Here is a 114,861-nt window from a genome sequence, read left to right on the forward strand (position 1 = left end):
GGTTTTGTTTAGCTAGGACCAAGGAGTGATCCTTGCACTCAGATAGCTCCGTGAATGGAGATACAGCTAGAAGTAGAGGGAAAGAGAGGTGTTGTAACTGAGAAGTGGTCAACCCTAAACTTCAATCATGTTTGAGAAAGATATTATTGTTAAAAACAGAAAAGAGTGATAGTAACAAAACTCAGTTATAAACTTGTTTCCATTATTGACCCTCTTCCTTTTGAGAGACATTTTATATATATACATTTTAATGTCAGTTTTCCTTTGATACACACTAATGTGGTTTAACTTGTAGTTCTGAACAAACAATTTTAGTATAGCACTCCAAGACCTCTCTGACAAAAAAGAAAGGGGTGAGTACAGAAAGGAACATAACTATGCTTCATGCCAGCTGTTCAGCAAGTATACCACCTAGTTTCCTCATCTATGCAGGTGGTACCTGCAGAGATGAATAGAGATTCACTTGTATTTCAAATTCAAAATAAGCAGGGGTATAGGAAGGTTGACATAAACCAAGCAGAAGGCTGTAGAAGACTTTATAGGGGGTCATTTATTTATTTATATGCTTATTAAAACAGCATCTAGCATACCAATAATCAACCTATAATCCAATAGAGACTATGCATCTATGTTAATGCTTTCTTTTGGGCACAGAGTAGAATTAATTTTTAATCAATGCTTTAGAATGCAATTTCCAAACTAAACTACCTGGAAGGATCCTGTGACATCTCATTCATAAACTTACTAATTTTTGGAGCTTAAAAGCAAATGTTAGCATACTATTACAAGCTATTCAAGCAAAGATACAATTCCATTTTAAATACCAGTTTTATCAGACTGTATATAAATTGGTTATTAACCAAACATATATTAAGAATTACTTTACACATTCACATTTTACATTTTGTAGTTCTAAGAAAGTTAAAATTAAAATTACAAAACTGATTTGTGTAGATTATAGTACCTGCCTCCAAAGAGATTATTAGTCTTTAGAAATACAAGCTGCACTTCAAAATTGTAAATCAATACTCCCTGTGACCCTGTTAGATTTACTTAATAAACTCTGATCAACAGTAGTACAGTTATAAAAATTATATTAACATACTCACGGGGTGCAGTGGGAATACATTTGAAGGTAGTTTTCTGAAGCTTTGAGCTCTATAAAAAGGAACTTAAATGCCACCTACTGACCAAACTGACAGGAAGGTTTTGTTTGTATGACGGGCATCCTTGTTCTATTGTATCATACAGAGTATGTCAGAAGAAAATTCACAAATTCTTCAGACAATATTCCCCAAAGTGAAAAATACTAGGTACCACTTTCAACCGACATCAGCCAAACTCCGTATTTAACAAGCAGCTCAGGGGGCAGGGAGTGCGGTGTGAAAGACAGCACATAACAAACCTATTTCACAGTCATAACAACAGTTGAAGGTATCATAACTAATTGTGCTGAGCATTCATTTTTAAGTGCCATGAAACCAAACAATGATGGGAAGCCTGTAAAAGTCCACACGGTAGAGATGCACTCATAAATTTCTCCACTCAGATTACAGATGCAATTTACATAATTTCTACCGACTGGTTTTCATAAATGCCTTTTTACAGGCTCTTGTTAGCACTTTACAGATGTGAATCTTGCTGCAGTGATTTAAAACATGACCCCAAGCTGTTTACACTAGCGTTCTGCCAGACGCTACTTCTGCAAGGCAAAAAGCCCAACCGCCTGCCTGCGCTTCCAGCGCCGATTCAGCCCAGACAGGCCACCAGACCCCGTCAATGCTGCCCCCCAGTGGATACGGACGGACATGCCGGGGAACACCAGCTACACAGCCCGGAGCAGCTGGTTGCAGCCTGTGGACAGAATTTTGTGTTCATGACAAGTTGCACCCAGAATTGTAAAGGACCACAAAGAGCTCAGTGAACCGTTCCCACCGAGTTTTAACATGCTTCGCCATCTAGCTCCCTTTAAATTCTCAGCCTTAAGCTAGTAATGAAACTTTAGCCTCCTGGAAAACAGAACAAAGTAAAGCAAAACAAAACAATACAAAACAAACCCCACACATACTAAAAGTAATTTTTCTCACAGCCTAGGTAAGGGTGAAGGATCAAATTTACTATTCAGGGAAAGAAAATTACTTTCATTAATTATACATGAAGAAAAAGCCTTACTCTTCCTACTTGTTGAAAGATTTAGGTTATGTAAAATGTGATTAATTAACACACTTTACCCTGGTAAAAAAGATTTTTAAAGTTTAGCAGTTCTGAAGAAGTCCATGACATTACTGTTTGGGGTCCAGGAGTCTAGAAGAAGAGTGCTGCCCAGTCTCTGAGGAGTGACGTGTCACAGATGAGTGGTTTAGATCATTTAAAGAATCACTATCAAAGGTATTAGTGAATATAGTTTTAATATAAATTCGTGGGAGTACAACTTCACAAAGGTTGATGGCAAGGTTCACTATTATTACATGGATGAAACATACAAAAGCAAATCAAGTTAGAATTGAGCTAGAATGATTTACAGAGACTGAAGATGCAAAAGGCTAATGGAGACCCTCCTGCTGAGTCACAAGGTTCAGAGTAGACCCCCTTGCTTTCTGAACTCCTGGTAAAGCTTAGGCGCAGCTAGGTCCAGTCTTAGTCTCAGACTTGGACAACAGTTTATATCTAAAGGATGACTAAGGTTTAGTCACAGTTTTAAGATAGATCACAAGATTTTAGCAGCACTTAATCATGAACTTATTTAACATTTACAAAGTGAGGTTAACAAGATTTAGTACAATCATAATAGTGATTGAATTACAGGTCCAAGATGGTAACATTTATACTGTTCTTGCTGTGAGGTACATCAACGCACACACGTACACACACACACACAGATAGGCATACCTGTTAAAATTTCCCCTTGAGTTCAGCGAAACACTCACTTCAAATGCCTTGGCATTTCTCAACGGGCAAGAGTTGACCCTCAAGGAGTAGGCGGTTTCAGCCCAGGCCTCATCATCAGCTTTCGGCAATGGTCCCCTGAACTTTGTAAACTTGAGGGTTTGCAAGTTCTGAGAGACATCTCACTGAAAGAGAGATGCTGGTCACAGCCTGCTGTGGTCCAGGAAAGCTCAAAGTGTCTCACTTAACATTGCTGCTTATAGGGTCGCAAGATGATTGGCTTTAGACAATTAGTCAATTAAGTTTCCATTCTGGCCACAAACTGGGTCAGTAATTTTTCAAAATTCCAGTAACTATGGTACCATTCCACTTGGGCTACAGTTCAGGTCGGGAATGTCCTAGGGCTGTCAGGGGATGACTGATTATGGCTGCTCTCGTTCATGTATTTTTATATGATATATAATTTATATTATAGCCTTGGTAAGGCAACAGGAGTTCCTGATACAGTCAGTGCCATTCCTCACCCTAGCAATGCAAGAGTTGCTGGTAAGGTTAAGGGATGCTTAACCTCCCAAGTCATTACACAAAGGCCAAGATCTAATGGGAATTCCTGAGATCACAGAGAAGCCCAGAGAAGGGGGGGCAGGGCAGCAGGAAATGCGTCACCACAGTTAGAAATAGGCTTGAAGGGGCCTGTACTGGTACTTGAGGTGCATTTCTGACTTTACTTGCTGCTGATGTTCGTTTCAGCTACAAAGACCTGACTGATTTAAACAGGAGTGAGCAGGACATGGTTTATGTAGACTTACAAGTAACAAGGAGGTATGTTAGTAAACAGGTAACATCCATGAAACTGCCATCTCAAAACTGTCTCTGTTTTGCTTTTAATAGACTGTCATTAGGTGCATGCAGAAATCAATCGTAGAATCATAGAATGGTTTGGGTTGGAAGGGATCTTACAGATCACCTACTACCAACCCCCTGCCACAGGCAGGGACACCTTTCACCAGACCAGGTTGCTCAATCCAAACTGACCCTGAACATCTGAAATGTTCCCAGTGCCTCAGTTGTATCATCTGCACCAAGGATCTCCTCTGCTGTACTCTGGATTATGGTCAAGCCATGGTCAAGCACTTGCTTGAAGGCTGTCCGATATGAGGAAGTGATTATGGAGACTGTTATGGGCATGCTATTTTGAAAGTTTTAATTTGGGTTTAACACATCCTTGCAGCTTTCTTTTAGTGAAATCATGTCTCAAAGTTTCAGTAGTTTCAATACAGTTCATTTCATTCAGGAATAGACATTCAAAGCTCAGACTGGACAATTCACAGCTGGCTTGAAACTGTGCGAAGTCTCGCCTGTTTTAGCCAGCCATACATCCTAATAAAATTGAAAAAGAAAAATGTAATTTTGTCTTAAGTCTAATCGTCTTTCCAAACCTAGCATCCTTTGGAGACAAAAGATTTTTGTTAGGTGGGATATCAGTGTTTTCAAAGTTTTTTTGCCTTCCTGTCAGAATAATACAGAAGAATTATGAAGTTTTTTGGCCATAAGTGAGAAAAGCAGTAAAAGTAGCCTAAAATGAAACACAACACATCACATACGACTCTGCCCTGTTTGTGAGGTGCAACTGAAAAAAAGCAAGATTTGGACTTCTCAGCCTTCTTTCAGGATCTCCTGAGTATTTTTTGGTTTTGTCTACTATCCACATTATTGCTGAGCCTTACTTCACATCACAAAACTCAACGTCTTTTCACTAGAGGGGTAGGTATAGGCTGGGGCAGGGAGGGGGGAAAGAAAAAATTCCCACAAACTTGTAAAGACTGTTTTGCTGAGTAAAACCAGATATTGCCTTTTGAAGATGTCACAGAAGATGACAATGTTCTGACATACTCTCCAGAACAAAGATTACAGAGATAGGTGGAATCTAGACTAAAAGGTGAAGCAATTAGCAATTAGCATTCTGAGGGGCTTGGCAATTTTCACACTATTATGTTAAATACTCTGGATTTGCAACATTACACTTTGAAATTTGGATTCTGTCTCTGTTCACTTTAATGAGAATTTTGGAGCATTTTCTAACTGCCATGACGAACTATCCATTTATGCAAGTCAGTTTTTAACTTGATCTGAAAATTCCATTCTCGTTCATACTATCTCCTGAATACATTCTTTAGCAAGTCAAGATCTACCTCTTCCTAAGAAGTAAAAATTTTGATCCCTAGCACTATTGATGTTTTTACGTCTTAAAGCACCTAAGCAAGAAAAAGCAGGATGAAGATGGTGTTTCTAGTGACTATGCATTGCTTACCTACAACATACCACAGTCTGGGAATGAGATGCTTGTAAATGGAGGTAGTGGCATATATGCCATGTTAGTTTCCCTTTTTCATGTTTTTGTGATCAGGAATTCACATTTTAGATTCTCCTATACTATTACTCGGGATTCAGAATTTACTTGTAAACTAACTGTGGTATTCCTTTACTGCAGTTAGCTGCTCAGTTGGTGTTAGCTGCTCAGTTGGTGTTATGGACATGGTTTTTTAGTTTTTCCTCACAACTGATTCATGGAATAATGATATTCTGGTAGCACTCAGAGAATCACAAAGTCATAGAACACCCTGGGTTGGAAGGTATCCATAAGTCCATTGAGTCCAACTCTCTGCTCCTTGTAGGACTACCTAAAACTAAATCATATATATATATATATATATATATATATATATATATATATATAATCGTATGTGACGTGTGAGGAGAAAACAGCAGCTCATTTCCACAATGGCAAGGAGCCCTAGAAGCCTACTTAACTCCATAGAATCAAAGATTGATGTTACTGCTGGGTAACAAACCCAGTGACTCCTCCTTTACCTTTGAAGAAGTTACTTTGTAGCCTGGGGTTTAGTTGCTCTACCTAAACATCTAAGGTAACAGTTCTCTTTCCAAGTTGTTTTAAGTATGCAATATGAAAACTGGCATTGAACAAATAAAAAAAGAAGACAAAACCTTGCCACACTTGGGATACTAAGCATTATTAATGTGCCATGCCGAAATCAATTCAATAGAACCATGGGTAGCATAATACCAACATTTCCTCAGTTTTTATGTAGTGCATTGCTTCAGTATTATATTGTCAGGCTTTATTTTAAGTGTTGGTTCTTTAGATTGTGTTTGCAAAATACTGGCAACACTGTAAAATCGTATCCCTGTTTATTTACAAACTCCTGCTAATAAAACACTTAAAATTGTTCAGAAGAGTATATGTACAGTCTAATGGTTTATTTTGTTAATGCTTACCAGCTATGGGCAACTTGATAAAGAACTATCTGCAGTCTGTCAATGTGTATCTCTGAGACTTTTCATGACTACATACCATCAGAGCCCTTCACAGCTCTTTCAGATAGTTGGATTCATTTTATCCTCACATTATCACTGTAAACATAGGGAAATTACATGATTTACAACAGGAAATTGAATTACAGAAAGATTAAGGGACAGATTATTGAGGAGCCCCCACATGAAGCAGCAAGATTCTTTTCAGTTTTCACATCCATAATGAACAACCTAGACCTAATGCCTGCCCACACCTAGTCCCTGCCTATAATTATTTGAATCAGACATGTGACCCTCTCTGATTTCTAAGTCCCCAGAAGCACCTCTTCTCAAGTAGAATGTAGCAAGGCAAATATTACAAGAAACAGTGTGGAAGGCATCCCACTTCTTCCACATTTCCCTGTCTTCTGTCCTCCCAGCTTCATGGTACCACTTTAATTTGTGTTGTCTGTGAAACAGTCTAACTAACCAAAGTGTGAAGAGACTTAATTCAGTAAAGCAGTGGGTAACATCCTGCCATTTGAGTGAGTTATGTCAAGTTGGTGAAGAGTCAGAGCAGGTGTCAGAGGAGGAAGAACAAAACTTCCCCTTCAGTAACATAACTGCATATGCAATAGAGCTTTTCAAAATTTCAGTCCCAAGATTGTTAGGCAGTGCCTGACTGATTGTTGTGTATACTGTATGTAAAACAACTTTAGAAGGAGGGACCAATACTGCAACTTCACCTCTAAGCAATGGGAAGTAGTTTCTTTGAAACAAGTAGATACTACACTCTAGAAGAGCTGCTGTTGACTGTTCTGCTGTGCATGCCATTAGTGCATCTCCTGATCAAACCAGAAGCAACCTTCCTTTTTGAAATAAAAACTAAGAAAGACATTTTCCTCTTAAAAGAATTTTATATTCACAGCTGAGAAGCTATAGAATAAACTTAGGACAACTAGTAATCTCACTTTAATATCTAAGTGGGATTTAATATCCAAAATACAATCTAACTAACCTTTTTAAAATACTAATCTAAGGAGACAAAAAACTACGAAAGAAATACTAGTAACAGTACTCTGCAAGTTTTACATTGACATACTCTTAAAAATGCCACCATAGTGTGGATACATTGGTATTTTAAAATCTACATAGCTACCTATGGAATGAGCTAAGCTAAGACAGTAAAGTCAGGTAACTTCACCTCTGTATGACCAGAAGAAAATAAGTATTGATATACAAACAGTTCAGTCTCGCCTGAAACTCCATTAGTTTATAATATAAAAATATCCAAATCCTGCATGTCTACTTCCTATTGCTGATATAAATTACAGCCTATTTCGACAATTCATTTTTAGTAAAAAAAATATAATTAAATCATTTAATGAATCCAGCTCTAATAAGGGAGTCCAAAAAATGAAAACAGTACCTGAATTCCTTTGATTCCAAATAGTGTTGAGCTTAGATACAGTATTCTGCACAAAGAAATAGAACTTTCTGTGTTGCCTAGACTTGTTACCTTGCAGTTCTTTGACTGCAAGCTGATAAAACGTTAATGATGTAACAGTTAGTCAAAAAAGCTTTTTTCAGTAAGTGCATTCTACACTACCCAGTCATATTCCCTGCTCTAACTGTATTGTTCTTCAAATCTCAGTGTCAACTATTCTACAATGTCTATGAGCACCAAGGAGAACCTAATCTACCTTCAAGTTACAGGGGAAAAAAAGGGTGCAGCAGCAAGTGTCCTGCTTACAAATAAAAGAAATGGACTGTACATGATAGAAAATAAAGAGCAGAGATCAGTAGAACGCAAACCTACATTTTCATGCACTTCCCCTAACACATGTCCCAGGTCCACCTATTGCCAAGGCCGTTTGCTGTCTGTCCTGGTTTCGGCCAGGATAGAGTTAATTTTCTTCTTAGTAGCTAGTACAGCACTGTGTTTTGGCTCTGATGTGAGAACAACGTTGATAGGACACTGATGTTATAGTTGTTGCTGGGTGATGTTTATACTAAATCAAGGACTTTTCAGTTCCTTGGGCCCTGCCAGCCAGGTGGCTGGAGGGGCACAGGGAGCGGACACAGCCAGGACAGGTGACCCAAGCTAGCCAAGGACGTATTGCATACCATATGACATCATCCTGAGTATATAAACTGGGGGAAGAAGAAGGTAGAAGGGGATATTTGGCATTATGGTGTTTGTCCTCCTGAGTAACTGTTACCCATGATGGAGCCCAGCTTTCCTGGGGATGGCTGAACCCCTGCCTGCCCATGGTGAGTGGTGAATGAATTCCTTGTTATGCTTGTGTGTGCAGATTTTGCTTTTTTGCTATTAAATTGTTCTTATCTCAACCCTTGAGTTTTACATTCCTTTCCAGTCCTCATTGCCATCCCTCTGGGGGGGTGGGGGAGTGAGCAAGCAGTTGCATGGTGCTGCGTTGCAGGCCAGGGTTAAACAATGACACTATCATAGCAGAAGAATGTATCAAGTGGGTTAGGCATCTGCTCAAGGCTTTCATCAGTCTTCCATTGTCACAGTACTCTCAAAACTATCAAGCTGCAACAAGGCTTTCACCATCCCATGCCAGGTTAACTTCAGTAAGCACATTTCCCGCACATTGCCCTGGCACAACCACCAGTCCCCCACAAGGTTTTTAGGGTTCAACTACTGTTCGTGCTGTATCTTCACCCTCTTCAGGCCAGTCCACCTTTCTTCTTGCCTCTGCTACGTCCTTCTCCTTGTCTCTTCTACATCCAGGGCATGTACATGCACTCTCTCCTCCCTCTGCTTCTTCCAGGTCTCTCTTCATCTCAAGCTCATCTTCATACGGTCCTTAAAGCTATTTAACTACTCAGCAGGAACCAGCCGCAGCTGCACCTTATCCACATCAGCCAACCTGCCGCCCCTGAAGCCAGCCCACAGCTGTATGTTATCACTGTTAATTAACCCACCTTCATTCCTCTACAATCCTAAGTAGATGAAAAAAGCCAAACAGCACATAAGCATGTGAAAGGAACAGCATCACTGGCAAAGTGATAGCTTGAAGAAAACAGAAATAAATCCAATGGAAAACAAGTACATTGAAGTCACGTGCAAGAAGACAGGATTCCTTAGAAAAGGGTAGGAGTTATTAAAACTGTGAGTATCGGTAGTCCATCTTGTCCAGCTCTCACTGACAGCAGAAAAAACCCAGATGCTATTTAGGGTATATTTCTACCTTTTCCACTTCATCTACATACCATTGACTGTGATTTTTTCCTAATCCCTTTTGAACCTGTTGATGCTGTGTATCCCTATAGTTTACTGCAGCAAAAATTCACTGTCAGTTTCGCAGAAAAAAACCCCCAAATACCGGCTGTTTTATAAACTTTAAATCATTTTCTTACTAGTTCTTTCCTACTAGTCCAGTCAGTGCCTCTAATTCTAGTCTTGTTGGACCTGACAAAAATAATATTTACTGTATCTGCATTATCCACCATACTCATGATTTTGTAAGCCTGGATTATATTGCCCCTAGCCTTCTATTCTACAACAGCTATTCTACCAGCTCTTTCAGTCTCTCCTTGCATGGCAGTTGCTCCATCCGCTAAATTCTGTATATATTATATAGTAGCATGATATACTGGAAAGAGAGACAGAAATCAGGTAAAATGTGTCATTTCTGGGTTTTGAAAAACGATGTTTTTGTATTTCTTAAGTGGTGGTACTTCAGACCAAGTTGGAAGGAGGGGAGGACTTTCTGTTTTGAGGAGACGAAAAAGACCATTTCACAAAGTTTAGTTGTCTTTAAGTGTTTATTTAATAATAACTTTTATTAAAATATTGCACTAAATCAATGTATTGAAGAAAAGGAGTCCATGCATTTGCCAAACAGAAATATCTTAATATAAAAATGCAAATATACAGATAATATACTGCTGTTGTAGAAGTTATTTTAGTGTGTAACAGAAATCATATAGAGAACACAATGTGGCTTTCAGTTACCAAGCTGCAAAAATAACACTTTATTTAGAAAAATAATATGGTAATACTCCTTAATTAAAGTGCTATGCATCCTCTTCCACTCCAAAACTGTGTGAGTTATTCTTATGACAATGAATGGAGATGTATTTAAATTACACTGGGTTCTGGGATTTGTCCTGTATGAATCTATCAATCTATCTGTATTGGTCATAAAAAAATGTGAAAAGGAGAAAAAATTCTTCCTATGAAACAGTGGAGGAACTAAATTCATCACAGCACCATACTTCCAGATACATGTCTAGACTGTTCTGTGAATGCAGAGTTAACTAGATGACACATATATAGAAAGCAACACAGGAAAGTCCACAGCTGGAGATTGTCCAGAGAGGCAACCTAGAATGAAGACTGGCTCTGACAGGGAAAATCAAGGAACATTGGTCCTTTCCAGATTCAAGAAAAGTCTTAAGAGAGTCTTTCATACAGAGTGTGGTTTGAGATCAGCTAGCTCTTACTTGCTTTCAGAACCAAAGCAGGCTGTCTCATCACTGGTTGCTGCTGTCACTGCTCCTAGAGGAGAGGATTAGAGGAAAGCAGATCAGTCCTGGTGAAGTAATCTTAACTGATCACTGGAACTCAGGACCTGGCCTAACAGGAGGTTAATTACATAATTCTAACCCAGAGAGAGAAGGTGGAATAAAGGAAACACCTAAAGGAAAAGTGTATTCCACACAGATCTGGAGGGCTCAGTACAGTTTGCTCTAACTCGTCCAAGAGTGCAAAAGCACTACAATTGGCAACAAGTGAAAGTGACTTTTTTTTTAGCGGATGGAGCAACTGCCATGCAAGGAGAGACTGAAAGAGCTGGTAGAATAGCTGTTGTAGAATAGAAGGCTAGGGGCAATATAATCCAGGCTTACAAAATCATGAGTATGGTGGATAATGCAGATACAGTAAATATTATTTTTGTCAGGTCCAACAAGACTAGAATTAGAGGCACTCACTGGACTAGTAGGAAAAATGATGATTAGACATCATCCAATGATGTCTATTCACTGGATGAGCTGTAAATTTCCTCAGGCACTTAGATTAAGTTATTGATTTACCTTCCTACACATGTCAGTCATACAAAAACCTACTAACAACATCTTTGATTCTTAATACTCTTTACAACAAAAAACACTTGCCCATCATTTCAGCTAGATGACTTTCACTGCTTCCATTAAATCATACTTTAGGTTTAACCATATGTGGCTTGTTTGAAGTTTCAAGGGTTTAAACACTCCTGCAACATTCAGCTTTACATCTCCTCCCATCTTTAACTTTTTTTATTCCTTGAGAACTATTATTTCCTCCCTGCCACATCAGCTGACAGATAGCATCAAGACTTGCTGCACATCTCCTGTCTACCAGCTGGTGTTTGGGATATGAATTAGAAATATTCAGTTTGTTTAGAGTCCTAGGAAAAAAACAGCTCAGAATTTGCTAAAATTTTTAATTGGATTATCTGTATTTTCTTTTCCTGTGGTTAATTAAAGGAAAGATATTATCCATGTAGCTCAAGTCAACAACTATTCAGAGCTGTTAGCTTTGTCCAATTCCTGATTAATTTGGGCAATTATAAACACCAGCAATATTTGCTATGTGATTCTTTAATTATTAGAAACAGCAGTTGTTAATATATCTATGGCTCATTTTCTGAATGAAGGGAGATTGTATATGTATGATTCATGACTGATAATATTCCAGACAGACGTGGAATTATCGTACTTTGCACAAGTACTGTATTTTTGGCTACTTTGCATTGCCAACATATGCTTTCTTTTTGTTCTGAGCTGTACTGCCTTTGGTGTTCCTTTCACACCCTCTTTTAACTTCCTTGAGACGGTTTCAGTTCCTCAATTGTGGAGACAGTGTAATCCAGGTGCACTACTGAAGCTTAGAAGCAACACAGAAAAATCAATTTTAATTTCTGTAATGTTTAGCAGGCAATTAAGTTTCTTGGGATCTTGGACAAGTTGCTTTCTTAAACTTCTAAATATTACTACAATTGATTGCAATACTGTCCCACATAAAGCATGTCAGAATAGGTTTAATTAGTCTGAAATACACTGTAGTATTTACTGAATTATTTACAATCTAGCTCCAGTATGATACACAAAGATCTTATCATCTTCCCTGCTCTCTATTAATTGTGAACATCTCGCCTGTCAGAACAAGCTTTTTTTGTCACTGACTACAATGAAGTCAAACTCAGACTTGATCTTAGTTTTCAACTTTGTTCTGTTGTGTACTACTGTCAATAGCTATCACGTAGTGCTGAGCAGCAAGTATAAATTGATAGTCTTTTCAGGCTAAGTTTTCAACTTGGCTGCCTTTTATTTCCCACAAAATTAATTTCCTTGTATTGAATTCATTCCTACGCATGCCACAGGAAAACCTAACACTGTCATTCTGTCTCTGAAGAAAACATGGCCAAGTTTGCCCCCTTACCTAAAATGGCCAGCTTGTCATGAATAGCTCACCATCTGAGACTTTACTCAAATTGCAACTATCTTACATGCCCTTCCCAGGTTTCTAGGAGAACTAGCAATCAATTCTGGTCTTTTTCAAAAAAATACAGCTCCAACCACTGGTGAACTGCAATAGAAACTCTTTTTCACTGACACGTTCACTTGTGGGCAGGCAGTTTCCTAAGACAAAATAACCACCTTTCTGAGAAGCCCAGTCTTAAACTTTTCTCTCTCACCCAAACAAAACTCTTATCTAGACTTTTCTTTTTGTGTAACCTTACTTTGGTCTAGTGCAGGAGAAAAGATAATAACTTTCCTAGAAGAAGTTTCATGTGTTCTATAAACACATATGGGTATGTTATCATGTTAAGAAGTTTTCTGCTTTTCTCCTTGATACACATTTCTGTGGACTTGTGGGACACACAGCTTAATTATCTGTCACTCTGTATTTTTTTTTTTTTAATTATTAACCAGCAAACTCTCACTCTTCCTTTCCTGAATGACACAGTAGTCACACCACTAATGTGTAATATAAAAATGATTGTCATGGTTTCCCTTGACCTTAGAGAAGAGTAAAATAGAGCTTAATAGTTTCTAAGAAATGAATTAACTGTATTCCTATTCCTTCAGCTCGTGCTCACTGGTGTGCAGGTACTCTTCACTGTTCAAAAGACAGTATGAAGCAACAGGCTACAAAGCTGTTACGCAAATGAATGAATAAATAGAGTTCTTAAGCCTTCCATTACTTGTAGCTATCTACTAGAAAGAAGCTGACAAACAATAGAGCATTGATAAACCTTGCTCACTGCTATTTTTCCTGAGACAAAAGATTGTTGTCATTATTTGATTTTCTGTTTCTCTTTTTTTTTTAAAAAAAAAAAAGCTAGTGCCAAGCAATAACGCACAATTCATTCCAGCATTTACTTCCTTCTGCTTTCTCCCTTGTGTCCTCTGAACGCTTAAGTGTTCAAACTCAATCTATTTTACCTCACTCTAATGTACGTGTTACAAAATAATATAAATTACAGAGCAAATTATCTGAATAATACACACAAATTCTTGTAAACTTCACAACTAAAAAAATACCATAGCACCTAGCCAGAAAATAACCATACCTTTTCACCCTTCAATTAATCATCCATTGGGATTAATATGTGCCTTTGGGACAATTTACGTTAAATGAAGGAGACTGGGTTTACTAGAGAAGCATGTAAAGGAAAATAAAAACAAATATTCAGACAAGCAATGAATTTAGTCCTTCTTCCCAGTCTTTTCCTGTTTATTTTAAACTCTTCCTGTTCTTGAACAACACAATAAAAGACATATTGGAGATGGCTAATAATTTTGTTTTAAAAAAAACACAACTCATTTGGGAAAAATTAAGTTTGCTTAAAGTGCAATTTTATTAAGTTATGAATAAGTTGGAATGAAGAGAACAAAAACCCCAACAAGTCTATTTTCTCTTGATCTTTGCAGAAGATTGGATATGGAAGTTTACTTTTCATGCCTTGACCTGACAAAAACAGAATGGAAGAAGAATTTTAAAAAATCTTGACAAATTATGAAAAAGAATAGGCTTCTTTTGCTCAAATAACATGAACTCTGCTTTCTTATGCCTCTGCCATCTTGATTAATTAGTAGGAAGTTTTGAAAGGTCGTTGTAATCACTTTAAGCAAAGCTGTACCATTTAGAAGAAATAAATATTTTAAACCACGCCAACAGAACTTGAGATCTGACAGGCTGCTCTTCAGCTGAACATCTGACAATAATTATTATCATGTCAGTGTAATTGTTCTCTCTTTAGACATGTTCTTTTCCTACATCCCCTGATTTTATCTCTCACTTGGTTTTCCTATACTAAAAAAAAAAAAAAAAAAGAGAGAGAGAAAGAAAAAGAAAAAGAAAGCTGATTTAAGGACAACTAGAAACAGAATAGGTATACCCAGAATCCACTTCAACCAGAAGTGGTTCTATCTGTTTTTTTTTTAATTATGCCTTATCTGCACTCCACCTATTCTTTTCTCTCCATTCTTTTTATTATATCAAGAATGCACAAGTAAAGGAGTATGTGGTGGTTTTTTTAAAATATAATAAACTGTCAATCAAGTGCTTAGCAGCCTTTCAGTCTATGTACTTGTAAAGAAATTTTCAAGAATAAATACTCTTAAAAGAAAATTTAGAAAAAGATGTCTTTATAGTCTAACAAAGATCATCCAGTACTGAACTTATGTCAGCAAAGTCCCGCATTGATCACCTTGTGTAGCAGATCGAGCTGCAACGATGCATTAGTCAGACATCCCGAAATGATGTGCCTTCCACGTGTGAGCGGGCGAGCCAACGCCTCTCTTGAACGTTTATGCGTTTTTTCACTAGAGGGAGCCAAAATCTCGAAGTATGTAGTTTTAAGTAACAATATTTCCGAAGTTTTCTAAAACTAAACGTGCTGCTTCCAGATTATTGTTATTATTGCTGCTACTGCTGTTGTTGTTGTAGTAATAATGATGATGATGATGATAATAATAATAATAATAGTTATTTTGTTGTCATATTTTTATCATTATTGCATTGCAGGATAAAAAGGAGGAAATGAAAAAGATACTGGTTTAATCGGGCTGGTACAAGTTTACAGGAATTTAGGCAGCTGAACTTAAAGTCTTGGTATAAGCATTTGCATCTTAATACTAGTAAGAAAGTTACTTTGCATTTAATCATGTCATGTACTAATTTGTGCTCAGAACAGGGCTGTCTCAGTGTCACTGTCTTCAGTGACAGAGCATAATCCAGAATTCGTGCTAACTTTATAGTGCATTGCTAACACTTACTATTGGATATGCATATTTGAGACACAGCTTCTCTGAGAAGCTAAGGCAGAAGCAGGGATAGTGACTATATGGAAGAAAAAAGGTATGAAGAACAACTTAACAAGCTAAGAGTCAAGGTAAGTCTGTCCTCATTCAACATTTGCACTCCTTCTCACAGAAAGATTTTGTACAGAACCACAGAGCAGTTGAGGAACTCTAGAACAGGATCAGCCATGGCGCAATGATAGTGCAGCTTGGCTGCAGTGTACATCTTGTAGTAATCCAAAGGCAATATTCACCAAGCGAGCATACAGGAAACTGAAGAACCAACACTGGCTTAACAAAGTACATAAGCTTACAGTAGCAGAGAGCACATAACGCTCATTTCCAGCGTAACTAGAAGAATGCACAAACTCACCTTTAGGCTGAATAACTGATCTTCTCCAACATTTTGACAGTGTGAAAAAGGTCATATTTCTTTCATATAGATCTATGATGATTCCAAAGATGTTGCTATACTAACTTGGATTCCTGTTTGTTAAAAGTTTTCATACAAACAAGGAACCAGATTTGGGGACTTGGGAGTTTGGGTTTTCTTCAGGTTTTTGTTTTTATTTTTTTTTCTTAATAACTTCAAGATACTAAGGCCTTTAAATCACTGAAAATAAAATTTACTTTTTCTTAGCTATATAATCTTCATTATCCCTCTAAAAATATTCGATACATTTCATTTGTTACCTAGATTGCTATACTCTTCTACTCTTCTGTTTCCTATTTGGTTTTGGCCATAGCTATAATTTATCTAGAACTAAGAACAGCTCAGCTCAACCATAATGTATACAGCACCACACATTGCTTTCTTTAGAAGATTTGTCATATGAAAGGGACATAAGGGATATTAGGAAAAAAAAAAAAAAAAAAAGGAAAAAAGAAGATAGAATTTGTGCACAGGTTAGTCTAAAGCAACATGTCTTTGGTTTCTAATCAAGAAGGACACTACCACACTGTGTTTCAGGGGAAAAGTTACTTTGCCCATATCAAAACACATTTTAGATGCTCCTTACTAGAGTGTTCAAAATTTTTTTAAGCTTAACTAGTTTTTCTTTTCATCCACATACAGGAAGGGAAAAAATGCAAGGGAGTAGGGAAAGTAGTTACTCTTTATCAGGGGAAAGTAACACTCACAGATCTGCTACTGTAGCAGATAGGCAGCCTAGCCATAACTAAGATAATTTAAGTTAGACAGAGTTCCTCAAAAACTGAAAGCAGATTTTGATGTCTAAATTGCACTGCAATTGTGCTTTGAACTTGCAGTTACATATTTGCAAAGTTTTGTTAAGATTTTAAGCTGATTTCCAGGACTATTGTAAATCAGTTGGATGTAAAAATGCAAATTTCCTACAAATAATAGGAATTAAGGGCAGGGAACATTTGTTGAAAGTATCTTAAAAAGTCGCCCAATTCAAACCATAGCAGAGACAAAACAAAAAGATAAATACATAATATTGGCTTTAGTATCTAAAATCCCTTCAATTTTCAGACATGGGTAATGCTGGATTGTGAATCCATAATCAGTGTCTGCATATGAAGTGACTACTAGTGCCAGCTTCAGCTCCTCTGTCTAACAATTTGAGACAGTCGTGCTAGCCCTTCCACTGTATTAGTGAAGTTAAGAGCACTTCTAACTGTCTCCGTTTATACAATTTCCTTGTCTAGAATATCTCTTCAAGGCACAACAGCAAAAACATTGTCTCCTCTATCACTCACTTTCACACTGCCTAAGTCTCAGTGTAAATACAATGCAGCTGAGGATAATTTCAAAGGAAGCTGTCTCAGTGAACCATACAGAAACTGTAACTTAACTTTGCATAACAGAACTGTGCTTGAAAGCACTTTAGAATTCTAGTAAAGCCCCATGCATACAGAAAATAGGAAGTAGCAACTAAGCAGTAAAGATGTTAAGGCTGTCTAGCAAGTCACAGCATAGTAATAGTTAAGCATTATATTCTGAAAACATTGCATGGGGGTAAATGTATACTTGTACTGACTCTGGCTGGGATACAGTTACATTTTTTCATAGCCACTTATATGGCATTGAACCCTGTCTGCATTCATAACCAAAACAGAGTTGATAACACACCATTGTACTGGCCATTGTTCAACAGTGCTTGCACAGAGTCAAGGCCCTCTCTGTTTCTGTCTCCCCAGGGAGTAAGACAGTGGTGAACAAGAGCCTGGAAGGAGACACAGCCAGAACAACTGACCCAAACTGACCAAATGGAAACTCCATGCCATATAATGACATGCCTAGCAGTAAAAACTGGGTGTGCCATCTCAAAGCAGCTAATGCTCAGAGACAAGCTGGGCATTGATGGAAAATAGCCACCTTTGCATCCCTTGTTCTTTTTTTCCACTTTTCTTCACTTGCTAAATTGTCATTATCTCAAACCATAAATTTTCCGTGCTTTTGGTTTCCCAGTTCTGTACCTCATCCAACTGGAGAGAGGGGAGATGTAGGCAGGAGAGAGTGGCTGGCTGGGTGCTTAGTTGCTGGCTGGTGTGTCTACGTATCTTCACATAAAGTGTATAGTTGTTACCTACTTGTGTGTGACTTAGGTGTTCTATGATGGTCCACAAATTAATCCAAACAGCGCAGAACACATCTTTAACCAGCTTGCTTATTCAGTCCATTGATCATCTTGCACAGTTTCCATTTTTTAGTGGTTTTGAGGCACTAAATACTTTAAAATTAGTAATATCAGCAACAATTACTATATTTGTGTACAGCTCAAGAACAGACGTTCAGCAGTGAACACTAACAATGGGAAAGCTGTTCTTTAACATCTTTGCATTCACAGATCACCTGCTTAAACAGAAACCAGCACATCACTTTTTAACTTTTGCTGTGCCATCATTGCAAAAACAACTGGTAGACATTAAAGCAATTCTTCTCATAAAAATAATAGCATCCACTATTCTAGCAAACATATGTAAATAGCACAGTGTGTTTCACATAAACCTGGGTTTAAATCCTGGTAACAACTACTTCGAGTAAAGCTGTATGGAGATCAGCAGTCAGCCTTATGTACTTCTAAAGTCTTCAGTCATACAAAGAATGGCAGTAATCACAGAGTATTCTCTCTAAGCAAAACCATTCTGTAATTTTTGCAATCCTTGAGATGATTTTTCTCTCTATAACCACAACTTAAGAGAATCAGAACAGGAATTCCCTTATGACTACTGTGACAGGGTCAAATGGGTTGGAATACTTGTGAGTGACACGAGATTACCACAGCATGTGAAATAAACATTAGTTCTCCTGTTTGTAGGTATTGTTACTGTCATAAATAAGACCAATAATATTCTTACACTGATGAAATAATAATCAAATAAAAAATATGAATAGAGAATAATAGAGAAATACTCACACAGATATGGTGTTTTCCCCTCTAAACTAATTCCAAACCATTTGGTAACAAATCATAAAACCCAATTTATATTTGTATTACAACAAATAGCTTCTCTAACTGTGGGAGCAACTTTTGTATACGGTCCCTGCTCCACAAACACTGCTATACAACATAAAATAATCAGAAGAATTAATGATGTGATCTTCAGAATTGAGGACAGCAATCAGCTCATCATGACCTAAAAGCAAGGGAAGGCAGACTGTGTAGCCACTGGAGGAAATCCCTTTTTGAGAAATAATGAAGCAGAGAGAGCAAAGGAGAAAAATTAAAAAAATTAAAAAAGTGTTAAATTTCTTATACAGTTCTTAGAACGGTACCTAAAATTGCATATTAGAAAGTCTGACTTTGCAACCATGATGTGAAGTCATGAGGAGTAAGGTAACAAAAGTCCTTTACCACATTATCAATGCTGTACTTTCAATCCGCAGTAAACTCTGCCCAGAAAAAAAATTAATAAAGGTAAAGCCCTCGTTGATGTCTATTACCTTCTATCTGGGAATACCTCTCTTCCCTGAACCCATAGTGAGTATTTACAAGTCAGAACCATGCACCTGCCAAATAATTTTTTATATAGGAAATTACTCAAAGATCATGCAAGATGGGTCAATCATAGCTCATGTGTCTGTTTGATGCAGTTCACACAAGCTTACTGAAGACACTTAAATGTCGACCTTGGCAGAAGTAGTATGTGCAATGATTATAAAACTTTCACCAAGGCTTTTGTTTGCCCTGCAACTTGCATCTGCTACACACAGTAAATATTGGGCTACTTGATCAGCAAATGCCTTTGAAAAGCTACATGGGAAAGTTGCTGATGACTTACAAGAAAGAAGTTTTAAGACAATTGAGCTGATTGTGCCTAATAGAATTCCACATTATCTCAATACTAAATCTATTCTGAAGATCACATTATTCCCATACTAAACCGTAAAGAGATTTTAGCAAACATTTTTTATAACATCATTTTGATTAGTTAATTTTAATTTAGTTATTTTGTTTTAACGACAGTATTTCTTAATTTATCTGCTGAGTTCATCCTTCTAGAAGGGAATAAGATCCTCAAGTTTCTGAGTTAATGTAGTAGTTACCCAAAACAATCTAGCAAAAAACCCAAAAAGGCAAAACAAAAAAAAAAAAGGAAAAGAAAAAAAAAGGAAAAAAAAAAGGGGTCGGAGGAGAAAAACCAAACAACCCCAAACCAAAAAAAACTAAAGGCAAGTCATCAGCAATCATTTAGAATTAGCAGATCTACATACCTGTTCAATATAACATACATACATTCTATAAACAGCAACTGTGGATTATTACAAGTCAATTATGACTATTTTAGGACTATAAAGATTAAAGGACTATAAAGATATGTAAAACTAACTTACACTAAAAGAATACTGAAGATTCAATTAAATAATTGTATTGGGTCTGGCTAGGATTCTCACTGGTGTTCTATCTACTACACACTGACATTTCAAACAAAATCAAGTTTCAGAATACAAACATAAGAACATGTTAGAACAGAATTTTCTCCAATTACTGAATTTAGTTTGAATAAAAGTTCAACCGCTAGTAGTATCCTGCATTGCAACTTATCAATGTTGAAAACACCAGATTTAAAAGCTATTACAAAACCATATTCCCATTATATGAAAGTAATGGTTTGATGACAATGTGCTATTCTTCCTCTGTTCAGAAAGATTTTATTTGGTCACTAGCATTAATTGTTATTACAAATTTAGTTTTATTTTAGTATGTGTGATAATCTGTGTGTGTCAGATGTTGTTAAACACCTCACATGTTTAATTGGTCACAACCATAATCTTAGCATGAAATTTTTAAGTTGTTCCAACATAGTAAGAACAAAGTATAGCTCAGAGGAAAGAAGACAGTTGAAAGCTGAGGCTCAAAAAAAAAAAAAAAAAAAAAAGGATTATATACACTAAAGATGACTACCATCACAGACCTAGTTATAAACTATTAGCTATTATCAAATAAAATAGCATAGATACTTTGCTAGTGTAAACTGTGCCAAGTTTGCAGAACTATATCAATTTCTTAATTAATAAAAGTTACAGTCTCACTGAAGAACATCCAAGGTCATACTTTTGACAAAAACTGATTGTGCCACCTATGGTTTTCTAGAGTTTGTTTCATAACAGTTGTAAATCATGTCCTTTTTTCCCTGAATTTTACTACTTTTTCATAACATACATTACTTTAGACAAAATTAAACCCTCATACTACTTTGTAAACTGAAACTTAGGAGTTAAGTTCTTGAAAAAAAGAGTTTTAAAACACAGAGAAGCTGCCTACATAGAATTATTTTCCAAGAATTTCCACGGCAGAACATGTTACTTCAAGAAGAGGGAATGTTACTAATTAAAGAAAATTTACTGTATTATAGAAGTTTGACTTTTCATTTCAAATATTACTAATTACTCACTTTTACCAATGCAATGAATACACACTTTGACATTTTATCGATTAAGAAGTGCATCTCAGACTGCATGCACACAGAACTACTAGAATGCATTGAAAACACTTTGCACAACAGCTACACAATAATCAAGAATCTCTAGTGAAGAAGTACTATTTTTAATTCACTGACAGCTTCATGGATTTATCTTTTGTTTTTTACGTTGGGTAACGTTAGCCACTGAAACAATCCTGTTTTCTTCTTAAGAATGATCAGCAATAGTATAAACCATAGACCTGTGTATAGTTTATAGTACAAAGACACAGTATTTGGCCTAATCCACCTTGTTGGAGGTAATTTCAATTGGAAGTCTGGGAATTCATGATCACATGCTTACTTAGAGCTCCCATATGACCATAAATAGATAATCCCCTAAGATTTTAAATGATAGCACTGCTTTTCTTAACATATCAGAGAACAACTATTCAATTCTTTAACATGATCCTCAAATCCATGGAAGTGATCACCTCTGGTTTTTATGCAAAAATTCATTTCAGCTGAGAGTTGAAGTCTCACAAGTTTCAGTTTGCCCGTTCTTTTATACCAACTTTCCTCAAAACTTTAACCATACTTGGAAGGCTGCGGTATCCATGAGTCAGAAAATAAAATGCTGCTATTGTTCATGTCTCAGTTTCTTCCCATGTGCTGATTTTGATTCATTTGAACAGAATTTTATTGGAAAAAAATAATCTCTTAGGATTTCCTTCTTTACCCTAAAGTGAAGTTAAAATCTGAGTTCATAATGAAAAGGTTAAATGTTGCAAGAAAAGTTTATCAGAACTTAGATCTCACAGTTTAATGTCTAGGTTCCCACACAAGAAAAATGCATGCATGAATCCTGCTTCTGAATCAGAGATCAAAGAATTAAAGTGGTATTTTAAGTGTCAATCAGGGACCCAAACAATGGATTTACTACCTTTTATGATTAGTCTTACCTCTCCCTTTCTTACTCAAACATTTTTCACCCCTTCCCCAGATGACTCCTTAGGCTACGTTCTTACAAAAGGAAGAAACTATATCATAGTCTTGTTAATTTTTGGTGAAGATAGGCTTTGTAAATACAAAGGAAAACTAGTGCTATCAACCTTTGCGAGCAACTTTTCATCATGCTCCCTTTTGTATAATACAATTGCTTCAGAACTGTAGACTGTTTAAAGATGTGAAAGAATTAGTGTGTATTGAAGGAAGCAACATGTATCCATATTATAATCAAGACTTCCCTCTCTACTTACTGTCACTCATATATAAGCTGTAAAGCCTCTAAGTGTTGATTATAAAAACAAGTTTAAAAATCCTATTATACAAACAAACAAAATCCCCAAAACCACAACACTACAACAGCAAATGTTTCTTACCTAGCGGAAGAATGACTTTAAGACATATGTATTTATTTATACATAACCATTGATGACAAGCAGTTTCAGTTTGTTGGCTTGTTATAAGACATATCTTCATTTTCCAACAGAATTCATGTTTTGGAATTGTCAGTCATAAGAAGCTCTTTTCAGGTTTTACTTACCTCACGTGACTGTGATATACAAAGTAAAAAAGTTTTAAAATAGACATTACTTTAAAAATTAGTATGAGAAATCCTCAATTACATAATTCTGAATGTAAATTTTTGGTGTCAGTCATAGGATATCTTCCCAAGCATAATCTACCTCTAATTCCCGTATTCAAGAAAATTTTGCTTAATTGTCAGATCTGGTGCACACAGCTGTGTGATCTCAAGCAATTCAAAGTCACTATTTATCTTTCTACTTTCATAAATGCAATTTTGGAATTCTTCACAGTAACAGAATGTACCAAAGCATGGTACTGCACATAGTTTTTGTCTTGAGGAACTCTGTCTTCCTCACTAGTCTTAACATTGATATCATTTTTGGAGCTCAGGAATAAGATTTAATAATATATAGACTAAGCAAATAGTTTTCTCCCTTTTAATATGTATGCATATACTTCCTTACTGTCAGTGTATATTTTAAATGATTTATCAAAATGCTTGGTATACCACATGAAATTAAAATGAACTGAAGGTAGCAGCACTCATTCCTATTCTCTACAACCATGACATTTAACATCACAAAAATATTTTTCTGTCTGGTATTTATGGTCGAAGTCAAAGTTGAAAGATAAGAGCACTATTGGACTTAAAGTTCCTGGACTTCTGAAACAAAACTTGCCATTTTATGCTTATCTAAGACTTTCTTTTTCTTTTCTTTAATTAAAACACAGTACTTTGTGTATTCCAAATTCAAGAATCCAAAATTTTTTGTAAACGTACTTCCGACATCTAAAAGACGGAGAGAGGAGAGAGTCTCTGCATTTGAAGTCTGTGTATATAGAAAGATGTGGTAGAATTTCTTGTGAATTAAAGTATCTTCAATCACAAAAAAAATAATTAAAGCAGTGTTTTGCATGAACAGATGAACTGAGGTGTGTCATTTAATGTGAATATATTTTTTTATATATGTAATAATAGTGAGAATCATCATGATACCACATACTGCAGCTAAAGACCAGGAGAATTAACTAATTGAGCACTAATGGTTTGTTTTAAATGGAGACACCTGGTATCACTCACTAAGAAAATCTGCTACTTCAACTTCAATAACGAAGTTTTAGGATTTTGGTTTTTTTTTTTCTTTTTTAAATTGTATATTCAAAAAATTGTAGCTGTATTTTTGCAGTACGATTTCTAATTCTCATGTTTGTACATGTACTTCCCAACTAAAAGATTGCATTAAGGCTGTCTATATATACTTGATCTGACATTTTCTAAATTCTAAGTTGTCAGGTTTTTTATATGATTAAGGGTCTCTTAAAGACAGTCACACATTCAAACAACACAACTGCTGCTTTACCCAGTATACAGGGGAGTATTTGGTATCCGTATCACTGAACATTCTTCATTTTAAAACACAGTATGGCCAAATGCACTCCTGCCATGAATATAAAGGCATTAGTTTCCTCTGAGGCTTTTCTTTAACAAACAATATTATTGCATCTTCTTGTTTCATAGTAATTTACTAAGCTTGATGAAATCTCTCTGAGGTACAGCAATGCTTTTACTTATGTTCTGCACCTGGAGAGCCATACTGCAGAAACTCAAACATGATGTCTAGCAATTTTGCATGCCTAATTTGAAAAATCTAGGATCTGATCTGCCACTATCCCAACACAAAATTTTACTCATGCTGTCTTTAATAGCATACTAAAGCGCACATGCTCAACCTTACAAAAATATGTATAAAACAATACATGGTTTCTTGATCCTTACTCTTGTCCTTTTGGGACACTGTTTTAAATTTCAAACACTGAGTCTTTTTCAGGTTTGAAACAGGTTGAAACCTTCTGCCAATCCCCTCCAGATCTTGTATGCCTTAAAGAAGGACAGGAAGTTCTGTTAGTCGGGGAGGGGCCAGTTGTTCCCAGCCTCCTCTGACAGAAATACAGGCAGGGCACAGCTTGTGTTCACAGCCAGCTCCATACCTCTCACTTTCTGCTGCTGTGCAGCTTTATACATTTAAGACCACAACTTCCTGCAATACAATAGTGTCCTTACTTGCAGTCCTCAGATGCCTCAAAGCCTTGCCACACAGCTAGCAATTTACTAGGACTTCCTCAGGAATTGGAGGAGCACCTCAGCAAATGTCTTTGTCAGGGCCATCGAAAGGAGGATTTATCTAATTGCTAAATGTCTGTTGCATAACCCACATCTTGATACACATGAAATTCATGGCCCTCCATGGGACAAAAATCAATCCTGACTTGTGTCTCTCAAGCTCTGCTTGGAAGCACTATCACCCTTGAACAAATACTACACACTCCCTTTGAGGCTCAGCAGTGCCGATATTACCTGGATGCGTACCCAGCTACTGTCAACCACCAGAAAAATAATTACCAGAATTTTGGAGTAGCAACTCTCAAGAAGCCTGAGCAGCTCAAGTAGGAGTGCAATATGAAACCTTTTGGAGATATGGAAGTTCTGATTACTGTGCAAGTGACCCAATATCTCAGTGTATTGGGTGTGCAAGGAAACATTTTGGTAGCTGGGGTGGATTGCAAGGTGGCCTCTGTGAGGAGGGGCCAGGGCTGCCCCATGCCAGACACAGCTGGTTCCAGGTGGCTCCAATGGACCCAACACAGGGCATAGCTGAGAAGAAATGTAAGAAACACTGCACAACAGTTTAAAGAGATGAGTGAGATATATGTGAAACAGCACTGCAGAAACCAGGGTCAGTGAAAGAGGTGAAAAGGTGATTCACACACTGGAGCAGAGATTCCCCTGTACCCTGTGGGAGAAACCTCAGTGGAATTGTTATTCTCTTGCAGCCCATGGACAGCCCATGCTGCAGCACATTTATCCTGAAGGAACTGTGGCCCATAGGACAACCCATGTCAGAGCAGTTTGTGACAGACTGCATCCCATGGGGAGGACCCACCTGGAGCAGGGGAAGAGTGTGAGGAGGAAGGAGTAGCAGAGAGGAGCTGTAATAGACATCCCAGCACCCATTCCCCATTCCCCTGCTCCACTCAGGGGGAGAAGGTAGAGGAATCAGGAATGAAGGAGTGAAGTTGAGATGCAAAAAAGCAGAAGGATGAAAGAACAGATTAGGTATTTTATTTTGTTTCTAACCATTCAAGTCTATTTTAATTGGAAATAAAATAATTTTCCCCAAATCTGCTCTGGTTCCCCTGTGACAGTAATTAGTAAGTGATCTCCCTGTCTTTACCTCAAGCCATGAGCTTTTCATCTTACTTTCTCACCATTCTGCTAACAAGAAGGACCAAGAGAGAGCAGCTCCATGTGCACCCGGCAGCAGCAGCCAAAGCCGACCCACCACATGTAGTGGAATTTGTCACCATGAAAAACAGAAGATTAAGATAAAAGGATTCAGTTCCCTTCACAGACAAGTCATAAGGACAAAATAACTTATTTACTTTAAATTGCAGGTTGTAGCAGAAACAAACAAAAATAAAATGTTAAAATTCACATTACAATTTCTCCTTAGCCATGTCACCTTCTACGCAAGTTCATGAGGCTTTCTAATTTGCCTCCAGTTCACACCTGCCATGAGCTCACAGAACTTTATCTTTTCTGCTCGTGCTCTCACATGTGGTTTGATATTTTCTAGCACATCATGCAAATCCTCTCTTTTCATTTCCTTACTTCTTGTGAGTGGACAGTGGAGTCTTAAATGATAGCCTGACAGCAAAGGTATTACTCTTACGTTTCTTTGGGCTTTAGGGTTGACCGAGCCCTCTCCTACCTCAGTTAGCAGATTCCTAGCACTAAGGTGTTTCTTCCTGCTAGAGTTCTCAGCTCTACAGTCATTAACTTCCATAATCTCTTGGTAGAAATACTAAAACTTGGTGTTGATAACTTCAGAAAGAACTTTTATCCCAGTTTGTAGGTAAGACCCTAAGACAGAGATTCACATTTTAATATGTTGATGAACTGTCTCAGACAAGGCCTCAAAAATCTGAGGTCTCATTGCCTTTTCTTAATTCAAATTAATGAATTATGCAATTAATGTATTGAGAAAATAGATGCAGTCAGAGACTGCTACATCTTCAGTGTCTTGCTGTAAAGTCCCAACAGGTTAACATTTTGTAGATTTCTGGAGTATGTGGAAGACAGACACTGACATAGCTGGTCAGTGAGCCAGCCAGGGGGGATGCCCACTGGACCTGCTGTTTACAAAGAAAGAAGGACTGGTGGGTGATGTGGTGGTTGCAAGACACCTTGGGCACAGCGATCATGAAATGACAGTTTTCGATTCTCAAAGAAGTAAAGAGAGGAGTAAGCAGAACCACCACCTTGACATTCTTTGGCCTGTTTAAAAGTCTGGTTGATAGTCCCTTGGCAGACACTCCTGAAGGGCCAAGGGGTCCAGGAAGGCTGGACATTGCTCAAGAAGGCAGTCTTAAAGGCGCAGGAGTAGGCCGTCCCCATCTGCCAGAAGACAAGCTGGCGAGGGAACAAGGCTGGCTTGGCTGAACAGAGAGGTTTTGTTGGAATTCAGAGAAAAAAGGAGAGTTTACCGCCTTTGGAAGGAGGGGCAGGCAGATCTGGAGAGCTGCAGAGATGTCACAAGGTTATGCAGGGTGAAGATTAGAGAGGCAAAAGCCCGGCTAGAACACACTGCCACAAAATATAACAAAACCAGTTTTTACAAATACATGAGAAACAAAAGGAGTAATCTTCATCCTTTATTGGATGTGGCATGGAACATTGCCACAAAGGGTGAGGAAAAGGCTTAATGCCTTCTTTGTCTTAGTCTTTAATACTAAGAGCAGCTTTCCTCTGAGTACTCAGTCCCCTGACCTGGGGGGGGGGGGCAGGGATGAGGAGGAGGATAATCAAGTCCCCACAGTCCAGGAGGAAACTGTCAGTGACCTGCTGCTCCAGTTAGACATGGACAAGTCCATGGGGTCAGATGGGATTCACCTGAGGGTACTGAGGGAGCTGGTGGAGGCCAGGCCACTCCATCATTTATCAACAGTCCTGGCTAACTGGGGAGGTCCCGGAAGGCTGGAGGTTACCCAGTGTGACACCCGTCTACAAGGAGAGCAGGAAGGAGGATCTGGGGAACTACAGGCCTGTCACTTGGACTTGGTGCCAGGGAATATTTTGGATCAGATCATCCTGAGCGCTATCACATGGCACATGCAGGACAACTGGGGGCTCAGACCCAGGCAGCACGGGGTTATGAAAGGCAGGTCCTGCTTGACAAATCTGATCTTCTATGGCAAGATGACCCATCTAGTGTATGAGGGAAATCCTGAGGATGTCATTTCCCTGGACCTTAGTAAAGCCTTTGACACAATCTCCCACAGCGTTCTCCTGGAGAAACTGGCTGCCAATGGCTCAGATGACTGTACTCCATGCTGGATAAAAAACTGGCTCAGTGGCCAGGCCCAAAGAATTGTGGTGACTGGAGTTACATCCAGCTGGTGGTCAGTCACAAGTGGTGTTCCCCAGAGCTCTGTACTGTGGGGCCAGTTCTGTTTAATATCTTTATCAATGATCTGGACAAGGGAATTGAGCACACCCTTAGTAAGTTTGCAGACAACAGCAGGTTTAGGGGGAGTGTTGAGCTGCTTGAGGGCAGGAAGGCTTTGCAGAGGGATCTGGACAGGTTGGATTGATGGGCCAAGGCCAATTGTATGGAGTTCAACAAGGAGAAATGTCAGGTCCTGTACTTGGGTCACAACAACCGCACACAGTGCTACAGGCTTGGAGAGGAGTGGTTGGAAAGCTGCCTCACAGAAAAGGACCTGGGGTGCTAGCTGATGGATAGCTGTGTGCCCAGGTGGCCATGAAGGCCAATAACATCCTGGCTTTTATCTGAAAGACTGTGGCCAGCAGGACCAGAGAAGTGATTGTCCCTCTGTACTCAGCACTGGTGAAGCTACACCTTGAATACTGTGTTCAGTTTTAGGCCTCTCACTACAAGAGGGATGTAGAGGTGCTGGAGCGTGTCCAGAGAGGGGCAATGAAGCTGGTGAAGGGTCTGGAGCACAAGTCTTATAAGGAGCAGCTGAAGGAACTGGGGTTGTTCAGTCTGGAGAAGAGAAGGCTCAGGAGAGACCTTACTGCTTTCTACAACTACCTGACAGGAGGCTGTAGGCAGGTGCGGGTAGGTCTCTTACCCCAGGTAACTAGCAACAGGACAAGAGGAAACACCCTCAAGTTATGCCAGGGGAGGTTTAGATTAGATACTAGGAAAAAATTCTTCATGGAAGGGGTGATGTGGCATTGGAACAGGATGCCCAGGGAGGTGGAACCACCATCCCATCCCTGGTGGTGTTTAAAAGATGCATAGATGTGGTGCTTAGGGACATGGTGTAGTGATGGACTTGGCAGTCCTGGGTTGAAGGTTGGACTTGATGATCTCAAAGGTCTTTTCCAACCTAAATGATTCTATGATCCTATGGCTTGTTTTCTTCTGCTGCTTTTGTATCATTTTAATTCATTTATTGTGTAAGTACTTTTAGCCTTCATTTTCTTAATGCAACCTGGGATAACACTGCCTCACAGGAATATTTTGAGGATCAAATCCTTAATGACAGTAAAAATGCTTTGAAGGTATTAATATATTTTGCATTTGTTGTGACTCTTCTCAGCTTCAAAGTCATTGCTTTTCACCATTCTCGATGTCAAAGAGCAAGTCATGGGTCTAACCCCAATTGTTGCTGTTTTATACAGCAATATAGTGCAGGCCATTTCAATAAACCTCTGTACGTTTTGTATGTTATATGGTTAAGTACAGAAGGATGATTCCTTTTTCAGACAGAGCTCCTGTTTACCCTCCCTTTAATTATGGGAAGAAGCAGTTTTCATATGATTTACTCAACTTCTTTGGTCTATTTTTTCCATAAGCAGTAGGGTTAGCAATAAATCTTCTCTTTGAACTGAACTTCTGCATGTTCGAAGTATAATCAGTTATCCACTCCTCTCAGAGCTAGTCTAAACTGAAGACTCAAACACTGAAAACACTCCGTTCCTCTTTGTAAACTTATTTACACGTAAAAGTACTGAAGTACTAAAAGACTATTTATTAGCGTAACTCCTAGCATGACCTACCCACTATATTGGCAAAACCGAGAGGGGGATAAAACAGTCTTATACAACTTGGACCAATTCTAAGGCAATACATGATTTCAGTTGCTCTAGTGAGAAAACTGCATTACTCCAGTATGTAAGAGGCATAATGTCCAAGGTTTTGCTATAATAGTATAATAATTATAATAGTGTACACATGTATTGGTTGTTAATATTGATGCATAAGAGTAGTCTTCTCATAGCTGAGGTGAAGATTCAAACACCTGCATTTGTAAATGTTTGTAGTGTAAACTTTGTCAGGCTGGGACATGAGTAGGGTAGGCTTTTGACTGAAACAGCCATGCAAACAAAAGTTCAAAGTGTAAATACAGTGTTATATATAGTGGCATATTGTTATGTCACTTTATGCTTCTTAACTTCCAGTGAATTATAAAATCTAAGGCTACAGTGACATGATACAAAGAATAGGCATTTTATGCATAAGGTCACAAAACAATAATGCTTAGCAAAAGAAAAGCAAGTTCCCAATAATACATATTTACAGAGGAGGGCCCACAGCACAAAAAATGCCTTATTATGGGATTTCATTAAGCAATTCCCTGATGATTGCCTAGTACCATGCCTTTTGCTGTGGCACTTCACCTGGAATGTGTGTCTGGCCAATGCTCTACCAACCAAGGCCAGCTGGCCAACTAGCTGAATTTGGGAGGACTGATAGGGAAGGAGACCACTACAAGTTCAAGATATACTAGCATGCAAACAGCAAAGCAAGAAAAAGGCCAGATGAACAAGACCTGTCTATTACTGTTGCAAATCCTGAAAAAGCTGATCTACCCTAGAATAGTATAACAGCTCTCTAAAACAGACTTATGATGGCTTAAATCTACATGTAGGAGATGACATTTTTTGATTGTTCAAGAAGCATATTAACGAACTTCAAGCTTAAGATTTTTAGGGGTGTTTTGCAAGTCAGCAGTAGAGAGAGTCTTCGAAAGACTGGCTAGTTTCTTTCCCACACATTATTGGCACTCTCCTTCTAGTAGAGCTTCCCAATGAAAAAAACATATGGTTGCTTTGGCTCTGTTTACTTTTTCATTCCCTACCTTCTTCTGCAATAACTTTTGAAATCAGCTAGCAAGTTCAGCCAGGCCTATCAAAAGTGCTGGGGCTCTGAAAAAATAAAGTCTATGGTTACAAACAGAGGTCTAAATGAAGGCCCCTGTTATCTGTTATTTGCTGGTATCCAACAAAACCAAATCAGTTCCTCCTGCCTTTCTCCTGCTTCACCCCACAGTACAGCACAGTTACTGGACTTGAAAAGAAACTTGAGGTGCTAAAGAGTGGGAAAGGTCAGGGAACATAATAGAGATTGAGATATTGCTATATAGGTGTACACTTTTGCAAGAATAAAGATCTTAGCTACTTGTTCCTGGAACACTTGTTTTTCTTCTTTCAAGTACTTGGAGACTGCCAGGTACAGCGTGAACCTGCAGCAAAGGTAACAAGTCTCACTCTGTAAACAAGAAAAAGGTATCTACTAGCTGGTGTGTTTATGGCTGGGTCTGCTCATGTCATTGTTTTCTGTTCTAAAAACAGCCGGCTCCGGTTTTACATTCAAAGCCTGAATGATTTTAAAACTGAAGTGCCCTTTTGAAATAAGGTACTGATTTTCAAAGCAATAGGCAAGAACCAAAATAAGCTGTTTCCCATCTTGGATGCTGCTACTTAACCCATATACTTTCCTGGGTAACTGAAGCACTCTGAACATTGCAAGAAAGCACAACCTGTCCTAAAGGAAAAATGGTGGCAAGTGGAAACATAGTTTGGACATGCTGCTGTTGCTCAGCAATGGCTTGCCACGCACATTGGAACTGCTCTCGTGTACAGGACCAGGGAACACAATCACAGTGTCAAGGACTTGGACAGCTACAGACAAGGTATTACTAGGCTGCCTAGGGTGATGATTATCACATGCAAACCGAGTAGCCTCAGTAAAGCTTGGAGATTATAATATTCTGCAATGAGTTTTATTTAGCTGACTGTTGGTCTCCACTTCTCTTCAGCTTCTTTTGATTCCTCTGATCTTGCCCCAAACTTAGATATGCCAAAGACTTGTTAGTTTTTATGAACTAATTTGCATCTAAAATTAGAACTAGAAAGCATATTTAGAACACTTAACAGAATCAGTTAATTATGAATATAATCACTTCAAAAGTGAGAGCATTTGAAAACAAATCATATCAGAGCCTCCAAGTGAGAGTTAGTATACTAGAAAGATATTGGTCCATTTATAAAAGCTTCAGTCATGTTACCTACCCATCTAAGATCAGGCTTTACCATATTTAGATCCAGCCTTAAGTAGTGCGCCAAAAAGCCTGCTAGTTGAAGTATAGGCTATTTCAAACATACATCTTTACAGAGACTTATTCATTTCACTTGGGTATTTATTTTGGCTTTAAAAGGTTTTCTTTAAGTTACCGTGTAGCTATAAACCAGAACCTATTAAAGGTAATTGTTAGAACAGTTAGTGCTTTCTACCATCAGCAACAAAGAAGGCTTTACTAGATTCCCAAATTAAAATAGCAAGAACTTGATCTTTTGTATGTCTACCCTCTCAGCTTTTGAGAGGCTGTCCCCCAAAACCCCACGCAACAACAACAAAAAAAAGACACCAAAAAAGCCAAGACCAAACAACGCACAGACCTAAACCTATCAGGTTCCTAATATGGATGGACATGGGTTAAGGCTACAACTTTTATTAATTTCAGGGACAGCTGTAATTGCACCTTCATGAACAGAACAATCTGTGACTGTTGAAAACAGATAGGGAAGAACTGGAAACATAGGCCAAAGATAAATAAATTCATACAAAGCACGGCCATCCACGTTCTATTGATATGAGAAAATGTCCTTCTCTTTCCAGACACAATAAAATTATAGGACCCTGAAGACTGGCAATATCATCACTGAATGAAGATATCAAAGACAATTACAAGAAAACAGTCTACTTTTTTCATTACCGGATTCCAAAGCACAACTAAAGAAATTAAACATGTAGAACTGACTGCATGAAAAGCTCCTCTTCTTCTCAGTAAAAGAGTTCTTCATTTATTTTACAAATCCTCTGAAATAATTGCTATGTATATGAACATTCTGCCTTGAAAGAAAAAAAGGCTATATAAAAGGTATGATAACAAGAAAACAGCCATGTTTAAAACTATCATCTGGCAATTCTTTATACAAGGACTGCTTGTGGCTTGAAGGATCATTATTGTAAGTTGCTTCTTTAACTCTGTATGCTAGATTTATTATTTTTATCCATAAACACCTAAGTGCTTACTGTGATTAAGCAAGCCTCCAGGAATTAATTTCTTTCTCCTATTTGAAAACATAGTCTAAAGCAGTTTACTAAAGAAAGAGACACAGGTTTGTCTGTCTTGAAAATACCAAGGGTTATTGTTTAAGAGGGAGGAAAAAGAAAAAAGTTTATTTCAATCTCAGTTTCTCTACCTAAATATTGAGATGAAAACACTAACAGACATCATGCTTATAACACAGGCAAGATCTACACCCTGCAGATGCTTTTAGAGAGAACTAATGCTTCCAACAAATCACTGGCAATTTAGACCAACCAAAAAAAACAGTAGAAGAAAAACTTTAGAAGGAAAGTTTAAATTTTTCTCAGCCGTCCTGATGAATGTTAACTTTAATGCCTCATTAAAACCATTTAAATGGCACTGTTTTAATTACTACTTTGATCTCTTCAGCAAAACATTCAGCCAATGTACTGATCCAATGTTTCTGTACAGGTGTTCCAAACACATACAGATACTCTGTCCAGAGCAGGCAGAAATTTGTAAAAAGTTGATGTAATTGTACTGTATATGAGGTCCTTGAACCATACTTGCCCAATTATCAGTATGTTGTTCAATTTAATCAAACTCATTTAGTTAAATTTTATAGACTTTTATCAGTTGAAGTTGTTAATTCTGTTTTAACTAGAAAATCATTTACCTGAAGCTCACGTACCTACATAAAGAATTTAGACCAGCTTTTTCCTCCTAGAACTGAATCTTTTTTTCTTTTAGAAATCTATAAAAGAAGTGAATTTTCATCACCTTTGGCTTTTTTCTAAATCTTAATCTGCTTAATCTTGAGCATTGTGCAACTGGCTGGTTGATAGAGTCCCAAGTGAGGATGGGAGGTAAGTTAGAAGGGTTTTTTGGGTGTGGTAAATAAAAGAGCTAGGAGGAATAAAGAAAAAAACCCAAGAAAGATGTAGTATTTAAGTGACAGGATAATGACTAGTGTCCTACATAAATTGCTATTGATGGCTTCTTAGAAGAAGGGAGAATGCAAAATGAAATGGAATAACAGTAGAGGTACAAAATGAATGAAAAGCATGTAAACTAGACTACACCTGCTGTGTGTAACATCTACTGAGGAGAAAATCTTTGCTGGTGTATGATATATAGTATTGTAATCTATGAGCTCTTCAGGACATGTTTTAGAATTAATTGAAGCATAGAAGGAGAAAAATCAAAGTACTAAGCATGGTGGGGGAGTTTAGAAAGAAGGGAAGAAACCAATACATAACTTAGTGTGTAGTTAAACGTCAAGGATACTTTTTCTGTCTGTCTTCCCTCAGTAAAGACTGCTAGATTCAGTATTTAAGGCTTCACTAGTTTGAAAAGGAAATAGCTTCTTTGTCCAGAAGATCTCCTAATGCTAAAAATAGAACAGGAATAAACCTTTCCTTTAACATAAGATACGTGATAAACATGAACGACTACCACTGTTAAAAAGGGATGTTCAGGTAAATAACCTGAAAACATAGACATTGAAATCAATTGTGTTAGTTCTGTAACAGTGCACCTAAATTGGATTGTGTATTTATCATATTTTGTCTACAAGCACAAATCCAACTCAAGAACACCCAGGAGGATAAGGGTGGGGTAAATCAGTGGCACCTTAGGCACAATTAATAGTCTCACCCACATCCTGGAAGCATGCTCAGATGCCAGACACCTGTAATACAGTTTCAGAATAAGACTGCTTATTCCCATGAGTGATAGCTTTTCTGTAATAATGAAAAGCTTTGTCCATCTGTCCTTACAATGTTGGGCATCACATGTATTTGTCCTTTGACCAAAATCTACATGTAACAGAAATCAGTATTACTCATGGTGTGAAATGCTGCTAAGATAGGAATGCCATGTATACTTTACGATGCCATCTGGGAAAGAAGGAATTGGTTAAAGACACAATACAAACAAGTTCCAATATGAAAGAAAAACCCTTCTCTCACAGGGATGTGAAGAAAGATCTCCAGATTCTGTGGCAGCAATTTATAACCACTCTGAGAAACAATTGCTGCTATCTTACTGCACAAGAATCACTGCATGTGCAGCTGCGTGGTGACCTAGTTCAGAAGAAGTGGCCAGAAAACAATCATTTCTGAGTGGGGCTAGCTTTTGGCTGGTATGGCAGACAAGAGGATGGGATCACAGCAGCCATAACTCCAGTTAATTTAAACAATTGTGAAACCACACCGTCAAAGCAGATCTCTAAAGGCAGCTGAGAAACTTGACCAAAAGAACTGAGGTGAAGGAAACTGAAGAAGCCAAGAAGGCTATTAAGTAAAATATAACTTAAAAAATAGATTTCTTCCAAGTTTTGTAATTAGGAGTTCATTTGTATCCTCTTGAAGCAGAAATTTATTCTGCTTGAATCTTAAGCCTGCTTCATATTACAGTGAGGTTACCAAATGTGAGACACTTTCATTTCTCAAAACAAACAAAAGGGTGTGTGCAGGTACATCCTAGAGAACAACATCTTGGGACATACTTAGAAGACTCAGGGAATGGGAGCTATCTCCTGGGTTGCAAAGCGTAGGCTAGTATTTTTAACTGTTCTGTTCAGGAAACAATTCATATTAGGGAGCACACAGGCTGGCATTTCTGATGCAAACACAAAGCAGAAAGACGTCTCACACCTCTAACTAAATTATGCAACTGTAAAAAAAGCTAAGGATTGATACTTATTGGAAAGGAGGTAGGTTTAACCTTATTAATTTGGATATGGAAGCTATTGGTGTTTAAGTCCTAGGGTGGGGCAGAGGAGCAAAAGACTGCCCAATAGTAACTCATAGTAAAGTTTACAGATAAATGCCTTTCTGGCAAAAGGGTGTTCACAGCAGGTGCAAGTATGTGTGTATCAATTAATCTAAAACAGCACTGCCCACTCCAGAACCTTCTAGCAACCACAAGGCTGCACAGTCCAAGGACATCCGACATGCTGGGTTGCATGTAACTGTGAACAGAGGTGCTGTGCATCTGCAAATGGGACCATACATGACAACAATTGTGCAGTCTTGATAGTACTGTTGGTAAAATTCTCTAGCACTGACTGATTATTAATTTATGCTAATGCTCATTCTGTCATAAGTTTACAGGAAGTTTCTTTTGATAGCTAAAATAAGCTATTAAAATATAAGTATAGTCATACCTTCCTACCACACAGACAATCTTGCAGAATATGACCATCAAGTGAAGCTAAGGCCCTAAACTCTTGGAAGAATGCCAGGAAATTGTGCTCATATTTAAAATGTTTGAAGATTTGGGGCCTTAACCTGCAAAGGAAACAGTGTATGTGCAGTGTGAACGATATTTACATGTAGAAACTGTCACAAAAGTAACTAACCATGAACAGACAAAGTAGTAGTTGCCATGCATAACTGGACTTTCTCCCTCAATCATTTTCCTGAAAAATAGGTAGTTTTTGTTACTTCCTGTACTAATGGCTAAACCAACTTATTGGACTTATGGGAGTACTACTTTACTTTCATTAGCAGAAGTTGATCAGTATTTTTGATGTTACTATGGATTAAACATCAGCATGTATCAAAATGAAATTATGCACATAACTCAAAGCAGCAGCCTGGAAAGATATTTTCTAGCAGAATAAAACTATTTTCTATACATGATTCTTACAGAGGCGTAGGAAGGAGAAGAAACAAGGAAAAGGATGAAATTCACAGTATCTCTGTGAATAATTAGGAATTTGAAGACAGGATAGCAATAACAGAGGAATTCAGCTAACTATGTTTAGCTTTTTGGATGGTTAATAAGAATTAAGTGTGTTCTGTAGCTAAGCAACAGGAATTGCTGGAATTTATTCAGTTTTCTTTTTCTTTTTTCTTTTTTTTTTTTTGTTGTTGTTGTTGTTGTTCTTGTGTCTCTTCTTTTCCCTGAGCATTTTTTACATAACTCTGGCTAGACAAAGTGTAGCAGTTTGTAAAACAGATTCTGTAAACGGAAAGGGATGCTAAATGCACGTGTTTCCTTTTTGCTTTATTATTGGTTTTGTTGATTCTGTGGATAATATTAATATTAAAGCTGTAAAGTATGTATTTACATATGTATACTGACCTATGGGAATTTTGCAACCAGCTCTAAAACCCAACGAAAACTGATGTTTATCGCTGTAACTCAAGCTATTAATGTGTGTAAGTCACATCATTTGTACACCTAACACCTAGTAAGTATCAGAATTCTTATCAAATTGGTCTTATCTCCTGCGTGCTGCAGGTAACTGTTTCAGTCCACAATTTCTGCCTAAGGCTTACCCCTTCTGGTTGAACAAGGCAGTGGCTTTCTACTGTTTCTTTCCTTAAAATTAACAAATCCAGAACAGTAATAAAAATCCCTCCATTAGAGTCTGAACAATCCATGGTAAAATGTTTTGTTATTAATTACCTTAATTTAAACAGTGACTCTCACTTTGACACTCTTGAATTTAAACCTCGGTCCATTGATCTTGCAGTGTTCTCGTCTATCACAATAACATATTTTCCCTTTAGCTGACCTAGCAAACAAGTGCTTCAATAGGGAACAGAGTGTAATACAACCTGCTTGTAAACTTTGAAGCTGTTTTCTTCTCTGAGCAATTCCTGGTACATTTTTTTAACCCAAGGTGGAAAAATTATTCTATGCTATGAACGACTGAGATTTTGGGGTACTTTCCTAAATGGTGCTTGAGAGCTGAGCTAGTGTTTCCCGCCCCGCCCCGTGTAGCCTCCGCTGCTCCTCAGACACCTGCTGTGCATGGCAGCTAATCCCACAGACCTCCTGGTGGGCTGAAGGCACAGCTCCAGGAAAGCCCAGCAGCCTGGCTGAAGACTGGCAAGTATGCTAGCTGCTCACTCTCCACCAAGCACTGAGGCAAGCAGCTTTGCTCACCATGGAAGAGCAACCATGAGGCGAGCAACAGGCCCGAGAGGTCTCCAGCTGACTGACTGTGGCTCAGACGTTGGCTCCTGGCCAGCACAGCTCCTCAACCTTGACTTGACAGCTACTGCAACCACCTGCCTTCACTTTGCCCACACACTGACTCGCTTCCTTCAAGCTTCCCTTTCTTGATGAGCAAACTGCGTTTTCATGACAATACCGGCCTCTCTCACTCTTGTGGGCTTCTAACAAGTGAATGTCTGAAGGTCTGGTGTTAGATGTTGGTCAGCAGTGACCCCACAGTCCTCCTGTACAGCGATGAAGGATGACCACACACCAGTGCCTGTGAAGGGCAGCAGGCAGGTAAATCGCTTCCTTTCCAACACGGTGTCTGGCTGTGGTGTTGTGCTGTTTACAGCACACTGTCACTCAGCTGCCACCACTGTCCTTTGCCACTGGGAACATTTGGACGTACAACTTACATGACTTTCCTTCTTGTGCGGTGCTTCCCCCCCCCCCGTTAAGTACGCGAAGCACGTTAAGCAAACGGCTGGCGTTAATCACTTCGAAAACAGCGGGCGTCGGGCTCTGGAATGGAAGACAACCAGTCCCCGGCCAGGGGACAGTCCTCACGGAAACAAATGTCTTCCCAGCAGCAGCGCGCCAAGCCTTCCTAAATACGCCCCGGTGCCGCTTGTAACTGTGTAGCCAGGCTAAGTAATGTCGCCGTGTTCGTCGCCGGGCTGTGATTTTACACCGAAAACGCCAGCGCAAACAAAAAGCCCACGCTCCGCCGAACGGCAATGGGCGGCCCGCGCCGGACTCGCGGCCGCGGCGCTCCGGTCATGGCGCCCCTCCGGGCCGAGCCGCGCCCTGCGCCTTCCCCGGGGACGGGAGCGGCCCCCGCGCCCACTCCGTGCGGCAGGCAGGCAGGGGGGCGCTGCGGGCAGCGCGGCCGGGCCCCAACGCCGCCAGCGGCCCATCCTACCTCGGCCGCCCCCCTGTGCGCGGCCCGTCGGCGCGGCCCTCGCCCCCAGCCGTGGCTCCTCCCTCTCCTGCCGGTCGGTCCCAGGGCGCAGGGCTGACATCACGCCCGGGGTTTCCATCCGACCGAGGGAGGGAGAGGCTGCGCGGAGTGGCAGCGTGATGGCGGCGGTCGGGAGGACTTAAGAAGCGGTGGCGGAGCAGAGCAGCGTAGCGCCCACTCTGGTTTTCCGTGCGCCTCTCCCTGCCCGGTTCGGGGCCTCATTGTTCGAGCCAGCGAGCGAGCCCGTCGTGCGGGGCTGAGGAGCCGGCGGCCAGCGGCAGGAGTGGCGTCCCAGGCCCCGCCGCAGCCGCAGGAGCTGCCCCCGACCCTGGGCTGCGGCACGAACCTCCTCGCGGGGCGTAGCGCCGTCTCGGGCCGGGGCGATCCTGCGAAGGCCGGGTGCACGGAGGTAGGCAGAGGCCCGCCATGGCTCCTCGCTCTTTCGCCGGCCGGGAGTTGTGCGGCTTCCGAAGATGGAAGGGGGAGGCGGGTGGTGCTGAGGAGATGGGGCCCGGGAGCCGCTGTCGGCCGGCGGGGGCTGGATGCCCGGCGCGGGGCTGGGTTCTTGGGCTCGCTCGCTGTTTTCCGCGGAGGGAGGGAGCCGCGAGGGCCGCGGCGGGCGGCCGGAGCCGAGCCGCTCTCGCTAGCTCCTGCGGGGGGAGCCAGTGTCGAGCCGCCCGGGAGGCAGGAGAGCGGCCGTGGCTTTCCTCTGGCCATGGGGGGCGCCGGGGGAAGCGAGCATGGAGGACAGCGGCGGCCGCCGAGACGCTGCCAGGGAGCTTTGGTCGTGAGCGGCGGCTGTACAGGCCGCGCCGCGAGGGAGGGCCGTCCCCGGCGGCGGAGGGCAGCCCCGGCCCGGGTGCCGCGGGAGCGCCTTGGGGCAGGCACAGGGACAGCGGCCGCGGGAGCGCGGTGCGGGCGGCCAGCGCTGGGAGGTTCGCCGTACAGCAGGAGCCGGGCGGCAGGGAGAAAGTTTCGCCGCCCCTCGGGGTACTTCCCGGGGCCCAGGGGGTGCCGGGCCTGGCGGCGAGGGGCTGCCCGGCGGCGCGGGAGGGCCGCCCGGCGGCGGGGAGCACGGTGCCGGGCGGCGCGGAGCGCGGCCTTGCGGTCAGGCCGTGAGGAGCCGGCCGGCTCACCGCCCTGGCCGCCGCGTCCCCGGCCTCGATTCGCCGCCCCTCGGGGCTGCAGGGCGCCTTCCTATCGCTTTCCCCCTCCCGCATCGCCTTTGTTTGCCGGCTGGAGCGGCCCGGGTGTCTGAGATGGTGCCTGAGCGCAGGGCGTTTGAAACCCAGCCCGGAGCGAGGCTGCCCCCGCACCGCCACCCGGTGGGCTCTGCATTGGGATGTTTAATATTAGAGGAGACGCCTCGGGGCGGGCGGGCCGCGGGCGAGCCCCTGGCCGCTTTCACAGCGCTAAATCTGTGAGACGCGTTGCTCTTTATCCGATTATCAGTGAGTTTAGATTATCAGTGAGTTTATGTTTGCAGGCCATTTACCGTGAGTCTAAACTTTCTCTAGCGGCCTCGGATACTGCAGTGATCCGATTTGAGATGCTCTTGTATGTGAAATAACGATCATTCCATCTGTGGGATCTTGCTTGTCTGATTTAGTGGAGACACCTATTTTAAACGGGACAGTCTTTTATCTTCCTGCCTCTACTCACAACTGGATGTAAGCATTATGTGTGTATCTGGAAATGCTTCCACAATGTTTTGTGCATGAAATACATTTTACTAAGCAGATCTTAGCAGAACATTAATATCTATGGGGTTTACCTATATGTTCACATAGGCAGTTTTTCTTTTAAGATTTAGATCTACTTTGTCCTGAAGTCAGTGCTATGGCGAAAGTTAAGCTGCAAGGTACGGTGTAGTCATGGAGTAAACTGTTTTTCTCACCTTACAATGCTAAAGAGGTTGCAATTCCCATAACATTTCCTATTCTGTAGCTAGTGGTTCAGTAGAAATTGCCATCTTTATAACACCATCAATGAGAAGTTGCATAAAGAAACATAATGGCCTTTTTGCTGGGACCTAATTGCAGTCGAACAGAAAGCTAGTCAGGTCTTTCCTCTCTTGCATTTTGTGTATTTCATTTAGTTCTTCCAAGTTTTTTAAAAATATAAGTAATAAAAAGACTGCTTCTCTGGAGAAGATTCCATCTTCCGTGTCCCCCCATCCTGTGTCGTTGTCGTCGTCCCCCCCCCCCCCATTTCTGCAGACATCGGGAAAGAGTTTAATTGTTTGTTTTTTTTTTTCCCAGGGAAAAAATTATGATAAAATGATGAACCGTGAACAGGTAACATACAAAAAGCTATTTTAGAGTTAAAAACACGACATCAAACATGGTTCACTGTTAGCGAAAGACTGGGTTATTTTTGGTATCATTTTTAGTTGGGAAATACTTTCAAATTGTGTCAGTGTTTTCCTTTACTATTTTAGGTATTTTAGGAGAAACCTTGCATACCTGCCGAGAACACTAGAGCAAACAAATCACCTGGAAAACGTACAGAATACCAAGAAGTGGATTCTCGATATCCACCTCGTGACTTGAGTGGACTTCCGTTTAGCTTTTAAACTTCTTAATAATTACAATGAATGGGCACAGTGATGAAGAAAGCATAAGAAACAGTAGCGGGGAGTCAAGGTAAGCGCTTGCTCATTTCAGTTATTCTTGGCTATGTATATTTTGTTTACTATAGCTGCTTTATATTTGAACTTGGTGCCAAAGCTTCCTGGCTAGCAAGCAGACCATAGGAGGACTGGACATGCTTTCTTACAGGTGCTTAATCTGCTTGTTACATTCATATTGCTTCAGCTAAGAATTGTAATGATCTTGTATGTGCCTTACATAGTAAAGCTTAAATAGTATTAAAACCATATCAGCATCCAACAGAATAGTAGTACTCTTTTGAGGGAAAAAGAAATATTTGAAATGTCAAAAGCTGAAACATTGGACTAGAATGTTAAAATAAAGCTGCTGCCTATAAAGTGCAAGGTGCACATGCATAAAATGTGTTGTATAAAACCCTAACTAAGCTGTCTATAAAGGTGGAGCAGTGGGCTGTTCATATTAATTTTTAATACGGAGTACTTGATTTTTTGCTTTAGAGCTGTCAGAGCAGTATAGCTGAAAGGGTTAACTTTGATTTTGTGTTTTGAAGTGAAAATACAGTTTTCCAGCTGTTTTTTTGATTAAAAAAATTGGTCCTCTAATGTTGAATGCTAGACTCTTCCTGTATTTGGAAAAGCTTGATTAGAACTTGCCTGCATCCATAGGGTGGCTTGGAGGGGTGGAATTAGATTCTCATTCTACTAGAGCAGTGTTAAGTTCAAAAAGTCCCCTCTGTGCTAGAAAGTTTAGACTTCTAGTACTGGAAGTGCGGTGAATGCTGAAGGTTTAAGAAATCAAAGTAGACTTGCAAATAAGAAGTGGTTGTAGACTTGCAAATAAAAAGTGGTTTTAGACTTCTAAGAGGTCGTCATGTCTGTGCTGTTAGTCTACCTGTCTGTCTTTCTGCCCCTGTTTGTGATCACCACCTGTTGAACCAGTTAGCTGATTTGGTCAGAGGGTCATGAAGGAAACTGTTTTGTGGACTTCATGGAAACTTCCAGCTGGGTAGAGAGGGATCTAAATTATTGCCTCAAGTGAAGAAGTGCAAGAAGAACGCACTTGCCAGCTGGTCGGTCAGCATGTGCTGGCCATCAGGCTTGCTCATAGCACAGTGGGATCAAGTGGGAAAAGGGGAAGAGAGAAGTGTTTAGGTGACTTGTGAAAATCGCAAGATCTGTGAACAGTAAAGCTAAAGAAAGTTTAATAACTTGTGTATTTTTATGTCTAATAACTTGTGTATTTTTATGTCAAGCTTCCTGTGACATATGACAAAGGAATGTCACAGAAAGACAGTCAACTTTCAATCTTGCAAATAATTTGTAAATTGATTCATAATCAGTTTTGAAGATTTCTGCTTCCAATAAAGTTGATACTCTTCCAACTATCAAACATATTTGGAGTTTCTTCTAGTAATGGGCAAAATACTTCTGGTTATATAAAAAAAACCCCAAACACAAGGCTTGGGTGAGAAGAGAAATGTAAGCAAATAAAATGGCGTGAGCAGAGCTAGTCTTCTGAATTGTTAAGACCTCCAACAAATATGAACTTACTAGGTACAAGTCTGACTTTATGTGTGAATTTCGGACTACTTGAAACAAGCCACTTTGCTAAAGATAAGTGGGAAAACTACTTTGTATCAAGCTGTGACTGTCCATAAATATCAGTGTATCAAAGCTATTAAAAAGCTGTAGCAATGCGCAAGACTAAACCAGGTGAACCTCATAAAGCTCTCAGCAACTTCATTAAAAGTAAATACAAGAGGGTGAAGAGTACTCAAACTTGGTGCTCACCTGTGAAGTGAGACTTTGTTCTTCATCTCAAATGTCCTGCTGAGCACATCTTAAAGCTTTAGAAAGTTCTAAAATGCTAAAAACTTTTTTCCTAGGCTTGTATCAGTCATTAACCCCATAGCCTAATTCACAGACAGGTGTTAAAAAGCTTGTTTTCATGTTTGCCTTCTATTATCAGGAAACTTCTTGTAAATGAAAGGTGAAAGCTTTCCATTTTAAATGATGGAACCCTTTTGTGTCTAGCCTAGTTTCAGTATTAAAATAATTATTGCAAAAGGAATGTGACACTTACAGAGTATCTTTATATGACTTGCCCCTGTTTAGTTGTGTTTTTCTTTTTTGCAAGTTTCCAGAACACTGCATGGATTTTACTCGGAGGGGAGCTGCCTTAGCAAGCTGCCACTGCAGGCAGCTTGCTAACTAACTTGGGAAGTGTTGCTTTATTTAGCCTTCAAATCTAGAAATGTGAATTCTACAGAATAGAAGTAGAGATCAGTAACAAAATATGTTTACAGAGCTTCTAGTAGTTCCATCCCTTTCAGAATGCTAGGGAGGAAAGTGGAACAAGTGAAGAAAGCAATTGAGAATTGCTGCTGGGAATTAGTTGCAAAGAGGGTCAAGCTCTCAAGAATATGTAGAAAAGAAGAGGTAAAGGTCAATACAGTAATAATCTAACCAGTGGCATTCGTGATAATGATAAGAAATCTTTGAAAAGTGGTTTTACTTTACAAATTTGACACTTTACAAGTGCAGTAAAGCTGTTCACCTCCTTTTATTGTCTGGTGTAAACTTCCATGGCTGTCATTCTGGTGCAGTAGTCTTAATAACAATTCAGTATAGCCTGATGTAGGGAAGCTGCTGTCATTACTTCAGAAGGTTAAGAGAAGCAGTGGATCAGGGCTGGATTTACAAAAATACATGGTGTCGTGGATATTGTGTTGTGTTGTTTAATGGGAACACAGTGACTGGCAGAAATTGTGGAAAGCCTGTAGTATCCTCAGCAAGTAGGAGAGCTGGAGAAGGGACTGATTGTAAATGTTTGATTTTATGCATTGGGTCAGCACTGTGGTAAGGAATTACAGCCGTCCTTTACTCCCTGTGACTGGCTGTGGAGGTCAGTTATTTCTTAAGTGTGTGAACGAAATGGCTAATTTGCCATGCTCTTGCACTCCTTTCCAGTGTTGCATCTATTCATCTGTCTGGTAGATGAGCAGAAAACTTTCTCTTGCTGCAGGTGTTGAGCCTGAAGTTCTGTTTTGCTGCAGGTGGAAAAGTGCATCTCTTGTATTTTCATGGTTGAATAACTGGCTGCACTGTTTGGACTTTTCCTGCCTATTTCAGCATCCTCTGAAGCTATAAATCAGTATTAGAGCCAAACATAATGGAAACTGGAGACTAACATAAACACTGTTACCTAACCTTGTTGGTTGATGTTCTGATTTCTGTGTAGTAATTACAGTGGCGTCTACTCTCCAGTTTGTTTACTTGAAATTACTACTCTGGGATATTTTTTAGTAACTCAAGGTAAAATACCACAGATACTGTTCATCTGGACAGCAAGTGAGTGTAGACACAAACTTTATGATACTCTTGAGGTGCTGACTTAAGTAAAGCATCTTCATGCAGTGTTCTTGAAAGCGTTCTGTTGAAAACTTGAATATGAGTAAATACATTCTAGTTAGTAACAATAAAGCTTAATCAGCAAGGAAGGACAGTTATACCTGAACTGCAAGACAAACTCCAGGTAGGACAGTGTCTGCACAAGTGAAATATTGGTGATGACTGAATAACACTATTGAATCTGATTTAGCATCTCTGCTTTTCCTATGTTTCGTGCAGAACAAGGTATAGAGCACCTGAGCAAACCTTCCTTCTCTGTAGGTAAAAAGGGATACGCTCAGTGCAGCTTATCTGGAAATAGCTGGCAGGAATGTATAGTACTCCCAGTTTTATAGAAAGCCGCTGCTTACACTTTTACCATTCTTCACACACTTGAAAGCTGATGTTAATAGTTTAATTCACTTTGTGAATTGAATAGTCTGTGGACCACAAAAGACAGTCAAGTAAAAACTAAAGACTTTGTCAGGAGGCTTCTCATACTTCCGTAGGAGGTAAAAAAGATGAATGAATTCACTCTTGATCCATTGTTAACCTAGACTTTATACAGGAGTCTAAAAGCTCGGTTCATTCTTTTACAATGTGACTTATGTAGCTTTCTATCTTAGGGTTTGTCTTTCCAGGGTCTTGTGTAAATCAGCAGACTTTGTTCCTCATTGCGTGGTCCTGTCAGAGGCACCTTGTTTTAAGGGGTAAGCTGGTGAAGGTAAATTTAAGATTATTAAAAAGAACTAATGACTCTGTGACAAGATATGTGCTTTTAATCTGTTTCAGAGACTTGTCTCTAAGCCTTTCATCTCCCCCAAAGCATTATCCAGTTTCATTGCATAGGTATTTGAGAGGGTTGAAAAACATCAGGTAAAAAAACATGAAAAATGATTTCCTTTAGTACTTTCATTAAGCTATGTTGCTTTTCTTGCAAAGTTGTTTATTAATAAATACTACATTCAGGCATAAATTCGTCTTGCTTATATAGGGAGTATCCAGAGACAGTGTTTATAAAACAGGACAGACAAAATTACCTCAGTGTGTCAAACTTCCATACCAAATTATATCTGATATGTGCTGCTGCACAAATGTAGCTACTTGGCTGAAGGGCTAGGTGTGAGAGATATTTCTTGACTACATCTCCTGGAAGGTACTCTTTCTAGACTTTACACCCGAGTTTGTCAGCATACATGGAACTATACTTTTTCATGTAGAAATCCCACCCTGAAAACATGCTACTCATTTGTAGTATATACTTTTGTATGCCTGCTACTGCAAGTTATTACTGACAGCTAACTTTGTCATCATTGCTGTGGTTTGTTCTCATGGTAGAAAAATAAGTCTAACTCCAGCAGTACCAAAGAGATAATCATTATTGCTTTATCCATCATGTTTGTTTCTATTTCCATATCTTATGATGCTCCACTGTTTTGTACTCCACTGCTGTCTTTGTTTAGATTTGTGTTGGTTTTGTTTTGTGAGGGCGTTTATTTTTCTGAACAAATTACGGTGAATGTAATGTAAGGTTTCTTAATCAGGAACACCTCTAAACACATAATACTGTTTCCATTTTACTGTTTTGTTGTTGTCAGTTTTAATAAGTACTATATATTTGCTTGGAGCTGGAGAGGGGAAGAAGTCTTATGTAACACACTCTTAGAAGAGGGACTTACAAAAGCATAAATTCTATTCTGAGTGGTGGAGTCAAGTGCCTAAAAAAGCACAAATGGCCTTCAACAGTTAATGTTAGCAAATACTGTATTTCTGTGTACAATACTTGTATTCTGTAGCTTAACTTGCTTTGCCCTGTTGTTTCTATCTGTGCTCCTATTTTAGTCTTCATACTGTTTATGCTTTCTGTTGGCATTTGGTTTCTTGGAAGACCTTAATCAGTGAAGAATATGGGGGTGGGGGGGAAAGCAAGTCAAGGACAACTTAGAGTTGGTTAGAAGAGGTCAGCAGTACCAGACAGCAAAGGGAGGACATAGTGTGACAGGGTGTATTAGGATAAATTTGTCAAACACAGGTGAATTGAGAATGACTTGTATGCGGACTGTTTCTGTGATTATATTTAAGGAATGAATGACTTTCTAGCAGAAGAGTTGAATGAAGAAGATAGACTCCTGCTCAGGATTGTCCTGCAGAAAGACTGTCTTGACTGTCTATGGAAAGGGTGAGGGAAAGACAGAAAGGTCGTAATTTGTGCTAGCTGCCTGAAAATGGTGGAGATTTCTCTTTACAGTTTTATTCAGGCTTTTTTGGAAGGAGTGTGGTGGGTTGACCTTGGCTGATTTCCAGGTGCCTACCAACCCACTCTTATCACTCCCCTCCTCTGCAGAACAGTGGGGGGAGAGAAAATAAGATGGAAAAAAAACCTCCTTGTGGGTCAAGATAAAGGCAGTTTAATGCAGCAATAGTAAATGTCACACATGCGGAAGCAAAGGAAAACAAAAGATGTTATTCTCTACTTCCCAGCAGCAGGACATGTTCGGCCACTTTCCAGGAAGCAGGGTTTCAGCACGCATAGCCATTGCTCTGGAAGACAAATGTCATAAATAATGAATAGCACACACACTCCTCCTTTCTCTTAGCTTTTATATCTGAGCAGACATCATACTGTGTGGAATATCCCATTGGTCACTTTGGGTCAGCTGTCCTGCCTGTGTCCGCTCCCAGGACCTTGCCCACCCGCAGCCTGCTGGTAGCGGGGGAGGGAGGGAAGGCTGGAGAGGCAGCCTTGGTGCTGTGCGAGCGCCGCTCAGCAGCAGCCAAAACGCTGGTGTGTTACCACCACCTTTCCAGCTGCCAACACAAGGCACAGCGCTGTGAGGGCTGCTGTGCGGCTCAGCCAGACTCAGTACAGCGAAGAAGATAGAGATACATAGGCAAAAATCTAGTTAAGTTGTACCCGAACCTGTACTCTTACTGTACCTCAGGTGTCCACAGCATGGTGGTTATAGTGTCCACTTTTGCCTTTTGCTGAACTGTAAAAGCATCTGTCATGGTTTAACTCCAGACAGGAACTAAGCACTGCACACCTGCTTGCTTACTCCCCTCTGGTGGGGTGGGGGAGAGAAGTAGAAGGATAAAAGTGAGAAAACTCACTCAGTGAGTTTCACTGAGTTGAGAAAAAGGCAGTGTAATAGGTAAAGCAGAAGCTGTGCACACAAGCAAAGCAAAACAAGGAATTTATTCTCTGCTTCCCATCACCAGGCAGGTGTTCAGCCATCTCCGGGAAAGCAAGGCCCCATCACCATTAACAGTTACTTGGGAAGACAAATGTTGTAACTCCAGATGTCCCCCCCTTCCTTCTTCCCACAGCTTTATACGCTGAGCATGACGTCATATGGTGTGGAATATCCCTTTGGTCAGGTAGGGTCAGCTGTCCTGGCCGTGTCCCCTCCCAGCTTCTTGTGCATCCCCAGCCTGCTCACTGGCAATGTGGAGTGAGCAGCAGATGAGGCCTTGGCTCTGTGTAAGCACTGCTCAGCAAAAACTAAAACATCCCTGTACTACCAACACTGTTTGCGGCACAAATCCAAAACATTGCCCCATACAAGCTACTGTGAAGAAAATTAACTCCACCACAGCCAAAACCAGCACAGCATCTTAAGGAAAGGCAATGACCCTGGTCTGTACAGGAAGAGAAATTGGCAATAAATAATGCACTTTGCCTCCCCTTTTCTGTTAAGGGGAACTCTGAAAAGCAGCGGACCAGAATTGCTGTTCCTGAGATAATATTTATGTAACGGCATTAGACAGCAGTTGACAGGTAAGTAATTGAGACAGTATTCCAGTCCTTGGTTGATGAAATATTTGATGTTCCTTGCATCCTACACCTAGAGAGATGATGCCAGAATCTCAGTAATTAGTAGTGCCAGTTCAGGTGATTAATTTTGTGGAGGTCAGTGGTACTACTTTGGACTAGTGGGCATTACTCATTGCAAGAAAAGTTAGTCAAATTATGGACCCTAGCTAGACTACATCAGACAATACTTAAAGCTCTTTAGCTAGGGAAGGAATTGCTTATAGACTATGCTTCAGAAAATATAGAGAACATCAAAGAACCCCATAGACAAAGGTGGAAAAGAAAGTGACCAAGGGTGTTAAGACTACCTCACAGCTATTATCTCCCTGAATTTATATTTTAACATCTTTATTACAGAACTTAGGTTCTGTTTCTTTAATGCAAGTAAACTGTCTTGTTATCAGACAGGGTTTGTATTTAATGGAGCAACTATTTTAAAATTCAGATTTTAGTACAGTGTGAAATTCTCTCATTTATCATTTGGTTTGCAATGCTAGCTTCCATTGATTATTTAGAGAAAATACAAGTTTTCTTCTTAGCTTGTATCTCCTTTCCTTTTCCACTTCAAGGAAGATTAAACTGTTTCTGGAATTCTGCTGATACGCTTTCTTAACATAAGAGATTATTTCTCTTCAAGCTCTGAAAAACTTGTAGACCTCTGTCAAGCTGGTTATGACTGTTTTGCTTTGTTACAGGTGGCTGTTAGGGTATCCATTTCAGTGGATCAAGAAAATGTCATCTGAGCTCCTGAAAGTTCATATGAAACTTCTGTATTCTGTACATCTCTGCCTATGAACTTCAAAAACTCAAACAATTACATTTTAAAACTTCTGGCAAACAAGCTTTCTAAATTTTCAGTGATGCTGGTAGGCACTACAGTGTAATAGGAGTTCTGCATGCCATTGCCCTTTTTCTTAGTCCTGTCAGCAATGGTATGCTCCATGGGAAAGGGGAGAAGGTACTACACCACATAGCAGTTTAAGCATCTGGAAAAATTACTTGGAGTATGTCATGATGCAGTGTGTACTAAAATTAAAAACTACTAAAACCCCCTTTTTCATTTGAGATCTGTTTAATTTTTTTCCTAAATTTGGTATTGATTTGCACTGTTTTATACTTGAAGACAACAGTCCTTTAGAAATATTGCCTGTTCACTTGTGCTTGTTTCCTCCACTTCTTCACTGGCCCTTTAGAATGTTCATGAAAACAGGGGATTTTAAAAACGCTGAGTCTGTGCCTTTTATGGGTAATAATGACACCACAGGGGGAATCAGAGAGGGTAGCAATAAAAACATCAGAAGAGTTAACATCCACTGCTGGTGAGGGTTCTACAAGAGTATTGGTGAGGACTGAAGAATGTTTTCGAAGTGTGGTAGCTCATTCTGCTGCTTGTACTATTGTTAGAGTTGATCAATTACCAATATTAGAGTGAGTGGAGGTTATCTTTATTCGGCAGCGCTGGATGCATGGGGGATCGCTCCACCAAAGTCATGCACACCAAGGGGATTTTTCAGTCCCCTCCTCATACAAGCAACTCATACTATTCATTAACTTTCCAGGAAATCGTTTACATATTCATTACAATTCCAGGAACTCATTTACATATCTCACTAAACTAGTGACCATGATTTAAGCACTTGTCTTTGCCATATTGTATAAACAACAGGAACTTAGGACCAGATAGCCTTTTTAAAGATGACAAATCTAAGGACTTAGCAATTAGTACATCTGTCATGTTAGCAATAAGGGTCCTTGGACATTTCCCAACTTTTAGATAAACATAAGTACATTATCCTATAGGTAAGTGGTACATCATTCATCATTCAGAGTTATGTGAAAATTGCTGACTTATAGAGCAAAGGTAGGAGCAGTTAAAGGAAAACTTTTAGTTCCATGTTCCTGAGTTCCTCCTTTACAGTGAGGAGATGACAGATGTAAATTTTCTTCCTGAATGCATGTGAGTGTATCAATGTGTGTACCTTTTCTTAAATAATTGCATCCTTACTTTAGGGTTAGCATCTCTCATACTAGGATTTAATCTGAATTACTGCTTATGTGGAAGAGGGTCATAGGTAATCCTATGAAACTGATTACACATTTAAGTTCATTTCTAATAGCCAAGGCTTGCTTAATGTGTCTGAGTTGGGGAAAAGGAAGGCTTCATTACATCTTTTGGATTTTTTTAATCCCTTAGTGTAATGGTCTCCAAAATTTTTGTTTGCACAGATAAAAAAATATTTGAGCACACACCTCCGATGTATGTATGTATGTATAGTTCATGTGTAAATTATATACGTGTGGTGCTTTACTAATACCTATCTTATAAAACAGACATAAACCCTAGAAATTTTAAAAGGATGAGAAAAGATGAAATAATATTTGAAAATATTTTACATTGTTAATGCCAAAAAACCTTTTTGCACTCCCTAAAAAATAGTGAATATTCTTATCTGTTAAAATCTTGGTTTAACACTTTTAACACACCAGTGATACACTGGTTTGAAGGTATGATTCTAAGTTTAGTTTATTGTGGTACTTGGTTTTAATGGCTGGTGTAGCTGAAAAAGATACCTCGCAAAGATAACGTGGATCCAAATGGGAGAATTGCATTGTTGACTGCACATACAAAATCATATTAATTTTTTGCAATCCCATCAGCTAATGATACAGAGGTTGTTCTCAAAATTTGACTAGTAAGTTTCCCTCTGCTCTAGTGTCAGTTAGTTCATGCAAAATAATCAGAAGAGGTTGCAGGTTTAGGTTTTTAACGAATGGGTTCAAAATGCACTGAAACTTGTTGGAAGATTTTTAAACAGGTTAGAAATTTCCGTCTCCAACTTTTTAAGTGTACAGATATGACAGCTTTTATAGGTGACATCCATGGGTTTTGGCAATAAATTCATATAACGATGGAAACCTTTCCAAACATCTGTTCTCAGAATCTATCTCCATAGTATGAGTATCTGTTCGAAAGCAGTTGCTTTCTCACTGTTCAAATGTCACCTTCACCTAGTTCAAATGTCACCTTCCTTCCCTTCATAGGGAGGGGTACACTAAGTGTGTATACTTTTTCAAAAATGTCAGCTAGGTAGCATACCACCGGTGACCACTTGTTTCATAGAAAAGGTCAGCAAATTTTTTTAAACAAACAAATACCACTAGAAACTAATCTTCAAGGTCAGCAGTACTAAACAGTGGACTGAAGATAACGCTAATACTGTGAATGCAAGCAAACAACAAGAAAATAAGCAGAGTTGACACTTGTCCTACTCCTGTACAAGCTCTTAGTCAGCCACACTGCAAGGTAAAAAGCAACAATAATCTAATTGCATCTGACAAGAAGTTGGACCCCAGATATTTGGAATTATCAAATACATATATTTGAAATATGTATTTACATTCACTTTTGTTAACAATTAACCTTGCCTTAAGTGTAAACTGTGCCCGAAGATAGTAGCTAACAATAGTATGAAGCCATCACAGGGCATGCCACATGGCATGGAGAATGTAGTTCTTGGTGCTATAAAAATGGCTAAGAATGCATGGAAGACAGCCATGACAAACTGAAGTGCATTTCCTTGTCAGCAAACAGGGCTGAGGGATGCATAGAAAACATCAGTGAAGAATTGAAGAAACAAGTATTAGAACAAATCCTTGTCCTGTAGCCAGTGAACAGGAGAGTTCTTAACAATTCAGTAGAAATGAAGTTAGATCTTTTAATCTTACCTATTTTTTTGTATACACTGTAATTGCATCAAGACCTCTGGGAGTCTGTGGTGCACATGAGGAAGTATATAGGCAGAAACTCTAGTGTAATGTCACCTATCTGTATTAATTTGCATGATCAAAGTTGAAATTAAGCTCTGCTCAACATAGACTAGTCATGTGTGCTTGGACTTCTGTAGTGCTTTTTACTAATTTCAAACTTCTTTTAAGCATGTATGAATACTGCCATAGCATTGTCAGATTTCAAAATGGTTTAGCAAGCCCTTGATGTTTTCCTAGTTTTAAAACTACTTGCTGCTACTCAGTTTGTCTTTTCCCATTTCCTTGTGATGATTAAACACTGTGAGGTAAGACAGCTTAGTAAGACATTGATGCTGTGGCCTTTTCATAAGTTCTTCCCCGCCCGCCCCCCCCCCCCCCCCCCCCCCCCGGTTTTCTGTCTCTGTGTACCAGTTAGCTGTTAGTCTATGGTAGTAGTCCTGCATTGTCCTTTGTACATGGTATCATTAGGACAGCCCTAAATCACTTGTGGTGAACATTTATTATTTATTTATTCTTTCTTCTTGCTTCTTGTAATTTCCTTTCTTTCTCTTCCCATCCTTTACCTTCTACCTGCAGGTTTGTTTTGTAGTCTTTCATTTGTTAGTAACGTGGTTGAATAGTGTCTTTAAGATTTTTATTCTTGTCAGATGTTACCGTTATTTGATATGCAGTTGGATTAACTGCTCTTCTCCAACTCAAGCCAGTCTGTGAGAAGCAGAGTTTATGAAATAGCTCTTAATTTACTGGTCCTGCTCATAAGCCTAATGGGAATTTATTCCCAGACTCCCAACTTTATCGCAAGTTAGTTGGCAAGATAAGGAGACTGTGTTTTGCCTGAATGGTGAATGCTGTATGATCCACATCTGTTGATAGGTTGGTATTACTTAATGGAGAACTTAAATCATAGCTAGCTGATCTATTCATAAAGGAAAAGATTTGGAATGAGTTGGGTTTTTTGCATCCAACTCCAGAGCAACTAGCATTATCCACTGGACTGTTTTTTTTTCCTGTCTTAGTCCTTTTGGTTTTGAACTTAACACTTTATTCTTGTGTTGAAGAAGATCAAACTGCCTAGAATTTCCCATCAACTCTGAGTCTAACTGACATGATTTTTGCTTACTTATCTAAGGAGATTGGAATTTTGGGGTTTTTTTTTACCTTTGGTCTCTCCAGGTTTTATCCTGTAGCTGGTTTACATGTTTCTCCTAACGTTGGCAAGTTGTTAGACCAAGATGCCTTATTCCAGTGTCAGCTTCTCCATGCTACCTTAGAAAAGAGGTGCTGTGTTTTGGTTGCCTCTGGCTGTATGTGCCATTGAACCTATGGTTAGCATTTTATTAGCGTGTATAAAATATTTTACTGCTTTATAGAAAGCTAACTTAATTTCCACCCTTATGGCTTAGTGTTCTACATCTTTTTTTAGATTTGGTAATCGAGATTATTACTGCCCTCTTTGAGAAAGCCTCATCCTGGATGGAATTATTTAATTCCTTTCCCCCGCCTCCAAGGCTATATAGGATTTACACATTTTTGGTGGCTTTTTGTCACTGGGACTTGTCTGGCTGGTATTTACATGCCTCAAGATTTCTCCATGATAAATTTCCTTCTATTTCTCTTCATTTATAGTTAGTGTTGACCTCCACAGTCCCCCTGACATTTACTTACACCACTTTGCTATGCTGAGAAGTGTGGTTGTTTTATAATGATCTGATTTACCCAGCATTAAAGGTAAGGTAATGTTTGTGTACAATAGCACTATTACAAATAAAATATTTTTGGAAGCTCGTCATGGAGTGCCCTTAATTTCTGGTAAACAGTTTAAAGTCTGGTCGTGTTCTGTAGCGGGTCCTCTGCTTTATTTGGCAGGTGAAGTTAGTGCTATAGCATCATGCCTGAAGTAAGCTTTTGATGACAGAAATAGGAAGTCTGGGAGCAGCCTTGTTGCTTCCCTGTTTTCCTCTCAGCAGGTGCAAGGAAACCCCTTCAGACCAAGGGTTCTTCTTTGGTCTGAAGACAGTTTGTCTGAAGACAAACCAACCTTCACCATGGTTGCCTGTATCTCTCTCTTTCAAGAAAGTCAACAGTTGCAGATGGCTGATTGAGGTGCAGTCTACAGGAGTCTGTTTATTAATTGCTTCATTTCTTCTTCACTGGTGCAGCTTTGCTGGCTTTAGCAAAAACTAGAGGAGCTACTTTGCTTCCTTTGTGGTTTTGAAATGTTGTCAATTAAGTATGTTCTACAGCAGAGGATGATAAATTGGCCTTCTCCCCCTGCGCCTCCACCTCCAGCTGACTGTCAGCCAGATGAATTGTGCTGGCTGAGATCAGCTGGGTTTTGATACCAGCTTTTGGTTTTATCATTTTTGATTCTGGCTTCATGTTTACTCTGTAAGTGTTTGCAGTCAATATGTACATAATTTGAAATTATTTTGCTCTGTGGTGGTATAATTATGACGTTTTAATCGTGACGTCTTTTAAACGTGGTAGTATTAACCTAATGAGGAATGTTTTAAAGTTTTAATTCTGCCACTTCTTGAAGTTGGTGTAGAAACCCAAATGTTTTTAAGTTTTCTGAATGGTCAAAAAATGAATATTTTATTTTTTAATTATTGTCTTTCTAAGTATGTTAAATCTGTCATAACATGAGTATACAGCTAGAATAATCTGGCAGCTCAAGTATATGCCAAGGAAGATGCCTTGGCACAAGTTATGCCACCAGCGACAAAGTTATCAGTGACACACCAGGGACAGCAGTTGTCTGTATGATGAATTTTGCTGCTTTATTTTAAGAGAAAAACAGAGTCTGCATAGCTGTTTATTTATTTCTTTAGAGTTACGTGCTTTGAAGTGGTTTTGGTTGGGTTTTTTTAAGGAGTACTGGTCTATAAAGATCGTTTTCAGTCTTGTATTTTGGTTGGACAGGTCTTTGTGGAGTAGACTTAACAGTTAACACGTGTGTGTGTGTGTGTACGTACAGGGTTTGATGGAGCTAAACAAACATTATGAGGTAGAAAGTTTGCATGGGTAAGAAACATTTTTATCACTTTTATTTCCCTTGCTTGACTTCTTAGTATAAATTTGAATGTTCCTGCTTTATCTTGTTTTTTAAAGCTTCATAAAGAGTATCTGATAATTCCTTGTTTATTTTTAACATTATTAATCTCAGCTTAAGTGACTGCATCCATTTGTCTGGTCTGACTTAACCATTGAATTATAGGTGAAATCTAAGGCAGCTTTTTTTTTTTAATCTGTTACCTTGGCAGTTGTGTAATATCTTACTAACTTCTCATTGCAGCCGATCAGATGACGATTCCGGGTCAGCATCAGGTTCTGGATCTGGTTCAAGCTCTGGAAGCAGTAGTGACAGAAGCAGCAGCCAGTCAGGCAGCAGTGACTCTGACTCTGGTTCAGAGTCAGGCACTCAGTCAGAATCAGAGTCTGACACATCTAGAGAGAAGAAACAAATTCAAGCTAAACCACCAAAAGTTGATGGATCTGAGGTAAACAAAATATATAAATGAACCCTTCGTGGAGGAAAAAATATTAGAACAATCTTTCTGTGCAGTTAGTTTCAAGAACAGTTTTCATTTAAAACCCCCAAAAAATAGTGAAGTGTTTTTAATTAGATTTTAACTTGCTTGGCTTAGTGAATGCATGTGCTTAGGTGTTTTAAACATGGAGCTAAGTTTATCACGGGTAAGTGCTTGAACTGACACTTATAAAATCCTAACATTTGTAAGTATTTTGAGTTAAATGCTTACCTAAATTGCATTGTGCAGAAGCATACACTAATTTACTGAAACTTCTGGAAGACAAAAAGCACACATAGTGTTTTTATTTCCGAAATTCAACTTTTTATGTTGTTTCTCTAATGCTTAATTTCAATAAATGTATCAATAAATGATCGTGTAAAATTTCAAGCTTACATACAGTTGGCTTCTTTTGTCAGTAAATCAGCTAAAATCAGGAAAAAGTGATGTTTAGAAATCTGTTATATCCAGTAGGCCAAAATTACCTGCACTCTCCTGTGTTGCATGAATTTAGCTGGAGTGGCAGACCATTTTTATGGAAGTGTGCTGTTTCAGCTAGGGTAGAGTTAATTTTCTTCTTAGTGGCTGGTGCAGTGCTGTGCTTTGGATTTGTTGATAACACACTGATGTTTTTACTTTTTGCTAGGTGATGTTTATACCAAGTCCAGGACTTTTTAGTTTCTCAGGCCCTGCCAGCGAGAGGGCTGGAGGGGCACGGGAAATTGGGAGGGGACACAGCCAGGACAGCTGACCTGAACTGGCCAAAAGGGATATTCCATACCATGGGACGTCATGCTCAGTATATAAACTGGGGGGGTGGGGGGGGGGGGGGGGGCGGCGGGGAGTTGGCTGTGGCCTGCCGATTGCTGCCCAGGAACTGTCTGGGTACTGATCAGTGGGTGGTGAGCAACTGTATTGTGCAGCACTTGTTTTCTTTTCTCTCTTCCCTTTGAATTTCATTCCTGTCCCCTTCTCCCTCCTTTTGATTATAATTGTTATTAAGATTATTGTTGTTTTTATTTTATTTCAATTATTTAATTGCTCTCATCTCAACCCTCGAGTTTCACATTCCTTCCTGATTGTCTTCCCCATCCCTCTGAGGGGGCAGGGAGTGAGTGAGCGACTGTGTGTTTCTTAGTTACTGGCTGGGGTTAAACCACAAAGTTAGTCATACATTAGTTACCACAAAAATTGAAGATCATTAAGGAATCTCTGCTATATTTTTGTTCATGTACTTCAGTATTACTGTATGAAACAAAAACATACCAGCACGGTGGTCTGATTGGGTTTATCTGGGTCAGTTTAAAAATCTACTTCATAAATGTTTTACCTTAACAATACCTGCTGTTGTTAAACATGATGTAGAAATTGTCATGGTAATTATTATATAACATTCTGTTCTGCAGAAATCTTAAAAAGCTATCTGATATTAGTGCATGCAGTATTGATTTGTAGTGATAATTTAATTGATAAAATCAATATCAGTGATGCTAACTCAGGAAAAGTAAATATGTAGTAAATTTGAGACACTTCCACTATGTTAACTGACCCTTGCATCACTATTCCTGTTTAGTTCTGGAAGTCTAGTCCAAGTATACTTGCTGTGCAAAGATCGGCAGTACTGAAGAAACAACAGCAACAACAAAAGACAGCCTCATCAGACAGTGGTTCAGAAGAGGTGAATAACATAATTTAGACTTAAGATGTGAATATGCTCTTCTCATTGGCTCATATGTTAGAATAAAATGATGCACAGCCAGGCTGCATTGCCTAAGTGTGTAAAGTCTGTGTTTAGTCTATAAAATTAACGTCAAATAACTGACATTTTTGTATGAAAAGTAAAAATAACTTTAGTTACTTATCTTCAAGTGAGTTGTGCCAAAATTGTAGCACCCTCAGGTATGTGATATTTTTAGGTAGATACTCTGTGAGGTATGGACAAAATTTTCAAGCCACACAGTACTGACTTACATTGTATTTTTGGCTTCTTCAGTTTGGTAAAGACAGTTAAAAATGCTATTAAGATTTTTTTAACTTGTTTCTGTATAAAGGTAGCTGCTGTGGTTTTCAAAAATCCTGTGTGGAGCAGAAAACTACATTTTTGCAGATTTGTAACAGTTACTACAAAAGAATTTTCATGGTTTAAGAATGGCATGTGTATTTTAGGTATTTTAAAACCTGAATTACAGACTAAGGAAATGTTGACTTTGTGCAGTAGGAAGATCTTTTAAGGACACTAGTGACTATGAAATGGATTTTATTTATAAAGCAGTTTGGGTTTTTTTCCCATTACAAAATCTGTGTAGTGTAGTCATACTCCTTTGGTTGGATTTCTGATTTTTGTCTTGTTTAGCAGTTCATCATTAAAACTTAAACACTGAGGTTAATCACTTATCATTAAAACATTAATTTACAGCTGTTGTTTAAGTACTGCTTCTGAAAGATTTTTTCAGCATAAAACTTAATCTAAATTTAAACTTAATCCCAATGAGATTGGTTTTAGGAAATCTAATTTTAAGAGGGTTTTTTCTTTGAGCACAGAGAAAGAAGAAACATTCTATTCTCAAAATTTTCTTAAACTGGTGTTTAAATGTGAAAGCATATGGAAGGTGAGAAAGCCCCTGAGAGTGGGATATTTTATTAGGATATTGATAGAACCATCACCTTGATTAACTTGGCACAACTTAAATCATGACTGTTTTTATGTAGGCACAATGGCGTTTTTTTAAGACTTTTTTTTGTGATGTTCTCTAGAGCTGTGCTAGCACAATGTATTCATAGATGAATAAATACAAAAACAACAGCAGTATTTATCTCATTCTGCATTAACAGCTACATTGTGGGGGATGAAGAGGGTAAAACATGAGCAATATGCCTCCAATTTGAAAGTGGGAGCTGATTTATCTTTTTAGTGTAAGAAGTACTTCATTCTTTTTGTGATAATGAATTGTTGGGTTTTTTTCATCACCTCCAGGACTCATCAAGTAGTGAAGATTCTCCAGATGACTCATCCAGTGAAACCAAGAAGAAAAAACATAAAGAGTAAGATACTTTCCCAAGTAATACCACAAAATTTTTTCATCATAGTGACATATGCTTATAATATGTGCTTCATTTCTCCAGATATGAAAAGTTCAAGTTCCTTTTTAATTCATCTTGATCTCGTATTCCTAATTTTTGAAATGTGTTGGGATGTTTAAAATAAACTCTCAAAGGAACACCTATATCATTAATTTCTGAGCAAAAGTCTGCAGTATTGTTCAAAAACATTCATCATAAATTCATAGAATGGTTTGGGTTGGAAGGGACACCTTTCACTAGACCAGGTTGCTCAAACAGCCCCATCCAATCTGACCTCCAGCACTTCCAGGGATGGGGTATCCACAACTTCTCTGGGCAACCTGTTCCAGTGCCTCACAACCTTTACAGTAAAGAATTTTTTCCTAATGTCTAATCTAAATCTACCCTCTTAATTTAAAACTATTACCTGTTGTCCTGTTGCTAGAGGCTCTACTAAAAAGTCATCGGTGTTTTTATTTTTAAAAGACTTTGTTGCAGTTTATTTTTGAGCTGAAGGCCCTCCCTAAAAGTTCTTGTAGAAATCGGAAACCATTTAAGTAGGTTGTCGTACAACAAATTTAAATCAGAATCCCTTAGATAATGCCAAATTATTTTGGGTGGGGTTTTTTTGCTTTTTTTCCCCCCCTTGGACATAGTAATTAACTTTATTTACTAACAAAGAACTGCAAATAAACTCCTTCTAAATGATAAAAAGGTTTGTGAGAAGGATTATATGTTGTTATTGTGGCAGTGAGAGTCAGTGACTAGTGTTTTTGTGAGTGGTGTGTAGAAATTGATCAGTTCTATCATTCATTTTTTCCAAGTTCATGAATCACCTCCAGTGTTCAGGGTTGTCAATATATCTTAAAGAAATGGTAGATAAAAAAAAAGAAAAAGGTGGGGGTGCAAAAGAAAAAAGTGCCATGCAAAGTGGTACTTTGCTAGCAATGAGCTGTTAATCAGAGTCTTTTGTTAAGAATTCGATTGCATCTAATAGCATACTCCATTACAGAAAGATATTTAAGTTTAGGAATCCATAACCAAAGTACTTCATATATCCAGTGCATGAATTTTTGTCCTATGGCTCTTTGGAACAAGTATGTCTGCAGTTGTTACCTGACATGCAATTCAGAGATTGCTCAATATGTAACTTGGTACATGATCAAGCCTTAGAGGCTGGTGCTTTATATCTGTTTTTCATAATTCCAAATTAATACAGGTGATGGATTTATGTTAGTATTTTTTTAATTTACTGTTTGCAGAAGAATTATATTAGTAAGATGTTCTGTACCATTCACCACGTGCTGTCTGTATGATAGATACATGTATGTTAGTTTTGGATGACTGGAACAATGGAAATGTCGTTTCCTCCATGACCCAACGTCCTGAAAGACAGAAAAGAGAGAAGAAGAGAGGAATCAAAGCAATGTTTCCTAGACCTTCTGATTGTAAATTTAAGGAATAGATTTCTTGGTAATATTCCAGCTTTGAATATTACTACTGCTCTGGTGCCTTGGTCACCCAGACCTAAACCTGGTGTTAGTATAAAGACTTACAGATGTTTCAGTAACGCATACCGGACTTACTTTTTTCCCTTTCTTTTTTGTGAAGCTATTAAGTTTGCCTATATAAAGTCAGAGTTTGAGGCAAGATACTGTTCATCAGTGGTTACATCTTTCCTGTTGCAAAGTAGAAGATCTCAGTGAAGCAGGAACAAGGAGATCCTGCTGCTCAGTCACAAGTGTCTTACTCATAGTACCTTGCCTGGTTGTGAAACACTGATTTTGGAGCTTAGTGGGAGGGAGCTGTTGGGAGCCAGTGCCACTCACAGGTTGCTGTAACTCAAGTTTTTCTGGACGTTTGTCAAATCTGCGTCTATTGTTTTTTGTTTCCTATGCCAGAGTTGCTGGCTCTTCACATGGGCCACAGGGACTATAGGCATTAGACAACATGGGTCTCTCCGGAATATAACATGACAGGGCTTTATGATATGATCATGTGTAAGTTCTGATAAATATGTATCTTTCAAGTTAGACTTGTTAAATGCTTTGGTTTCTTAATGTCCTATTAACTGATTTCTTCATGCTGAAATTTAAATAGCAATCCAGGTTTTGGGGGTTTTTTTTGATTTGAAATCTACCTCTTGATAACAGAAAACTTTGTCCAACTCCCTTTGAAGCCATTGGGCATTTTTATTTACCTGTTATTCATTGATGACAGTTTTCTGTATCATCAACTGAAATAACTTTTACAAGATTTTTATTTCTGTGAATGTTGAAATCACAGCAGATATGCTGTGGATGAATAGCTGATTTGGAAACAAACAACAATGTACGTTACTCTTTTGTCTTTCAATATGTACAGTGAAGACTGGCAAATGTCGGGATCAGGGTCAGTATCGGGAACTGGTTCCGATTCTGAATCAGAGGAAGATAGGGACAAAAGCAGTTGTGAAGAGAGTGAATCTGACTATGAGCCAAAAAACAAGGTCAAAAGCCGTAAACCTCCAAGCAGGTAAGAAGTCATGCATTTGGATCCTCTGGTACTATTTCTAATAAGCAATTGAGTATTTACTATCACTATATATGTGATTGAAAATATCAATGCTTATTAAAAAGAATAGTTTTTTTTAAAGCTACGTAAGGTGTTAATTTAGTGATGCTTTCTCGTGAATACCTTTTCCTGTCTGCTTTAACTGAAAGTGGAGTAACTGAGCATTCATGAAATATGTATTCAGAAAGCAATACAGAAGATATAGTTGTCCCTGTTGAAACATCATTGTTGTGTCATACTTGTTGTGTCTTAAAGAATTAAGCCAAAAAGTGGGAAAAAGAATGCAGGACCAAAAAAGAGGCAACTTGATTCATCAGAGGATGATGAGGAGGAAGAGGAGGAGGATGATGATGATGATGATGATGATGATGATTATGATAAGAGGGGAGCTCGTCGCCAGGCAACAGTCAATATTAGTTACAAAGAAGCTGAAGAAACCAAGACAGATTCTGATGATTTGCTGGAAGTTTGTGGAGAAGATGTCCCACAACCTGAAGAAGATGAATTTGAAACTATAGAGAAGTTCATGGATAGTCGAGTTGGCCGAAAAGGAGGTTCTTTTTTTTAATTTTTCTTTTTTTTTTTTGTGTGTGTGTGTTCTTAAGATCCTGGAGTGCATTATAGTGCAACATCAGCAAATGTTCTCAGCTGTAGGTAACCTGTGAGGTTTATAAAGAGCAATACTTCTAAAGTTACCAAAAAGTCATCTTGTTTCATCTTTCATATTAATAAGGATGTTCCTTTCTAAAGTCCCTTCTAAGTGTTGTAAAGTAGAATGTAGAATTGCATACCCAAGTAGAAAATAAAAATTAAGTGGAAGATAGATCTGTATTGCATAAATGCATACCATATTGTTACGGCACTGTTTGCACAGATTAGTGATACTTTATAGGTATAAAATACAGTGGAGTGGAGAAGGTGGACTAGATAGGAGAGCTGACTAGTAACCTGAACCTTGAAAGATGGTGGTGTCAAGGCTGGACCACTGAGATTATGATTTCAGTTACTGCTTTACAGATTGTCTCAGACAGTGCAATGACTACAAAATGCATTTAACATTTCAGTGGTGCATTTGCATGTGAACTCTTAAAAGTAGTTTGTGAATAGCGGTAGGCATGTCATATTTCCAGTAGCAATGGGATGCAGTGTCTAGCAGTTCTGCTTATGTGTTTGAGTCTGCAAATGAGGATTCTAATGAGAAAAATAAACACACTTAAAAAAACCCACCCAAACGGTATGCCCCTTGCACTTCAGAGCTACCCTTCCTCATTATTTATACCTAATGTCTAAACATTCTGACCCATCTCAGAACTTGTGCTCTTCTTCCTCTCAACTTTCTTCTCCATGCTGTCCTGAATTCTAGTGTATCCTGCTCCAATACGTAGTGTGTTGTGGTCAGAGTCTTTGGAACTGAGCTTCCTGCCCAGATGATGTTGTTTTTGCTGTTGCCGCTCTCAGTGGCTTTATCTGCCCCCAGCAGCTTGCTGGGCTCATTTTCTTACCTGCCTGTCCTCACAGAAATGAGCCTGTTTCCCACTGCTAGTATGCTTCAGCTGTGATACAGGCTGCACTTAATTAACTTTTTTTCTGGTTAATATAACAAAGGCAGAAAAAGTAGTAAAACATGTATAGGAAGAAATATATTTGTAGTATCCCTAGTAGTAAGTTATTGATGTGTCAAGACTGACCAAGCATAATGTCAGATGTCTTTTGTATGCTCAGAAATGAGAGTAATGCAACAGAAGACAACAAGCAGCATTAGTGGATCATTTACTGGTGAAGACTTTAAAAACTAGAAATGCAACCAGAGTTCTCATGTGGAAGGATAAGATCTTGTAGGTTAGGTGCAGAAGCTTTGGTTGCTTTTTCTCATTGTCTTTTAACTACTTATGCATGTGTTAACATATCTACATAACTGCTCAAATAAGAGTAATGACAAGAGATCTGTAGACAGTAGTCGAAAGTAGCAGTAATTGCTTTCTACACTACATTTCTTACTGGTTAACTTCCAACAATGCACACTTAATTAAGGCTTACGATGTCGTTTCTTTCTCAGCCACGGGTGCTGCAACCACCATCTATGCAGTTGAGGCAGATGGTGACCCAAATGCTGGGTTTGAAAAGTCAAAGGAGCCAGGAGAAATACAGTATCTTATTAAATGGAAAGGTTGGTCACATATCCATAACACTTGGGAAACTGAGGAAACTCTGAAGCAACAAAATGTTAAAGGAATGAAGAAGCTGGACAACTATAAGAAAAAGGATCAGGAAACAAAACGATGGTGAATATTTTTATGTAGACTTCCATGATACTTAGTTTGTAACAATGTAGGTGTTCTGTTGTGTTTCTGAGACCTGTTACCTGTTTTTGAGGGCATAATTTCAAGCCTCTACGCAACAGTAAGACAAAAGCTTTAAAAGTTGAAGCTTCCTTAAATTGTTCATCTAAGATAATCGTCTGAACCTGAGTTTAGTGTGTGTTATAAATGGAGTTTTGTCAAGATGGGTAGTGTTTAAATAATAAATTTTACCTTTTACTAATTTTGTTGTTACAGTTTGATCAGAGTTCTTCAGGAACTGCTGCAGAGGTGAATGTTTTCTTGATGCATTAGCCATTTGAGATTACTTTGAAGAATTCAGTTTTCTTGGCTTAAACCTGAGGTTCAAGCCTGAGAACAAAAACCTGAAGAAACATACATTTTAAAGTCACCTTTTCAGTGTTCAGTTTTATTAGTATGTTTAGTATAATCAATGCATACTGGTGGAATTTTTAGCAACTTAATTATAGGGATTCTAATAGTGAGCCACGCTGAATACTGTTCCATGAAAAATTTCTGTAAAGTGCACTACTTATTGTTGAGAATAGGTATGCTGAATTAGCTGTATGATTAGTACTACCTGTAGCCATAGTAATTGTGTCTCTTGATAAGCATTCTCAGTCATTTACGATGAAGAACCTAGGCCAGATTCAACAATTTTGTAGTAGGAATTTCTATGTTGTCCCTTAAAAGAAGCTCTCTAAGCAACATTCTTGTGATGCTTCCATTTGGAGCTTTAGAGTTGCCAAATTTTCTTAATTTTAGAACTATGAAGTGTAGTAAGTGTTGTAAATTAATTCCCATTACAGGCTGAAAAATGCTTCTCCAGAAGATGTGGAATATTATAACTGCCAGCAGGAGCTTACAGATGATCTCCATAAACAATATCAGATAGTGGAAAGAATAATTGGTATGTTACAAACTTGCAGACAGAAAACTGTTGAGAATTCTGCATGTTCACTGCGTGTATGTTGCATTTGTAGCTAGGAAACTTGGAATGTAAGTATCACTAACTTTTCAATCTAAAACAAAACTTCAGGTAAAGAGAAAAGTTGTTGGGTCTGAGCTGTGCAGCTAGCTTATGTTGTCTTATTACCCAAAATGAGTGTGTTCATAAGATACAGAAGTAAAATGCTGATCAGACATCTCTGGTGCGTTTCTGCAGCTCATTCAAATCAGAAATCAGCAGCTGGTTATCCAGACTACTATTGTAAATGGCAAGGTCTGCCTTATTCAGAATGTAGCTGGGAAGATGGGGCTCTCATTGCCAAAAAGTTTCAGGCACGCATTGATGAGTACTTTAGCAGAAATCAGTCCAAGACCACTCCCTTTAAGGATTGCAAGGTGAGTATGTAATTTGCAATGGATTTAAAATGAGTTGTACTGTGTCTGGCTGGGATGGAGTTTATTTTCTTCATAGCAGCCTGTATGGCCTGTGTTTTACATTTCCGACCTAAACAGTGTTGGCAACATGTGAGATATTCCATGCCATTTAATTCAATGCTCAGCAATAAAACTGGGTGGGCTGAGCAGGGGCTTTGAAGGTGGCTGTTGCTTGGACACTTGCTGGTCATCAGTCTGCTGGTAAATTGACGTGTCAGTCCCTTTCTGTCACTTTTGTGTTGGTTTTTTTTTTTTTTTGGTTGTGGGGTTTTGTTTTGATTGGTTGGGTTTTTTACTTCACCCAATAGGCTGTTTATTTTGACCCACAAGTTTTTCTCACTTTCACTCTTTCAGTTCTCTCCCGTGTCCCACTGGGATGGGGAGTGAGTAAGCAACTGGATGGCAGCTTAGCTGCTGGCCAGGTTCAAGCCACCACATCAGTAGTGATAGTTAAAATGTGAAAGTCTTATATGAATTCAGACAGGTGATATATATTATGAAATATTTTTTGAAGGTTGTTCAGAATATTAATAAATATATATAGTAATATATATGGAAAATATCACTACTAAGAGTAGGTTTTTGTAGATACCAGTCCCCTACATTTTTACTGGCTTTCAAAGATGGGCTTGTTTAGTATTGTAGTTTATTTTAAAAGTAAAGTCTTGAGTGAGGCAATGTCACTCCTATTATGAAATTTATATTAGCAATCAAACTAATTTCAACTTGGAAATTGCTTGTGTTTTTATATGGCCTAGTTTTCGTTGATTCGTGAAGAGTAGACTTGTGACCCAGCAGATCCCTACTGCTTTTTTTTTTCTGTAGGAAGACATTTTGGTAACTTCAGTCAGTAGTAGGACTGATGATCAATTTGCTTCTGACAGGTTCTAAAACAGAGGCCAAGGTTTGTTGCATTAAAGAAGCAACCATCCTACATTGGAGGACATGAAAGTTTGGAGTTAAGAGATTATCAGTTAAATGGTTTGAATTGGCTTGCTCACTCATGGTGCAAGTAAGTACAGTCTGAAATAAGTTTTTCTGTGTGTAAACTGTAAGTATTTGTAAAAGTTTGAAATAGATTTTTCTGTATTTTGTTTTGAAGGTAGAGGGTTTCATAAAGTAAGCTCAAAGTAGAGGTCTGAGGGGAGTGCTTTTGGTCTAAGTAGTACCAAAGCTTATAATTTTCGTGGCTGTTCTCAAAAAACAGCTAAGCTTTTTGTTGCTTTGCTTTCAATTTCATGTAGAGGTAAGTCATATTTTTGAACAACAAACCTAATAACATTCAGGCCAGAAAACCCAAACTCTTCTGAAATGTCAACGTAAATGTTACACTTCTAAAAGTAAGACTCATTAGGAATGCTTGCAACTTTTTTGTTAATCTTGTTAATTTAATTGAAGTAGGGGTGGGCAATTGGAAATTGTTTTTATTGAAAAACAAAGGAAATACATTTCTTCAAGATGTATAGTTTCAAAATTTTGAAAACTTGTATGAATGGTCTTTATGCTCAAAATATAATTTTTCTTCTCCAATGCCTCTCCCTCATTACATATCCCCTAAATCTAATTTTTTTTTTTATTATTTTATTTTTAGAGGGAATAGCTGTATTCTTGCGGATGAAATGGGTCTGGGTAAAACAATACAAACAATTTCTTTTCTGAACTACCTGTTTCATGAACATCAGTTGTATGGGCCTTTCTTGCTGGTTGTGCCACTTTCTACCTTGACATCTTGGCAAAGAGAGATTCAAACTTGGGCTCCTCAGATGAATTCTGTAGTTTACTTAGGAGATATAACTAGCAGAAACATGGTAAGTATTTCTCTCCATCATTGGAAAGGCCTTTAGATAAACAAGACTCACTTCATATTCCTTTCCTCTGCTAATCTCCAATATTTTGGTTAGGACTGAGCAAATACTTCCTGAAACACTATGTATTTAAGATGCAAATTGAAAGCTTAGATTTTCATCTGATAAAAGTGTGTGTGGAAGATGTCATTTCTGCTTAATAGTGAACAGGATTAAAAATTTGGTCTTGCATTTGAAAACAAATTATCTTCTGTCATGATTATTTAGGTGTATATAGTAAAAATAAATAGGTAAGCAAGCCAGTCATGATTTCCTGAAAGATTATTGGTTTGTTTTCTTAATGTGTGTTCTGAATGTTAGTAAGCTTATCCATTAAAGTAAAAAATGTTTTGTAGAAGTTCTTTGCTGTTTATTCAGAAGTCTAAGCAAAATATTTGTGGAGTGCTTAGACAGGTGGGAAGTTCAGTCTTGTGTATGTTAATATGTTGTGCTTCTCTTTTGTGATCATATTATTGTATGTCATTAAACATTAACATTGCTGCAGTACTTAAATTCATCCCAGTCTGCGAGACTGTTTTTTTTTCTTTGACTTATAGTTCATTTGATTCTTTTTGTAGATAAGAACTCATGAATGGATGCATCCACAAACCAAACGATTAAAATTTAACATACTTCTAACAACCTATGAAATTTTGCTGAAGGATAAGGTAATCGCACTTCAAGGAGATAAAAATCATTTCGCCAGTGTAAAACTGTCTTTCGACTTGCATGTACTTGGTTGTGGGCCATTAAATTTATGGAAGTTGTAACAGCTTTTCTTCTGGAACTGTGACAGTGCATGGTTTAGGTTTGGTTTTTTTGTGTGTGTGTGTGGTTTTTTTGTTTTATTTTTTTAAGCACCTCTACATTTTCTATATGTGTGGTGAGGCTTTCAGCCTTTTTCCATTTCTTTAAGTGAGTAACACTTCTTTTTCTCCAGTTTGCTTGGGATTCTCATTATTGTAATTATCTCCCATCTTAAAGAGCTCTACTTCTTTGCAGACCACCATCAATAAACTGAAAAGAACCTAACCCCAAACATGATACAGAACTCTGAAATCCCATATAGTTTTCCTTTATTATTGTGCATACAGTAGTACGTGTACATATATTAATGCTGTCTTCATAGTGGTGGTACACAGAGTTATTGTTGAGCCTTCTAATGCTAAATGGAAATTTTTATAGATCGTCAGGACACAGAACATTTTTGGTTTGTTTGGTTGTACATGCTGGGAAGAAGAGACCGATAGTGATTTTTTTTTTCTTTTTGTTACGTAAAATCAATGTGGGTCAGACTTTTGGCCATTTTTTTTTCCTTTTAAACTTAATTTATGCTTTCTTAGGATGCTTGCTTAGCCCTTCATTGAATCTGACAAATGTAAAATCCATAATTATTATGAAAACATATAGCAGTCCGTATGTTATTAAAACAAACCAGGAAGTGATGGTGTTTATAGCTTGATTATAAAATGTGGGAAGATATGCAATGTGTTTATTTGTATAATGTTCCCCATCTCCTCCATTTCTTTAAGTCATTCCTTGGTGGTCTGAATTGGGCATTCATAGGAGTTGATGAAGCTCATCGTTTAAAAAATGACGACTCTCTTCTGTACAAGACTTTAATAGACTTTAAGTCTAACCATCGTCTTCTTATTACTGGAACCCCTCTGCAAAACTCTCTCAAAGAGCTCTGGTCTTTGTTGCACTTCATCATGCCAGAAAAGTAAGGAATTTTACATGACTCATTTTAACATTTTTTTTGGTCAGGTTTATTATGGTGAAATAGTGTAGTGATTTGAGAATCAATAGAAGTAGAGGATCATACTGAAAGGTAATTTAAATATTCTATATAAAGTAGATGCATGTATTTTTTTCATGCTGCTTCTGATAAATAACACTGGTAGCAACTTTTTCTATTTTAGCAACTCATAAAAATTATGGATTGGTGTATGGTTCAGAACCTGGACCAAAAGCTTCATCTTAGCCTAAGAGGAAAAAAGCACGGATTTACTCTTGGGAAATAGAATGGCAAATGTTCTGTTAATACTGTTACTGAAAACAACTTTGTACCAAGATGCCCAGTATCCTGTAGCTCAGTCAGATATCTGGTTTTCCTATATGGTTTGCATGCAGTAAGCTTACTGCATTGACCTTATCTTTTATGACCTCTGTTTCTATGTAAGATAAAATAGAGCTCATGTGTGGAAAGCACATTCCTGTCAGACATATTGTAGGTGTCAAGCGCTGTAGCTCTAGTTTGAGCTATGGATTGTACTGACTTCTTCAGAACCTTATGAGCAAAGACACTGTGGTCTAGTACCCATTCTTCATTGAATCATAGTCTGTTCTTCGAGGCTGTTAGCGCAGAGGTTAGTTATGCTTCTGCTAGACCATAGAAGCTGCAAAACATACATTAAGTAGTTGCTTATTCTCTTGCACCCTTTCCAACCACACAGCTGGGGTTTTTTTGCGCTGCTCTTGATAAATGTAATAATGGAAGTTCTGCAACCATCTAAGTGATATCCTTGTGGAAGAAGAGAAATGTTGGGTTTCAGCTGGGGAGGTTAAAATTCAGTAGTTTTCATTCTGTAAATGTTTTTGGAAAATTCCGTTCCTCTATTTACAGTCAAAATATTTGGAATTTCTTGTAAGATGAAAATTCACAAATTGGATAAATTAAACAGAAGGGAGTGAGGAAGAAATCCAAATGTGTGTTTGCTTTTGTGATATAGTTATATGCATTCTTTGTGTTATCTCTCTACTTGAGTTTTGCTGCTTCAGTTGCAGTATGTCACTGTTTTGTGCGTATTTTTTATTATGTTGAAGGTTTTCCTCCTGGGAAGATTTTGAAGAGGAACATGGCAAAGGGAGAGAATACGGTTATGCAAGTCTTCACAAAGAACTGGAACCATTTCTGCTGAGAAGAGTTAAAAAAGATGTAGAAAAGTCTTTGCCTGCTAAAGTTGAGCAAATTCTGAGGATGGAAATGAGTGCATTGCAGAAACAATATTACAAGTAAGAAACAACAGTTTTTAGAAATTGTGCTGTTTTAGTGATATGTCTATGTGCAATTTACTGAAGCATAATAGTTTTTATAATGCAGTTTGAACTTGAGGCTTCTAGAATTTCACAGCAGTAAAACTTTATGCTGCAGGGGCTTAAGAATACTGGTCTAATGTCTATTCATGTAGCTTCTCTAGTTTGGCATGTTTCTACATTCATTTGGGAGCTGCTGTTTTTCTTTAGCTTGTTTATATTTTGAGAACTTAACATCTGTTGCTTCCACATATGGTTAGAAATTACTTACATTGTACATCTTATATCATAGGTGGATTTTAACTAGGAATTATAAAGCCCTCAGTAAAGGTTCAAAAGGCAGTACCTCGGGCTTTTTGAACATCATGATGGAACTCAAGAAGTGTTGTAACCATTGCTACCTCATTAAGCCACCAGATGATAATGAATTCTACAATAAACAGGAGGCCTTACAGGTAATGTCACTTCTTAGTAATAATTTTAAAAAAAGTTCTGTTTCATATTTGCAATGTTTACATATAAGTGCTCTGGTAGTTTATTAACTCTTACTGAAGTGTATTAAATAAAAACAGGTTCTCTGGAAAATGTGCATCCTGGGTTTTACAGGTAAGTGACTTGATTTTTATATCTTAATTTGAACCAAATAATTGACAGATAATTGACTAAATGTCACTGATTTTAATTACAATCAAAGTAAAAAGAAAACGGTTTTAAACAGGTTGTGTATTTTCATGCAAAATAAGCTTAAGACCTATTTTAAACCTAAGTGAAATGAAGCAGCTAAGCTGGTAAACGTAATGTGAGTGGAAGTGCATGTGACTGGCAGTGATACACCAGCAACCTATGTAATAGCGGAATGTCATCTGCAGAATGCTTTTATTATTTTTTATAACCAAATATTGTTCTCTGTATGCCTGCAAACAACCAAAGTGAAAAGAAATGAAAGTAACAAGCATCCAAAGCTCAGTCTGATTTTGTCATTGTTGTTGTAACAGATGAAAACAATTACCATCACTACCAAAGATGGTCTGGTCTGTTGGTGGTGTGTTTTTTTTTTTTTTTTTTTTTTTTTAAGGTTAACTGGTATTTGTACTAAAACTGTTGAGAAGCACAGCAACAGATAAGGCTGCTGTTGTTGATGCAGTTTATACCAACAAAAATGTTTCTTAAAGATGGTATTTTTTTTTTTCTGGAAGTTTTCAAGTCGGTAATTTAAATACCTTCTCAAAGCCACTAGTTTGTGCGGTGACAAATGTCCTCTTCCTTTCTGACATAAAGAATAAAAGCAGCTAACTCAGAATTTAGCATCCTCCCAAATTCTGTCTAAGCATCTTCACGTAAAGGGACGTAATGTTTTCAACACTAAATTTCACACTGGAGCTGAGAAGGCTTAACAGGCTTTAGGTGGGTTACAGTGTTAGGCACCACGAACAAGAATTCTCTCACTTTATCTTGCCTGAGAAACTTGATTGATGGGCTTTCTTTAAAAATACTCAGGCAGTTAAACAGCAGTACCTATTTCTCTTCAAAAGGTGGGAAATGAAGAGCAAGTAGAACTAAGGTAGCTTTTTATCATTGTTATATTTTATTGGTTAACAAATTTTGTTTTTTACTTGGCAGATAAGGACTTGGGCCTACATCACAACTTGTTATGTTTTTAAGCCCATATAGTCATGTTTTGATGAGATGTTAAGATGTGACTTTGAGAGGGAACTGAACAATGCATTTCTTTTAAAAATATGTGAGTTAGTAATTCTGTTGATTTCAGTTAGAATCAACTAAACTAAAATCAGAGTAAACTTTTATGTTCAGTTAATGCTGCATACCAGTAAATTTATATAGCAGTAGTGTCTTATGGTCATATGGATTTGGTGGGGTTTTTGTTTTGGTTGGCTTTTTTTAACTTCTAGGACACTGTATATTATATTCATGTGTTAAACTATGGAATTCTTAAGGAATGTCAGAATTTGCCTTTTTTTTCCTTTCAACAGCAATACAAAGAAAAGCAAACCTCAGATGTCTAACCAACTGCAATGTGTATTAGTGATGAACTTACTTTGTAATATATATTTCTTGCTTTTTGTAGCATTTAATACGTAGCAGTGGGAAACTAATCCTTCTTGACAAGCTACTGATTCGTCTGCGAGAACGTGGCAACAGAGTTCTGATTTTCTCACAGATGGTGAGGATGCTGGATATCCTAGCAGAATATCTGAAGTATCGTCAGTTTCCCTTTCAGGTAAGAATCTTGGTAGTAGTAGCCATGAAGCTTTGATCTTGAATACAAGAGTATTTTCTTTACTCTGAGGATTACAGAGCAACGTCACAAGTTGTCCAGAAGTTGCGGAATCTCCATCCTCTATAACATTTAAAAGCCATGTGGACAAGACCTTGGGCAACCTGCTTTAGCTGTCCCCATCTGAGTAGGGGAGTTAGACAAGATGACCTCCAGAGGTCCCTTCCAACCTCAGCTGTTTCGTGATATGTGATCTTTACCACTTTGGTTAAGAAAAGATGTAAGAAAATTTGTTCTTTTTCTAGAAAGACTAGCACTTGTTATGTGCTAAGTAGTATTTTGAAATTAAACAGGTGAAATAAAAATATTACATCAAGTGTTGCATTACTCTTTTCTGTCACGTAATGGTTTTGGCAGGTGAAAATTCAAGTTGCTGTTATTTTGAATATGAGAATTACTGTTTAACTGCACTGTTCAATCTCTCTAGAGACTTGATGGATCAATAAAAGGGGAATTGAGGAAACAAGCGTTGGATCATTTTAATGCAGAAGGATCAGAGGTATGGCATTTTTTTCCCTAAGGAATAAGTTTTATTTTTTTTCAAGAAATGTAAAGAAACATTGCACAAAAAATAAAGGCTTGAGAAAAGTGAGGATTATATCAATAGGGTTGAAAATTCATTGTTATTGCTTAGACTATAAGGTTTACATCTACTTTTTTCTCTTAAGTAGAAAACACGTAACGTAAAAATGGTAAGCAGTTCTGTATCTATAATTTTTTTTCTGAAGCTTTTTTGCGGCGAATGAAGAGACGGGACACTGCTTGATGCAAGCAAATGTCCATTTATTGTACACAATCACGAGTTTGTATCTGTTTTCAGAAGCTGCGCGCTTTAAACAGATTGGTTCTTTAAGCTAAGCATTACATACTAGGCAATCCCTGATTGGTGGTTAACTACAAACAAAGGACACTTTCATCAATTAACAGCAAGGTGTTACCTCTCCTTCACACCATCCATTCCTCATTCCCGGCATGACTCACCCTGTTGATTGTTATCTATTCACATTCCTTGTCCTCCCAGGGTTTGTGGCCTAAGAGCTCTAGCACATTCCTTTCAGCTAACTGATTGCCACTTTATGGTCCTGATTTGCAGGCCCCCTCCTGCACTTTTTATCAAAGTAATTTGAATTACTATATAAATGCTGCAGAAATCTAACCTCACCTTTGTTCCTGTGTAGAATCTAACCCAACAATGTTTACAAGAGCGCTGACCTTACACAAGCAATTAGCATCAAAAACATCCTTTGGCAGTGGGCGGGACTAACGTGTCTATTCTTGCATGGACAGCCATCATTAATTGTTTCAAATGTGGCTTTTGTTATTTTTATTTGTTGCCACCTACTTATTTGCCCTGGAAGAAATAGTGAAGAATTGATTTCTAGCTGTTCTTTGTGAGCAACCTGTAAATATATAGGTGCCTGTTTCAAATCTTTTCTGAGTTGGAAGATTTGTAGCTTATTTAGCATTCCTAATATGTAAGCCATTCCATATCTTTGATCAGCTTAAATCCCCCAAAGGCATATTTGGGGGAGGGGAGGTTGTTTTGTTTGGGTTTGGGTGGTTTATTTTTTGGGGGGGGGGGGTGGGTTTTGTTTTTTTTTTTTGACAGAAAATGAAGGGTAGCACTTGTCAGTTGCTGAGCTTGTTTCTGCTATGATGCAGGGAGAAGGACTTAATTCCATAATGTGAACTTCAGATATTTGTTACGCACAGAAGTTAATTGTTTCAAATTTCTCATAGAGACATTGTTGCCTTTTTCTGAAATCTTTACAGGTACACTGTACATTTTTTGAGATTAAGAGGAATTTATATATCATGCATTTTAAAAATGGAGGCAAACTATGCATTTGTGCAGCAGCAAAATTATGTTTTATTTGGGTTTTGTTGTTTGTTTGTTTTTAAATTCCTTTCCTAAAAATTTAGAACATTCTCTACAGTTTTTGGCCATTGCTGAGCTAAGGGGTACATGGAAATTTCTAACACAATTCTCAGGACTCATTCCTGAGTGTAACGGTGTGCTATCTCCTGTAACTGAATTTCATATGTTGTTTTATTGCATTTCTCAAGATCCTTCTGCAGTCTTTCATACTTGTCTGTGAATGAAGAATTCTGTATCATCTGCAGGCTTTTTCACCTTGCTTATCATTGTCCTGGTTTCAGCTGAGATAGAGTTAATTTTCTTTTTAGTAGCTGGTGCAGTGCTGTGTTTTGGTTTTTCGTATTATTCATGAATATGTTGAACAGCATTGAACTTGGCAGAAGGCTTTTCCTTCCTGTCTGAACCAGTTACTTGTAGGCTCAAGCATCTTCCCTGCTCTGGCATGGCTGCTTAGCCTTCCAGGGCTTGGGGCAGGGGGTGTGGTAGAGGGACTTCGTAACATACAAGTCTTTAACAGTAGTACTTCTTGGCCAGTCTGTTGTTTGGTTGGGATTTTTTTGGCCTGTGATCATCTACTAGGATGCTGCTTCCTTTAAACTGTTGAGAAGTCAGTAACAATTTACAAAACACACCAATATCAATGTTTACTTTATACTTAAAGAAGCTTTAAATATACAACAATTATGGAAGTGGTAGTATATGATATGACCGCACCACATACCACATAAACAAGCGTCATACTGGTTCATTTGAGAATAGGACTGTTATTGTGTATGAAAGTATTTCTTATTTTATGATTTCAGGACTTCTGCTTTTTACTGTCTACCAGAGCTGGAGGATTAGGTATCAATTTGGCATCCGCTGACACTGTAGTTATATTTGATTCTGACTGGAATCCACAGAATGATCTGCAAGCGCAGGCCAGAGCGCATAGGATCGGGCAGAAGAAACAGGTATGCACATTCAGCTTTAAGCTCCAGACCTGAAGGAGGGTTCTGTACAGTAGCTTTCCTCTCACTGTACTCTTCATTGTTGTTGTAGTTTTGAGGATAACTAATACTTTATGCATATGTCTAAAAATGTTAGTAGTGCTCATTTAACTTTTTTAAAAAATCTCCCTATATGGAGAGATAATATGGCAACTGTGGTATATGGATGGGAGAGATAGAGAGAGGAGTTATGGGACTGTCTGTCCCACATTCCCAATTGTCCCACATTGGCATCATGTCATTCTAGAAAATAACTGTTGCATCAGGTGCATCCCCCTTGCTTAAATATTTTTAAATTCTGTTCAGGTTTCATTCTTGCAGAAGACATACAACAGTAATTGGAAATAAGACAGTTTTGCCTGTGGCAAATCAAGTTTAAGACAAGACAGGTCCAAGTTTATTTTTCTGTTTTTTTAAAATGCTAAGACTGTGGTAACATGATGGAACTAGTATTTCATATTTGAAACCAGTCAATTCAGAATATACGTTGTGAAGACTGAGGTTTCTCCTTGTTGTTGCTTACTTTTTTAAAATGTACCTAGGTTAATATTTATCGACTAGTCACAAAAGGATCAGTAGAAGAAGATATTCTTGAAAGAGCCAAGAAAAAGATGGTGTTAGATCATTTAGTAATTCAGAGAATGGACACTACGGGGAAAACTGTACTACATACAGGCTCTACTCCTTCAAGGTATATTTTCTATTTATTTCTATACTAATTTACCCTTAAGTATATTTGACAAGTAAGTAAAAAGTTTAAGCTATTGCACTTGTTTAATAAAAGGTAAAATAAAGTTAATTAAGTAAAGATGCAAAGTATATTGTCTTAATAGATATTTATTCACGTTATATATATTTGTTAAAATAAATGTAATTAATTAAATAATATTTTAATATATTTATAAGATTATTTTTATTTTAATATTTTAATATATTTATAAGATTATTTTTTTTATTTAACAGTAAAAAGAAAGCTTTACTGACTGATGATCATAGAGAACTTTATCAAGTTACTAAGATAACTTTTTCCTGAAACATCCTTTATTTCAGCTCAACGCCTTTTAATAAGGAGGAGTTATCAGCAATTCTGAAGTTTGGTGCTGAGGAACTATTTAAAGAACCTGAAGGGGAAGAACAGGAACCCCAGGTAAGTAGTGTTTCTGGACTAGGGTAGATAAAACTACTGAAAATATGTGTGAATTATTTCACTGTAAAGAGAAACGTCTTCTTTTTTAGGAAATGGATATAGATGAAATCTTGAAGAGGGCTGAAACACGGGAAAATGAGCCAGGTCCATTAACTGTAGGAGATGAGTTGCTTTCACAGTTCAAGGTATTGCTGTCTTACCTCTCTCCTGCCATGATTACACTTCCCTTTATAAACAGTACTATTTTGCTTTTGAGTACCTGTCCATCTCTTCATTTTTATGAGATGCCTCAGTAAGTCAACTCTGTGTCTCTTCCTAATAAAACGTCTTTTCACCTATACAGGATACCTACCAATAGTATAAACATTTAAAACTACATGATGTATTTTGCTAATTTTGTGTTTTATTTACTGCCTTTTCTGTTAAGCAGCTGTAGTACCCTTGAATGCAGAACACAAAGTTTACATTTCTTAGCCGATGACTTCTCAATATAGCTTTTAGCCCTGAAGTGGACTTGAATGCCAAGTATTTTAAGTGTTACCAGTTAAACATACTATTACCTGGGTGCAAAAGAAATGCAGAGTGTGATGTATTTGTTTAGATCAGTAGATTATTAAATAGCTTCCCTGATGATTGTTTATTTGCAATGGATTTTGATTCCTACATTAATGTTCGGTTAGTCTTACATTATTATAGTTTCACATTAACTCAGGTATTCAAATGTTGTTAGCCATATTTTGAAGGAAGTTAAACAGCACTCTTACAGCTATTGGGGAGGTGTTTCATTATGCATCTGTATTAGTTAACACCTTTTAAAGGAAGAGAAACATTCTTATCATTTCTCATCTTAGTGCATGTTGCATGGAGTCTCTGTCCATTTCGTAAATGAATGAAAGTACTTTCATTAGGGACAGTGTTTTATGAAGCATTTTGTATATGTATGTTCTATATAAAATAATAGCATATATAAAAATAGATAAAATGTGTAAATGCAAAAAACTTGCCATCTAGACCTTTGTTTTCCTAAAATATTAGCTGCTTAGTCTTTTTCAAATAGTCGTGTATTGGTTTGATAAGAATACATGTATTCTGATATACAAGGTGGCCAACTTTTCCAATATGGATGAAGATGATATTGAGTTGGAACCAGAAAGAAATTCAAGAAATTGGGAAGAAATCATTCCGGAAGTCCAGCGACGACGAATAGAAGAGGAGGAAAGACAAAAGGAACTTGAAGAAATATATATGCTTCCAAGGATGAGAAACTGTGCAAAACAGGTGTGTTTTTTTACTTCTTACTGTTTCTTTTTTTTTTTTACTGTTTACAGTTCTTACTGACTTGTTCTTTTATTTTGCTGTTGATTTGTTTGGTGGTTGTTGTTGTCAGGTTTGGGGGTTTTTTTCCCACTTTTCTGAACACATATTTTTTTCAGAGTAGGCAAAAATTTATTTATGTTTGTTAATCATCTGGCTTTGAACTGCATATTTTGAAATTCCAGATCAGCTTTAATGGAAGTGAAGGGAGGCGCAGTAGGAGCAGAAGATACTCTGGATCTGATAGTGACTCCATCTCAGAAAGAAAACGGCCAAAAAAACGTGGAAGACCACGAACTATTCCTCGAGAAAATATCAAAGGATTTAGTGATGCAGAGATCAGGCGGTAAGAGATAGAGGGACACATATATTTAAAGGGACAAGTAAATTTTTTATTATTATTATTATGTGTGGATAACTGGCTAGCTGAAAAAGGTCTCATAGACATAGTCCAGCTGGCTGGACAAAAATGCACATCACTCTCAGCTTATCTGAAGTAAAGCAAAAATTACAAAATAACAGGAAGACTGAGGTGGGAAAAGAATGTTGCAGGTGGGAACAGATTACAGAAGAGAAGCTAGGGGTGGACTTGATATTTAGGCAACTAACCAATAATGAGCTTAACTTTTGTAATATGTGTGAGCTAATTATAAGAAGGCATAAAAGGTGACTGTAAGCGACAATAAACGAAGTCTGCTGATCACTCATATTGAGTGACTCTGTCTTCCCTCCGTCGCGACAATTATGGAGTTTGAAAGTACAGAAGGCAGTCTGTTTTACCTGAATTTCTTAGAATTTTTTTTATTCTAGGCATTTAATATTTTATCTTTTGTACTTTGTGGTGCTGACAGTCAACAGTCAAAAATCTGAACCCATTTTAATGAAGGATAAAATTAGGTTTTAAAAATATTCTTGGTTGTTTTAAACTTGTTAATTCCTGTAACCCATGAAGACAGATTTCAAAAGGCAGTTGTTACAATGGGTGAGGTGTTCTTTTAGAAGCCAAACATTCTGCTTCCAATCCTATTATCTAAAAACTGCAGTGCTGAAAGGATGTGTAAATCTTCCTAGTGACAATGACAAAAATTTCAGTGGATTTTGTTTTCTTGTTAAACTTCTTGACACTGTAGTTGTGTTAATGTTATATTATGCCTTTTCAAACTAAAAATATGAAATCCTATTTGAATGTTGTACAACAGGTCGTTTCGATATTTGTTGCTGAAATATTCTTTAGGTAGAGGGAGGAAGAGTTGTTTACCTTTTCCAGTTTATGAAATGCTTTGCTTCTGAAAGTATGCATATTTCTCTAAAATGCTGTAAAGCTTTAAAAATACTTTTGGTTAGAGAAACAACTTTAAAAGATCCTGTTTCCCTTTCCATTTCATCTAACAACACAGCAAATTGATACTTTTTTCAAGACTATTCTTGTGCTTGCACTAACAGTTTGAGGCCTTGATTGTTGGGGCATTCTTTTTTTAATTATTTTGATTTTATTTTTATTTCATTTCCTTTCTATCCCAGGTATCTCCAGTTTCTTTCAATCTCTTACACATGCCTACAGAGTATCTTTCATGCTGTGTTTTCCAGAGTCTTCAGATCACCTGTTGCTAATTGCTCCTTTTACTATATAAGGCATAACATAATCTCCATTTACTGTAATCCACATTAAACTTTTATGATTAGACACATTCAGCTGCTGAATTTTCCATCTTGTGAAATTAATAAAGCAATTTCTGAAATAATTTGTACCTTGTATTGTTATATTGAATCAGTTCTTAAATAAAACTCAGACTCTGGGTTTTCTGGTTATACTAAACTGCTCTGCCCTCTCTAGTTTTTTGTTTTGTCTTGGTTTTTTATTGTCCATATAGTGTTACACTAAGATGCGTAACTGTATTAATACAATTTTAAAACCAGTGTAATTAGTTAAGCATGCATTTAAATGGCAAAATTATTTTCTGTTACTAGGTTTATCAAGAGTTACAAGAAATTTGGTGGCCCGCTTGAAAGGTAAACTTGTTTATTGTTTGTGTAGGAACTTGGAACCTTGTTTTCATAAAAATTTAAAAATATACCAAGAAACGTTAGACTGAAGAGAAAATATAGTGTCTAGTTTTTTGCCTTGAATGTAACATGACTTTAGCTTAATATCTTCCCTTTCTTCGTGTATGGTATGTGTGCCAACAGCCACACAGCAAACCTTTCAATTTGCAGGATTTACTCTCTTTATACTTTACATGGTGTCCTGTTTAATTCATTGGTGATAATCATTCATTTGTCTTGTTTGATAGCCTGTTGAAAGCCTATCAGTTTATTCACTCTGACTGTTGAAGTTAGTTTTGCATTTTCCTTATTGTCAGTTCTTATTTTTAAACTTTGATTATTATTCCAAATTCTAAGAAAAACTTCCCATCCTTATTTTCCTTAAAAATATTTATAGTCCATATGAACATATTGTATATAATGACTCCTTTTCTTTTTTAAGGAAATGTGCAGTAATGTAATTTAACACTGTAGGATTAGGGTCCTTTACGGTTCTTGCTGTATTGTCATCTGATACTGGAGACGTGCTTTTTTTTTTTTATTTATTTATTTATTTATTTTTTGTCTTGGATCAAAGCTATACACAGCATAGCAAGTACAGGTGACTGATAACTTATCTGAACATTTCTCTAGTTTCAAAGTCTGAAGAAGTCATTCACAATTACTAAAGTTTCAGAGCTATAAAAATATGTGTTTGTTTTATGACAGGTTAGATGCTGTAGCTAGAGATGCTGAGCTAGTTGATAAATCAGAGATAGATCTTAGACGTTTGGGAGAGCTTGTACATAATGGATGCATTAAAGCTTTAAAGGACAACTCATCTGGACAAGAAAGAGCAGGTACAGTGTGTTCAGGGGGCTTGGGGGGACAATAAAAATGAGTTCTTAATTATTCTTGCATTCATATCATAACAGAAAACAGTTTTATTGGGGGAAAATATAAACAAAAATGTTGGCATGCTGGAGGATTGTAAAGTGTTACAGTATGATTTTTTTTTTTCCTCTTCCTGTGTGTGAATTTTCATTGGAGAAAGCAGCATGTTTTTGAATTACTGTGAAATTTAATCTTATTATCTGAAAGACCTTTTGATTCTGGAGCTTAATTTGGGCATTTGGTTAAGAAAAGGTCATTTGGTATAATTGAAAGTTTTCTGCTATAGCATCAGTCTTAGTTGTTTCCTTTAGATTTTTCTGTATGATATTTGTAAAGGTAAATATTTTAATAGCTTTTTAATTTACTTTAAGGAGGTAGACTTGGGAAAGTTAAAGGCCCAACATTCCGAATCTCAGGAGTACAGGTGAATGCAAAGCTAGTCATCTCTCACGAAGAAGAGTTGGCACCACTGCACAAATCCATTCCATCAGATCCAGAAGAAAGAAAAAGGTATTTTTTTTATTATTTTATTTTTTATTAAGGAAATAGTAATGTAGAAAACTTTCAAAGTTCTATTAACTTTTTTCAGACAACTTTGATTCAAAACACACTGCAACAGCATTGTCCCTCTATTCCTTGTAAGGACTGGCAGCAGTAACCTGCTCCACATCTGTCATTCTTTCTTCCCTTGCCGTGGAAGCCAGTAACAGCTTTGGCTTCACCATTGTATTCTCTGGGAATTGTGTTCAGTTGCTAATAATAATCAGGACTAGGATTCAGACTTGCTGAGGAGCTGCTGTACGTGGCACCTCTGCTTGAAAGGAAAGCAGTATGTTTCACAGCACAGCAGTAGTTTTTTCTACCTTCTGAACTTTTTCCCTTGCCACCTTATGTATCACAATCCCTAAACTATCTACTTTAGCAGTTACACTTGGGTGATGATTTATGCTTTCATTTTTTTCATGGTTAGCCAACTCTGATGCAGCTCATGGCCACAGATGTCTATTCTTTGTATGTTAATCTTAACCAGCTTTAAAAAACATTTCAGTGCTGATATCAATAAATATTTTACAGAAATGTTAAGGAAATTCAACAGTAAATATTTAGATTAATTTCCTTAATATACTGGCATCTTAGGAGAGAAAACAACTCTACTTCCATCACTTCTAGTGTGTTCCCTTCCACCTTGGCTAAGCTTCAGAAGTAAAAATCACTTATTTGTATTTCTAATTTATTTCTGCTAGATATGTCATCCCATGCCATACCAAGGCTGCTCATTTCGATATAGATTGGGGTAAGGAAGATGATTCCAATCTGTTAATAGGCATCTATGAATATGGTTATGGCAGCTGGGAAATGATAAAAATGGATCCTGATCTCAGTTTAACACAGAAGGTAAGTCATCTACAACACTTCATCAAGGACTTTGTTTAGGTAATAATGTAACTGAGAACAGTGACCGAGAGAGCTTATCATATGGTAATTGAAATTGAAGGAACATTTTAAGTCAATTGTGTTTCTTAGTATCTTTTTTGTGGTATATTACTAGATTTCAAGATCTTGTGTATTCAGTTGAAGGATGCCTTCTTGCAGTCAATTGCCATGTTTTCATGCAGTTGGACCTCTGTCATTTGAATTTTTATTTTCAGTTGTTTCCTTCTCTGATTTTAGATGTTCTGGCTTTTGTTCATTTTGTGCTCTTGAACTTTTGGAAGGAAGGTTTTTCTAGAGATTTGATTTGGTTTCCCCATTCCCACATAATACCCAGATTCTTCACTTGAAGCTGTCTTTCACTCACAACATGAGAGTAGCTGTATTAGAATTAGTGCGATAGCTCTTCAGCCACGGTGAGCAACAGGTATTGAGGAAAAGACTGGTATGAAGTAAACTTCATGACAGTGCCAGCAACCTGTGGCTTTGAGATTTGAAGAGTCAGGGTTTTATCCAAATTAACTTAATAATGATTCCTACTCCTGCCTTCCGTTAATTTGCCTGGTTTTTGAAACTATTTGTTTATGTCTTTGGATCTGCAATAACCTGTAGCGAGTTTTGCATTTAGAAGATGAGGCAGAGCCAGGAGTTCTGTAGGTGACTGGTATAGGAGCTCAGAATTTCTTAGGTAAACTATAAAAGTGGAAATATAAATAAGAGACTGGTTTCTTGAGTGAGTTTGAAACTGTAAGGCCATCACCAAGATTCTTCATTGGCTGCATAATTGGAGAGAAATGAAAATATTTAAGAAATTCTCCATTGTTTCATGCATGCTGGCATATTTGCTAGGTATAGTTGAAGTGGATTGTTTTCCACATTCTATCACACAGCTTTTTCTATTCTGTGTGCTCCAGGCTATCGCCTTCTAAACTTAGTAGTATGTACTCATAGCTGTGATACTACTGTTGTTCTTCTCAGATTTTGCCTGATGATCCAGATAAGAAACCCCAGGCGAAACAGTTACAGACCCGTGCAGACTACCTCATTAAATTACTGAACAAAGACCTTGCAAGGAAGGAAGCACAAAGGCTTGCTGGTGCAGTAAGTAAAATTTGGCATCCATTACTGAGATAAAACCCATACACTTACAGGCATGTCAGCTGATTCTTTTTCTTTTTTAGTTCTGCTCTTTTTTGTTATGTAGTATTACTCTGTATTGCTAATATTGTATTACATTAACTCAAGAAATTAATTGTGAGTTTCATATTGTAGTATTCTTTTATTTGTATGTGTTCGCCACTGTTGCGCTATGCTCTGCCTCCAGTCCTGAGAAAAGTGGCGGTCATTAGTGGCAATAAATCTTTTTTTACAACTGTGGTACAAAGGTTCTTGTCAGTAGAGGTATTAAAGAGGCCAATTTGCATTCAGGGCAATTCAAAGAGGAGGAAAACAAGAACTAAGAAGAATAAGGTGATAAAGGCTGCAAAAATAAAAGATGAAATAAAAAGTGATTCTTCACCACAGCCTTCAGAAAAATCTGATGAAGATGATGATGAGGATAACAAGGTAAATATCTTTCACGTGGTAAAGATAACTATTCTATTGTATATTCTGCTTGACTTAATAAAATTGAAGTATCTGAATGTCATCCTTTTCCTGTGGCCACTAGGGCTGATGTTGCATCAGTACAAGCACATGGAAGACTGTCTGTTTTAATGTAATGATGAGCCAGTAACTGCGGAATTATGAGTAGTTTTCCAAATTATATTATAAAACTTGTTGTGGTCTAATTACAAGTGGCATTGCTTAGTTTCAGCATTCTTTAAAGAATTCAGCATTGTATCTGCTAGAAATGCAAGCCTAATGTAACACACAATTATAAAACTAATGTTTCTGGCTAATGTTTTATAAGTACTGATAGCGATGCTTCAGGTAAAATTTTTATTCAGGCTCAAAAAAAAATCAAGGTCAGTTAGAAGAAGCAGCATGAAATAAATGGTATTTCAAGACTTGCATGTGAAAGCTCCTGTGTATGTATTTCATTATCCAAAAAGTCTATTTAACCAACTATTTAGCCTTGTTGTGTTATGTTAATTCTGATGTTACTTCTTTTAGGCCAGTACTTCTATAGGGTCTTTTTTATTTCTAAAATTTGTCACACAGCAGAAACCACTAGAGATGAAAATTCAGGTAAAGTTTAGGGTCATGTCAAAGCTAATTTTATTTTGAAAGTAGTTCACATAAATCAGTGCAAATCTATATGTATCATTAAAATACTACTTCGTTTAAGTAAACTAAATTTTAAATTTTTAAATTTAAAGTAAACTAATTTTAAATTTTACAAACCATTGTAATTGTCAACTCACTCCTTATGAAAAAAAATTGTTAAGTCTGTCAGGCTTAGAAGTACCATGACACATCTATAAAACGCTGTCATTTTTAACTAAAGCGTGTATGTATTTAAATTATACTATGAAGAATAAAATGCAAACACATAAAAAAAAATAATTGTGTAGACTGACTAATATTTATAGGTAAAATAATTTGTCTGGAATGTAAGATAAGAACTGTGAGCATCGTCACAGTTCCCAGTAAATTAACATCAGCAACTGAATCCTAAAACTAAGCAAATTCAGTATTCAGACTACTTGAAAAAACAGTGTTAGACTACATCTCCACTCACAACAGAAGACATTGCCAGTCAGCTGATTGACTCGTTATGTTTTGGGAAAGTGCCTAGAATGCTGTCCCCTTTTGTCTGTTTAATAAAAGATATTCATCATTTTAATACTTTTGGACACAGACTAACAATTGCATTTCTGAAAGCTGGACTATATACAAGAATGGGATTTAACCACCTAAGCGGTTGGCTTTAGCTACTCAGCTGCTGTAGTGTGTGCAATATTTAAAATGTATCTGTTTAACCTCTAGAACATTCAGGAAACTCTTGAAGTCATTGGATTTTTGCTGGGAAGTTTCCATCATACCTAAATACTGAAGTCCTGCTTGGGCTGATTACTTGATACCTCATCTAAGTAACTTGTTCAGATCCATGTATTAGGCATTCTTTTATCTGTTTTTCTGCAATGGATTCTATATATGCCTTTCCAGGGTGTATTCAACTAATTGCAAAGATAATAATCATTTTTGCACCTGAACACTTTTGTTACTTACTGTAGTATTTTTCTATTGTCTGTAAGGGTTTGAGTTTCCACCTCAGACCTTGTGAGTATTATAAAGACCAGTGGAGTGTCATTCTGTTAACCTTCAGATAATTAAATGGGCCCTATCAGACAATCTGCAACTAAGACCTTTCTTTTTAAGCCTAGTAAAAAGAACACATCTGGAAAAAGCTGGGACTCTGTTACCTTGTCCTGTGAATGTTTAATACGGGATTGGTAAAGGGTTACTGGGACAAAGCTAACTAGAACAGAGGTTTTCTAACATCCCCATCACTTGAGTGTCCTGAGCAATCAGCTCAATTTTGAGACCTACTTCCTTACAGTTTTTAGCTAAACTACCCTACAGAGGGACAGAATTCTAAGTTAATTCTAAGTTAAGTTGACATAATTTCTCACTACCACTGCCAAATCAGTACTTGCTTTGTCACATCAAGGAAATGAGTAGTTCTCATCCTTCTTTACAATGGCATTCAGATGTATTTGATGAGGTGTTAAATCTATATCCAAAAAGAAGAAAATGCACAAATAAAAAGTATGTTTTAATTTTGATAGCTACAAAACCGGTATAGATAGGAACTCAGTTTTATGTGACATATATGCTTGCATATTGCAGGATGAGATTGTTTCAGTGAAACATCCACATAAAAAAATTAAAGCAGAAAAAGAAAATGAAGAAAAGCCTGAGCCAGATATTGGTATAAAGAAGGAAGCTGAAGAAAAGAGAGAGACAAAAGAAAAGGAAAATAAGAGGGATTTGAAAAGGGAGAAAAAAGAAAAAGAGGATAAGAAAGAATTAAAAGAAAAAGATATTAAAGAAAAGAGAGAAAACAAAGTTAAAGAATCTACACAGAAAGAAGTAAAGGAAGAGAAGGTAACTAGGTTTGTTTATCTTATATAGCACTAGAAAAGGACACTAGGTTTATGTGAATGATTTTAAGATGAAAAGGTATTTTGGGTCTGATCAGTTGTCATTTCATTGAAGTCTTTTACATCACTTGAAGTTTTATTTTTACTGCCTGAAATCATGAGGACAAGCATTTGAAATGGGAAATTACATCTTCGATGATACTTATCTTCCTATCTTAGTTGGACTGAGAGTACAAGTGTGTTCAAGAAACTTACTCATTTTCCATTCTCATTTTCCATCCCACAGAGAAAGTAAAACGTGCTCTCATTGAATGTCAGCATGTCTGCATAGTTTTAATTCTTATTATTGAAGAGAATGCAGTTGTTACAGGGATTGTTGTATGTTACAGGATAATTCCAGAGCCAAAATAAAATAATTATTTAAATATTTTGATATCTTGTCATTAGGTAAATGAAATCAAATCTGAAAGTAAAGAAAAAACTAAAAAAATTCCACTGTTGGATACTCCAGTTCATATTACTGCAACTAGTGAACCAGTTCCTATATCAGAAGAATCTGAAGAACTGGATCAAAAAACTTTTAGTGTGGTAAGTCCCTTTTTGGTAGTTAGTATTTATACCTGCAATTCTAAATGAGGACAATTTCTGATATTCTTGATTCTGTTACAGGCCACAATAACACAGGTGATCTTTCCCTAATAAAATGTCAGATCAATGAATGTTACTGCCACTGTACTGAAGTAATTTTTCTCTTCATTCCGGTAGTTCTATTTTGTTGTTTACTGTATTTATGCAGGATAGTAGGAAAACTTACCCAGTGGTCTGTGTACTGAATGGATTTAGAATATAGACTGTAAGGTTATATCCTCAAGAACAACTTAAAGAGCAGATATGAATGAACTTCAATACCTTGCTGGAATCTCTGGCTTCATCCTACCATATATGCCTGCCTTTGTAAGATAGCAAGAGAAATTCAGTTTCAGCACTTCTCTCCTGAAGTATTGCAGACTGAGATGAGTAGACACAGGAAGGAACAAATGCTAAAGCTCTTAGAAATACCTTGCTGGAGTAATGTCTCTGACACCAAAAGAATTTTGTTTAATCACTACTTCTGACTAAGAACAGAATCAGTATTACAGGAAAAAAGGTATGTGCACACAATTTATGTAAAGTTTTATAGGGTGGCTGGGGCCCTTGGAAAGGTATCAGTGAGCAACTCTGAGCAGCTACTTTCCTGTGGATGTTTCATCATTCACGTTTCAACATTGTTTGTTTCTACCAGCCCGGATTACTGGGGCTGTTGTAGGTGCTGGCTGTGACACACAAGTGGGATTCTCTTGAGTGTGGTAGTGACTGGTGTCTGTACAGCTTTATTCTAAACATTCTAAGTAACTCACCTGTGATTTTTAGGATGAGCCTCAAGTAATGCAGGTGGTATGTCCATGTGATTAAGTGACAGAAAGACACTTGATATCCATGTACAGTTATATTTTTATGATCACTTCTGTATTTAAGTAGTGCACTCTGTAAGCTGTCTTTTAAAGGCTACTTTAAGCTGTGGGTAGTGCAATATGTAATGCAGCTGCTTAATTAGTGGCATGACCTGGCAATGGAACAGTTTCCCTGATTTTCCTGAGTTGTCCCTAGATGCTTACATGGTAACTGCAATAATCCGTTTAATTCCATTCCAAAAAAGTTATTATTTTAAATGTGTGTGTGTGTTTGTTTGTTTATAGACTTCCTTTTGCTCTTACTGGAAGTAATTCTAGATTGAGTCTTTGTACAGAATTTATTTTTTTTTATCCAGGCTTTTTGCTCTGGAATGTATGTTTATCATTATGCCATGGTCAGATGTAGTCTAATTAGTGTATTTAACTATACTTTCAAATGGAAGTTGCTGCTGAGGGTTGTTCAGGCTTAACTAGTTTGGCTCTTTGTGACAAGGAGAATATGCGTTTCATCTGTTTACCATGCCATTGTAATTGGATGGTATTGCTAAGCAAGTGTCTGTAACTTAAATCATGCTGACTGGTTTTATCTGGATTTATTATTAAAACATTTGATCCGAAGTGTGAAAATTCAAGAATGTGCATATGACATGTATCTGTATTGCCATCACTGGTGTCACTAATCTAGGCATACCCAAAATGGCTTTAGTCTAAATACTGCAAGTTCTGCTAGTATCTGTATTTGAGAACTGCTCAGAGAAGCAACATTGATCCCCTGCTGAATGCCAGGTTTAATTGTTGCAGAAAAGTATCTGTTTGAAATGTACTAAACAGTCTCATACTTCATGCTGACATTGGAAGTTTTACAGCTTTCAAGGTGCTTAAAAAGTCTAGGTCTTCTCCTATATGCTTGTGCTGAGAGTTATGTTTGTAAAACCCAGTTGTAATGAGTCCCTTTCCTTAGAAAATCCCTTGTATTAAGGTAGTACTTTCTAAATCCTTAATATCTGTATTTTATAAAATTTAATGCTTTCACAGAATAAATTTCCAGCTGGGTTCAAAATACAACTTTTTCCAAAGGAAACATGTAAAAGATTTTTAAGAGCTGTGAGCAAGTCTTGTATTTCATTTGGCTTATAACAATATTGTCTCTGCCTGTATATAGATGCGTGTATATGTATACATCTCACAGTAAAGTTTGGGTCTGTTTTAGAATTCTTTTTTTTTTTCTTATTTCCCCTTTAAATTAATACATTCTTCTTTTGCATTTTACAGTGCAAAGAAAGAATGAGGCCTGTTAAAGCAGCACTGAAACAGTTGGATCGACCAGAGAAGGGCCTTTCTGAAAGGGAGCAGCTGGAACATACTAGACAGTGTCTAATCAAAATTGGGGATCACATTACTGAATGTCTGAAGGAGTACACAAATCCTGAACAAATTAAACAGTGGAGAAAGTATGTTATTCTCTGTGTTTTTTTCTGGGAAAAGGAAAATCTGTAATTGCTTCTCTTAAACAGAATAGTTCTTAATTATTTCTTGTTCTGCCTTTCTTGTATCTTTCTGCTGTTTTAAATAGGAGTCTATAAAAAGATGATTACAGAGTTCTGACTTTTAATGGTTTGACTTTTTCATACTGCATAGCAATGCGTTTGGCCCAGTAGGTGGAGTCATCTCACAACTGAGAGCAAACGCTAAATAACTTGTTACTTCCCTGTGTTTTGGGAAAAGCATCCTTTAAGGATCTGGGGTTTTTTCAGCTTTTAGGTGTTTGGGTTTTTTTTTTAATTCCTGCTAAAAGTAGGCATTTCTAAATTTATGATGAACTTCGCATGATTTTGAGTTGCAGAATTCTTTATTCTTTTTAAAATACACTCTAAAATTAAATTAGATACTGCATGTTGATACTTGATAAATGATGTATCATAACATACTCGGATGTATTCCAAAAATGAAAGAAAAAATTGCATCTTTGAGTTGTAAAGTTTATAAAAGTAAGAAACAGTGTTGGTGTGTAAACTTAGTATATTTCACTGTTAAGTTCTTAATGCAATTTCAGTTAGTTTCATTAGAATATGCACTTTAATCTTTTTATGGTTGAAAATGCATCTTGCACTTCCATATACAGAAGTCTGTTAAGTGTTTAATTTTCTTGAAGACTTCTGTTACTGTAGAATGCTTCTGCTATTTTTACTTGCTTTACTTCAAAATACTAAGGTGATCCAAGATACAAAACCAAGGTCCATGTCTTAAATTTGGGAAATGTTTTATTTCTTCAAGTGAAAACTCATAATAGAGATATTATTCATACTATTGCAACAATATTATATGTAGATTAATAGAATATGTATTTTGGCTATTTTTGATAAGAAGAGTAGTTAAGCTACTTAGCTTATAAAAAAGGTATACAGGTGTCATTAGGCACACCGTTGACTGCTTTTGCAAACCTCTAAACCAAATTATAATCTTTAAATAATCAGTGAAGAAACAGACTGTTGCATCCTGAGCCTGCACGCTTCAGATACTTCTGAACACTGGAATCTGTAGTCTTTTAAGCCTTCCACCTAGACTTTAGATCTGTTACCTGTGATCATAGAAGCATACGTTTTCTTCAGGGTTTTGGCATCTTGACAGCAAAAGACTTGGATCTGGTTTTCTTTCATTCCTTCAAGCACAGGTTAGGTACAGATTTATTTATTGCTATGCCACTTCCATCTTCTTTCGCAGTTCTTATTTGGTTTCAAAAGCTTTGACCAGGCTTTGGAATTCTGTGGAAAAATTCTCTCACTGATATTTTCATGAAATAAGGCTTATAAGTCAAATGTCTTACACATCCATTGTAAGACATTTGCGGTTTGGAAGAATTTTTCCTTTATTGAATGGAAAATGCTCAAACTTCAAACAAACATTCAGTTTCACAAATCATTCTGTTAACACAGTTCTTATTAGTACTACTTCCCGTGCACTTTGCACTCTGAAGTAATTAGGATAATTATTACAAAGTGACAAATTGTTAAAGAAATTAATCTTTCAAATGTCTGAAATGTCTGTTCAAATAATTTGAATTAAATCCATGTTCTGTTGCATAGCACAGGAAAAACAAATGTATGGATGAATTATAACTTCTCTTTTCTTCTTCCTCAGAAACTTGTGGATTTTTGTGTCGAAGTTTACAGAATTTGATGCCAGAAAACTACACAAACTATATAAACATGCAATCAAAAAACGCCAAGAGTCTCAGGTAATAATTTCAGACCCTTTCTAAATACATAAATATATATTTTAAGTATTGTAACTCTTTTCTTAGATTTAAAGGTCAATAAAGAACACAAATACTCTTCAAGTAGTATTTGTGTTTGTAGTAAAGTAGTCTATTGTTAAGATATTTTTCTAATGAATTCAGATGAACTTTGGGATTTAGCAGTGAGTTTTTGTACTTGTCTCTTTCAGCAACACAATGACCAGAATATTAGCAGCAATGTGAATACACATGTAATTAGAAATCCAGGTAAGAAATCTTAAATATATTTCTGTGTCAGGTATCTTAGTTTTCATGTTTATTTCACATGTCTTCTAGATAGTCTTCCACACTGCTAAGTATCACAGAGATGGGCTGATTAGCAAAACTTCACAAGTTTGCTAATGAAATCTGGCTGAGTATAGACCGAAGCTGGTACTCGCTGGGTTTAGTAGCAAGTTATTTGGCCACCCTTTGAAAAAGCTTTGGATACAATTTTGTGTTTAAATTTGGGGAGAGGGAGATGTCTACTCAAAACCTGTAAATTTCTTGGAAATTCTGTGCCTGTTTGTAGCTATATGTCTCAAGCATGTAAGAAGGCAAGCTGTTGCTTGAAGTCATAGTTTATAATTAGTTACATGGGCTGTTATTTTCGACAGTAACACTGATTCTTATGTGTTCCGACACTGCTTTCTTGTAATCCTTGCTTTTTATCTTGTGTTATGTAACACTTCAAGTGTATTTTCATGGGCTTAAAGTCAACCAAATGTATTTTAGGAATATCACTGACATTTCCTTAGAGAGGAAGTTGTTACCATTCTGTCTAGAATTTCTCTACTAAAGGTACCTCTCACTGCTCCTTTGGACCACACTTAGCTTCATAGACTGAATAGAGAGGCTGAAAAGTTCAGTTTCAGAATCCTACACATTTACATTGTAGCTTGCTTCCCTCTTCTGAGGTTTCTTTCAGTTTGCTCACATCAGTGCATTTGTCTTTCAACTATTTAGATCTTGTTTCTGTCCAGTTATAACTTCACTTTCATACTGCTTTACATCTGACAGGTAGAGGTGTTGTTTGAATTAGGTGGAGAAAAGACTTTGAGACTTCCTTTTAACCTCTGCTTTATTAAACAGATGTGGAAAGATTGAAGGAAAATACAAACCATGATGACAGTAGCAGGGACAGTTATTCTTCTGATAGACATTTGTCACAATACCACGATCATTATAAAGACAGGCATCAGGGAGACGCTTACAAGAAAAGTGACTCTAGGAAAAGGCCCTATTCAGCCTTCAGCAATGGAAAAGATCACAGAGACTGGGATCACTACAAACAAGACAGCAGGTAAGATTCTTCATCAATTTAAAAATCTCTGCACAATTCCCTTCCGTTTTTGTAGTATTCTTGTAGCAAGCACCAAAACATCTTTTTTGAGTAATGCAAAATTGCAGCGATAGCTCTCTAATGCAGTTCTGTTGATATGACATAATTGTGGCTTCTAATGTGTGTTCAGTAATATTAATGCAAATACTGTCTATGTTTTAGATACTACAGTGATAGTAAACATAGAAAGTTAGATGACTACAGGAGCAGAGACCACAGGTCAAACCTGGAAGGAAGTTTAAAAGACAGCCGGGCTCATTTGGATCACCGTTCCCATTCAGACCACAGGATACAATCAGATCACCGTTCCATTTCAGATTACAGCCATCATAAATCTTCTAGAGATTATAGGTACCACTCAGACTGGCAAATGGACCACAGAGCTTCGGGTAGTGGCCCAAGGTCACCATTAGATCAGAGGTCTCCTTATGGTTCAAGATCTCCCCTAGGACACAGATCTCCATTTGAACATTCATCAGATCACAAAAGTACACCTGAACATACATGGAGTAGCCGGAAAACATAACAAAGACTGACATTTTCTGGACGTTCTTTTAGCCATATACAGTAAACTAACACAGTAATTGCCTTACATGACTTGAAAGATACAGACTGGATATTCTATCAGTAGCAGTATTGTTACTTCTTTCCAGGATGCAAGGTCTATTATCCCAACAGAAGAAAAATATTTTTGTATTTAAAGTTTATGCTGCACTGTGCTGCAAATGCTGTGGCACTCTTTTTCTAAGAAATGGAAGATGTTTACTTTTACAGGGACCTCAACACTGCCCCTTTCAGACTGGATCTTACAATAAAACTCTTCATGTCAGAGTGGTTCTAGGCTGAACCCATTTTAAATTATGTTTGTAAAGAACTTGTAAACACTGACCTGTGCTTATATTTCAGGAATGGGTGAGGAGTTTATTTTCTTTTGTTTCTTAGTAAAAAACTCTCAAGGACTTTGTTCACTTTCCAAAGCTACTTGTTTACATTGTACACTGCGACCACCTTCCCGCTTTTCATCACAAGCTTGAATATTTAAATTCTGTACCTATAACTGTAAAATAGCCAGGATTTCTCCTGTTTGTGATCAGTTATAATGCCTTTTTACAAAACAAACAAACAAAAAAATAATAATTAAAAAAAACACAAATGGCTGTAAATTATTGTAAATTAATTAAATGAGCTTTTTTCCCTCTCAGGCTTTTTTTGACTGTTCCTTTCCCCACCAACTCAGGCCTTCTTGTCACAAGTATGAAATAAAATCAGTGTACTTACATGTTTTAATAAAATACCTTAATGGAATCACTGTTCAGAATGTAAAAACGGGGAAGGGGAACATGTTACTCTGTTTAGTGCTCCTTTTTTGTTGGATACTTTAGATACATGTTTTGGGTTTGATTTTTTGGGGATTTTTTTTGTTTGTTTGTGGGGTTGGGGTTTTGGTTTTGGTTTTTGTTTTTTTCTTTCATTCTTTTTCTTTCCCTATTGTCAGTGTTGTGATTGTAATGAAACAGTAAGAAATATCTAGCTATACTATGCACTGGAAAGCTTTTCAGGTGCATTGGTTTTAAAGGAGTGTTAAATATCTGAACACTTCAGAATCCAAATCAGCCAAAATTTATTGTAAACCCATTTGTGTTCCCTCTTCAACATGGGCAATAATGTCAAATGTGCTATGCAGCCAGTTAATATTTTAGAAGATTTGAATGACTTTATTAGACAGAATTGTTACAGTGCACACTGATTGTACATAGATAACTTCTATCTGACAAATTAAATTTAAACTAAAAGGATATGTGGGCTCTTGAAGTTTTCTGCTGTGTTTTTTTTCTCTACAGCGTTACTTTTTCTCAGGTTTACCCATAAAAACATTAAATTCTTCAATAAATTTTAATATGCAGTGTTATAATTAGGGAAGACATCTAGCCTGACATCATGTCGTTGGAGCTGTATCAGTTGCTCCAGTTTTTCTTTGCTCTTGCAATGTTGAGCATTTTTTCTGATTAGACATGTTTATATGAAAACATTAATATAGAACGAAAATCTGTCCACAGACTGCCTGTTAGGATCTCACTGTAGGCACAGTTGCTGTCCATTAAGTTTTAAGCTTATTTAATGTAGGCTGGGACTCAGTTAATTAATGCTGCTTCATTCCTTGACTCTTCATCTTCTCAGGATCTGATGGGTTTTGATTTGTTCTGCTTTTGAGCTTAATTGCTGAAGCAGTGTTTAGGCAGTGGAGTGATATCTGGTAAGGTTATGCATGTGTGCCATACATTTTACGCTTCCAGTGATGAAAATCTAGAAGCTGGAGCATCTCCAACCACTGACTGAGTCTTACTGCTTGAGTAGTGCATAAATCCATCAATAGAGCATAGATGGAGCAGTCCTACTAAGCCTGGTTCACCATCAGTGTAGCTGTATTATGGCATTGTGGCTAAGCATATCTAATGTGACATTGTTAGCCTGCATCCATTTTTGTTCGAGGTGTCTCAGGTCTTTCTGAAGTAAGAAAGACAAGATACTTATTGGTAGCTTTGATGATTAGGATCTTGGCAATTAGTCTGCTGCTTTAGGCTGTGTTAACTTTTAGTCAATCATATTTACAGATTTACAAATCCCATTTGCAACAGCTTAAGTTTTTCCCTTCTGGTTTGGATAAAGTCTGAAGTATAAAGTTTGATGGTGGAGATAGCCTCCATTGCTTATGGTGCTGAATGTTACGGTGTATCTTACTGTTTAGGAGCATCCCATATCCTCTGCAAATGAGTCATTTATAATTAATTTTCCATGCATGCAAATTTGATCCTTCTTTTGTTCACTTGTAGTAAAAAGACTTGAAGGAGCGTGTCCGGTTCTGAAGCACCCATCAGATACTAATGTTGTCTGACCATGAGAGGTTTTGGGAAGTAAGAACTCTAGGGACTGCAACTACGTGTAGAACTGTTGATAGATTTAGGTGTTTAATCTACCATGTATGGAAGTCTAAGAATTCCATCTTAATCCTGTTACGTATTTCTAGTCTACTATCTCCAGTACTACCTAAAAAGAATAGATTGCTGCTCAGTCTGAAAAAGCACATTAAAAAATGTACAGCTTCTATTACTTTTAGGGACAGAGAAATGCATGGCCTGGTGGTTGCAATTAGTTCATCAGATGCTGTGTTTGCATCATTTACCTGCTTTTACAATCACTCTGTTTTCCCCATTTTGATCTTCAGTGTAGATGTCCTGGTGTCTGAGCAGCACTCAGTTTCTGGTTTCTGAGAGCCTTTCACTACTATCAAGAAACGGACTTGCAAAGGATTCCAGCACCAACCACTAAACGACGGCAGTTTCTGCAGAAACATGACAATCCTACAAAAGGAATGTACCCCCAACAGCCTTTGAGACATGGACAGCGCAGCAACCTAAAGCACTGACTCCCTGGGCTTTGGTGCCTGCCTGCCTTCTTGTCAGTGCTCAGCTGGCATTTTTTGTCCCTGTGTGATGTTCTGTCATCAACAAATGGATCCTGTGACCTCCGGAGCCCTTACTGTTTAGCTGCAGGGTTCCCACTTAGTGTAAAATCCCAGTGAAGTACTCTTCTAGTTAATGTTATTTTAAGGAGCAGTTTCAGTCTCCAGCATTATGCTTAGTGTTGTGTTCAGTGACAACTGCTTTTTTTGGAGGGAAATTACCTCATCGTTACTTAGGAAGATGGGCAAGACTGGAGACACTAAAGGAGATGATCCCGATACCAGCTTTTTTTTCCTGATGAGACTTTGTATTGCAAGTTTCTCTATGATCAAGTTTTATTTGAACAGCAAATTAATTGAATCCTAGCTTCTTTTTGTGTACTATGGCTGACAGGAGGTCCTCTCATTTTTACCTTTACAGAAAGACAATCTCTTACTTCTACTGGAGAGTAGTAAAGACTGTTAGAATAGGTAACACCTGGTATGAGTCATCCGCTTCTACTGAACAAGGTTTGTTTTTCTGAACTATGACACGTAGTGATGTCACTTGTAAATCTTCAATCTTCATACAAGCTAGTAGGGTTGCACCTGAAATTTAGGCTTTGTTCTTAAAGCAACGCTGAAGCTTTTATTTGTGAAATGCTTCAGAAGCAGTGGCTTAAGAAATAAAATTGTGTGAGATAAAGCTAGGAGCAGAAATAAAAGAGGAGGTTCATAGAATTCGTTTTTGTTTCTTACCCTTTTCATTTTTCTCTGTAGCCCAATTATTAAGATCTAAGTTGAGAATGACGGGGTAATGGGGAGCACATTCTGGTCCACCCATCCTTATATTCTCACGCTGCATGAGGTCAGTGAAAGATACTTCTTTGTATATGGCCAATAACAAAACCAAAGAATGTTTCTAGCTTGTATTTTCCAACTCCCTTGCCCTACAAATTTAATTGGTAACTATCTTATTTTTTAATTGCTTTGGGATAATGATAATCCATTATAATTGTTAATTTGCATAAAGTAAGAATTGCCATTGTCCTATTGAAAATAAAATCTTTTTAGACCTAACATACAAAGAAAATTACGCTTTTAAAATTATTTATAGCATCTTTATAAACCTATTATGGAAGCCACTTTGGTTTACACTCTAAAGCTCAGCATTAGTCTTCTAAACTATATCAATATAATTCCCTCTTAAAATATAGCAGCTGAATAAATTTTTAAGAAACTTTAGATATTTGTTCATATATTGTAGAAAAAAATGGAGTGGGGTGTTGTTTTATAGACAAGTGCCAAGTCCTGATCAAGCGTATAATTTTCAGTTTACTCCAAAACTTCATTATTTACACAAACTAATAAATACAGAAAACTTGCATGCATTTATTGTGGATTATCAAGACAGTATTTAAAATTTGTGTTCTTCCATTGCATAATGTGGCTCACCTTCATGCATCTTAATCATTCATAGGAAGTAAATGGAGCCCTTTGAGATATGTAAGCGCTCTCTGGATTTCAGAAAGAAACTTCAAAGCAATTAATTAATAGTTCTGTGTTTTGTCAACACCTGAGATGTAACTGTAACCCCAAACTATTTAGTTGAGGCTTGACTCATTACAAATACATTTTATTCTAGCTATAAGGAAAAAGGTAGCTATGTAATGGTCTACAATAATATATATGAATTACATGTGGGGGGTAGCTGCACTCTGAACCTTGGTTAACTGCTTGATCTTTCTGTAAGGAGTGACCCCACAGCCTTTGGCCACAGCAAGTGACATGGCCTCATATGGAAGTTCCTGTGTACCTGAGCATCTCTTCCATTACGGAGCCAATGCAAGATACCTCTCGTGCATATCATGGATGTATCTGTCAATAGGCAATAGTGGTCTGTTTCACCTAACCCTTGTAAAGTCTTTCCCTGGCAGCATGTTACCTTTTACGTGATTGCATATAAAGAAGATACTGATCAATTTGCCTCCTACTGCATGGCCACAAAGGACCCTGCAGGACTTTGAGCAAAGGGCAGCAGGACACAGACTACTAGCACAATTTACACAATGCATTGGTCAATCTTGGGCGACATTTGAAGGACCTCTAGTAAAGAAGTCTGCAGAAGATGGGTCATGGTCCAGATCTGGCTGGCAAACCACAGCATGGGCACATTCTTACTGAGATCATGAATCCAGCAGTACCAGCTCTATTCTGGAACCGATTTGCAAACTTGTAACACAACAGAGTGCCTTTTTGTGTGAAGGCTGTAAATGAAAGGCAGCGACAATAATCACGACTGACTAAAGCCATATGAAATATTTTTCTGTTTAGGATTTCCTGCCAAAAATATCAATCCTAAATTTGAGCAAATGGGCATAACTAATTGTGAGAGCTAGGCTTACCACAGTTGATCCCATATAGTTGCAGGTACCATGTTTGCATGCTGCAAGGATGGATGACAGTCTTACAGCTGTGTATGGGGTGCCTGGGTACACCTGCTGGGGAAGAGGAGTCAGGCGAGCGTGTGTGTCTTGGGTGCCAGCCCAGTGATGACTGGGGTGGTGGTGCCCCAGGGTACTGCCAGTCCCTGTGACTCCTGCTGTTCAAACCTAAAGTATGCGAGCCCAGCCTGGTACTGAATGCCCCTGATTTTTCCCATCCCAAATTCCCACCCCACAGCTTCACCCTTAGTGTTCCTCAGTGGGCGTTCTTGTCAACCTATCCCAGAGGCAGGATGGAAAGCCTTTCTTCCAGCCTTCCTTTCATCATTGCTCTGCTTCTGAATCCATCTTCCCAAGCCTATTCGTGCTTTCTACTACCCTTAATGCCCTTAATTGCAACCTCTAATCAATCTGTTGGGCTCCAGCTCAGTGCACTCACACCCACAGCCTGCAGCTCCTCCGCAGCACAGCTAACTGGTTTTTCTAGGGTGCTGTTTCCATTGCTGGCCAACACCCGCCTTTACTCCTGGCTGGTTGTTGCTGTTTGGGAAGTTTGTGCATCCCTGTAAAATTGAAGCTCAAATTCTCATTTTGGTGAGGATTTTGGATACCTGGGCAGATTGCTCTTTGCCAAAATCAACTAAAGGAGTTTTCATAGAACAGAAAAAGAAGACGCCCCAGGGGAAAAGTTATTTATGTAACGTATCTGGGACTCTGTGAAACATGTTTTTTGGGAAATGCTTAATGAAGAGTTCAGGTCTACTTAAGTTCATACAGCTGAGATGTGGGCTTACTGTTATAACTGCTAGGATAGAAATCATGTAGAGCGATGAAGGTGAGAAAGAGAAGGTGAGATATGCTGCAAGTATGTTTTAAGCTGTTAACAAGGAGCTGGCAAAAGCCCTAGAACTACTGAAAACTGAGCGCTCCATGGTACAGAGGTTTAATACAGATGCTGCTTAATGTTGCAATAGCCCTGTTTTTGACAGTTCTGCAAACCATCAGAGTAGTCTAATAGCAAATGAAATGCTACAGTCAAAAAGTTGTCATCCTAAAACCAGCTACTGTCAATGTACGTTTCATGAGCTTTACTGGAAGTGAGATGAAAACCACATAATTATTGACGACTTACAGAAATCCTGATTGCTGATGCAAAATTTTGTGAGGTTTTATTTGGTCCTGTTAGAAAGCTTACATTTACATCTAGATTGAGTTAATGCACTAAGGCTGAAGCCCAAAGAACATACCTGGACATTATTATTACTTTTTTGCTAAAAGTAAATACTTTATTTGTTGCAGATTTTTCAGCAAGCTCAGTTTTAAGTCTCTTTTCTCTGGAAATAAAAAGAAATCATGTCAGAAAATTATATATCGGTGATCAAATGTAAGAGATTAATTAGAGGGCTTTTTCTAAGACCTCAGCTGAGTTTTAATTGCAATACAGTTAGTATGTGCAGAAGTAATTGGAGCATTTAAAAAATAATCTTCTCACTCATCACTTAAAATTAGCTATGGCTTTTGGTTTGCAGTAATGCTAGCATTAGTAAGTGACTACCTGTACTGTATAGGCCAATTAAAATTAACAAATGCTTCTTTAACATTCCTTTTAATCACACGGGAGCAAAAAGAACTTCAAAGCTCTGATTTTTGTGAGCGTATCAAATCATCATTCTTTTAAGGGAACATTAATATAATCTGATATTAGATAAGTTTCTGACATACTTAAGAATGTAGATATATTTATTATTAGTAGTAGCAGTAGTAGTATATATATAAGGAAGGCTCTGCAGAGAGATCTGGGCAGGCTGGACCGATGGGCCGAGGCCAATTGCGTGAGGCTCAACAGGGCTTAGTGCCGGGTCCTGCCCTTGGGTCACACCAGCCCCACGCAGCGCTACAGGCTGGGGCAGAGCGGCTGGAAAGGGCCTGGTGGGAAAGGGCCTGGGGGTGCTGGGTGACGGCCGGCTGGGCAGAGAAGAGCAGCAAAGCTGGTGAAGGGTCTAGAGAATGAATCTTACAAGGAACACCTGAGGGAACTGGCATTGTTTAGTCTGGAGGAGACTCACAGGGGACCTTACTGCTCTCTACAACTACCTGACAGGAGGCTGTAGGCAGGTGTGGGTAGGTCTCTTACCCCAGGTAACTAGCAACAGGACAAGAGGAAACACCCTCAAGTTACGCCAGGGGAGGTTTAGATTAGATATTAGGAAAAATTTCTTCATGGAAGGGGTGATGTAGGATTGGAACAGCCTGCCCAGGGAGGTGGAACCACCATCCCATCCCTGGTGGTGCTTAGGGACATGGTGTAGTGATGGACTTGGCAGTCCTGGGTTGAAGGTTGGACTTGATGATCTCAAAGGTCTTTTCCAACCTAAATGATTGTATGATTGTATGATTCTGTATCCTGTGGAACTACGTATCCCTATCAGTATCATAATTAAGTGCTATCAATTATATTAAACACCTTTCAGTTCTTTTGTCTGGAACCAAAACTGCTCCATTTGCTTCTGGTACTGTTTGCAAAGGGGTTGTTAATATGAGAGACAGCTGTCTGTTTTAAATTCTTGACTAAACTGGATTTAGGGGGGTTGATGACATTCTTCCTGTAATGTAATCTGCAGATGGATTCTCTATCCAGAACAGAATAGGTGGATCAGTTTTAAAAGATCTTGAACGGAAAATTCTAATTCTACCTCACTGAAGTCTATCAAAACTATCAAATCTAGAAAGGTAAGATCTAATACAGTCTTACTCTTGGCATGAAAGTAAACAGAGCTGGAAAATTACCCTTACCTTCCCAAGATCTTAAGGGTTCACCAAGTCACGTCAAATTCCAAATAAATACATCTGAAGAGTTAGGATCCAGATATTCATCAATTATAATGCTGGAAGAAACACGCAGGGAGCAGATCCTCCATAAGCTTTAATGAAAAAGAAAATGCACATGAAGCACTGCATTCTCAAGTCTGGTGCTTTGAAACTGTGTTCTTCCCTTCAAATGTGTTGTACTGGGACAGTCTCTAGCTAGTGACCAGCGAGAGAAGTTTCAAGTACGTGTCCATGAGCTAACACAACAGATCACCCTGTAGGTCCCCCATATTGCAGCGTGTCCTGGTGAAGTTTTTGAAGTGTAAACTCTATCTGGTATGTTATCCTTGATAGTGCAGCCTTCCCCAGTCTGTTTTAATTCAGTGAATTCATTATAAGATGAATAATATTTACTCTCAGACAACAATACGGCCAGAGTGCTAAAATAAATCAGTATGAAATTACCTGAAAGGCACAGTATGCTCAATTATTACAGTCTGCAAGTATGTATGTATCCTGAAATAAGTTACCTTTGCCAAGCTGAAGGACACAGTGTCAGACAATCACAGGTGACTGCTCTTCTGCAATTTTAAAATCCTAGAGAAACTCCGTAACCATGCCTGCAAGCAGGACAAAACCCAACCCTAGTAGTTATGTCATGGAGACACAATGGGAGAATCTGTGAAGTTTAAAAAGTTTGTATTATTATTTCAAGTTACAGTACTGAAAATTTTAGGGTTTTTTACCAGTACTGAAAATTAAAAAACCAAAACTTACAGCATCAATTTACTTGTAAATCATCCAATTTGCTTTTAAATTCTTGAATATTCCATCTGTACTTAAGGATCACTCTTGTAATGTGGTGGAAAATTATTCTTAATAGGGAGAACACAATGTTATTTAAGTATAAAACTCAGAAAAAACAGACTTTATTATTACAACCACAATCAATGTTCCCATAATTACAAAAAAGACATTATCATTATTAATTTGAAATTTGCTTATATTAACTGTGAGTCAAGTTCTTTTTCCATTCATATCCTAAAGGCTTAATATATGGGTTTGTAGTGTAATAACATACAGAATGAAGAGATGGACTGAAGCCTACCATTTCTTTACAAAATAGATCTTTTCAATAAATACACCATAAACATTCAAAACTGAGGCAAGAATATTTTTAAATGACAGTATTTTCAATTTTTTCCAAAAATGTAAGAGTGATTTGACTTTTGCATAGATGCAAAACAAATCTCTTTAACTTTTAAGAGATTCCAGAACAAAGTTTGCTTGCAGACTCTTAATTCACCTCCCTCCTTTGTAATTCTTATGATCTAATTCTAATGACAAAGCCCTAGACTACTTTTTCTAGGAAGCCCACTTTATCTACTGCAGAGAATACATGAAGAAAATTCAGTATTTCTTTTCTTTTATCATTATACAGTGTATGATCACAGAATAAGAAACTAAACATTTCTCCTCAGGTGCATTGATGCACTCAGTTTAGTACTGCAAATGCTTTAAAATGTATGTTTTATAAGATGAACTGGTGTTAGTCCAGCATATCAAGGGGGACAAGAGACACAAGGCAGTTATTAGTAATGACTTTTGAACACCAAAATATTTCAGTGTATTTTATTTTATCCTCACCTGGTGCTTCCAAATACTACCGTTTATTCAGCGTTTTTTTATCCCTTAGTATCCTCTATCGGCCGTCAGGACTAACTCAGGTCTCTGTCCCTTGGCCTAGGATTTTTTTCTCCTAGCTTGTTCCTGAGCCCTCCAGGAAGGATCTCTGATTGCAAAAGGCAGGGAGCATGGCCAGTGCCAGGTGTGCCTGCTGGGGCAAACTGGGAGGTGAGTCAAGCACATTCGCTTGTCTGAAAAATAGCATGTGGGAATTTTGATTACTAAACCAAGACTTTTCGTTGGCTCTTCACTAAAAATACACTCAAAATACATATGTGAGAAATAAAATGAGGAAGCTGAGAGCAGGCATATTGACAGAGACCAGTTCCAGTTTATGCATCACTTCACAAAAGTTGGAAATGAACTGGGTACAGATGTGGTTCTGCTTCTCGTGCTAGGAACTCATCTGTGATTTTCCTCTCTTTTTTTACACTTCAAAACTTGAGTGTTAAGTTGAATGAAAATTTTCAAGTTCAGCTTCAGAGCTGCAGTATATCAGAGCAGTTCTGACAAAACTGATTCTTCTGGAATTTCTCTGAACAGAAGTGCCCATCGGGGTCACGAGTGAGACTCAGAGATCTGCCTGTACCTCTGCGAGGGAGCAAACGGGGAAGAGCTGCAACCTGCCCTTGGTTCTCTCTTCCCATCTGTTGTAGACATGGCAAGTGGTTAAATGTAGTCTTAAAACTAAACATCAGGCATCTGGTTATTTGCCTTGTTGATGTCCCGTGTATAAATACCCTGCTACTCCCTGATGCCAAAACTACACAATGACTATGTAGTTGGCATCATCTGTGGAAAGCGTTTTCTGAAGGGAGCTGTCTCACCAGACACTGTGGATGACTACTCCACTATATCTTCCATCTCTTTTAGGAGTGTGACAGCAAAGTAGATCTGTAAGGCATCAAATCTTTTGATATTTGCCAAACACTGAACCTAGCTGCAAGGCAGATACCAAATTTGGAAGACTGGGCCTGAAATAACTGTTCCTCCACAGAGACAGTGAAGAAAATCTGGATTTCAGCCAGCTGTGAGAGAAGTTGCTCCATAGTCACGGGAACGCTAGCACGCAGCTGTGGAGGAGAACGCACATGGACCCCGTGGCAGCCAACAGCACTCATGGCCTGCACCTCCATTCATGCTTCTTGGGAGCGTGGCAGAAAAAGGGAACTTAATAGAGTTACGTGGTTATAGCCATTTAAAGAAAACACAAAATACCGTCTGCCACCACCCTCTCCTTGCCACCCAAATAGCAGACTGGTGGGTGCTACAGGAACTGATCCACTCTTCTGTAACTTTGATTCTTCAACTGCAACATCTTTAAGAATCATAATTCCTTTGGGAGAGAATATGTAGCTATAGCACCCACAAGACAGTAATTATAATCCTTTATTTAGTAACCATTTGATCACCTAGACTTAGAAGCTTCAGCTTCTATGGCGTCTGAGCTTTTAGATAACAAGGTATCCGTTTAGTCATATGTAAAAGGAAATTCTGTATTATTAGTGGAAATATTCTTTTGAGGAACCTGGTAAGGAAAAACTGCCTTGGTATTCTTTTTTGTTGTTGTTATTTGGGGTTTTTTGTTGGTTGGTTGTTTTCAGATCCTCTTGTCCCATAATATCTGTTGTCATTTATGGCTTATTACTTTCAGTAACTCAGAACTTTTATAATATTGACTTAAAAAGTTTGAGTTCCTCACTGTTCTCAGACTCTTTTGAGCAAGGTGCCTGATGTTATCCTTGCGGGTGTACAGAAGCTTCCTGAAAATGTGAAATACTTGGCAAACACCCCATGCATCTACAACAGGATTTTAGATTGAGTAAGGGCTGGATTCTTTAAGTGCATTTCCCAATCCCTTCCACTCTCTGCACTTTGATTTGCACTCTCCCTCTGCACAGGGCTGGTTACTTTCAGGTGAAGCCAAAGGGGAAGACGCCCTCCAAGCACCAAGATCACAAGGGCAAAACGCAGCTTGACTGATGCAACCCCCTCCTCCCCGATGGTGTGGGGTGGGGGTGTTGCATCTTCAACTCATTTTTTGCTCTGCAAACCCACTCCTACTGCACTGCATGACTTGCTAATGTAGACACAGTTTTCCTTTCCTCTAAGGAAAGCAGGGAAAGAGCAAAGAAAAACTGAAAAACTTTTGAGCAAACCCCACCACAGGTAAGTCTTGTCCAGTTGGTGCTTCCTAGCAAATGTGAGTATGTCTGCCCTTTTCATGCTAGTTCCAATTATTTCATGGTTACTTCAGTTCTCCCACACAGAGGTACAAATTGGCAGAGATTTGCCACAGTACCAACCAGTTTAGGCATTATTAGCTTTTAGCTTTAAGAATTTTAATGGATAGTAAGGTACTCTCCATTTGCACCAAATATTCTGTATTATATTAAAAATCACTGGTTTGTTCTGTCACTTCAGTAAAAATAATTAGAACAATTTACTGTACTTGCTGAATGCAGTTGATTAAGTGGAACATGCCTGAAAAGACAGGTTCTGATGGATTATCCTCACTTGTTCACGATTGTATCTTCCCTTGTGTATGTCACCAAGAAAGAGCCCTGTGGCAGCCACTGCAAATGCAAGCTTGTATGTTTCAAATATCTCAAGTGCTTTATTATTTCTATGACCATTATTTAGATACTAACTACTCTTGGTTTTATCTTTTAACATGATTTTAGAAAGTGAAAATATGCATAGTTTTTATGAGTTAGCAGAAAGTACTGCACTATTTGCTAATCAGAAAGAACTACTTGAAGTGCAAGATGTTTATTTACTAAGTTCAGGTTCATTTTGTTTTGTAAATTCACTTTAAACTGTGCACTCTTTGTAACAGGATATACTTTGTTTTCTCCTCTGCTCTGCTATTCAATCTTCTCATATGATAGAGATAACTTTTTATAATTAGGGTTCTATTTTTCATCTTGAGTAGAAGGTGGGGGGTGGGGTAGGTAATGTTCTTTCTCTTGCCAGATACTCAGAGGAGCAGTTTGAGCCACCAGAGAGAGCTGCACATCCAGCTATGTTGGACTAAGTGAGCTACTGAAATGCTTCCCTGCATGAAGTCGGAGCACGGCCTCTGCTTTAAGACTGCATGCCTGTGAAAGCGTAATACCTAAATGGTTAAAAGAAATCTACCTCAAATGTTTATGTGAGTAGTCATATGTCAACAGTAAATACTGATTCCCTAAACTTACTAGCAATGGTCAATAATTTCAAAGAATACAGTACCCTGAACACTTTTAATATGTATGATTTCTTTTCCTGAAGCATTGGGAATATTTGGTTGTTAATTAGATGTTAAATATTTCATAATTAACCATAAGTTTCTTTGTATTTATTTTCAGCTGAGTAGTTCAATTTGACAGGTGAGATTTTCATGCCTCCTATGGTCTGTGTATTTCTCTCAAACCTAATTCACACGTAAAAATATGTATGTTAGCTGCACTTTGAGTTCCAAAATGGAGCAATGTTCTTGTAATGAATTCCAAAACTGAAAATTTGAGAACTAGATGGTCGGCACAATCAGTTTCAGAGCTTTCTAGACTGTGAAATGAGCCTTGTTTTATATTCCCAGTGAAAGAACAATCAGATTCTAAAATGGCCACTACAGTACAAACATAAAGAGGTCATCATGGCTATTTTTATGTACTTTGTTGTTTGAAACGAGTATTTCCAGGAACACTTACAGCATCAGAAAGAGGGATGAGAACAGAGGTGCAAAGCATCATCAAACCTAAGAGAAGACCTTTAAAATCAATGTCTCAGTTGTTGGACAAAGGAAGTGAAACTTCCATCATAGATTTGGATATCATTGTGCAACCCTTAGAGTTCATGAAAAAGAGCAAAGAGCAAAGGAGAGATTTTCCATCAATCCACTGACCTTAATTAAAGTCTAGGGCAGTGCTTCTCAGCCTTATTAACCTGTACCTGACCTCACTTAATCAAGTCTCCTGATCGCAATAAGGGATATGTCAGCTTTTCTGGGATGCTGTGGCTTCAAAAGCTTGAGCTCCTGCTGTACTCGAGGAAGCAGGCAATCTGTGCTTACAGGCATGGGAAATGAAGACTCCCAGGAGGGCAAAGCCTGGGAACTGGTGCCTTGCAGTCCCAAGAGGACATTCTGCCCCACCTGCAGGTCTGCACCTACAGAAGAGATTCATTGCCCTGGTAGCAGGTGGGGGGCCGGGAGCTGCACCTGGTGGAGCACCCAGCTGGCTGCACCTGAGCGCAGGCAGCCAGGGAAGTGGCAAGTGACAGCAGCGCAGAACTGCTTGCTGTGGGGCAGAGGTCCCCACTGCTGACCTGAGCTAGGTCAGCACCTAAGGTTTGCTGCTTGCTGGGGGTGTGGATCCAGAGCATTGCGGGGAGGCTGCCAAGGCTTCTCTGGCTCTCAGCCTGTTCCCCTCTGCTGCTCCTGCACGAGCACCACGCGGGCAGGGGACACCCAAAGCACTGCAAGGATGACTGTGGCTCCAGAGGCAAGGGCCAAGGGCACCAGAGCCCGGTGGTGTCACTTGCCAGTGAAAGGAGCTTGAGGAGGAGTGGATAACAACCACTTTTGCAGCTGGTATCAGTTATGGGGTTCCAGCTTTATGGCTACCGGGACATTTTGAGGATCAAGGACAGCTAACTGCTCCCACCTGACTCAGTGTGACAAAACCTCTTCTGAGGTTTGCCAGGCGTAGCTAACCTGGTAAGAAAAGCTTTAAACTAGGAACAGCAAGGGAGGGAGATGATGAGCCATGATCAGGAGAGGAAGCTGTGGCTTGGACTGACAAGCAAAGGGCACAGAGTGATGTGGATGGGAGGGACCTTGCAGCCAGCAAAGCAGGGTGGAAGGGCACCCAACCCAAGTGTAGGCGCACAGCTAAGGATGTGCACAGAGGGCTGCGTGATGGCAAAAGCTCTCACACCCTTTCTGGAAAATCATCGTGACCGGGTGCCTCTCTACATGCTTGTAGCAGGTAGTCACTAGGGACTTCACCTGCCTGTCATGACTTTTCAAATACAACTGACAAGTGGCTTAGTGACTATGTCTGCCAGATCCTTCAGGATATTGGAATGCGTCTCATCAGGTCCCATGGATCTGTGGACGTTCAAAATGTAGGCTCATCGGCAAATAGGAGTTTGTTAATTTACAGGGATTACAGCCTTTAATCACTGGAGACTTTAGACACCTAGATTCAAACACCTGCAGTCCTCAGAGCCTGCACGCAGCTGTTGTATAATCTGGCAGTAGCTGAACGTCCTCAAATTTCTATATTAAATTTTACTGCCTTTCTAAATTTCTGCTTCTGATCGCACACCCACGCTACACCCTGGATTCGAAGGTCTGAGCAGCTCAGTGCTCATCCAAGAGGATACATTCCTATACTTGTCTTCCTTCACAGTTCAGGGTCATAGGCATTTTAATTTGCCCCCAGATTGCCAGACTGCAAGGTTTTTCCCTTGTGGCTTTGGCAAGAGTTGTCTTGACATAAGCCCAGAAATGGGACAGGTATTATTAGGAGTAGAAGGCTATGTTATGAACTTCTTCAGTCTAGGCAGAAAACCTCTCTGATTTCTCCTAGAAGTGTGAGAACACAAAACTCTATTTAAACCTCACAATGAAATACAAAATTTTCCTTGTGAGCTACATATTTGCTTGTTTGAATTAGATTTGTGGGTGTCAGCGTGGAAGGCATTGCTGAAAACCTAGAGATGAAATGGTAACTTCAGCTCCGCTGCCTCCTTGCCAACATAAGGCATTCAGTGTAAAGAATTTGAGAAGTGTTTTGATCCTTTATAGAAAAATGCAGTTAATAGTGACATCTATGAGCTTGAAACAAAGCTTTGGAGAGTACAGGGAGGCAGGGGAAAGAGCTTCCCTGAGATTCAGGGACACAGTGCTCCCGTCAAGCCTGATACACCGTGCTCTAACCCCTATATTCGAAGTTATGTGTAAGGGTGAAATAAATGAAGAACGGAAGAGTTGTACTCCCCCTTTATGTGTAGGATAGACAGAAAGATTATTCTGTAGTTAAGGAACAGAAGTGAAAAGGATTGGCACTGGGTATGATCGTCAATAAGATGGAGGAATGCCTAATTGTCTTAGAAGGTCTAAACCACCAAAGAAAATCACACTGGCACATTAGAAAATTATATCCTGAGAATAGAAGTCAAGTAGACTCTATACATACTGACCCATACCCATGCTTAATCTCTAAGAACCCCACTGAGGGGAAATTAGCGGCAAAACCAAACAAGACACCACTTAAATTGTCACCTGGGGAAGTTTCATTAATGATCGTCAGATAACCTTTACTATCCACAATTAAACTGCAGTTAGCAGCTCTATGTTTAAGGCAAGTAGTCCACCAGAGGCCAATATACTGCCATTTAACGACTGGCAGTTCAAATATCCAGTAAAAATACCCTCTGAGCAAAGATGAACTTGGGAAGCTTTTTACTTCTTGTCATTAGACTCAATCACTTATAAATGAACTGCTTTTAGATCACAGGGTTGCAGGTTTTGGGTGTTGTTTTTTACGTAGCATGTTGACTTTAAGGATTTGCACTATAATTGCTAACACTACCAGGCATGTGATCCTTTTTTAATACTGAAAGATCTGGTAAGATTTTTACTTTTGAAGTGAACCTCCTTGTTTCCCCCTCCCGCCTACCCTGCTTTCGCTCACATCTCTAACTGGATGAAATGGACCTTTCCCGGTGAAACTAAATGGGAAAAATGGTTCCAGAAGATCATGTGATGCACTCCAGCTGCTGAAAGCTGTTTGGTCTGTTCGAGCCAGTGTAGAACTAAGCCAAAGCAAAATCCTCTGAAATGTGCAGAACTAGAGATTTCACTATACACTCCTTCTCCCAATGTAGAGGAAACATCCTAACACTCTTTTTTTTTGAACAAATTTCTATTGTTTGGCTCATTTTTCACAGTTGTGAAGTTAGACTTTTTACCAAAGTCTAAACCCAGAAGTAGAAAGCATTTCCATTTGTAAGGGTCCTCTATTTCAGTCATTGAAACAGTCACATCAGGATTACCAGGCTTTCTGAACTGGTCAACAATAAAAATGCATGCATTTAGAGAAAGCCAAAAAGTAATTCATAGTCTTACAAGGGTTACCTGAAGCTCTGCTGACAAAAAGAAACTCTTAGCATTTCTGTCGTGCACACCTACTTGCAGAAAACTTTCAAGGACTGAAACACAGAGGGTCATCACTGGAGGACTCGGTATTTTGTGACTGAGGAGACTTAACTAGTTGCAGGGAGAGGGCAGAAGAGTCTGACTGACATAGACTTACGTGCATCTGAAATTATTTCTCACTGCTTTTTCTTATTATAGAGGAATATCTATATCTGATTTCCGAATGGGACTATTTATTGATCTATTTAGCACACGTAAAGGCCATCTCATTTGCAAGAAGGGGTAAGACTTCTGATTTTTTTATATACACATTAAAAAATATTCTTCTGAAATGGTGGCATTCCAAAAAAATCACAAACACTACTTGTGCAAGCCACACTTTTAACAGGAGTTTACAGGATAATTGCTAAATTGCTAAAAGAAAAAAATCCAAACTTTGTTTTTTCAAGACGTCTGTTCTGGTATCACCTCTCTCTCACAGCTTAGTATCAACCTATTTACTTTACAGAGAATTAGTTCATCGTGTTTTAAGCAAGCTGGGGAGAGATGACTGGCAGCAGCTGAAGCAGCAAGGACTAGAAGGCGGAAGGTCATGCCAAACCACTGGCACTGACTGCATCAATGTGAAGACAAAAGGATTAGAGATGGCACCACAGACAGCAATGTACATTACGTTTTAATTTGTCCTAGCTACCATGAGGGTTTGCTGCTGTTGGGCTCTCTCTGCAGAGAGACAAAGTTAGAGAAAAAGTTACTTCTCTGACATGAGATGCTACGCACCTATAGAAAGCAGGAGTGATGAGTTTCAACCATAATGCAGTCTTTGAAGGCAGGTCTGTCGTCTTCCACAGACTGGTATGAAAAAGCTGAGAAAGGACAGTGCTGGATCAGGCCCTTTTTTCTTATAAAAGGGGGTGAAGTTAAAGGATTTAATCAGCTATAGCTACTGAGCTATTTGGATGGCAGATGTTACAGACACCTGCCATTATTCCAGGGGTGAGCTAGCTTCCAAAACCACCTCAGCCATACACTGGACGCGCTGTTCAGGCATTGCAGTGCTAAGCACAGCATGCAGACATTTGGTTTGCACTGCTATCTGTTTAGAATTTTTGAGAGCGAGGTGTCTTGGAGCAAGTAAGACTGTCAGGATCCACAGCAGGGGTTTGTAGCTTTTAGCTACCCAGGATGAAATACTGGGGTAAAATTCTCATAGGACTTGACAACCCCAGCTCAGAGGCAGTGCTTTCCTCCACCAGAGCACCCAGCTAAGGAGGCAGCTTGCATTTCTATTTATTACTACCAGATAAAAGCTGATAAACCCAGTAGGATAATGATTATTATGGTCATCTGAGAAGGCAGGAAACCTTTGTTTAAACACCTCCTTTATGTAATTTTAGAGTGGGGACTCCAAAAAGGACAAATCTCTTTTAGTTTCTAGTCAAATACATTAGTAACTTGGCTGCAAGATATTTGAGGGTTTTGGCAGTCTCAGCTGTTGAAACTGTTCTGCTTTCTATAAAACACTTGCATAACAATGGCAGCAAGTGACACACCAAAGGACAGTCTAAAAGATAAAATGCACCAATTAGAAAACACAGCCCTTGCCCCTGTGCAGACTTACGTTACATACTTTGTGTCATAAATTGGAAAATGTAAACAGTCTAGGAATTAAAGGCCAAAATTAAGATAAGAAGCCTTACCCACTATGATCCCACTCAATCTCTTCTTTTTTGTTCCATCTGCTGGTTCTTTCCCCCCACCCCGAGCTGCACAGGGAGGGGAGAAGGGGCCAGTACAGAAAGGATGGGATGGCCTTGTTGCCTTCTTCATTTCAAGAGAAATGAAATACTGAAAGTTTCAGTGTACAGGCCAGGCCAAGGTCAGGTGTCAGGCTGTCAGAAGCCAACGTGTGTCCATCAGTCAGGCATCGAAGATGGATGTGGTGCTGTGCAGGAAATGCTGGCTCACCTCTGGCAAACACAAGTAGTCCCTGAATAGGAACCTAGGCTGGAATTTAAAATGTACCCATCAGGGCTGGACTAATTCCACCTGACTTTAGCTATTATTAAATCAGATGTTAGCTATTATTAAATTAGCTGCTTGGGTTTCCCCCGCTGCTGAAGGGTATCAGTAGGCAAATCCAGAGGATTATTCAACCCAACCTACAATATTTCCATTTACTCCACTAACTACATGTTTAGTCTACTGAACTTAGGTGAAATAACTTTAAAGTATGCCTCCAGTCTCTTTCAAGACGCCTAAGACCCTGTTTGGATAAAGCTATCACTTTATAACAACACAGAAAGACATTTATTTGGTAATAGCTCCTGGCTGTTAAGGCACTGGCACTCCCTTAAGATGTGAAAGATCAAGTCAGAGGAAGAATGCCAGCAGAATGCTTACCACACCGCTACTCTATAAACAACTCTTATCTGCCAAACATGAGTGAGCAGGTCTGATACCTGCCAAAAAAAGTCCTGCAAGTAAATCAGGCAGATTAACAACATGTGAATCTGACCAGGGTGCAAGCACAACCCTCAAGACTGCATTTGCTTTCTCTGCTTGCCAACAAAAATTCCTTGAGGGACTTTACTGGACTAAGAGGAGAGAAGTAGAGATCGTAAAGGAAAGTCTGGGCTCAAGCTGAGGCTTTACTGTGTATCTCAATTTTGGATTTAAACACTTCACATACCACCTAGACATATTTTGCAGACCCAGCCTTCAGCACATACTATCACACAATGACACATACATAATTCACCTATATAATGGATCATTACCCTCCTATTATGATGTAGAAAAAAGCGCAAATTAAGCTTTAAAAGTGCAGTAATCTTGAAAACAATTCATATAAATAAAAGTTAATGGCAATCCACATACAACACATGAAGTCATTTTTATATCTACTTATCAGTTCTGGTGCACACTCCTGCATGTATGCAAAATCTGTCATCAATCTTACTGTTCACAGCTGATTTACTATCAGCAGCTTTTAATTTCAATGAAGTATAATTTTACACAGTCAGATTAAAGGAATTCTGAATCAGATCAGATGCAATTTTTGTACATCAGCATCATAATAAATTTACCTGCATACCTGATCTGTGGCAATGTTGCTCTCCAAAACAAGCTCATTAGTAAGAATGACAAAATCTAATTAACTTTGACCCTCACAATCCTTGTTTGTTTTGAATACAGATGGAGAGAACTAGCAGCACAACACGGAGAATGCTTATCTTGTAAACAACAACAAGGAATACTTTATTTAGAAAAGGGAACCATTACTAGTCATGTCTAGGCATTGTATAGATAGCAGTCTTTCATATCTGGAATAGGCAAGACAGAAAGGAATATAGTTTATATCAGTCAAGACATAAATTGGAATTAAAATAACCCAAAGCATGAAAATTTCAGTGTAAAACACTACAGCTGTACTTGTATGAATTAAATGAATGCAAGATTTGAAACTGTGCTGAGTCTGCCAGAAGAAGGCCACAAGCCACTTGGGCTTTTTTCAAAACATGTCCACTAATGACACCCTCATTAGGTAGTGCAAAGCTTGCAACATTGCTTGCTTCACTTTGGGGTATATGCAAGTAAATTGCCACTCGCACATCCTCAAAACCCATAAAACAAATGCATAGTATCCATAATGCTAAGGTAAAAGAACGTAAATAGTTGGCGATCCATTTTCTGGCAGCACAGCAGCAGTTTGAAGGGAAATGCATCTCTGAAGGGCCCTACCATGACTACAGGAAGAAAAGCCAGGTTGTTCTCAGACCCTGCGTTCTCTCAGGTTGTGTTCCACTTAACAGGTGCTCTGTGCACATTATTCTTCCAGCCAGGTTCTCCAGAAAGAGAGAAAAAGTAATTTTTTGTTGGACAGTCAGTTGGGAATACTATTTCTTTTTTTAATACCCTTTTTTAGGAGCCATATATACATAAAAATTGAAGGATTAAGCACCTGGGTGATCTGCTCAGTTCTGTGACCTGGTTCCTAGGGAAGTTGTCAGACTTCACAACTACAGAGAACTATCCTCAGCCGCTGTTAAGAGCTCTGTCAGCACAGGATTAGGAAATACTCTGGTTAGAAATGCTCTAGCAGATACTCGGAATAATCTTTTGAATAAGCCACTAATATTGAAGGCATCAGCCAACTTTTTTAAGACAAAGGCCAACAGACAGCATCAGCAACAGCTTTAGTTGTTGCATTAAAGTACTGATGATCATGTTATATTGTCTTCTGTAAGTCACCACCTTTGAAAGTAAGCTCTTACAAATGCAATGGCCACCTTCTGCATACACTAAACATACACATATTTAAAGCTCCCTTTGCTTTCTACAGCCATTCCCACAACGATGTTATCTACCACATAAGATTGCTCCCTACACACCTCAAATTCTAGCTGTAACATAAGCTTAGCAAAACAACCGTCAAAGTTGTGTTTATTAGGTCTATCTTTCTTGGCATATATCTGACGACTTTTTTTTCAGTTTTGGCACTTTCAATTTACTTTCATAATGTGTGATTAGCCCTGCAGCTGAAATATTACAGCTCCCATGACTTAGCAGATCATCTTGTTATACAAAGTTCTGCAATCTTACGGACACTTGTCTATCATTTATTCTTTCATTGCCTCAATCTCTTCTTCAGATTTACAGCAAGTAATTTTCTCTTCCAGGGCTCTTCTGATCTGAAAG

General features: G+C 38.2%; 1 protein-coding gene and 1 long non-coding RNA gene across 8 annotated transcripts in view; one reads left to right on the top strand and one right to left on the bottom strand.

Annotated features, from left to right (window-relative positions):
• LOC129782804 (uncharacterized) overlaps positions 1-4,300 on the bottom strand; it is a 20,448-nt gene extending 16,148 nt beyond the window's left edge. Inside the window, exon 1 of the long non-coding RNA XR_008744931.1 lies at positions 1-4,300. This exon is cut by the window's left edge and continues 8,133 nt beyond it. This is a non-coding gene — a long non-coding RNA (uncharacterized LOC129782804).
• Positions 4,301-38,759: 34,459 nt separating this feature from the next.
• CHD1 (chromodomain helicase DNA binding protein 1) lies at positions 38,760-101,303 on the top strand. 7 transcript variants are annotated; one of them, XM_055791647.1, is made up of 40 exons: positions 38,762-39,650; positions 40,759-40,911; positions 41,503-41,538; positions 41,682-41,886; positions 45,869-45,952; positions 56,120-56,324; positions 57,928-58,032; positions 59,329-59,396; positions 61,779-61,928; positions 62,223-62,521; positions 64,024-64,249; positions 65,095-65,195; positions 65,451-65,629; positions 66,553-66,680; positions 67,260-67,476; positions 68,091-68,180; positions 69,045-69,235; positions 70,339-70,527; positions 70,841-71,003; positions 72,635-72,787; positions 73,272-73,343; positions 75,527-75,676; positions 76,255-76,403; positions 76,763-76,859; positions 76,949-77,044; positions 77,961-78,137; positions 78,359-78,519; positions 80,142-80,183; positions 80,925-81,055; positions 81,461-81,599; positions 82,334-82,484; positions 83,499-83,621; positions 83,949-84,086; positions 86,316-86,573; positions 87,017-87,157; positions 89,293-89,471; positions 91,159-91,255; positions 91,465-91,522; positions 92,387-92,597; positions 92,799-94,432. In XM_055791647.1, exons 4-40 carry the CDS (start codon positions 41,834-41,836, stop codon positions 93,160-93,162), a joined length of 5,535 nt encoding a protein of 1,844 aa, XP_055647622.1. In that variant the 5' UTR covers positions 38,762-39,650; positions 40,759-40,911; positions 41,503-41,538; positions 41,682-41,833; the 3' UTR covers positions 93,163-94,432. The 7 variants fall into 7 exon arrangements, with proteins under 7 accessions (XP_055647626.1, XP_055647622.1, XP_055647621.1 ...); XM_055791646.1 differs by lacking the exon at positions 40,759-40,911; XM_055791651.1 differs by lacking the exons at positions 40,759-40,911; positions 41,503-41,538; positions 92,799-94,432 and adding an exon at positions 95,860-101,303 and having other exon boundaries at positions 38,760-39,650.
• The last annotated feature ends 13,558 nt before the right edge of the window (positions 101,304-114,861 follow it).

This window comes from Falco peregrinus, chromosome Z (genome assembly GCF_023634155.1).
Source record: "Falco peregrinus isolate bFalPer1 chromosome Z, bFalPer1.pri, whole genome shotgun sequence".
NCBI classification, from domain to species: Eukaryota; Metazoa; Chordata; class Aves; order Falconiformes; family Falconidae; genus Falco; species Falco peregrinus.

Excerpts from the sequence above, each read along its gene's own strand:
- CHD1 (XM_055791647.1), top strand. The coding sequence starts at position 41,834 with ATGAATGGGCACAGTGATGAAGAAAGCATAAGAAACAGTAGCGGGGAG. Across the intron at positions 76,860-76,948 it reads GGGAAGAACAGGAACCCCAG|GAAATGGATATAGATGAAAT; the intron begins GTAAGTAGTGTT and ends CTTCTTTTTTAG. Across the intron at positions 83,622-83,948 it reads CACAAAGGCTTGCTGGTGCA|GGCAATTCAAAGAGGAGGAA; the intron begins GTAAGTAAAATT and ends ATTTGCATTCAG.